Below are 106710 nucleotides of genomic sequence, written 5' to 3'. Positions count from 1 at the left end.
TTTTGGGTTTGGTATCAAATTTAGAAATTTAATCGGTGGATTATACAAAAACATAAATAGCTGTGTTCTTCTCTCAAAGGGCTCTACTCAGAGCTTCAACGTAGAAGTTGGTATTCCTCAGGGCTGCCCAATCTCTCCGTACCTCTTCATCTTGGTCACTGAATTATTAGCTATTTATATTAAAAACTGTACTGATATCCAAAAATTAAATGTCCTGGGCAATGAAATTGTTATCAGTCAGTTAGCAGACGATACAACTTTATTTTTAAAAAATGAGCACCAGATTCAAAAATCTATTGACAAAATTGCTAAATTCTCTAAAGCCTCAGGATTATTTTTAAATCTGAAAAAATGTGAACTTTTCTCTCTCTCCATGAGACTCAGATAAAGGAAATCTGCCACATTCCTGTCAAAACTGAAATAAAATATTTAGGTATTCAGCTCTGTAGAGAACAAAAAGTAAGCCAGTTGGTCAATATAGAAAGCAAACTTAAAGAATGTAAATCAAAACTGAACATTTGGCTCCAAAGAGATCTGTCATTATTAGGCCGTATTTATTTGACCAAAATGGAAAGTTTATCAAGATGTATATACCCACTCTATTCAAATGCCATTTCAAAGTATTTAATCAAATCTATAAATCAAGTTAATCTAAATTTCATATGGAGAAATAGACCTCATTATATGAAGAAAAGTCATCTAGTGAAAGAAACAAGTGAAGGTGGTCTAAATGTAATTGATTTAGAGTGCCTCAATGCAACCCTAAAAATCAATTGGCTCAAATCTTGGATTAAGCACCATAATTCCTTATGGTACTGTATCCCTAACTTTATTTTTAACAAATTGGGTGGACTAAACCTTCTACTTGTTTGTGACTTTGACATCAATAAGCTTCCTGTCTCTTTATCAGAGTTCCATAAGCAAATTTTACTGTACTGGAAAATGTTATATGTTCATAACTATTCTCCACACTCCACAATAATATGGAATAACCGATATATTCTACATCGTAACAAATCACTGTTTTACAAAGACTGGTTTGAAAGAAATATTTGGTCAATAGCACACTTAATGAATGAAAGTGGCAATTTACTAAATTACAACCAATTCTGTGCAAAACATGATTTTAATCCCTCATATTTGGACTTCATACGTTTATGTAATGCTCTCCCTAAAGAATTTCTTTATCTCTCAAGGAACATTTTGGCAAACCAAAATATACACCCACATATACCTGCCTTATCAATACAAGGAGTGTCAATAACAGACAGAAAATGCAATAATTACTTCATTAGAAAAGTTCTAACAGGAAAAATGTTCCCTGGTTTGCAAAATAAAAAATGATATTCAATATAAATTTGATAAAGAAGCAATAACAAAACTGAGAACAATGTATTTGGCCTTTCCTGTTGCTCCTAAAGTAAAGGAAACACATTACAAAATCATGAATAACATATACCCATCCAAAGAATTACTTCAATTGCGCTTTAAAATTCATGAAAACATTTGCACTTTTTGTGAAAAGGAGATTGAAAGCACTGATCATCTTTTTTTCTTTTGTGCTCAATCCAACCAAATGTTCATGTTAAACTTCTGAAACAGAACTACACAAAATGTCTCAAAAAAACTGTTTGTATTAATAAAATGTATTCAAAAATGTTTAAAAAACTCTGCACCCAGTTGTGTGTAATAATAATAACTAAAAAAATAAAAAATTTAATAAAAAAAAGAGTGTGTTAGAAGGCAGCCGTGAGATGACGTTTTCGTGGCCAAATGAAACAGCCAATCGGAGGAGAGCCAATCAGAGGCGAGGAAGGCGGTACCTTCCCCTACTCCGGCTGTCGCGCGCGCCCAACCTCTGCGCGTGCTGAGTTCAGAATTTCTCGAAAATTTTAGATTTGCACTTTTACTATCATTTTTGTCTAAGTTGATTTATTTAATTACCAAACGCGACAAATGTTAGTTGCAAATGTATACTCAATACATCTCAACGCAGATAATTTACAGTAACTGCGTCCAAATACCAGAAATTTTGATTCACTGTATTGTCATTAAAGGGTCTATGTTAGACTGTTTTTTGACAACTGTCTAATCTGCACACGAGGCATCCTACAATCAGATCATACCAACCGTTTCCAGATACTTTTATACAAGTTCTACACTGCACCGGATTATTACATAAAATCTATTGTATAAATACACTCAATTTTACAATGTATCAACTATAACGTAGGAAAGAGCATTGTAGTCAGTGAAAAAAAAAAAATCTGGAGGGGGGAGGGAGGGGGGATTATCTCGTAATTACGAGATACTATCTCGTAATTACGCTCTCTAGCATCAGGATCCGCAGCGGATCCGCTTTCGGTCCGCCAAATCCGCCCCACAGTCCGTCCGCTTTGCGGATCCGCTGCATATTTGTTCCGTATTCGCTTTCTGACTGTTGCTAACCCTAACCCTTGGATGGCCTGCTGTTACAGAGAGAATATGCGGTTAAATCATCTTAGATCCGCACTTTGAACGTACTTTTAACACAATACTTTGTTTTTGACACAATGATTTGTACTATCAATGCGCGGATTCGCGGCTAAACCGGCTTTCCACCTGAATGGAAAGAAGCAGCATCCACCTGTTGTCCGCGGATTTAACTGTAAGTAATAGTTTAAAAGTTAATTGTATTAGTCATCATTAATGTACATAACGTTAACGTTATATTGTGGTGTCTGTACATTTGTGACTGTGTTTTATCAGTTTTGACACGTGCAGTAGGAAAGTTAGCGACAGTAGCAGCTAACGTGATGAAGACGACGTGAGGTCAGGAGTCAGGATAACTCCGTCTCTTGAGGTAGATCCCAGTCTAAATACTATTTTTATATAACGCTACTTATATTCTTGTATATTTTTACGATCATAGAATTGTAATTCTGCTCCGTGATCATTGGTCGTGTCTAACGGGCTCGGTTCTGGCTGGATGCCGCTCTCGGCGCTCTCCCTTCGGCTGTGGAGCGACGGTGACACCGGTGTCTGATCTGGTTGTTTTTAACCAGAGATAATTATTATTTGTGTAGACTAGAGTGTTGACTGTTGAGTTGAGACTAAAGTGCATCCCCATCAGGAGCCCGGCACGCTGATCAGAAGTAAGTACTTTTAATAATTTTTGTGACAGTGAAGATTTAGTTTAGAGCCAGATCTGACTTTGTCTCTAACTTTCTGTTATGGGACTTGAGACGGTGCTTCAGACTTTCAGTGAGAGATGTTGACATGAACACTAATGTGTCACATCTATATTACACTGATATTGACTATTAACACCATCATAAATTGATTATTATATTTTAAATGTTGTGGTAAAAGTAAATGTAGTAAAGTATTGTGTATTAACAGCAGTGAAATATGTCTCATTCCCTCTGCTGGGCCAAGTTCCAAAAATGTAGAGACAGACCGCGGATCCGTCAAAATAAACCCAGATCCGCGGCGGAGGCACGGCTGATCCGCTGCGTATCTCGCGGATCCGCCCGGGACCCGTTTTGGATCCGCTTTCGGAACCGGGTTATCTGCCCCGGATCTGCCGCGGATCTTTTTATTATGTCGTGAGGAGCCTAAATATGCTTCAGATTTAATTCTGATCCACTTCCTACTGACCTAAATACACATCAGCAGCATTTGCATTGTAATTGTACATAAACCTTTTACAGCAAGTATTAAAACTAGGATATAAAGGCTTAAATTTAAAAACATAAACTTAAACAATTTCAAAGTTGGATCAGTGATATCCTATCACTAAATCTCATTAGTTAAGAAAAAAAGAAACTTTTTTTTTTTTACATTGTAAACAATATTTATATAAATCATTAATTAGAAATCTTAGGACATGAATAATTATTATTAATGTTATAGGACTTATATACCCTTTGAGTTAACCAATGCTTCATTCTTAATATGAAAATGACAATTTACAGTTTTTACTAAAAATAGTTCAAGTTAAGCAAAGTTTTTGTTTTTTTTTTAAATGGCAAAAAACAAATATAAGCTATATGAGTAAAAGCCTGGACAGATGAGACAGAGTGTAGCCATACCATACTGTTTAAAACTAAAACTTAACTTGTGTTTACCACCACAGTACAATTAGACGGATGGTTGTTCTTATAGAGTGTGCAGTGTGGGAGCTTCAGAGCCTCTGTCTTTAGCTTCAGTCTGAGGCAGAGGTTTTGAGGCAGAGGTGTAGTGAGTCTGGCTCCTCTTCAGTCCTACTGGTGAAGATCCAGTCTGTCAGTGTCCAGCTCTGGACTTCCCCTTTCTCACAGCATCTGAAATGACACCAGTGTGTATTAAACATCCCATTACACCTCTTATTCTTGTAAGGAGTTAGAGTTCAGGTTTGTTAAGAACATTGTAAGCCATGACAGTGGCTGTGTGATTTGAACATGAAAGGTGAATACCTGATTGGAGAGATCTGTGCACTTACAGAGGGTCAGTCTTTAAACTCAACCACAGCATGTTCTGAAAGAAACAATATGCACAACAACAGGTGTGATTATAATGTGCATATGTTTAGTTATGAAAGTTAATAAAAGTAGGATAATACAGTAAACTTACAGAGGGTCTGTCTCTACATTTTTGGAACTTGGCCCAGCAGAGGGAATCCTGTAATACATCAAATAAGAGAAACACAAATATCAGTTTGGATCATTTCAGGCCACAGTGTTTAATCCAAGTGCAGTATTTACCTCCAGAGGGTCTTTATAATGCTGTTATGTCCATCTTCTTATTAACCATAGTATATTCTGAAACTGAGATGAAAAACATGATTTAACTCATAGGAAATACTTTAGCGCAGTAAAACTGAACTCTTTTGTTTTAGTATAAGCCTGAGTATGAACATGAGACATATTTCACTGCTGTTAATACACAATACTTTACTACATTTACTTTTACCACAACATTTAAAATATAATAATCAATTTATGATGGTGTTAATAGTCAATATCAGTGTAATACAGATGTGACACATTAGTGTTCATGTCAACATCTCTCACTGAAAGTCTGAAGCACCGTCTCAAGTCCCATAACAGAAAGTTAGAGACAAAGTCAGATCTGGCTCTAAACTAAATCTTCACTGTCACAAAAATCATTAAAAGTACTTACTTCTGATCAGCGTGCCGGGCTCCTGATGGGGACACTCAGCAGAAGGACAGGGGCTCCTGATGTCATCTGGGGAAAAACAACATAAGTTTTGGTTGGTTAGCTATAACGTTAGCTGTTGTTAAAAGTTGTGCTTTTTATTACGTTACGTTATTGTATTATGGCACGTTGCGTTAAATTATTGTATTAAGGCACTGACATGACTGCACTTTAGTCTCAACCCAACAGTCAACACTCTAGTCTACACAAATAATAATTATCTCTGGTTAAAAACACAACCAGATCAGACACCGGTGTCACCGTCGCTCCACAGCCGAAGGGAGAGCGCCGAGAGCGGCATCCAGCCAGAACCGAGCCCGTTAGACACGACCAATGATCACGGAGCAGAATTACAATTCTGTGATCGTAAAAATATACAAGAATATAAGTAGCGTTATATAAAAATAGTATTTAGACTGGGATCTACCTCAAGAGACGGAGTTATCCTGACTCCTGACCTCACATCGTCTTCATCACGTCAGCTGCTACTGTCGCTAACTTTCCTACTGCACGTGTCAAAACTGATAAAACACAGTCACAAATGTACAGACACCACAATATAACGTTAACGTTATGTACATTAATGATGACTAATACAATTAACTTTTAAACTATTACTTACAGTTAAATCCGCGGACAACAGGTGGATGCTGCTTCTTTCCATTCAGGTGGAAAGCCGGTTTAGCCGCGGATCCGCGCATTGATAGTACAAATCATTGTGTCAAAAACAAAGTATTGTGTTAAAAGTACGTTCACAGTGCGGATCTAAGATGATTTAACCGCATATTCTCTCTGTAACAGCAGGCCATCCAAGGGTTAGGGTTAGCAACAGTCAGAAAGCGAATACGGAACAAATATGCAGCGGATCCGCAAAGCGGACGGACTGTGGGGCGGATTTGGCGGACCGAAAGCGGATCCACTGCGGATCCTGATGCTAGAGAGCGTAATTAGGGATAGTATCTCGTAATTACGAGATAATTCCCCCTCCCCTCCCCCGTCCAGATTTTTTTTTTTTTTTCACTGACTACAATGCTCTTTCGTAATAACGACTGTGTGCAGGTTTTTATTTAACATTTCACTCATGTACAGTCACTTTATTTATGTCGGCTCCCTTGTGATGAAAAGACTGAAAGATGTAAATCATTCTCATTTCTTTTTTTTTTTTTTTCTTCTTTTTTTTTATAATTGAAAAGTAAAGCAGTATATACATAATGCAGTGTACAAAGAACTGTGCTTTACATTCAAGAACTGCATCGTACAAAATTTACAAATAATATAAATAATAAGTAAAGTAATAAAAAAGGAAGGAGGGGGAAATAAAAGAGGACAGGAAAGGAGGAAACGCTCTACTTTCACACTAGGAGGGGTCAGAGTTTAAGTGAAAACATTCAAAGCTGTACAGATTTCTACAGTATCGACTACCTTCTGTTTAATAGTAAATCATTCTCATGAGACTCGCGCAGTAGTGGAGATGATGTGCTTGTTGTAGTCTGTTTTCTGGGAGTTGTAGTTTTGACTAGTTCCTGCTGCTGGTTTGGAGGATCTGGATCCACCTAGAGCTTCGATAGCTCCTTCTCCTCTCTGCTCTTCCTCCTCCTTGGTCCTTATAGTCGACCTCAGCTTTCAGGGGTCAGTGATAATGTTATTAATGATTGTAAATGTCTGCTTTATGTGTTTATACTGTATATTTTTTGTATATATATGTATCAAAAATGTAATAATAACAATAATAATAACAATACTACTACTACTAATAATAATAATAATAATAAAACAAGAAGGACGAATAAGGAAGGAGGTATCTTAGCCCATTTTCGGACGGAGCCAAAGGCTCTACGTCATCATTCTGCGACAGCCCACATGCTCGCTTTTTCCTGTAAGTATTCATTCACTTTTTTACTTTTCAGTTTTTCAAAACTGGGCTACAGTATTTAATTTGGGCTGTTTATTTGGAATGCTTTTTGTTTTTGTTTAACCCCTCGCAAGTGGTACATATATGTAGCCCAGTGAAATGTCCTCTGTCCCTCTGTAGTCCAGTGAAATGTCCTCTGTCCCTCTGTAGTCCAGTGAAATGTCCTCTGTCCTTCTGTAGTCCAGTGACATGTCCTCTGTCCCTCTGTAGTCCAGTGAAATGTCCTCTGTCCTTCTGTAGTCCAGTGAAATGTCCTCTGTCCCTCTGTAGTCCAGTGAAATGTCCTCTGTCCTTCTGTAGTCCAGTGAAGTGTCCTCTGTCCCTCTGTAGTCCAGTGAAGTGTCCTCTGTCCCTCTATAGTCCAGTGAAGTGTCCTCTGTCCTTCTGTAGCCCAGTGAAATGTCCTCTGTCCCTCTGTAGTCCAGTAAAATGTCCTCTGTCCCTCTGTAGTCCAGTGAAATGTCCTCTGTCCTTCTGTAGTCCAGTAAAGTGTCCTCTGTCCCTCTGTAGTCCAGTGAAGTGTCCTCTGTCCTTCTGTAGCCCAGTGAAATGTCCTCTGTCCTTCTGTAGTCCAGTAAAATGTCCTCTGTCCCTCTGTAGTCCAGTGAAATGTCCTCTGTCCTTCTGTAGTCCAGTAAAGTGTCCTCTGTCCCTCTGTAGTCCAGTGAAGTGTCCTCTGTCCCTCTGTAGTTCCATCTTTGGACCAGGTGTGCGGTGCTGAGAGGGTGTGTCTGGTGGTCGTGGCTCCTCATTGGTCGGTCTTATGATGAGTGACAGTGAGGAGGACGTGCCCACTCTGTCCACTCACACTCTGGCTGCGCTGCAGGAGTTTTACGCTGAGACACTGGGCGTCCAGAGCCTGGACCCTGAACCGACCCAGCAGTTTGCAGTGGGAGCCCTGGGGGAGGACTGGGTAAAAGCTCAACTGTGTTCAACTCACATCATTTCTACAACTACAATTAGACGTAGAACTTTTTTAGAAGTCCCCACTATTTCCAACATTTTCTCTTGAGAGCAGTGTCACAGTGACCAGATTGAAGCTTTCAAGCCTTTATTATTTGACATGTTGATGATAATGGAAACTCTAATTTTCTGTGTCTCAGAAAATTTGAATATAATGTGAAAGTAACTATATATGTATATTATATGTATATTATGTTTGTATGTGTCCATTTTCCATATGGATACAAATATTCATATGAATACATCTATTTGGTTTTAGCCATAGAAATTATATACATTAATATATACAATTATATATACAACTAAGTTTACCTAAACAGATTAGCATATAAATATACTGATTATATTTCTCCCAGGTGTTTAAAAACTTCTCATCTCTTTTTATACTTTTCTTTCTCTTTGTCCATTTCAATTGTATAATCTTCCCAGGTTAAGTATTGGTAAATATATGTTTAAAAAATAGTTAATATTAACTGATAATCGATTTTTTGCTTTGAAAATAAAACTTTTTTCCAGGGTAATAATTAAATTAACAAGATGAATTCTATTTTTAAAGTCTCCCTGTAAGGTAGAGGCTAAATCAAACTTAAAAACCAAACCCAGCTCTAAACACATCTTCTCTGTCTCACTCCAAAATGAAGAGAAAATATGGCAGCACCAAAACAGATGTTCAGAGGACTCCACTTCCAAAAAGCAAAAACGGCATTCATCAGTGTCTGTCATACTCCAAATTTTTTTACATTTTCCGTGTGGGCAGAAAATTATATATAATTTTGATTTGAAAAAATCTATTTTGCACGTCAATACTGGTTTCATAAATTAATTAATAATAATATTAATAATACCTTTTAAACTGCCTATCCTCAACATTTTACATTTATTATAATTCAACTTTATTTTACTGAGAAAAGGATTTCAAAAGGAGATGAGATTTAGGAATAATAATATTAATAAGGAAATTTGTGTCATCAGCATACATTGTTATTTTTGTTTCTGTGTTGTTATTAATAAGTCCTTCAATATTTGTATTCAATCTAACTTTAATAGCTAATATTTCCATTGCAATAATAAATAAATATGGTGACAACGGACAACCAACTATTAAGTGCATAGAAATGAACATACTTTTCAGAAAGCCTGACATTTGTGTTTAAAATGTAATTTTTATTGATTTTATGTAATATTGATATTTTCTGACACAGAATTTTGGGTTTCCATTATCTATTAGCCATAATCATAAGAATTCAAGAAATAATGTCATGACTCTATACAATATATGGGCCTGGTCAAGCAGAAGTAAACAGCAAGGCCAAAAATTCAAGTTAATGCATCTGATATAAAAATGTATTGAACAGATACATATGTACTCTAGTTTATGAAACTGTTGACCTTTTTTCTATACCATTTTTGGTTCTAAAGTTCCATATGTTTTAAAACAGACCATGTATGAAACATGGAACAAAAATTATTTCCCAAATTTCAAAGACCTGCAAATCATGTAAATAAATGGATGTATTTCATCATATCTTGTGTTATTCCATCTTTGAACTGTTGATGAAGGTACATGATTTAAAAAAAAAAAGTATTTAAAATGATAAAAATTTGCATGGAAGGAGTGACATATTTTATAGAAATAGTTTCCTTTCATTTTGAAGTAATATTAAAGTATTCGGAAGAAAAAAGCGACAAATTATACAAAATCATGCACCTTCTACTTGCTTGCACAATTTTCCCTCCGTTACCATGACCTTTCTTAATAAAAAATCTCATGAGTCAAAATGTAAGAGGTTTTTCAACCTAATCTTGTACCATATGGTAGAAAACTATATGAAGCAAATATTCAAACCAGTTTGTTAAGGATATGGAAGTGAGAACCAAGAGTTATCACTGTTTGGATTTATTGCGCAAAAAGTGCTGCATATTTCATTCCCTCCGTTACCGTCTTGAGTTTTTTAACTTTTTGTTAACATCTTGAAAGAATATCACAGGTTTAACTTTACCCTGTTGGAGTGTTAACTCTTTCCTACATTCTGATACTTTACTTATTTCAATAGTCCCTCTAGTTTCTGAATAAGAGCTATTTCAATGTCAAAAATCTGCCCGTTTCCCTCCGTTACCACTTGACCGAACCCATATGGGTCTGACTTTCTGAAATGAGAGACACAAAATATTGAACTTTTTCATCATTCTGAAACTATTCAGGAAAGGTTTATTTCTGTCCTTTTGAATGGGACTTTTTAAGCCCTGATACTTGCTCAAAGTTTAGATAATACTTGTTTTAGTGTCAGTACCGGTATTAGTTTTAGTATGACAATCTACTGTAGAATCCCTATTGTTCAAACTGAGCTAGTCTGATTGCAGATTTGTTGACCTGGTTTATGGTTAATATCTCTGTAAATCCTGTTAATATAACAAGTATGTAGAGTCAGTTCATAACAAATGCTGATAAGGTTCAACATTTGTGGATCTATGGACATTTCTTTCAAAAACTCTCATAATTATATTGTGTGTTTTCCCCCATTCAATGTATATCATATTTTCTTTAGAATTGCTACTCATCATAACAGTCCATTTTTAAACTGTATTGTGATGATGTGTGTGTACAGGGCCTGAGTCAGTTCTGGTACAGTGAGGACACGGCCAGGCAGCTTGCAGAGGAGCTGGTGCAGGAAGCAGGGCCTGGAGGAAGGTACAATATGGTTGCTGTATTTGACATAGTTTCTTCAGCTTCAAAAACTTTAGAAACGTATTTGTGTGTGTGTTGCTCAGGATAGCATGTGTGAGCGCGCCCAGTGTTTACCAGAAGCTGAAGCAAGGTGTGGTGGCTGGGTCAGAGGACGTATCAGTGCAGCTGCTCGAGTATGACCGTAGGTTTGCCTCGTACGGCGACGACTTCATCTTCTACGACTACCATCAGCCCCTGGCTTTGCCCGCCCACGTCCACCCGCACAGCTTTGATGTGGTCCTGGCTGACCCGCCGTACCTGTCCCACGAGTGTCTGAGCAAAGTGGCTCAGACGGTGCGTTACTTGAGCAAAGGCAAAGTGCTGCTGTGCACTGGTGAGAAGAGATCAGAAGTAGAAATAATAGTGGAATGTAGAAGTAATATTGGATTGTAACTCACTGTAGGTGTTTTGAAAAGATACCACATAAATTCAATGGTTAGTTTCTTACATTTTCTAGTGCTGGTATTCTTGCAGTAGTAGTTTACGGCTGGTTATGCAGAGTATGTAAACTGTCTGTGCTCTTGTAGGGCAGTGATGCAGAGTACAGCCAAAGAGTTGCTGGATGTGGACATGTGTGACTTCCTCCCTCAACATCACCGTAACCTCTCCAATGACTTCCGCTGCTACACCAACTACCCCTCTTCTGGGCTGTCGGCCGGGGCCCCCTCCGGGAACACTTAAGTGCAGTGCACTCACAGGCCCAGTCATGGCAGGACAACACTCAACCTCTGGGACGATACGATTATTGAAAGAAAAAATGGCTTCAACGTGACCATCTTTTTATTATTATTATTATTATATTATTATTATTATTATTATTATTATTATTATTATTATATTATTATTAATAATAATAATAATAATAATAATAATAATATTATTATTATTATTATACGTAACACTTGTGTAGCTCTTTTCTAGATAATCAAAGACGCTTTACATGAACCAAACAAAGACAAACAAAAGAAATAAGACAGTTAATGAAAGGTGGTTTTAAAGAGATGGGCTTTCAGGGCTTTTTTTAAACATGGGGAGTGTGGATGAGTGTCTGATGTGTTTGGGCAGGAAGTTTCAGAGGGTGGGGCAGCAGCGGAGAAGGCCCTGTTCCCCCAGGTCTTGTGCGACAGCTGATCGGAGGGCACGGGTGGGGGTGCGGTGGTGGAGGAGCTCAGAGAGGGAGATGGGTGGGGGCCAGGTTATGGAGGGATGGTGAGGAGTTTGAAGTGGATGCACTGGGGGACGAGGAGCCAGCGGAGATCTCTGAGGACAGGGCTGATGTGTTCAAGGGAGGAGGTGCGGGTGAGGAGGAGGTGCGGGTGAGGAGGCCGGCAGCAGAGTTCTAGATGTACTGGAGTCTTTATAGCATCATTCCTCCCTGGGTGTGGACCTCAGACTGCCTCAGACTTGGAGAACTTACAAATATGTGACAGCAAACGTCCAATGCCAAATGTGAGGCATTCAGAGACTTGAATGTCTCACATTTGGTTCAAACACATGAATGAAAAGACTGAACATGTCATTTAAAAACATGTTGGGAACAGTCAGCACACACACATTTCAGGTGATTATTTGCTTCTTCATGTATGAAGGGTAATCTCAGATTAATGTCATGTGTCAGTCTACTGTACATAAATTGTCTATTGGTTTTGGCGTTCCAATTATTCCATTATGGTTAGTGCTGGTCAGAGGAGTAGTTCAGCATTATAACTTATGTTGTAAAAAGCCTGTAGGATTTCATATGTGACAGCAAATGTGGCAGAGGATTTTCCAGAAGAAACCGAGAGAATGACCCATTTTATCTCCAACCAAAACACCAGATTGAAATAAGAACAAGGCCTTTCCTTTTGTGTAGTGATAAGATCTGGTGTCTCTCTCTCATATATTTTATAGCTAACAATAAGATTAAGCGTAGTACAGAACCAACAACATTTATTAGAGAATTACGAGTTGATGGAGTTAACACCTGTGCATTTAGATCCAGCAGAACACAGAAGAGCTGCTTGACCAGTCTCCAGGAGTGACCCTCAGACCGTGCTGCCCTCAGATGCTGTTGCCCTGTGGGGCCCTGGGCTCCGGCTCCATGGTTGGCACACACGTGCAGCCTACAGCCACAGAGATGTAGTCCTCGCTGTAGGTGTGACGCCCACCCACACATGGGCCATTCCTCCTCAGCACCACGGCTGGAGCGAAGACGGGAACACTGCGGAAGTCTGCGCTCTCCTGTCCATATGGACCAATCAGACAGCCCCTGCACAGGCAGTATGCCTCTGGAATGGAGCGCGGGTACCGGGACGAGTCCTGAGACATCCTAAAGCACAAAAACAACTTCTCAGCAGCACACTATTTACAGAATTATGCACATTATATACTGTATTCTTTAACATGTATGAGCAATCTGTAGTTCTGGATTACAAAAAGCCAACTGTGAATTATGTTCTTCAATAAGTTATGACAAAATTGCAGAGAAAACAAATGATAGACATTTAATTTAGAAAAAGTGTCTCTTAAGTTTTGATAGTACATGAAATGGAATTTTCAAACTGTTTACCAAGATGTCTTGGTTAGATTGGACTGTCTAAGTAGAACGTTTGTGGAACCTTCACGTCTCGGTTTAATAAGCGTTTAACGAATTACTAAGCAGGTTCTGTTTTGTGGAGTGGGGAGCAGTGTTTATCACAGAGAATCCCACTTCCTTGATTCGCCGTTAGATGTCAGTAAAGGACCAGAGTAACCGGGGTTTTGGCTTTTGCTCAGTGATGGTCCGTCTCCGCTAGAACCATGGCAGATAGTTCATATAGTGCTCGAGTGTGACAGCCCCCACGCACTAACCTGTAGGCCCATGGCGAGATGCTGAGCAGGTTGACCGGGAGCCGGGGCCCTGAGGCGGCTGAGGCCCACGCGGCGAATGGGCAGCTGGCGTTGTGCTGCTGCTGAGGGTTCTGCTCCAGCTGCAGCGCGTGGTGGAAGGCGCTCATGATTCCCACTGTCAGCCGGCCGTACATCTGCTCCAGGATCTCCTCCGGGAGGGGCAGGCACCCGCGGCGCACAGGAGGCTTCTTACGGATCAGTCCGGCCCCAGAGACGGTTCCAGGGACAAACCCCGGGCCCGCAGACAGAAGCAGGAGCCAAGCGGACAGCAGGGCAGACAGGCTCGGTCTACGCAACAGCATCGCACTTTGAAAAAACACAAAACACAGCGCACAATGACGACAAACCTCTACACGTGGCATTTAGCTTACAAGATACGAAGACCTTTCTGAGATTCCATGACAAACAACAGTGTAATTAATAAGAAACTTTGGTTCTTGCCCGCATCTGAAAGAATGGCATGACCACATTCTGAAACCCAGTAGGCCACTGTAGGGGTCCAAAGCAGGTGCGCCGGTGACGCACGAACTACTCACCCGAGTGCGCTCCTCACTGATGTATTCCAGGACATGTGGCGCGGTGAAGTCTCGCTGGGAAACGGGCCACGCAGCTCCTTCTGAGCCGAAGGTATAACGGGACATTTCCGTGAGACGTGGGCTGGACCATTCGAATAACACTAGCCACGACAGGGTGAGGAACGGAGCGGGGAGGGAGAACGGTAAGGAGAAGAAAGAGGAGAGGAAGGGAGGAAGTAGTAAAAGAGGAGGGAAGGATGAGAGGGGGAACGGGTGTGGGGTGTCATGAGACAGAACAAGTGAGATATGGGAGTGAGGGTAAGGAAGAGGTGAAGGAGGAAGAGAGGTCACAAAGACGAGGGAGGAGAGGTAAAGAAGAGGTGAGGGAGAGGGATGGGTGAGTGAGGAGGAGGGGGTAAGGCATTGACTGAATCAGGAAGAATATGTTTCCCTTGTTCTGTTTAGAATTACTGACACAGAGGGCGCTCATCACTTTATTTCAAACTTCAACACTAGAAGCTGCAATTGCTGCGAAGAGCAAAAGAAGAAGCAAAACAGAAAAGAAAGAAACCACTTTTATTGTGGAAAATAATGAAAATAATGTCAATAATGTCCCCCCCCCCCCAAAAAGAAAAACAAACAAAAAAAACTACAGGAAACCAAATGAGGTAGAAATACAGGTGAGAGCACTTGTGATCTATGCTGTGGACAGGGACTACTCAGGCAGCAGGTCGTCCCCCAGTTCCTCGTCCTCAAAGTCCTCCTCCTGACGCTTCTTGGCTCCAGTCTTGGGCCTATCCACCTGTGGTCCCAGGGGGTCCACATAGGATGCATCTGCGCACACGCGACAATTCCAGTGGGAACAAAAAGATGGGATTGTATGTGAGATAAAAACATCTTTCTTTCTTCCACCCTCCCATGTCTCTATCCCATCCTCCTGCCTCTACGCCCCCAGGTCTCACCCAGTTCCTTGGGATTGCTGGTCTCATAGGGCTCGTGGTTCCCAGGCAGTGAGCGAAGTCTGGAGCTCAGGCGCTCTCCTCGGCTGCTGCTGCTGTGTCCACTGTCTGCAAACACAGGAGGAGGTGGACCTTTAGTGGGACCAGGGCCAGCTTTCAGAGGGGGCAGATAAATTCAACGCTCCCCCGATGTTCACACCTCCTCAACAGTCAACATGGAGAATTCATACAGCACATGCATCAGACAGACACACAAGCTATCACGTTTTTGTGTCCATTAAATCCACTATAACAACTGCATGGGATTACAGTAGATTTATAATTTGAAAAAATGTGGTAAAATGTCAAAAATTTTGACATTTTTACGACAATTTCCAATTAGATCTAGTTTACTCAAACACTAAATATGATATCTAAAAGCCATCTGTACATTACTTATTTTGGTATGACAACATTACATGATGCAACATTTGTAGTACACTATTTTCTTACAGTTAGGTGAATGAACCTCTGAATACTGGGAAACAGTTGCTGATTATGTCCTCATTGCTTGAGGGGCTAATACTAGTACAAAGTCATTCATTTAGCCTCAAATAAATGTTATGTGCATGCTTTTCTTTAACAATGATATGAACAAATTTCACTGTAAAAATATGAGCAGAGACAGAGACATTTTGTGCTGAACAGAAAACCATATGGGCCTGCGGGTTTGGCACAGCTGAGGGAAATTTCTCAGGTAGTCTGTGGAAGCACTCAGTGCTGACCTGTTTACCAGCAGAGCCCTGGTCCCCTGTCCCCAACTCTGGCTCACTCACAAGTTCCCCTCCCTAATAGCTGCCATTCAAATGAAGGCATCTTGAACAGGCTTAGATCCACAAACTTCCAATTAGTACCAAGAATACGCAGTCTTCATTTCACATCTGAAGTTGTGTTCAGTTAAGGTTGTTCTCAGTGGTTGCAGCTGAGAATTCTAGTAGAAATGGTGTGGGCCACAATCAACAAACTTTACTGGAGTTTCAGGGATTGTGGATTACTGTTGCACCGGGATAAACACATCATCAGAGATCGAAGAAAGCCAAAGCCTTTTACCAGACTTACAAAGCTCCAGACTCACGGTAGAACTGAATTTCGGCAGCTAATCATGCTGTAGGCTCTGAAAGTTGTTTTTATCTGAATGATTCAGCCACAGTCTCAGTGTCTGGTGTATTGTTGATTAGCATTAAATAACTTATTAATGAAAGCTTCACTCATCCAGGGAGGATCCAAAGCAAAGGAGACAGCAGTGAGGGACAGACGACAGCAGTGAGGGACAGAGGACAGAGCAGCAGTGAGGGACAGACAGAGTGACAGACAGACAGCAGTGAGTGAGGGACAGACGACAGCAGCAGTGAGGGACAGACAGCAGTGAGGGACAGACAGCAGTGAGTGAGGGACAGACAGCAGCAGACAGCAGTGAGGGACAGTGAGGGACAGAGGACAGACAGCAGTGATGAACAGCAGAGGACAGCAGCAGTGAGGGACAGAGTGAGGGACATGAGGGATGAGGGACAGAGACAGCAGTGAGGGACAGAGGACAGCAGTGAGGGACAGCAGTGAGGGACAGAGGACAGCAGTGAGGGACAGACTGAGGGACAGCAGCAGTGAGGGACTGACAGACTGTCTTTATGTCCTCTATGCCGCGCAGAAGAGGGAGACAGGCGGTTATTAGGTTTTACTGATGTACAACTCACTGATTTGTTTATTGTAAATATAAACCAAAAATACTAGTACAAATATGTGTTTATTATATAAAAACCAGCATAGGAAGAGGTGAGGTGGCTGCAACCCAGGTTTTGCGGGCTCCAAGACTCACCTGTGCTCCCAGCACTGCCCTCTCTCCGGTTTTTGGCACTGCCTTCATGTCCTGACTTCACCCTCTGCACCAGAACAGACAAATAGGCTGAGCAAGAAAACTACAACTATACTGCTCCAGAAATGAAAGAAACACTTTCTCCATGTGAAATAATATAAATTTGACATCTCTACAAATACAGACAGGTTAATGTCTTAGGAACAAAAGGATGCTCCTCTTTTAATGGAAATGAAGAACAGGTGACACTAGAGCAAACCCTAAAACAGGACTGGTTTTACATGTGAAGGTCATTTCAAGTTTCTCCCTCTTGGTCTTTTTTGGCTTTTCCTCAAGTGCTGCTTTGGCTGCAGTGATCACTACTGGGAGTATGAGGCCATTACTTCAAGGGACAGTTTAGACAAATTTTGGACATAGGACCTGATTTCCTAGTGATCCACAGTGTTGGAGACGTGTGGAGACTTTTTAAAATATTCAATCCAGTCCTTGTCTTTGCAGAGGTCGCTGGTGCTAGGCTAGTGCATGTCAATGGCCACAGTTATCCTGCCCCCCGAAAGCAAAACCCAAAGCAATTCTGTTATTACACCAGACTGTCCATGTGAGTGTCTGTGTTGATGGAATAATTTTAGGTAAAACCAATCTTGCATTTGAAGGATTTCTGTGTGAGCAGCAGCAGTGAGTTGAACTTCCTGAGAGAAAGCTCGGCAGCAGCGGACTGATATATGAGAAAATAATAGTCCCTCAACATGTGACAATTCATGTGATGTAAGGTTAGTTTTATATCAGACATTATTCTATCAACACAGACATTCACATGGACAGTCTGGTGTAATAATAGATTTGTTTCGGGTGTTTTGTGGAGTGGGTAAGACTGTTTTTAGTGGCAGGAGAACTATGACCATTGACATGCACTAGTCTAGCACCAGTGACCTCTGCAAATACAAGGACTGGATGGAATATTTTTTTTAAAAAGTGTCTCCACACGTCTCCAACACTCTGGCTCACTAAGAAATGAAGCCCATTGTCCCTTGAACCCTACAGAAGATGCAGATTGTCCAACTTCTCCAGGGTGGTACATCTGGATGTGCTGTTGCAAGAAGATTGAATGTGTCTTCCAGCACAATCTCCAGAACATGAAGGAGATTTCAGGAGACAGGCAGTTACTCTAGGAGAGCTTTCTTCCTAAGACATTGCCCTGTCCATATTTAATATCCAGCATATTTATTTCACAATGTGATCTGAAGTGTTCCTTTAATTTTTTTGAGCAGTGTATATTGTCTGACATGACATTTTGTTAGAGATATTTGTATGGAATGCCATGCCTGATTTTACCACAAAAAACTCAACTTTTTTCTGATTCTAACTTAGACACAGACACCCCTGCAGAGCAGAGTTGGACACACACCTGCAGGGAAGGAGTTAGATGTACATGCAGGGCCTGGGTTAGACAGAAACCTGTAGAGACGGAGTTAGACACGTGCACACATGCACACACACGAGCACACACACACACGCACACACACAGCTGCAGGGGCGGAGTTCGACAAACTGGAATAGCTACACCCCTTCCCCGCATACTCCTCATGAGGCCTCTAGGCACTGCCAAGTTCAGCAGCTTTTGAATTGTTACTATGGATGGAGATTGGGCATTTAGTCCCACATTAAAAATGATATTGAATACCATGTTCGGTACAGTGATTATAGCAGTATTGCCTATCATGTTATTATCGGTGTCGTTAGTCATGTATGGTAAGGAACCGTAAGGGAATCGTATTGCCTGATGGTGCATACCTGTTCCCGGAGCTCCTTCATCTTCACCAGCTTCTTGAGTTTTCCAGCATACTCCTGAGCATCTGCCAGACCCCTGTCAGTGCACAGCCTCACCAGGAAGCGCAGGCCTGCATACAAGACCCAGTCAGAGCCAGCTCCTCCACACCACATACAGCTTTAAAAGCAAACTTTAAACTTACAGTCCACATTTTCTGGAAACCTGCTGTGGATTTTTTTATACGTTTCCAAGGATTTCTGGTAGTTTCCTGCAGAGATGTGAAATAGCATGAAACATTTTTAATCAACAATAATTTTGACAGAAGACATATTTTGCTTGTGTCTGCTATTATAATCTGTCATCTGTGGATTATATTCTAATTTGCACATTTTAAATATTCAATATTCATCTAAATGGGAGAAGATTGGCAAAATGGCGTTTGAAAAATAAGCAATTAAAGATTGCTAAAAAAAAAAAAATTCACAGTACATCTCATCAAGTTTTGAAAAAGACAAAGACAGATACAAAAGCAGTGTCCAACCAGCACTTTTGGGTCTGATTGACCTGCCCCAAGAGAGCGGAAAGGAAAAAAAATAAAAAATTCTTCAGGTCTATGTGACCCCGAGGAGAGCGTGAATTTTTAAACACAGACAAAAGCAAGTGTCTTACCACTTCTTCTGAAGCAACTTGCGACCATGAGCTGCCATTTGACTTCTGTTGGTCTGCAAGTATAGAGTAAAGAGTGTCATAAGAACCCTGAAACAGCTTTTTTATAGTGCAGGTATAGTGTCCTTGAAGATTTAACTGGAAACACTATGGTATTTTAATAGCATTGTCTACTGTTCCTAGTGCTTTTTTGGCCATTTTAGCACAAACGAGGTACATCTGTAGTTTTCTGGTCAACTCCAAACTTTAGAGGCCACAGCCACTTTCTGATACAAACACCTGGCTGTAGGGGATACCGGTTAGGCCAATCACACAGTTCCTCCTCTCCCCCTCAATTGCACACAGTTTCATTGCTGTTTGGTCATCGGGTCAATAATAAATAATAAATAGCAATTTTGTTGTCCTGGAGTAAACTTACTGTATTAGCATGGCTCTTTCAAAGTATGGAATGGCCTTCTCAAAGAAATGCGTCTCTATGTGATAAGCTGCCAGCCACTCGATCACATCGATGTTGGACGGAAAGTACCTGTAAGACTGAGAGGGCAGACATCTGTGCAGTTGTATACTATAACATCTCATGTGTACTAAGCTCACTACTGCCCATATACCGTACACAGAAGAGACAGGAGAGTGTGACACATACACAGTGTTCACTTTCATACAAATAAACTTCATCAAGGCTAGCACTTATAGGGCTGAATTTGGAGCCAAGTTCCAAATTTGAAATTCAGTCAATCAGGCTGCTGAAGGCAACACCCCTTCCTCTTAGCAACACTGTCAATCAAACCGGTTGCTAACGCTAGCGGGAGCAAACCTGGGGAAAGACGGCACCTCACTGGTCTGTTATTAATGATCATATTTTGATTTAGGGACATAATAGTAAAATAAAACACAGGTTTTCAATAGGTGAGACCTGCCTCCCCTGGGGGGGCGCCAAAGAGCCACTAGGGAGGCGCGACACATGTGAAGAAAAAATAACGGTGCACATCTGGCTCACATTCACCCAATTTGAAAAACCCTGGTCTAAAACATATCTTGCATTTATTCAGTGGTAGGTGGTTTTATTGCTCAAAAATGCCTCTCCACAGATCTGACCTGTAACTTGGCCAGGCCACCGGCATTTATCTACCCTGATTTTAGTTGATACTGTTAAAAATCCCTGGCACAACCATAACATCTCCAAGGAGGCTGGCAGGTCTGTGTAGCTTTTGTGTTTTAGCGATAGTGATCATTGTAATACTGTATGATATATTGTGCATTTTGTGGGTGAAGAGTATGGTACAGTACCTCATAGTAGTAGTGGTAGGCCTGAGACTTGTCTCCTTCACAGTCGAGCAGCTCGCCCAGTTTAGCCAGGACTTTGGCGTCTGTGGGCACCACAGTGAGCACCTGCATGAGCCAGTCCATTGCATGGGGACGTTCCTCCACCAGCTCATAACTAACGCAGCCTGCTCAGGAAAACATGACCACTACATCATTCGACTAAGTCAAATGTCTAGGATTTTAATAGGACCACTTGAATGGCAGGGTAATAACACTAGAGCAGACCCACCAAAGCTGGAGACCGAACAGTATTGGAAAAGCATATGAGAGAGAAAGGCATCACATGCTACATGCATCATGCACATGACCACAGGAAACTTCGCTGAACAGAATCCAGTCACCATCACAGGACAAACATCCAGGAAAGAGTCTAAGGTAGGGCTGTGCCTATCGATAGATCTCGATTTCAACTTTGGTCGATCTCCATGATAAGGAATGCGCATTTTAATCGACAAGTCAACAGCCAATCATGTGGCAGTAAGAGCGCATGGTGCTGATGAGGACTGGCACCAAATGACCTGTTTTTAAACTTAACTTTAATCCTAATTCTAACCTGAACCTGAATGTGAAAAAGTACTAAAAATAAGAAAAATAAGATAAAAGATTTCAAACTGGTCAGAGAAGTGAGTGAATCCATTGTTCTGTTGAAAGTGTGGGTAGGATACAGAGAGGCAAGCTGGTACATGACCTGTGGACAGTTCCTTAGAATGGCGTGGAGCTTGTGGAAGCAGTCCAGAGCCTCCTTTAGTCGGTTTAGCCTCTTATAGGTCAGACCTGTGTGTGAAAGGAAGACAGGACAGAGAGCAAAGGGAAATCATCAGCATTCATCTTCCAGATAAACAACTGTGAGCACAATCCAGCCCATGTCTAAGGAAAGTCCGATTAGGGCGACATGGTTTTGTGACAATTGAGGTTACAAAGGTTAATTAAAAAGTAATCTCTGTTGAGAGTGCGTTAGAAACAACTCCAGAAACATACAAATTTGAGAAAACTGAAGTACGAACTGACAAACTAATTGATACTTTGCAGTGACATCACGCTGGGAGTGTTCTGCATGTATGTTTATGGTAGAAGGACTGCAACATAATGCAAACATTAACAAACACTGCCAAAAAGTTTTAACATTTGAAAACTCAAGAAAATACACTAAATGTGTTTAAACAACATTTTTCTCACATTTTCATAGTGATCAATGTGAGCATTCCTGGTCCTGTTTTGGTGGTTTTTGTTTTTGGTTTTTCCAACAAAAAAGGTGAGAGGGTCTAACTAAAAAAAACTGTTGGCTAATGCTAACTAACTTGCGACCTTAATCTTATTTGAGAGGGACTTGTTTATCAGTAAAAATCATCTCACCTTTAGAACTGTAACTAATCTAGTTCTTCAGATTGTGTTAAATTAAAGCCCTAAACAGAGGGGTGCCTACAGTTAGCTTCACACCCCCAGGGAATGTTGATGACATCAGCTGCAAAGAATCAATAAGGAATGTCAGGATTTTTCTAAAAACAATATGTTCTTCTCTGCATTCTATTACTGAATGAATGACCTTTGTGATTTGAGAACTGCACCAGAATCCTGAGCTTCTGATCTGACTGAGCCATTGTTCTTTCTCTAACATGTTAACACAGATGGAGTACAACAGTGCAAATACACAGGAGAAGCACTAGGATGCACATACCCAGGTTGTAGAGGGCCTCTGTGCAGGAGGAGTCGTTCCGTAGGGCTTCTTTGTAGAACTCGGCAGCCTTCTCATAATCATGCTGGACGTACACAGTGTTGCCCTTGTTGGTGAGAGCAGCGGGGTTGTAACGGTCCGCGCTCATGGCCAGATCAGCATAGCGATCAGCCTGCTCAAAGTCCTTCTCCTGTAGGCAGACAACAGATTCAGGATCAGAAACTACTCTGAAGGGGAATTGTTGCCATGGAAACCTATAGTAAAGCAACTGTTACGTTCTTCTAAGGAATACAACAGTCATGTTTTTAGACAGGACACTGCACCCACATTAGTGTATGAATGATGTATGCGTCACTGAGACGGCACCCGGCCCAGCTGTGACTGCAGTGTTGGTCCAATTTTGTTGCAGTGACAGTCACATGAAGAGCAGTGTTCTGCTGTTGCTGCCCCCATCTATGAAAGCTGCATGTGTGAGAACATGTGCCAAAAGCAACCAATTTAAAAGGAAACACAAACAAGTGTCAAGCTAGATTAGAGTCCCACAGTGGAGCTGCAACACAGCAGCAAGACCATGATGCAGCCCCGCTTCTGTCAATCCATGGGCACTTGTGGCTACATTACTAGCTTATCACCAACTATGGAGGGAAAGACTAATGCACTATAAATACTTTGAGCATTCAAAAAGCGCTATATTAATTGAATGTATTATCTCCCCAAAAATTGTAAAAATCAAAAAGTAAACATGAAGATGTCAGTGACCAGTACCTATAGAGGACCTGAGCATCACAACATACCAGGAAGTAGAGGCCGGAGAGATTAGTGGCTGCTGCACTCTTGACCCGACTGTCCTTTTTCTCAAAAGTTTTCAGAGTCTCCACAGCCTGAAAATCAAATCACAGGGTTTAGTTCTGCTGGTGTCATTAGTTTACATATCGAGGATAAGTTGTGGCACACCGTCAGCACTAGGGGCAGAAGGCACTACGGACATCCACCGTAGACAGACAGAAGAACTACGCACTACACAGGAGGATTAGTGATCCTTATTTGTCAGGGACTATGTACAAATGAATTTATCTCACAAAAGAAAAGATGATCTGTACGTGATTTAGCTACTACATACAACACAGGTATTATATGCACAATATATCACCATCGATTTGAAATCACAATTGAGTTGCTGCAATTCTCAAATCACAAAGACTGTGATTATTTAGATAGTAGAATGTACTCTGCAAAAAACAAAATGTACTGATCAGACATGTTCTGAAATGTTATAGAATGTTTGTATTAGTTCAAGCCATGTTAGAATGTGGTTACCTCACCTCACCTTTATCATTAATCTGTCTACATGTCAAAAGCTCAAAATGCTCAGTGCCACCTTGAGATGTCATGCAGTAGTAGGTTTCAAGTTAACAGCTACCTTTACCTTTGGTTCAGTGTGTGTATTATATCACCATGGTGACTGCTAAACATTTCACCATACAGATATGTTTAGAACATCCCCTTGTGATAGCTCAATAAAGTATACCTTCCCTTAACCCAATCTTAAGGATACCACAATACTTAAGTATCCTGCTGCATTTTTTTAAGTATATTTCCCATTCATTTCTGCCATAAACTTAAAAAAAAAAAAAAATGTAATGAAAACTTAAAGCCTCCATCTTGTTGATGGAGGCTAACCAGCTATGTGGTAATAATAATTACCGCATTATTTCAGTCCAAAAACATATTAAACCTAAAATTCTACAAAAATTCTGTTTTAATAACAGATTACACTAATTTTGTGTTGCCTGGGACCAGAATACACACTTCAATACATTATGAAGAACTGAGTCCAGACAAGTGAATTTCTGTTTTTAAGATGGGCATGATTGATAGGTGGCTTAGCCAATCAGGGACACGCATGGTGCTCACTTACCAAAACAAAAAGCAATGTTTTACAAAAAAAAAAAAACATATCACAAGGGACTGAAAAACATGGTGGATTTCTGCAGAAACAATGAGCGAAGCAAAAGAGGGGGTATTTTATGTCTAAGATGTATTAACTGCCAACCCATAACATATTTAGATCACACTGTTATTTTTTTATTGTTATGAAAATGCTATATTCACCAAAAAGAATGTATAAGTTTCACCTTCGTTTTGACTCTCTGACTCTCCCTTCCCTTTGCTCCCTGCATTAAGTTACTTTCTCTTCAGTATGCATCCCACTAATGAAACTACTGCACATCATATCAGGTGTTGTGTACAGTTTTGTATCACATTTATGTATATTTATGGAGAATTGTTGGGTGGGAGCAAGGGTGATGTAGGCTTGTGGGCTGAGCATTGTACAGAATGTTACAACTAACCGTAACCGTATGCTAAAACATGGTAGAAATCTTAAAAATCTCCAAAACACCATTTCATACGTGATCACATTTGGTTGGACTCTAGAAGCGAAGAGGACGCAGAGACCAGACTGATATCCTACATATAAAAAAATACTGAGAGATATCAGTCTGGATTTGCCAGGCGAGGTCTTGTTACCATTAGTTACCACATAGCTGATTAACCCAGTGAAAGCTTTCAAAAGTTGAATATTGTTTTTTTTAATTGGAAAAATGAAACAGATATGGGAGTTTTTAGCATATGTATTTTCCTGACAGTGGCCACAGTATGCCAAAAAATGATAGGTTTCTAGTCAAGATTAACTGGTTTGTCTTTGGCTGCTACATGAAACAATGCAACGTAAACTACAAGCTGTGACTGAAAACAAAACAGACTAACATACCTCAACCTTAGGCATGCAGGGTGGGAGGAAGTGAGACAAAAGCAAGACAAAGATGTGTGTAAGTAGGAGCTAGGGTTGTCAAAAGTATCTAAAATCAGATATTAACTAGTATCAAAACTAGATACCTTTCTTAAATAGCTTTACAGTGATCTCGAGCTGTATAAGACCACATGAGAATGGAAAAGAAAGTACTATGGCTGTGTCTGAATGTTAAATCCAGTCCTTAACCCCTCATTTACTACATAGGAATGCACTCTTTAATGGACTATATGGAGCGCTCATTCAAAGAGCATTTTAGACATGCAGCTCACTACATTCTGGTCACGCAACTCTGGTGTCTAGGTCATTTATAATGATCACACAAGTATTTATGGACTAATAATAAGCATACAAGTTTTTGTCAAGCTGGATATCATGTAAACAGACTTGATTATTTGCTTTTTGTGTGAAATTACTGCTCTTTCAGCAGCTGGAGCTAAGGTAAGCAGCTAACGCTAGGAACCTTTACAGCATAAGTTTATTTACGAATGTTTTATTCATAATGACAGATCAACAGTGTGATAAACCAGCGCTTTTATCTGCTTTTATTCAGTCATGTTGTGTCCAGTTAAACACCTGCCACTGAACGCTGTTGTTTTCCCAACTCTCACAATGCATAATGGTCTATATTGTCTGGTCTTTTTCACCAACTGGACATTCAGACAACACTAAAAATGGCATGACCCCAAAATAGTGCTCTAAAAAGGGAATAGTATCAAGTCCATTCCTTAGTATCGAAATCAAGTTTGAAATTTTAGTATTGTGACAACACTAGTAGGAGTTGGTCAGTACAGCAACTACAGGGAAATCTAAAGGTTCAAAAACTTGAGTCACTCCCTCAAGATCATTTACCAACGGCCAAACCAACAGCACAGGACACAGGAAGCTGTTACAAATACAGATAAGTATGGACAAGGGGGTGATTTGAGATGGACTGTGGGTGTGCTGACCTTATTAAAGTCCTTCTGCCGGAGATAGGTAATGGCCTTGTTTATCTCCAGGTCATTGGCTAGTTCCACATACTGAGAGTTCTTCACCATCTCCACACACCTGAGCAGAGACAGACACACACACCATGGCTTTTCATATTATAAGACCTACTTGCATAACTTCTTAATACAATTGTACTTGTCTAAGTAGTTTCTGGACACAACTTCTTACTCCTACTTGAGTTACTACAACAACTACAGCAATTAATTGATTGATTGTATTTAACGGACCTCCATTAGCTATCAGCAATTTTTCCTGGAGACCTATGTAGCATGTTTTGGGTTACAGTGCAACAGTAAAAGTTTTAGTTACCCCTCCCACTGCGAGTAAGACAAGTGACATTTGTTGACATTTGACAATATGAAATGCTTTGAACAGTTCCGTTTCATGCACTGCTTCTTCTATTTTTTTGTTCTGTCATTTTAAAATACAAAGCTCTGTGCCCTATTGAAGGTTCTGTCCTTCCAATTATATTAACTTCCAACGTTGTACTCAGTCACTTGTGCAAATTAAGTACAAATTTACCCAAATACAAAAACTGTACTGGCAGTACATAGATTGTTTCAAATAATCATGCTTTGAATTATAAACCAAATGAGTTGACTTCTTCCATAACTGAGCAGTGCAATGTTAGTTTTTTACAGTGTGAACATGTTTGAAGGTCCTATATTATAATAATAAAAAATTATAAAATTGATTGTGAGCTTTAAGCCACGTTAGAATATTATTACCTCCTCAAAAACAAACCAAGTAACCCTTTATTATTAGTCTGTTTATATCTTTAAAGCTCAAAATGGTCCTTCCACCTTACGACGTCATGAAATGGTAGTTTTCAACAGCTATGTTTTACCTTTTGTTCAGTAAAGACTGGCAACAGCATTAGCAACTGCATTAAGTTTTTTTTTAAATAATTCAGTGTATAGTTATTTAATAAAAAATCCCACAGTAGCACTTGACAGAGTCCACCTGCAGTGTACACCAGGCCTGCATTGAGAAAGGTGCACCTCCAAATCAGTGCCTCTGCCAATCAGCTTGAAGGAAAGGAAAAGAGGAGTGAAAGAGGGGAAAACAAACTTGGCAACTTAATAATAATTAATAATTAAAGTGAGGATGTAACTGTAATTTATGTAAATATTTAATTTGATGCACATTATTGCAAGCACATCAAACTTGAATGTATACACCTGATAAGAAGAGCTGTGCCAAAAATCAGAAGCTCGATTCAATCTCTACCTAGGTCGATCTTGATAAAGCATGCTCATTTTAATGGACAGAACTACAGCCAATCACGTGGCAGTTAGAGTGTGGAGTGCTGATGAGGATATGCTCTCGTTTAAGAAAAAGCAGGAAGGGCCGCAGCGCATCTCTTTGTCTTGTGTCTTTATTTCTCCTCACCTACAAATGTATTCCAAACTTTACATGTGGATTTCTCTGTAATTACCAGTCCAGTCGAAATAAAAACTGTTAGTGGTCCTGACACTCTACTCTGTCTATCTTTTAATAGGATGGAAGAAAAGCTAATTAAAAATAGAGATCAATATAAGAAAATAAAATTGTGATAATTTTTTTCCCATATCACCCGGCCCTACAATAAGTGAGGCCGTGGTTTACAGCTCTCTCACAGACTGAAATTATCCGAATGATTCTAGAGAAGATGTATGGAGTTTAAAACACAGTGGAGCACTTCCTACCTAAATATGCAAAACATAACTCCAGATATGTTTTTGATGAGGATACAACATTATAACATAGATCAGACAATGATGTCATATGGGCTCTTTAATAATGAAGTAGAGTGTGTTCGGAGGCTCACCAGTCAAAGCCCACAGCGAAAGACGACTCGATGGCTGGAGCGATGAGCTTGGCTGCTGTCATAATGTACTTTTCAGCCAGAGCTTTCCTACAGAAAGACATGAGTGTAACGCATGTATAAACAGTCCTATGGGAGTCTAGACACATGACCACCATTGATAGTTTCCATTGACATCACACTGGGGGTGTTCTCTATGTATCTCTATGGCGCAATGATCAGCAGTTACCATGGACACACAATGCACACATTTGCAAACACTGTCTAAAAAATTTTAAGATACAAAAAAAAGAAGAAAAAAAAAAGAAAAATGGACAGAAGCAACACATTTCAGGAGCATGTGATCAATGTAAGCGTTCATTTATGTGTTTCATCTTCAACAAAAAAGATGAGAGAAAATGTTGGCTGGTTAGATTGTGAGTGTAATTTTATGTGGGAGAGACTTGTTTAAGGACACAAATCATCTCACCTAGATAAGCTCTTTCTGGTCAGATTGTGTTAAAAATAAAGATTATTTAAAGTTAACCTATAATGCAAAATTTCAGAGCTTTTTAACCATGTTATAGCTGTTTTCCTTTCTCTTTTAACCTCTTGCAGTTGTATTTGGAGTGATTCTGATGTTTATTTTCTTAAACATGCACGTATCATGATTAAGAAAATAAAAGAAAATAATTTTAATTTTAAAAAGTAATCCTTAATTGCTTATTGCTTTCAAGATGCCACATTCACCGACACCAGTCTCATGCGTGCACTACCTCACTGAACAGTCAAGCCTACAAAAGGTTGCATGATGGTGTTTTAAGAAGCTACAATGCAAAATTCGCTTTCATGTCTTGATGTGACACGTAGCAGGGTATGCTATGACAACCACTGTGTCTACGGAGGACTCTTTTCTGTGGTGTACATGGTATGAGACATTTAAACTTCACCCCAACAGATTCATAACACCGACTCTGTTGTGTTTAAGATGACATCAGCTCCCCCTGCATTTTTATAAATGCAGAAGTCTGCAGATTGTTTCTTTAATGAAGTTGTTTCAGATGGCTATTGTGATTTAAAATGTGGGAATTATAACACTGATCCATGGGTGTCATAGATTATAATTATATAGCTGGCTCAAGCCCAATATGTGATCTTTAAAGTCTAATAGAGCTTCTGGCAGAGCTTTGCATACAGTTAGCATCACACCCCCGGAGAATGTTGACGACATCAGCAGCAAATTATCAGTATCAGTATCAAGTTTGTCATGGTCACATGGTACCTACAGATTCCTCTCCATCTGATGAAGCCGGTCGTTCTTGATGGCCTCGATGACCATGTTGGAGGTAGGGTCATCCTGAAACACAAGCAGATATAAGGTGTAAGCAGGTGTCTGACAAAGTGAAAGCTCTAGATTAACTTTTACACAAATTATTATTAAAACAGTTGAAGAATATGTTCATGAGCTGAATGTTGTATTTTAGTGGGAAAAGCAAACTTATACTTTTGCAGCTAATGTTTTCAAAATTCTCTGAGGGTGTGAAGCTAAATGTAGACACTACTCTGTCTGAAGCTCTGTTACTCAAGTTAGACATTAATCTGAGCTTTATTTTAACACAATCTACCTAGAAAAAGATGACTTAGCTGGAAGTACAACAGGTAAGATGATTTTTGCTATTATCTTAAATGTTTTTGTCTGTGTTTAATGTGTGCATTGTGTCTCCATGGTACCTGCTGCACATTTGGCCAATAGAGATGTATGAAGAACACTCCCAGTGTCATGTAACTGTAATTTCTCAATAGCTGAATATCCTATGTATACTGTACAGAGTACAGAGGACAGAGTACAGAGTAAGTAAGCAGAGTGTGTAGTTAGTTAGTACTCACACTGTGAGAGATATACTTGTCCTCGTCGTCGATGTTGAGAGGGACAGAGATGAGCTTCTGAAAGGCGCTCTTCATGCGGTCTCGGTCCCCCAGGGCGAAGTAGCACAGAAGCAGGTTGAAGCCAGCCTTGATGTTGGGGCACTCGCTCATGATGTGCTCGTAGGAGGTGATGGCGTCTGAGTACTGTCCCATGAGCACAAAGACCAGGCCGATGTTCTGCTGGATGTTGATACGCACCTCCTTGTGAGCATTGGAGATCTGGTCCAGAGCCATGCGGTAGAACTTGATGGCTTTGGGGTAGTTCTTTTGCTTCACATAGATGTTTGCCATGTTGACCTTCAGTCTGCCTTTTGGACAGATGAGACATTTGAAATGCAGCATATCACTTATAGATTCAAAGTACTATAAGTGTACAATCTTCTGTGGTGAAAAACATGATCTATTTCTAACAGGTGTTTGAATTGACATATAGAGTAGCCAATAAAATGCTATTAATCATTTATTGTCAGAGCACTGTGCACTGTGTGCGTATAACACAACCATGCACACCCCCATATCCATAAACAATTCAATCTGTTTTAATAAAGAAAAGCTTCTCTGACTTTGCGCCCCCTTTAGGGGATATAAAATACTTAGAAGCCCAGCAGATAGTGAGTGGGCACAGCTGGACTGACTGTGGCTTACCTGCATTGCTAAACATCTTGTTTTTGATGAGGACCTGGTAGGAGTTGAGGGCCTCCGTGTACATCTCGTTGTTGGCATACTGATTGGCCAGGTTAAGGAGCACCTGAAAGAAGGACAGTGTCACATGCACACTCTGACACAGGGACATATGCACGTTCATGTAACACACAGGGTGACATGCACACTCCTTCTACGCACAGGGTCTCACACACACACACACACACACACACACACAATGTGCAGAGCTGCCTGAGCTGTACTTACAGAGTAAGTCAGGTCTAGATTGGCTTGGTCCCTGTTCCCAGTCTGCTCCCTCTGCCTCACCAACGCATGCTCCTTCCTGCCCGCTTCTTTTGCCTTTTCAAGAGCCTTGAGAACAGAACACCATGATTATGACAGATTAAAAGCTGTAGAAAGTGAAAGTGAGACTAGTGTGGAGGTCTAAACGAGCATGTACCAGCTGTGAGGAGCCTATGCTGTGTGCCATGCAGCTCTCCTCGATCAGCTCGTTCACTCTCTTCTCCAGCAGCTTGATCTTCTCCTCGGGCCTAAGACATACGAAAACAAGTCAAGCACAAATCAATACAAGCAACCACCAAGCCGAAGTGGTCTGTGCTGTTTACGGAAAAGGTATTGGTAAGGATCTAGTCATACTACTGCTCTTATTACGCCATTTTGACGCTTGGTACTCTTATCTGTATCTTTTACAGCAAAAACAAATAAATAATTTACATTATTTGTGAAATCTGCCTTATGATTAGTGTAATTCATGCACATTTCAGATTTAATTTATTAATTAATGAGGGGGTATTTTAATTCTAGGGCATATTAATTGCTAACACATAACATATTTAGATCACCAGGTTATCTTTTATTATTTTGAAAATGCTGCATTCACAGAAAACATGTATTAATATGTTTCACTTTGTTTACCTTCTAAGCCCCCCTCCCTTTGCTCCTCATGCCAAGTCACTCTCCCTTCAGAGTGCTATCACAACACAACCAGCGTATATCCTACTAATGAAACTACTGCACACTGCATTAGGTTTGTCAAATTGCTGTGTACAGTTTTGTGCTTTAAATCATATAGACTAAATCTCAGCCTAATGATATGCTCATGGTGCTTTTTTCTTGTGAGTTTACAAAGGAGCTTACAGTTTGTGTTCTGTAGTTTGGAGAAATAATTTTCCAAACTGGTAGAAAGTATTGACCCTGTGGCACATACTACTGCAATACACTTACAGGTCTTCATTCTTGGCCTCCAGGGGAGGAGCCGGACCTCTGGACTGGCCAAGTGGATCAAAGGTGCTGCCTGAAATCAGACATATATGATAGCATATGTATCGTCCCTGAAGAAAATTTGTTTCTACATGTCATGACACTGGCTGACATTTTCACATCCTAAAACACAATGATTTTTGTCCATAAATGAATTCCTTTTCTTAATATGGAGCTTGGCTCCAAATTCCCCCTGTAACTGCAAACCTCATGACCTTCATTTGACTGAAGCTAAAGACTATGGGTGACGTCACACAGTCCACAGTCGATGAGTTCTCCTGCTGCCTGAGGGTAGAAGCTGAAGAGGTTATGGAGAGGATGCTCAGTGTCTGTGATGACTGTGTTGGTCAGTCAGACAGCTGCTCTGTGGTAGAGATGTTTGGTGTGGGGCAGTGGATTTGCATTATGTGTAACTGAGGAGTATTTGACTAGAAACTGACATTTCTCCTTTTTCCATCTATCTATCTAGTCTTTGGTTCAGTTTTTGTCACAGAAAAGTGGTAACTCCGCGTAAGCAGTGACATGACAGTTTGAGCTGGTCTCACCTCTGGTCAGGGCTGACGTGAAGCCTGCTGCTCGGATGGCTGTCATGGGTCTTGGAGCTCCGTCCTGCACAAGACCCAGTCCCATCACAACATGACAAATGTTAGAGACACTTTTCAGGGGCAACCTTCTGTTCTCCATGCAGATGTTATTGTTCCGTCTAAGATGTTCCACAGAATTGCACAAAACAAATCTTCATGGAGACAAGGAAATTATATTCTTGATCAATAAAATGCATGTAAATGCAAAATAGAACCTGTGGTTGCCATGGTCACGGTTGGCAGCTCTTGACTAGCTGGTACAGTGAGCAGTTTTGAAAAAATTTTTAGATGATTTCTATCTTAATATTTGGCCCTCGCCACTAACAAAGTTAGGGGCGAGGGGTATTGTTTTTGCTCGGTTTCTTACGCTCTATTATTATTGGCCCTCGCCACTAACAAAGTTAGGGGCGAGGGGTATTGTTTTTCGCCGGTTTCTTACGTTTGTTTATTATTATTATAAATTATTGTTTTTTCGGTGACCTGTCACGGCCACAGGCATTGTCCGAGAGAACTCAAATTCAAATCACAATTGCGTGATGCTCGTGTGAATGTAATGAAATATGAAATCTAATAAAAGTGAACTCTATAGCGCCCCCTAGCATAGACATGAAACGTCAACATTATCGGATTTGGACCAAATTCGGAAATTAAATTCTATGCATGATGACAAGCAAAAAAGTCTATTACGGACAAATTGCATTTTCCACTACTGGCCAGCAGGGGCGCAAAGACTCCCCCAAAAAATAGTTAAAAAATGATTGCACCCACAGGGTTACTCCGATCGTGCTGAAATTTGAATCACTAATGCCTGATCACGGCCTGAATATAATACACCATAAAACATATGAAAAATGAAATCTATAGCGCCCCCTAGCATTGACAAACATCAACATTATCGGATTAGTACCAAATTCGAGGATTAAATTCTAGACATGATTACAAGCAAAAAAGTCTATTACGGACATGATGCATTTTCCACCACTGGCCAGCAGGGGTGCAAAGACTCCCCCCAAAAATAGTTAAAAAATGATTACATGCCCATGTTTAATCGGATCGTGCTGAAATTTGAATCACTAATGTGTGATCTCAGCCTGAATATAAAACAGTATAAAACATATTAAAAGTGAACACTATAGCGCCCCCTACCATTGACATGAAATGTCAACATTATCAGATTAGCACCAAATTTGGGGATTAAATTCTACGCATGATTACAAGCAAAAAAGTCAGTCATTCTGCACCCCTATGACGAACAGGAAGTCGGCCATATTGGATCAAACATTCGCCGCCGTTTTGACTTGGGGGTCTACAAAAAGATTCAAGTCCCCGGGGTTTGGTCCAATTTGGCTCAAATTTGACATGTCACATCTACAGACATGAACTCACAGAAGTTGCCAAATTTTTTTGGGATACTCCTTACAGTTCGCCCGTAGCACGCCGGCGAATAACGCCTTCATTTCCTGTTTTTTCGGTGACCTGTCACGGCCACATTATCATCATTAGCGGAGTATAAATATATATACGCCCCAGTCGTCGACCCGATCTCCTCCGCTGATGTTTTATGTCATAAAAACACTCTCTCAGTCTGGTCTGATATTGTTTCGGGAAAAGACCGGGACCGGGCTTTTGTTTCCAGGGCAACGGACGCGCGTCAAGTATTTTTGTCCCGTTTGTTCACGGCGTCAAAGACGCGCGTCGGGGGCGTCTAAACTCAAACGCAAACGCGTCCAAATAGAGGCGTCAAGGCGTTTTTTGACGCTTTGGTGTGAACGCCTCTTTAGACATGAAATGTCAACATTATCGGACCAAAGTCGGGGAATAAATTCTTTGCATGATTATAAGCAAAAATGTCTATTACAGTCATGGTGTATTTTTCACGGTTGGCCAGCAGGGGCACAGAGAATCCCCCCAAAAATATTGTAAAAATTATTATATGCACATGTTTTGTCCGATTGTGATGACATTTCTATCAGTTATACACTGCATGACCCTTATTCCATTGATATGTCAAATACAGTTATCAGGGATACAGCGCCACCTATATGAATGCACACAATTTATTATTGTGTGACATAAAATTTGTTTTACATTCATTTGTAAAACTTTGCCAAAACATTCACTGACGTACTCCTCATCATAAAAGTTAGTAAGACCTATGCCCTAGTTTTACACTTTGGCCTCTAGAATAATTTCACTTCTGAGAAATTTAAAGCCACACTATGTAACTTCTCTGGTGGAGGATGTGTTTTCATGCACTTAGTCTTGGGTGTTTTCACACCGACAGTATTTGGTGCACACCAAATGGTCCATTCGAACCAAAAGTGGTTAGTTCGGTTCGTTTGCGTTGGTGTGAAAGCGTCAATCGGACTCGGACTCGGACCCGAACCAAATCAAGCGGACCGAGACCGCAAAAAAGAGGTGGTCTCGGTTCGCTTGAATCCGCACCAAATGACCAACTTTGGTGCGGTTCCTCTGGTGTGAACGCGAACCCGGGTCCAAACCATAGACAGTATGGACAAACGGACTATTCGAAATGCATCATGGGAGGGACACGCGTCTCCTCTGTCTGAAATGACGCGCTGTACGACTCCAGTGCAGTAACAGATTGTTGTCCAGACGCAGCCGCGATTCATTTTCGAATTATTTTACCAACAATGGCCAATACAGAGAACGTAACGCACGAAGATCAGAGCAAGTACGTGCGAACGTGTGGCTCCAGAGTGAGTCAAAATTGGGGGTGCGTACCCCTGTTCAGGACCTACACACACAGAGAAGTCCCGGTGTTCCCCCGTGATCACACAGCAACCAACATTTGTTATTTTAGGCTTTAATTAACCAAATAATTTCATGGCAATAGGCAATCGCCCATTCAATTGATACAACTTAAAAAAGTCCCTGTTTTTAGCCTAGTGTGAGAAATACAGTCGGACTAGATCAAAACCAGAGTCCCGAATCAGCGGGGGCAGCTCCGGTTCAGGCCGGGCTCAGAGGAGCTGGAGCGGGGAGCCTCGACCTGAGGAAGCGCTTTCCCCGGGAAGAACCAAATGCGCGGAGGACGGACGCTCAGAACAACATATAACAAACCAAACTGGACTCACGCTTCTGTCCGGATGCTGCACCACCTTGGAACCAGCCGCGGTTCTTGAGCGCGGAGAACCGGAGCAGCCCACCCGGACCTGTAGTCCACAGCGCATTCTTGCTTTTCCCGCACGGAAACAGCGCGCAGACGACTGAAAGTACCCGCTCGGACTCAGTCCATCAAGCACTGGTCTTGCTCGCCACCGTTTGGAACCAGCACATGGAGGACAGAGCCTCCGGACCATCTGACCAACGAACTTGTAACAGAAGACCAAGGACCAGACCCCAGCCCCGTCCTGAGGAGCTGCGCGCTACTGAGAGCGCTGTTGGCTGCTGCTGTTACCCGAACTCTGGGCTGATGCGGTGAGTTTGTACAAAGTTCTACATGTTGCTGTTTTATGAGTTCATGGTGATAATTTGAGATGAGGACGGTCCGTGGTATTAACAGGAACATCGGTGTTGATAACTGGAGTATCGCCGTTTTACCGGGGAAAACTGAGACACGTCAATCGAACCAGTTTTGGTTCGTTTGCCGGTGTGAACGCGGACCACAGTGGAGTGTATTTGCTACATAATAACAATTTTATTGCCTGGTGCGAACCAAATAATCGAACTAGCGGTGTGAAAACGACCTTAGTGTGACAGTGCTCTTGACCATTAAAGTCACGTGACCTGTGGCTTAGTGTCTACAGTTTGTCTCTAGAATCATTCACTTTATCCAATTTTAAAGGTACACTGTCATTTTTCTGGTGGATGAGCTGTTGGCCTCGGGAGCTGTCGGGAAGAGAGAGCGGTGTGTCGGGGCAGTCGCGAGTCCCCGGCATTCGCCAGGGGGGGCGGTGCGTGCCCGGGGCGAGGGCCACCATCGCCGCGCGCGGCTTTAATTTTGAGTTTGAGTTTGACAAACTAAGGAGTGTAGTATGTGTGGTTCAAGGGACAAAAGTTAAGGACTAATGGATTGTGTGATTCGAGCATGGAGCCAGCTGGTTCTGAAATGCTAGTCTTTCTACACCAAATATGGCACAAGACATTAGAAAGGAAACACCCACACTCCCTTCTCATCTCAAAACAACTGAGCGGAGGGAGAAAGAGCCTTAGAAGAGGCCTTGCTCTTGTGTCTCCAAAGCTCATCTGGCAGAATCAGTTGAGCTGCACTGAGACTTTTGTTTGAGCTTTATATTATTGTATTTTACTCCTCAATGCTCTTAAATTGCCCCTTGGGACAAATAAGGTCATACTGATATATTGGTACATTTAAAACCATGCCAACATTCCAAACAAAGAAACATCTAGGCAAGAAGGAAACTGACAGTGCAACTGCAATTCATTACTATGGAATTACAGTAGGTACACTTTACTTCTATTACTGCAGTCTAAATCAGAAGAAGTACATTTAACTGCAGCAGTTTTCTTAGCCCTGTCCATAGAAAATCCAGTCTGTGGTAGTTCCTTGGCACAGACCAAACCAAACAATAAGCTCTTCTCAAACACAGAGGAAGTATTCACCTGCATTGCTCCAGTCAGTGGTCGACCCAGCGAAGAAGCCATTGAGGAAGCCAGTGGGACCCGAGCCTCCAAAACACAACAGGAAGCTTACATCAGTTTAGTCCTGACCCTTGTCATACAAGACTTATAAATCAATGTTTTTTTAGAAATGTGCTCAAATTTTATGTTGGGTGTTAAGTGCTGTCAAAAGATTGAAATTCAGATACAAATTAATACTACAACTAGTATCAAAACTAGACAATCACTTGAGTTGTGAATGAGACTTTCAATACCTAGACAGAAACAAACCTTTCCTCAATAGCTTTAAAATGATGTTGAGCTGTACCATAGACTAGTATACACCCATTTACCACTATGGGACCTACCTGGATGACTAATTGCATAGATATTAGGCCACATGATAATAAAAAAGGGAGCTTGATTTAATGTTGAAAATCACATTCTACTGTCTAAATAAAATGTGCTTTTCATTTTCATTACGGTATCAGAATCGGTATTGTGTATTGAGTCTATTCCTTAGTATCGAAGTAGAGTATGATATTTTTGTATTGTGACAAGATCGTCAAGTATAAAGAAAAATGAAAAAGAAAAAAATCAAAGAATTATAACTTGGCAAAATATCAGTAGAGTTAAGCACAGACACATCATTTATTTTGAAAAGACTTGGAGGGGTTCTGAATGTATGTGTATGGTGGAATGTTCAGCAATTACTGACCTGTTTAGGAGTTTGATTTTCAACAAAAATATGAGCGTGGAAAAACTGTTTGCTAATGCTAGCTGGCTTGTGACTGTAATGTTATTAGAGAGGGACTTGTTTAACAGCACAAACCACCTTACCTGTTGTGGTTCCAGCAAAGTCGTTCTTTATGTTCAGATTGTGTTAAATCTAAGATCAGATTAAAGTCTACCTTGAGTAACAGAGCAGTGCCAACAGAGAATTTATTTTTTATTAAAATAATCATCAATTAAATAATAAAAAAATAGAGGAAATAGTACTGGGTTTTAAATAGGAATACCTCTTCCTAGGTCCTATGTCAATAAACTAGGTCCTAGGTCAATAAACAAAATTCCATCAAAATTAATTTCACATCCATGGAACACATATTTGCGTCCATTTCGACATTAATTTATTCATTTATCCAACCATAATTATTGTGTAAAATACAAGGTAGCTCACCTTTTTAATGAAAATCAAACACCTCAACAGGGCCATAAACACTTGAGTATTGTTGACAGTGTTCGCACCCCCCTGTGCAGCACCATCACGTGACAGGACAACACCTTTGAGGACAGGTTGTTGTCCTTTTCCTGCTCTACAGACACACTCAGGAAGTACCACATGTCTTACATCTGTACAATGCATCCCTAGAACTTTAAATATCTTTTCTATGTTGCTATGTTCGTTTCTATGTTGCTGCTGCCAAACTTTGAATTTCCTTCGTGATCAATAAAATATGTTTATCTATTATGTTGTACTTTGCCATGACATATTCAAAAGGTAAATTCACAAATGTCGAATCTCATTTTAACTGCCCTGTCTGTAGTAAATATTATTTAAATATAAAATGTTATTTGTAATCCGGCAATTACGTTACAGCTTTCTACAGGTCAATAATATTTAATACAGATGAGGGGGAGGTAAAATTAATATGGTTACAGAAATAATCAGGTTCACAGCAAAGTACAATGTTATCAAAAGAGATTGTCTCTTTCTCACATCTGTGACTCTGTCATCATTAGAATCTGACAAAGACCTGCTGAGATTGTGGCACATTTTTCATATTGTTCATCATTATCTGGACACTCCCAAAACATATTGAAATTTTGTCCTGCCTTTCAATTAGTCGACTAACTCTCGGAACTATTTCATATCTCTGTACACCTGACCCAAACAGCACAATACTACACCCATACACATGTCCATGCAAAAATTATTTATGCAGAAAAAAGTACTAGGAAATTTTGTTGTATAAAGACAGACAAAACTTGTGAAGTGAGTGAGTGAGCGAGTGAGTGAATGAGTTTAATATGGCTTTTTACATTTAAATACCAAACACTACCCAACCCATTCTGTCATTCACTTCTTCTTTCTGCTGTTGTCTCATATAAATCCTTATAATATAAAGAAAAGAACGTGTCAACTAACACACCATCGATCAATTAAGCAGCTAAAAAACTACAGGCCTACAGCCCTATTGCACAGAAGGTCTAAAACTACAATGCTGAGATGCCAAGCCAGACATAGAGCCCAGCCTTCTTACCCCGAGTGATGAGACCAGTGGGCGTGAGCCGACCGCAGTACCTGGGAACTTTGCTGTCATCTGGAACACAGGAGAGTGAGCACAGGGCTATGTATATGGCATAAGTATTCATGGGTTTCAAACAAACAATTCCTTCTTGATATGGAGGACCTAGTGAGAACCTTTCCCCATTCAAAAGATTAATTGCTATGACCACGGAGGATGGTAGCTTGACATACTATGACATACTGTATATGTGACAGGGTGTACTCACAGGAGGTCTTCTGCCATGACTGGTCCTTACTGCTTGCTGGAAGCCCACATCATTATCCAGCTCCTAAGATGGATGAATATGTCATGTTATTCACAGGGTTAGGGTTAGCGTTAAAGTGCGTATAGACTATAGGCTAGACTACTAATTTCACTAAAATATAGTTAGCATAATTATTAAAATTATGTTTTACTTTATTGTGGTTTATAATTTAACTTTCTGGTTGGACAGGGCAGGCACCTACGTAGAGGTAATTCCAGAACTGTTATTCAGCAACCTTTATTTTACAAGGGTCAAAATGGGAAATTGCAAAAGGGACGAGATCGAAAGCAAATTTTTGGCATGACCCTAGTCAAGGAGTGGCCTGTTGGTCCTTCTCATAGAACTATAATAAAATCTCTGAAAAAAGCCAGTCCAGGAGCTCCCCCTTTTGTTGTCAAGTATTACGGCACAACAGGATTTCCAGTTTTTGTGGGTTATCCGTTAGTTCGCAAGAGTGAAATATGTAGATAATATGTTCATTAGACTGTTTTTATGATTTTGTAAACTAGCATAGCTTATTAGAAACATAACTAGACATGATGATTAAACACCAAGAACTGATAAGTGTTTAATGTTAAGAATAATGTCTTGCACAAAATAAACCACTTTTGTTTGACAAACTAATAAAAAAGTACATGAACAAAATGTATTTTAAGGTTACAGACAATATTCTTGTTCTTGCATTGTTGTTCATTGCACTATACTTCGTGGGGGGTTTTTATCAGTGAAACTTGCTATATAAATAAAGGTTAACTTACTAATATGGTTTTGTTTATTTTTTAACTTAAACTTAACTTAAATCTAATTTAGAGCACCACTAGTAGATGGGCAAACATGAATCTCAACTCAAAACAGTGTAACTGTTTAAATCTTCAAAAATCTTTGTTTTCATCATTTAATATTGTGCATGAAAATATTGCAAATGTAATTTTTGTAATTAAAGGATCCAGGTTGTGCTATATTTTCTGATCTATATGATGTTTCTTCATCACAAACAGACCTGGAGTTGTATTTTGTTTCATTCACACACGTTTAACACACAAACCCTGCATCTTTACCTGAGTTTTTCTCTCAAACAGAAAACACGCTGTTCCACCTTGTGATGTCATGTGATAATACAGGAAGTGCTCCGCTATGTTTTTAAACTCCATAAACCTTCACTAGAGTCATTTGGATGATTTCAACCGAAAAATTCCCAATCTCTACAATAAACAAAAGGTATAAGGTAGTCAACAGTTTTTCTGTTAGTCAATCAATCAAACACCTAAACAGAATGAATGCTTGTATTGTTTAAATGAATATTTTTCTTGAGTTTCAGACTGGCTGAAAAGTTTTTTAGCAGTGTTTGGTGCAACAGCCGCACTTTAATGCAGGAGTCAAAGTAGAATTGATGTTTGCGTGATTGTTTGCGGTATAAAACGGCAAACGCGCGGGTCGTCGTTTTTTAATGTTTACATAAACGTTGCACTAAAGATGACACGTTTCTTGGTTTAGCGGTCAATCCACTTTGGCTAATCCCGAAGCTAACCGAGCCACTTGTTTAAACTCACCTCGGTGTCGAACGCGAGGTTGTAATCATTATAACCCGAGTAAAGGTCGTCATCTTCCACGGCTAAAAGCACATTCTCCATTTGTGAAAGCGTCCTGGAGACTGTTGTGTTGACGGTGTTAGCTTCTGTCTCCTCACCATAAACTGCTGCAATGGAGGCGGGACCAATGAGCGAGACCGTCACCATGGTAACCTACTTAAAGCATGTTCAGCACCAGCAGACATGTTGTGAATGTAGAATTTTAGAACTCAGACAAACAGACAAAACGAACAGGAATCTGCACTTTTTCATTATAATTTCCTCTTTGATATTTTGATACTCGGACTTTTTATATTCTAATGCTCATGTTCTACCACACTCATGTGATCTAATCCTGAATTGTTAATACATTGTTCTTTTAAAGTAATATGCGTAAAGTAAACAGGATAATTATCGTTGTCCATATGACACTTCATATTATAACATTTTAATTCTGTATAAAATATCGACCAGTGCAGTGTTAACGTGAACGAATATTTATGTTCATAATTTAGAGACAAATGTCCTGACAGACAAATAGAGTTCTACATCATTAGCATACAAGTACACCATTATATGTCACTTTACACAACTGAATCAATGATTTTATTTATTTATTGCTCCAGTGTTTTACATTATTTTCAATCAGCTTTTCTCTTCTTACATTTACAAGATGGCCGCCGCATTTGAATTAACTGGTAAGTGTAGTCTACCACAAACCTCGATTAGCTTCATTTGGCTGGAGCTGAACGCTGTTACACTCCCTTAATCCATTTTTGATGCTGCGTTCGCATTCTTCTCACAGTCTGAAATGCAGTCTTAAAATCTAATATTTTTTAAATATGGTTTTATGTGACCATTTACACCAGTGACAGCAGTGTTTGATTGCACATTTTGAAATGCCTCTTTGTGACAGTCTAGTCAGATGATGTGTTAATATTGAAATAAAAAAGCAACATCTTTTTTTTATAACAACTTTATGTACACTTGATGGAAAACAGGTCTTCTGAGCCACAGTGCCCTGGTGGTCAGCTCCTTCATAGATTTTCTAATTCCAGTGCATCTTTGAAATGGGGACATGTGAAAGTTTCTGGCACCTTGTGTAAAGTCCAACTTTTTTTCAACTCCTCTGATCAGCACCACAACACTGCAACCATCAACGACCTATGGACAAGTCATACCACCACAGTCTGAACATGAGGCACCTTCTATTGGCAATAAAAACATTTCAGTTGCTTTCAATAACACATTAGTGGATTCATAATACATATGTACAGCTTCAGTGTCCTTTTTGGTTGGTCACATGGTCACGACAGGCACTTTTGACTCATGTTTGTCATTCAGAAGAGAAAGGCACCGTGGGGGTCAGAACAAAGAACAAAATCTTCAATACACTGCACAGCTCTGCAATCTAATCAAGAGTGGTTGTTATGGATATTTCAACTTAAAAAATGTATCCAACATCAGAATGAGCAGAAAGGGAAACAACACAGTGTCACACATTATTCTAAAGTCAATAATTCCAAACCAAGATGGAGGGTTTATGAGATTCTGCTGCTCCCAATATTCAGATGAAATGCTCTATAAATAATATTCATCAATGATATCTGACATCAGCATAATCTAGGTAGACTAAAAAAAAAAAAAAAAAAACACTTATCAGGTTGTTTTGATTTTTGATTCTTTTTTATAATTGTACAAACCACTGCCCTCCATCTGAGTTTTACATATTCAGACTTCTTAACCATTGTAAAAAATTGTATATAATTTGGTAAAATGGACATTAAACAAAGCAATCAGAACATACTGTGTAGATCCATTTTGGCATCTGTGTTGTCTGGAAATTCTCTTCTCTACTTCGATTTAAAATCCTTCTTTAGAACTCTGTATTTTCCATGGTATCAGTTTCTACGCTCAAACATTATTTCTTGGCAAACCACCTCTATCCCTGAATTCTCATGACTACCAGAGTCCGGAGGAGACGTCAAACTGATAAAGCATTAGAAAAATAAACTATGGGTTTCCCCACTGAGCAGCCCCTCACTGCAGTACACTTGGAGAGCTGCGGGGGGGTGCTCTGGCCTCAGTGCACTCCACAACAGGGTGATACACTTTCTGTGGGTAGCACAGCACACCAGGAGTCTTAGCCTCTCACACGTCTATATAAAATATCTCATGTGAGGGGAGGGGGGTCACTGTGCAGGCGCTGCGCAGGTGCTGCGCAGGCAGGTGGACCAGTCACTGCCTGCTCTCTGGGCTACTTAACACACAGGAGACCGCCCACATTGGCCACAAACTCCTCCAGGCTCTTAAGGAAGGCCAGCTTCTGCTTGCGGTCCATAGCGGGAGGGGAGCTGCTGGCTGTCAGCTGACGGAAGGCATCTGTAAGGCGCTGGTAGATGACTGCATCCCTCTGTGTGGAGAGCAGGGTCTGTACCAGCTCATTGTACTCCGCCTAGACACAAGCAAAAGCACTCAACACAGGGAACTTTGGGTGTGTCATAAGGCTTCATTTACACAACACAGTCTTAGGGATTGTCCCCTGATTTATACACACTCACCTGGTGTAAACACACTAGGGAGTAGAAGGCTTCTCCTGCCGCCACTGTCATCTCTGTGTTGTGCTTCTGGAGCAACAGCATGTCAAACACCAACTGTGAACAAAGCAGAGTCTGTTAGCCAACAGTGCAGAGGACTACGGGAGTGTGGTCTGTGTAGAAGCTGTCGGTCACCTTCAGGAAGTGCTGGGTGGCGTGGCACAGGGGCGTCTCCTTGTCTGGACTCTTGGCGCAGTGCTCTGCTAGTGGAGAGAGAGCCTCCAGACACAACTGACTGATCTCCGAGCTCATACTGCACACAGTCAAGGAATCCAAGGAACCCAGACCTGAGGACTAATGACAGTGGGACTGTTGCCATAGCAGCAATTAATAGTTCATATCTTTTGACCTCAAAAAGTCCTTTGAAACAGGAAGAAGTCCACAATGAGACTGGAGTACTTGTAGAGTACTGAGGGGAGAAAGTAAGTTGGCTCTGTGGATGTGTGAAGAACAGAACAGAAGAACTGAGGATGAGCTGAGGAGGGAGGAAGAGAGGATGGCCAGAGGAGAGGGAATTGAGGACAGTTTTCTCTAGCACAGGGCATTAAATGCAAACTGTGAATACAACTGCTATGGTGTTATTAAACATTTACCTAAAATATATGCTATAATATAATTAGAAAAGCACTCAGAGAGCGCAGACCTCCGCCAAGGACTACCCCCATTTTTTATATAAATTGCGATAAAATCAGTCTTCTGGATCAGATCCGGATCAGCCTTTGGAATATGAAAGAGGATCCCATTGTCCATCCCTGAGTCAAATTTCATGGGGTTTGGTCAATAATTAACCGAGATATTGAGAAACAAAATTTTTGGCCCCATTTACCACAATGTTAACTAAAATTTCAAAGTGATCCAGAATCCAGGATTTCTTCCGGATCACCCCCAAAATGAAATCAGTTCTTCCTTTTCACATTTCCAACAAATCCTGAAAATTTCATCAAAATCGGTCCATAACATTTTGAGTTATGTTGCTAACAGACAAACAAACAAACAAACAGACAAACGCCGGCAAAAACATAACCTCCTTGGCGGAGGTAATAATTCTAATTATGAATTAAAGCTACCATTTGTAAGTTTATTTCATTTTTTTTTGTTACCAGTAGATGGTGATGTGAAACCTGCAGTAAAGCATCTAGTGTGATATGTAAGAATACAACAGGGGCAGTTCGGCCAGTCTCATTACAGATGGTAGATAGAATGTGTGAAATGGCCCCACAGAGCTCTTACAGAGGAAGTGTCAAGGATACGAGGTCATCCCCAGCTCCAGGGAGAACATGAGGCTTTTGAAGAGCTCCTCGGGCAACTGAGGGATCTTCTCTGGAAAGATCTCACAGATAAACGTGATGAGCTTGTAGTATTGGTTACACAGTGAAGGGAACTGGAAGGAGAAGAGCACAAGGCTTACCCATAATGCTGCACTTCCAAGAACAAGACAAATGACCTCTGAGGGGAGGAGCTTATTGTCCATGTTTTAAGTGGGAGGTGAAACTGGAGCACACATAGAGAAAGCATGCATACTCTACACAGAAAGGCCCAAACCTTTAGAAAGGCGTGATTGACAGGGATTCCTGCAGAAACAACAGTGGAAGCACCAAACTCTAATTTGTCTCTGGCGGTTGTTTTAAGTCAGACAGGTGTTTGCTTTACATCAGGGGTCTCAGACTCGCGGCCCGGGGGCCAACTGCGGCCCGCGGAAGGATTTTTTGCGGCCCTCCACTTGATTCCAAAGAATAATGTCAGTGCGGCCCGCGGTAGATGTACGCACAATCCCACCCCCCTACCGCGGGCCGCACTGACAGATGAAGCTGCAATCGGTGCCCATGCAGATTCACAACAGATTATTAACGCAGTTTACATCCCAAAACTCAATTTACAGCAGTTGTGAAGCAACTAGTCTAAGTGGATCTGTTAAACGTGCACATACGGCGTCACCGAAGAACCAAAACAAACCACACGTGGTGGTACACGTGTGCGCACTTCACTTTACGCTCCCACAACCACAGTATCAGAGCGCAGAGGAGGCGCTGACAAAATTCCCCTGTTCATAAGTATGGGACCTTTATTGGAGGGGCTAATAAGAAATAAAAAGACATTGACAGTCTGTTTACCTGCTCAACACTCGGTGCGTAACTTGCTGGCAACCTGATGACCAAGCTCCACCTGTGCGTCGCCGAAATCCACACGCACTCAGCGGCAAACACAGCTGTCCCATCAATATGCAAGCACCACAAAACTGCAATGATCTATTCCAGAGGCTTGGCGACATGTTAGCAAAAAGTACGAGGCAAAAACAAGCGTCTTCCATCCATGTTTGACATACGAGAAGCAGATACACTCCTGTGTGGTCCGCTTTCACACCGGCAAACGAACCAAAACTGGTCCGATTAACGAGCCTCTGTATCCCGGTAGAACAACGATACCTCCAGTTACCAATACTGATGTTCCCTGTTAATACCGCGGGCCGTCCTCATCTTATCACCATGAACTCATAAAACAGCAACGTAGAACTTTGTACAAACTCACCGCATCAGTCCAGAGTTCGGGTAACAGCAGCAGCCAACAGCGCTCACAGTAGCGCGCAGCTCCTCACGATAGCGCTGGGGTCTGGTCCTTGGTCTTCTGTCGTCCTACAAGCGCGTTGGTCAGATGGTCCGGAGGCTCTGTCCTCCATGTGCTGGTTCCAGACGGTGGCGAGCAAGACCAGTGCGCAATGACTGGGTCTGAGCGGGTACATTCCGGCGTCTGCGCGCTGGTTCCGTGTTCCGTGCGGGGAAAGTGAGAATGTGCTGTGTACTACCTACAGGTCTGTGCTGCTCCTGTCCTCCGCGCTCAAGAACCGCGGCTGGTTCCGAGGTGGTGCAAAGCATCCGGACAGAACGTGAATCCAGTTTAGTTGGTGTCCGCACTTGGTTCTGCCCGGGAAAAGCGCTTTTCACTCCCCGCTCTACGTCGTCTGAGCCCGGACAAAACCGGAGCTGCTCCTGCTGGTTCAGGACTCCGGTTTGGATCTAGTCTGACTGTATTTCTCACACTAGGCTAAAAGCAGAACATTTTTTAAAGGTGAATCAATTGAATGGGCGATTGCCTATTGCCATAAAATTATTTGGTTAATTAAAGCCTAAAATAACAAATGCTGGTTCCTACATGATCACGGGGAACACCGGGACCTCTCTGTACGTGCAGGTCCTGAACAGAAGTACACACCCCCATTTTTGACTCACTCTGGAGCCACACGTTCGCACGTTCTTGCTCTGATCTTTGTGTGTTACATTCTCTGTAGTGGCCATTGTTGGTAAAATAATTCGAAAATGAATCGCGGCTGCGTCTGGACAACAATCTGTTACTGCGCTGGAGTCGTACAGCGCGTCATTACAGGCAGGAGACGCGTTTCTCCCATGATGCATCTAGAATAGTTCGTTTGGACCTGCTGTCTATGGTTTGGACCCGGGTTCGTGTTCACACCAGAGGAACCGCACCAAAGTTGGTCATTTGGTGCGGATTCAAGTGAACAGAGACCACCTCTTTTTTGAGGTCTCGGTCCGCTTGAGTTGGTCCGGGTCAGAGTCCGATTGACGCTTTCACACCAACGCAAACGAACCGAGCTAACCACTTCTGGCTCGAATGGATCGATTGGTGCGCACCAAATACTGTCGGTGTGAAAGCACCTAATACAGGTCAAGGCTCACTGATGAGCATCTTCAATCTATCCTGAGGATCTGCTTCCTCCTGCAAGCCAAATATCTCTCAGCTGTACAAGATGAATCGTAGTCTGGTTTCAACCAGCAAGGAGTAGGCAAAAGAAGAAAAGTAGACGTATTAGTTTAAACTTACGTTCTGAATACATTTTCATGTTCTTAACTGTTTTTAAAGATTAAGAAAGTGTGTTGCATGTTGTTCTTTCTCTCTCTTTTTCCTGTGCAACCACTATTTATCGAATACTCAATGTGGCCCAGCCTCACTCAGACTTTATCTAATGTGGCCCCCAGGTAATTTGAGTTTGAGACCCCTGCTTTACATGTTTCAGCTATGTCCTCAGAAGCATCACCTGATGGCGTAGTGACGTCTTTTTACCTCTTTTACTGCCCCCATTTACTGTGGTGTGGTGCATTTTAGGTCCCATTTTATTTTTTATTTATTATGCTCCCCCTAGGACACATTAACGTCTCCATAATGCGTCTTTTCACTGCCAGGCTGACTACACGCACATCTACCTCCCGCTGAGAACAAATGACCCCAAGAGACTGGCTTCAGACTGGCTAAACTGCTTCAATGACATGAACAGTTGGATGCCACAGAACTTCCTACAACTCACCAACTCCAAATCTGAAATAATTTTTTATCAATCCCCCCAATCCACCTCTCACTCCCAATATCACTTCTGCGGCTAGAAACCTCTCCGTCATTTTTGACCCTCACCTCAACTTCCACCTTCACATCAAAAAAGTCACCCAATTCTGTTTTCTCCACCGCCGCACAATTAGCAAAATCAAACGTGTCCTCTCCTGCCCTGGAAAAAGGTCCTGATGCGCTCATCTTCTCCCATTTACATTATTGCAAATCCCTCCTCTCTGGTCTCGACTCCAAATCCATCTCTTGCCTCCAACTGCTTCAGAACGCAGCACCTCAGCTCCTCACTGGGTTTAACAGACATCAACACATGACCCCTGTTTGAGCCTCTCTTCACTGGCTGCCTGTGTGTTTTAGGACTTATTTTAAGATTTTTCTCATTACTTTTAAAGCTCCCCTAGGTTTTGCACCAAGTCACATCTCAGAACTTTAAACCCCATACAAGCCCTCCTTAGGCCTTAGATCCTCCTTGTCGCAGGTCCTTGTGGCTGTTCCAAAGTCCAGGCTCCAGACAAAGGGTGATCGAAGGGTGATCAAACCCTCTCAGTCCGGACACCTCGCATTAGAATGACCTGCCTGAAGAAATGGCTAGATACAGATGATATCGTCAGTATCATTCTTTAATCACTTCTTCATTTTTAACTTTCCTTTAACTGGATTTAGCTTGATTCTACTTGGCTTTGCTGGACAGTGGGGGAAGCTTACAGCCCCTGCTATTTGACACCTTCTCTGGGACTGCAACCCATGTGTGTGATAGGGTGTATGCTCCTTGGAACTCATTTGCAGAGCTCAATGGCATGAATGACCCTGGCACTTCTGCTTGTGTGCCATTTTCTTCCTTCAATCATGTGACACATGTGAGAAAGGCTACATTTAAAGCAGGTGAACAAACACCTGTCTGACTAAAAGAACCACTAATTCTAAGAGATAAATTAGAGTTTGGTGCTTCCATTGTTGTTTCTGCAGATATTCGCACTGTTTTTTAGTCATCTTTTAGTGTAAGCCATCATGTTTGTTTTTACCCAAACGGATCATGCGTCTCGCTGATTGGTTACTCCACCTGTCCATCACGCCAAAGCTAATATTAATATTACTAATAACTAATAACTGAAGACAGAATGAACCTTTACCAAACATCGAATATATCTCAAATAAAAGAAGTGATATATTTAGTTCTGAATGGAATTTTCAAGAAATGTCTTCAGCATTTGAGAGACACGTTATTCAAATTAGGGTCTATGGATAGACTGTCCCAAATTAGGGTGGCACTTTGTCATGCTCTGTGGTCCAGTTCCAGCTCCTGCTGCATTCAAACAGACCCTAGGCAGGTCCTGACACATACCTTGAGCAGGTCCTGTGACATGAGTGGTAACACTATGTTGACTCCGTACAGAACCACGTCTGCTGCCGACACGCTGCGCCCGGCCGAGGCTCCCTGGTCCTGGCTGCGGAATACTTCATCTGAAACACCACATGACTTGCAGGTCAACAACTGCAATAGCAACTGGAACAGCAGGCGCACTTCATTCTGTCCACTCATAACTAGACACACTTTTTTCTGGGGAATATTTGGAGATAATACAACAAAAAACATTTACTTAACCTCTTTGTACATGTAAGAGATTAAATGATTATTTGAATACTGTAAACCAGTGGTGAACCCCAAGTGTAGTCTGGCACGCTTGCAAGCCGCTGCCTCAGGTACAAATACAATTCTTTACTATACCTTTATATCCTTGGTTATATCCAGTTATATTGTACTATAAGTAGTACTCCAAAACTCTCCAAAATATTTATAACATAAGGATGTAAATGTTACCACAATGAAAAAACAACCAAAACTAAAGAGGACTCAAAGTCCTCCTGTCTGACCTGTGTCACTGAAGTCAATGAACTCCTTGGACAGCAGGTTGGTGAGCAGCTCCATGATGAGAAGCAGGTCTTGGTACTGGTCCTCCTCGGCTGTGGAGTCTCCGCGCTTTCGGCTCTGGTTGTTCTTGGAGTAAACCTGCAGCAGTGTCAAGCAGGCTTCATACAATCTCATGGACTTGCTCTGCATAACACACACAGACACCAAGAACACAAAGTTAGACGTAGCCATTCATAAATCCAACGTGCTGCACTGATTAGACTTAAAGTACCTCTCCCAGATAGCAAATCTGTTTGTGAGCCACCTCCACAAACACCTCGATGATCAAGTTTACCGTCTCTGGAGTGTTGCTGTACACCTGCAACAGGCCATAAGTCATGCATTCATTTTACTGTAGTCTTCTATTCTAGAATTTTAAATAAAAACACTTAAATACTACCGCATGTGTTGGAGACCACATTATTAAAAGGTCCTATATTATATAAAAATTCCTGGAGTATTTTGTTTCATTGACACATGTTTGAGTAAGCCTTTATTATTAGTCTCTACGTATCCAAAGCTCAAAATGCTTTTTTCCATCTTGTGATGTCATGAAGATGAAGTTTTCAAGTTAACAACTCCTTTAATTCCACTGAGATTGGCAATTCCAGGTCTGAAATAATCCAAAAGATTCTGCTGAACACAATGGAGCATTTCCTGTGTTTTCACATGACATCACAAGGTGGAACAGTAAGTGGAACAAAAGTGTTTTCAGTTTGAGAGAAGAACTCAGCCTAAATATGCAGGGTTTGTGTGTTAAACATGTGTGAATGAAACAAAACATAATTCCAGGTATGTTTTTAATGAGTAAACAACATTATAACATAGATCAGGTGTAACCTTTAAAAGCTTCTAAAAGCCACTACTGTGTATGTCCAAGTACCTCCATTAGTCCAATGCAGCTGGACAAGAAGTCCATGAGGAAGGAGAAGAGAGAAGCCACATTGTCGATCTGTGTGGCTTCTGCGATGCCACACAGAGCCTCCAGTGTGGCAATGATCTCCTGCTTCACAGCCTCCTCCTGACTCATCTGAGCAAAGTTCTCCTGGTTTATCAGGTTGTGAAAGCGCTGCTGCAGCGGGTGGAGGACCTGCTCAGACAACATGAAGCATGAGCATCTCCTATGAGCAGTAAAGCAGAAGCAGTAAAACATGTGACCAGCAAGACTTCACCTCAGCCCAGTACTGCTGCTTGGTGTCCGAGTCCATGTTAGCAAAGCCCCCCAGGACCAGTGCCTTCATGAGGCTCCTCTGCACAGAACTGGACAGCAGGTGGAGTGGGGGGCTGCGGCTTGCAAATTGCTTAGCCAATCCTCCACCAGCCCTCACACTGCACCACAAGGTTGGCCCTGCACACAGACACATCCAACAGTTATATCCTCTGTTGCAAAGTGAAGAACCTTCATGTATACAGTGACACAACATGAAGGGGCACGCGCATATTGATTAAAAATAATGCTCCTCGTGTCATAGATTATAACTTAACAGCAGAAGTACAATATACCTTCTTAAAGTTGTGTAATGCTTATTTCACTGACAAAGGAGCCATGTGAGAGCTATTAGGAGTATTGGTGTTAGGATGTTGGTATGTGTTGCTGTGAGTCACCTCTCCCTCCTCTCCACCAGTGTAACCAGCAGCTCCACTGTGTCAGTGGCCAGTTCACTCTCGGAGCTCCACACTGACAGGTTACTGATGACCTTCTCCAGCAGATATCCCACAATCCACCTGGAGCCCTCTGTGTCCGCCCCAAATGCTGTGTTCAGAGGGATGCTTATCTGTGAGACAGGAGACCACTTTAGACCACAGGTGAACACACTTCATCTGAGCGTGCTCGGAGCTGTGCTACCCTGCCTTGCTGTTAATCAATTAGTCTACAAAGCGGGGGGGTGGAAAATGTTTTCAAAACTGGCTTATCTCGTATCTGCACTCACAAGACTACACATGCACAGGAGTTCATGGGAAAAAACTATTACTATTTATCCAGAAAAAGTATTAGGAAACAATGTATTTATAAAAAAAAAAAAAAGACTTGTGTTTAATCTGCCTTTTTACATATAAATATAAAAAAATAACTACTTTTCTGATAACTTATTCACTTCTCCTTTCTACTGCTGTCCCATAAAAATCATTATATTATATTAATACATTTACATAAAATGATTAGTCAACTAATACAAGTTTTGTTTGACTATGACACCAGTCATAAAAGTCTTGATCCTGTTAGATCTGAGTGCTGCTTTTGACACTGCCGATCATGGGATCCTCTTACAGAGACTAGAGGACTGGGTGGGCATCTCTGGTACTGCACTAAATTGGTTCAAGTCCTATCTGGAAGACAGGAATTATTTTGTTGTCTCAGATCACATGGCCCTGGCCTGTGGGGTGCCTCAGGGGTCAATCCTGGACCCCCTTTTGTTCAATCTCTAAATGCTGTCGTTAAGCCAGTTAATACACAGCAAAAATGTGTCCTACCACAACTCTGCAGATGACACTCAGATCTACGTCTCACTGGCAGCAGGAGACTATGGACCAGTGGACTAACTCTGCCAGTGCGTCCAACAGATCAGTGTGTGGAGGCAAAACAACTTTCTCCAGCTACACTCAGACAAGACTGAAGGCATAGTGTTTGGTCTACAGAAACAACTCTCTAAAACCTTCAAATCAGGCAAGAAATCTAGGGGTAATAATGGACTCAGCCACATCAAATCAATAACATCTGCAAGATTTTACCATCTAAAAACAGCAAAAATCACAAAAATCAAAGATTTACTGTCTAAATCAGACTTGGAGAGACTTGGAGAGACTCTCCAAATGCGCTGTGAGACAACTGCAGTACATCCAGAACTCTGCAGCTCAGGTCCTGACTCGAACCAGGAAGCACAAGCACACTAAGTCGTGTGGCTCAGGTTTCTGCACTGGTTCCTGTGGCTCAGAGAATAGACTTTAAAGCAGCTCTGCTTGCATACAAGTCTCTCCATGGCCGAGCATCAAAGTACATGGGTCCGGTCAAGCGGTAACGGACGGAAACAGGGGCAGATTTTTACATTCAAATAGCTCTTATTCAGAAACTAGAGGGACTATTGAAATAAGTAAGGTTAAAGAAAGAGTTAACACTCCAACAGGCTAAACTTAAATCTGTAATATTCTTTCAAGTTGTTGACAAAAAATTTAAAAACTCATGTCGTTAACGGAGGGAATGAAATATGCAGCACTTTTTGGGCAATAAATACAAACAGTGATAATTAGCGGTTCTCACTTACATATCCTTAACAAACTGGTTTGAATATTTGCTTCATATAGTTTTCTACCATATGGTACAAGATTAGGTTGAAAAACCTTACTTTTTGACTCATGAGATTTTTTATTAAGAAAGGTCATGGTAACGGAGGGAAAAGTAACGGAGGGAAAATTGTGCAAGCAAGTAGAAGGTGCATGATTTTGCATAGTTTGTCAGCTTTTTTCTTCCGAAAACTTTAATATTACTTCAAAATGAAAGGAAACAATTTCTATAAAATGTCAGTCCTTCCAAGCAAATTTTTATAATTTTAAATACATTTTTTTTTTTAAATCATGTACCTCCATCAGCAGTTCAAAGATGGAATAACATGATATGATCAAATACATCCATTTATTTACATGATTTGCAGGTCTTTGAAATTTGGGAAATAATTTTTGTTTCATGTTGCATACATGGTCTGTTTAAAACGTATGTATGAACCAAAAATGGTACAGAAAAAAGGTCAACAGTTTCATAAACTAGAGTACATATGTATCTGTTCAATACATTTTTATATCAGATGCATTAACTTGAATTTTTGGCCTTGCTGTTTACTTCTGCTTGACCAGGCCCACATCAAAGTACATGTTAGTGCCACATGAATAATCTAGCACTCTGAGGAGCTCAGGGACTGGCCTCCTGCTGGTGCCCAGAGTCACGACTAAACACAGGGAGTCAGAATTTCAGATTCATGCAGCTAAAACCTGGAACAGTCTTCCTGAACATCTGAGACAGGCCTCTGCTTTGACTCTGTTTAAATCCAGGCGCAAAACCGTTGTTTTGCTGTGCATATGACTGAAAGGTTTTCATTTCGCTCTTGTCCAAGTCCGGATCGAGTCTGCAGTTACGTGATCGGATAGGGACAACCCTTATTTTAATGTATTTCTTATTCTGTAAAGCACTTTGAATTACTTTGTGTACAAATTGTGCTATACAAATAAACTTGCCTTGCCAGTGACTAATTGACTTGAAGATTACAGGCCTACAGCTCTACCTGCTTGTACAGCTTCTCATCCAGCAGCAGGTAGCTCTTGGTCCAACGGCGGAGGAACCACATGATGTCCTTCCCCATCTGAGGACTGAGCAGCTCTGTCAGACTAGCTCTGGTGGCCCGGGACTCCACTTCAGAAGTGCGCAGCACTGCAGACAGCAGCCTGCCACAACAAAACCATATACTTGTGTCAACATGAGGCTCAAATATTCTGTTACACTGTAAAAAAAGCTGCCCCCAGGAGCTAGTCTGAACTGTAGAAACACACCCATCACAGTCTGTGCACACTTCTTTGCCTAGCCGTAATCTGAACCATGTCTTGATACTAGAGTTCGGATGGTCTGGGGTCTTTTGGGATGCAGAGCAGCTTTGAGCATGTCTCTTTCTGGTGCTACTTAACATCTCCACAAAGGGCTGACAGCTTCCCATGTATGCTGAACGCAGCCATCAGTCCCCTCTTTTTCGAGAGAGAGAGAGTGAGGGTAGCACAAGTGCTTTTGGTGCAGGAGATACATGTACTACACTTAAGGTTATTAGCACATAAAGCTTTCTCAAACAAATCATAAAAGCAACTTAACACAACCCAAGTTGTCTGATCAAGTTCACAGGCTTAGGTTGGGTTGGGTTACGTCTGGTAGGGCTGGGTAGGGGCTATGCAGGGAAGAATTCTCATCTATGTGAGGTTTGGACAGTACCTGCACAAGCCTAGTGGAGGAAACTCACCTGATCACACAGTCTGTGCGGTGGAAGCCTGGGATGGACGAGGCCTTTTCACCCGGAGAGCCCAAGATCTGCAGTGTGGTGTTGATGTCCACCTCTGTGGCATGTTTGATGGAGAAGTCCATGACCTCAGAGGGGATGACAGGAGTCTCGCCCTGAGGGTCGTCCGCCAGAACATACCCTGAAAACACAGCTTTAATCTTTATAAAATAATCTTTAATAAACACTAAAGCACAGCAACACTATCCACAAGAGAGTCACCAGGGAGAGCACTGTAAGGATAAACATTATTGGCCAAATGCCTATTTCAGCTCCCACATCCACACCCCAAAATTCAGCCAATATTGTGTTGGAAGTTTGTAATATACTAGTCTATCACAAATAATTAGAATATCTAAACACCTGCAAAGGTTTCCCGAGCCTTTAAATGGTCTCTCAGTCTGGGTCACTGACACCCTCCACAAGGAGGATAAGCCACAAAAGGTCATTGTTAAAGAAGCTGGTAGTTCAGAGTGCTGTATCCAATCAGATTCAGAGAAACTGGAATAGATGAAAAAAGTGTGTAAGGAAAAGGAGCACCAGCCAAAGGGACGACCACAGCCCTGAGAGGATTCTCAAGAAAAATGCACTCAAGAATATGGGGGAGCTTCATAAGGAGGACTGAGACTTTAGTCCACTAAGCACAGACAAAGCCTCTATGGAGAGAGAGACATGTCAGAAGAGTCTTACCAGGGCTGTGGAGAAAAACAACTGGACTGTTGCTCATTGGTCCAAAGTCTCTTTTCAGATAAAAGTACATTTTGCATATTTTTTGGAAATCAAGGTCCCAGAGTTTGGAGGAAGAATGGAGAAGCACAGATTCCACGTTGTTTGAAGTCCAGTGTGAAGTTTCCACAGTCAGTGATGATTTGGTCTGCCATGTCATCTGCTGCTGTTGCTCCACTGTGTTTTGTGAAGTCCACAGTCAACACATCTACCAGGACATTTCAGAGCACTTCATGCTTCCTTCTGCTGACAAACTTTATGGAGATGCTCATTTCATTTTTCAGCACTTGGCACCTGCTCACACAGCCAAAGGTACCAAAAGATGGCTCACTGACCACGGTGTTACTCTGCCTGACTGGCCTGCAAACTCACCTGACCTGAACCCCATGCAGAATCTCTGAGGTTTTGTCAAGAGGAAGATGAGAGACACTAGAACCAATAATGCAGATGACCTGAAGTCCACTATCAAAGCAACCTGGGCTTCCAGTCCACCTGAGCAGACCCACAGGGTGATCTCCTCCATGCCACGGCGCACTGATGCAGTAATTAGTATTGAGTGTGTAGAAATGAACATACTTTTCAGAAGCTTGACATTTCTGTTTAAGTAATATTCAAATTTTCTGAGACACAGAATTTTGTTTTTTTCATTATCTGTAAAAGCCACAATCATAAAAATTTAAGAAACAAACTCTCTCTCTGTGTGTGTCATGTGTCTATATAATATATGGGTTTGACTTTCTGAAATTAGAGACAAAAAATATAGAACTTTATCATGATATTCTAATTATTTGTGATAGACTAGTATTACGTTTAAGGCTCCATCAACATATTTTAAATATTTAGGGACCACACATAGGGTGAAAGTTCACAGTCAAAGCAGAAGAGCAACACATTCAGATAATTGAATGTCAAAGAATGGCACTTGGGTGAGCTAAAAGCTTACATATGAGGCCTCCTGAACATGTGTGCAGGTTATTAGACAGATCACCACTGCACTTTAGCTTCTCATCAACCATAAACTAGAATCCTGGACTTGTCATTTGAAAAGACCTGCAGAGCTCAGTGCTCTCTGGGGCTCACGGCTTGAGCTCCGAGCCATAGCTGCAGACAAGGGGAGGATACTCAGTGCTATCTACAAACATTATTCAAATCCCTGGCTTCCCGTGTCTTCTCTACTATTCTTGAGGTGCACACATCATACACAATTACCACTCATATACAGATGTGGACAAAATTGTTGGTACCCCTCTGATAATGAAAGAAAAATCAACAATGGAATAATAATGGAATAATAATGAAATAACTTGAAACTGAGAAAAGCAATAATAAATAAATAAATAAAAAATCCTGAAAAATAACCAATGAAAATCAGACACTGTTTTTTGAATTGTTGTTCAACACAATTATTTAAAAAACAAACTAATGAAACTGGCCTGGAAAAAGATGATAGTACCCCTAGAAAAGATTGTAAATAGTTGGACAATAGGGACATGTTAAACATAGGTGTGTCTCTAATCTGCATCACAGGTGTCAACCACACTGCAGCGGTCATCCATTTACGCACACCTACACTGCTTACTTTCTACCATGTTATAACATTTTTCCCTCATCAAAAATATGCCTGAAGAGATTTTAGATGTCATCCATGCATGTTTGAGTAATCCAGTGACCTCTCCCGGGCCCTATATGAACCTCCTTATGGTTAGCTCTAAGATTATGTGCAATGCTCAGCCTACAAGGCTATATCATGCATGTTACCACACGACAATTCTTTACAAATATACAAAAACATACATAACTGCATTACAACTTGACAAACCTAATGTGATTGTGTCTTGAAAGGGGAGTGCAAAGGGATATGCTCTAAATATGTTATATGTTACAAATTAATACCCCATAGTACCCCAAGTAAAATACTCCCTCTTTAAAAACAATATATGTGTGACCTATAGGCTTTACGTAAGATTTGAGTCTTTTGAATATATGTATTGAATATATGTATATACCTAAATCTTTGAAATATCCGTGTTTATTTTTGGACAAATCACACCTTTGATTTGACTCCCAACATGACAATTGCGCTGAGTGCTGACCTGAGACAAGGATGAGCCAGTGGATGTCTTCATATAGGTCATCCAGGACTTTGCGGTCAACTGTTCCCAAGTCTGAAGAGGCCATGAGGTGCTGCTGTGTCCTCTGTAGCTGGCCATGGAGCCGAGTCACACGCTCCTCCAACAGGCTGCGAACACATACACACACACACAAAACCTGCTGAAAAGGGGGTGTACCTGGTGAGAAGGGAGCTGTACTTGCTGATGTATACCTGCCAAGGGTGGGGTATATCCGCTGAGGAGGGGGGAATATACTTAGTCTCAGACAAACTTTATTGATCCACAAGGGAAATGATTGGACACAGCAGCTCACACATCACAGTATAATATAATAATTATTTTATTATATTATACTGTGTAATTATAAATGTTTATGTACAAGTAAAATAAAATATAGAAACACAGTAATACAAGGAGTGCAAAGATGAAATAGTGACAGACAGGACATAGGACTATCTGCTAATGGTGAGTTGTGGTAGAGCTGAATATAGACCTGGTAGGAAGGGGTATATACCTGCTGAGGAGAGGATATCTACTTAGTGAGGAGGGGTATATACTGTACCTGGTGAGGAGACGGGTATATACAGACATGGACAAAATTGTTGATACCCCTCTGGTAATGAAAGAAAGCAATGGTCACTGAAATAATATGAAACTGAGTAAAGTAATAATATAAATGATCTGAAAAATAACCAATGAAAATCAGACACTGCTTTTGAAATGTTGTTCAACAGAATTATTTAAAAAACAAACAATTGAAACTGGCCTGGATAAAAATGATGGTACCCCTAGAAAAGATTGTAAATAGTTGAACAATAGGGACATGTTAAACTTCGGTGTGTCTCTAATCTGCATCACAGGTTCTTCAAACTTGTCCTCAGTCAGTCTGTCTGTTTAAAGGGGACATGTGTCATTGTGCTGTTTGGAGACATGATGGAGACAACACTGAACATGGACCAGAGAAAGAGAAGTGTCAGGAGACTAGAAAGAAAATGATAGACAAGGAGGTTAAAGATAAAAACAATGAGACCATCTCCAAGCAGCTTGATGTTCCTGTAATTACAGTTACACATGTTCTTCACAAGTTTAAGGTCCACAGGACTGAAGCCAACCTCCCTGGACGCAGCTGCAATAGGAAAACTGTTACATTAAAGAGATGGATCATACGAATGGAACCAAAGAGCCCAGAACAACCTCCAAACAAATGAAATGTGAACTTGAAGGGCAAAGTACATCAGTGTCAGATCACACCATCCATCACTGTTTGAGCCAAAGTGGACTTCATGTGAGGACACCACTGTTGAGAGCAAATCAAGTCACAAAGCTTCTGGGAGAATGTTCTTTGGACAGATGAGACAAAAATGGAGCTCTGTGGCAAGACACATCAGCTCTATGTTCACACATGCAAAAATGAAGCAGATGAAGAAAAGAACACTGTCCCTACTGTGAAACATGAAGGAGGCTTGGTTTTGTTCTGGGGCTGTTTTGCTGCATCTGGCACAGGGTGTCATGAATTTGGGCAAAGTACATTGAAATCTCAATACTATCAAGGTATTTTGGAACAAAATGTGTTGCCTAGTGTCAGAAAGCTCGGTCTCAGTCATAGGTCATGGGTTTTCCAACAGGACAATGACCCAAAACACACAGCTAAAAACACAGAAGAATGACTAAGAACAAAACATTGGATTTTTCTGGAGTGTTCTTCTGAGCCCTGTATCTCAATTGTATTGAACATCTGTGAAATGAGCTGAAACATGCTGTCTGGAGAAGCAACCCTTCAAACCTGAGACAACTAGAGCAGTTTGCTCACATGGAGTGGGTCAAAATACCAGTTGACCAAAGCAGAAGTCTCATTGACAATTACAGAAACCGTTTGATTGCAGTTTGCCTAAAAACTTGTGCAACAAAATATTACGTTAAGGGAACCATCATTTTTGTCCAGGCCAGTTTCATTATTTTGTTTTTTCTAATAATTCTGTTGAACCACATGTGAAAAGCAATGTTTGATTTTTGTTGGACAATTTTCCATAAATTTTAATTTATTATTGCTTTTATCAGTTTTGAGTTATTTCAGGGATTGTTGATTTTTCTTTCATTGCCAGAGGGGTACCAACTATTTTCTCCACGTCTGTACCTCTTGAGGAGGGTACAGTCCCTGACAAAAGTCTTGTCACTTATCCATTTTGTAGAAACAAAAGCTTATAACCTGACTTTAAATTAATCAATTGGTTTTAGAAATGTCTCATATGAAAGCTAAAACCCTCCCAAATTATGCTCAATATACTAAAATAAATTTGCTTCACTGAAGAAAGATTGATCATTTAATGAACACAGAAAGGTCAGATTTTGGCAAGACAAAAGTCTTGTGGCCTTGTCATATGATGCACCCAATCCTAGATTACAGCCTCACCTGTGATCAGTTACTGATCAATCAATTAGTGGGTGTGTATAAAAAGAACCCCAGCACACCAGACCTTCACATCAACTGCAACTTGACCTCTGACAACATGCCTAAGATCCACCCTAAGACCAAAACGTTAATTATCAAGAGGCTGAAGACCAGATCCACTGCTGAGGTGGTGACACCTTCAACGTGTCTCAGCGTCAAGTACAAAGAATAAGAAAAAGATCTGAAATGACTGGGGATGTTTTTGACAAGCCCAGGTCCGGCAGACCCCGCAAGACAACTGCTCGGGAGGACCATTTGTTGATTCGAAAATCCAAGGCCAGCCCCTTTTCCACTGCAGCAGACTCCACCAGGCCTGGTCACCTCAAGTCCCTGTGTCAACCACAACAGTTTGTAGAATTCTGTCTCGAAATGGCCTCCATGGTCGAATCAGTGCACAGAAACCAGCACTAAACAAAAGGCAATTAAAAAAATGTGTGGCATTTGCCAAGGCCCACAGCCTGCTAAAAGGATGGACACTGGAAAAGTGGCAGAAGGTGGATTTCTCAGATGAATCCTCGGTTGAATTACATCACAGCCGCCACAAATATTGCAGGAGACCTACTGGAGCCGCATGGATCCAAGATTCACCCAGAAAACAGTTAAGTTTGGTGGCGGAAAAATCCTGGTCTGGGGTTACATCCAGTATGGGGGTGTGCGAGACATTTGCAGGGTGGAAGGCAATATCAATAGCCTCAAATATCAAGAAGTATTAGCTCCTCTTACATTCCCAACCATAAAAGGGGTCAAATTTTGCAGCAGGATGGTGCTCCATCACATACTTCTATCTCTACATCAAAGTTCCTCAAGGCGAAGCAGATCTAGGTGCTCCAGGACTGACCAGCCCAGTCACCAGACATGAACATCATTGAGCATGTCTGGGGTAGAATGAAAGAGGAAGCATGGAAGGCAAAACCAAAGAATCTTGATGAACTCTGGGAGGCATGTAAGACGCTTTCTTTGCTATTCCTGATGACTTCATCAACAAATTGTATGAATCATTGTCAAACCGCATGGATGTAGTCCTTCAAGCTCATGGAAGTCATACAAGATATTAAATATGGATCTCACAGCACCACTACTTAATTCACTGACGTTATGCAACATATTTTTGTATTTGAAGTAAATTATTTGTTCAATTTTCTGTAGGCGACAAGACTTTTGTCTTGCCAAAATCTGACCTTTCTGTGTTCATTAAATGATCAATCTTTCTTCAGTGAAGCAAATTTATTTTAGTATATTGAGCATAATTTGGGAGGGTTTTAGCTTTCATATGAGACATTTCTAAAACCAATTGATTAATTTAAAGTCAGGTTATAAGCTTTTGTTTCTACAAAATGGATAAGACTTTTGTCAGGGACTGTATATACCTGGTTAGGAGGGGGATGCAGTGGTCCGCCGCTACACGGCCCATCATGCCGATGCTGCACAGCTGGCCCGAGAAGAGCTCGCGGTCGTCCTCCTGGAGCTCGTTGATCTCCTCTTCATCGTGTGAGGCTATGCCGTTTGCAGACTGGGGAGTAGCACAATTCATAATATATCACATTCGGAAGTACAGTAACATTGAGCTAACAGTTCAATTTCAATGCTAAGGAATAGACTTTATATGATACCTGCTCAAATGAGTATCTAGTTTTGATATTATAATAAACTGCTAAAAAATATATATGAAAATATCAGATCTCAATGTACAAAAATATGCTGGATAGCTATAAAAAATGAACAAAAGGAAATTTTCAGCCTACAGAGGGCTTCATTTTGTAGACACCCTGAAAAACAAAGTAAAATAATGATCAGGCAGGCTAATCCATTTTGCCATAATTTAATTTCTGCAATTCAAAATGCTCAATATTTTGTGTAGCCCCCCACATGCTTGTCTGCATGTTTGACAACATCGTGGCTTGCTCCTAAAGAGACGACGGATAATGTCTTGGGGGATGTCCTCCCAGATCTGTGTAAGGGCATCACTGAGCTCCTGTAGAGTTTGAGGAGCAACCTGACGACGTTTGAAGGACCCAGACATAATCTCCCAGAGATGTTCTATCGGGTTTAAGTCAGGTGATCTTGAGGGCCGTTTGGTTGTATCAATCCCTTCATCCTCCAGGTTCTGTCTGCAGACGCTTGCCACATGAGGTAGGGGAATTTTGTACATCAAGAGGAACCCTGCATCTACTGCACCAGTGTAGAGTCTGACTATGGGTTCAAGGATTTCATCCCTATACCTAATAGCAGTCAGACTGCCGTTTGCAAGCCAGTCTGTGTGTCCCTCCATGGATCTGCCTCCCCAGACTATCACTGACCAGTTTTCTTTGTCTTCTCCAGACTCTTTCACATCTATCAACTCTGGTGTCGTCTAGCAAATGCCAATGGAGCTCCATGGTGCTGCGCGCTGAGCACAGGGCCCACTATAGGACGTGGGGCCCTTAAGCCACCCTCATGAAGTCTGTTTGCAATTGTTTGGGCAGAAACATTCACATCAGTGGCCTGCTGGGGGTCATTCTGTAGAACATGGTTCCAGATGTGGGTCCTGTTCATGGGTTGAGGACTTTCTACAGCTCTGTCCAGCTCTTCTAGAGGAACTGCCTATCTCCTGAAGCCTCCATGTTCTGGACATTGTGCTGGAGACACATTAAATCTTCTTGCAACAGTGCATCCAGATGTATCATCCTGGAGAAGTTGGACAATCTGTGCATCTGTAGGGTTCAGGAATGACCTCATACTCCCAGTAGTGATGATCACTGAAGCCAAAGCAGCACTCGAGGAAAAGCCAAAAAAGACCAAGAGGGAGAAACTTGAAATGACCTCCACATGTAAAACCAGTCCTGTTTTAGGGTTTGTCTCATGTTACTGCTCTAGTGTCACCTGTTCTTCATTTCCATTAAAAGAGGAGCATCTCTTTGTTATTTTTGTTTGTATAGGTATCCAACAGACTATTTTTTCACATTGAGATCTGATGTGTTTTCAAAGTGTTAATTTCACAGGGTCCCCAATTGGTATGGGGAAATATTGAAAATGTATGACTGAATAGTGTGAAACAAAGCTTAACACTCCTGTTGACTGGTCAGTATTCGATCTTATTATATACCCCCATATGACTTGTTTCTACAGCAGTTGTGTATTGGCCGTGTTGTGTTTGAAGGGCCCATATTACGGCATTTTCTCATCTATGTTATAATGTTGTTTCTTCATTAAAAACATATCAGGAGTTGTGTTTCGTTTCATTCGTCTTCACATATTTAACAGACAAACCCTGTAGATTTAGGCCGAGTCCTTCTCTCAAACTGTTCCACCTTGTGATGTCATGTGGAAATACCGGAAGTGCTCCACTGTGTTTTTAAAATCCATACACCTTCATCATTTCAGCCATGGAATTAACTATCTCTACTGAACAAAAAGTATATGGCAACTACCACATCACCAGTTGGAACAGAGCATTTTGAGTTTTGGAGATAATAATAATAATAATAAATAAAACACTAAATTGTGTGAAAACAAAACATGAAATAAAACACAACTCCAGGTATGTTTTCAAGAGGTAACAAAATTATAACATGGTAAAAAGTTCAGTCAGTTTTGTATAATATATAAGCAGTGATGATTGGCACGTGTGGCTGAGGGTCTCACCATGTTGCGGGTGCCATCAGGTGCAGCCAGGTGGCACTGGATGTAGGCATTGAATACCTGCACAGCAGGCTGGTCCAAGCAACCCCGAGGAAAGTGCTGCTCGTCCCGCACCAGAGTGAGCCAGGAGTCTAGCAGGCGTTCGTATGCCTCCATGTACACCATGTCATCTTTGTCTAACTGCACATACACACACAGAGCCAGAGGAGCATTATTTTGAAAGTAGGGATCCACTGATTCAGCTTTTTCAGCTCCAGTACAGATACTTAGGCTTTCAGTATCTGCCAATACCAATATTAACCAATACCAGTGTGGGGAGGTAGAATGGCCCTTTCCCCCCCAAAAAACAGTTATATATCAGAATTTGATTAATTCTGTAATAAGTTATTTATCCTGCAACTAACTACAGAACAGCTTTGTAGGAATAAAATTCAAACATTATGAGAAGTCCTAAGCCTACATCAGGCAGTAAATAATCTTATTACATCAAATTAAGGGTCTAAACAAGATACTGGCTGAAGTGATAACAAGAGGCCGATATTCGATCCAGCCAAATTTCGTGGATAGGCCCTTATGTCCAATACCAGTATTGGTACAGCCCTAGTTATAAGTTTATATTGAATACAGGTTCTGTTGCCATGGAAAATTCAACAGTCATCTTGTGAGCAGCGCAAGATGATGAAACTAAAAAACAGGGCCATTCATTGGTTAAAGTGCTTAAATGGGCACATAATGGTGTATTTATGGTCCAAATAATGATTTGGGTCTAAACCAGATCTAAACCATGTCTACAACAGGACTATTCTAACTAGGGCTGGAACTGCACTACACAAATGCTCGACCTGTTCTACACCCAGGACAAACCCAAAGGAGGCCAAAAATATGGATTAAAATGACTAGAAATTCAGCAAATATGTAAGCTGTTGTGGCCATACCAGCTTGTCAAAGCCTGATCCTGTCAGATCTCAGAAGCTCAGAGGCCTCACATGGTTAGTACTTGGATGGGAGACACTGGGAAAATCAGGTGCCACAGGGGGGCACCTGCCACAAAAACTATCGTTGTGTCCTTAGGCAAGGCACTTCACCCACATTGTCTAGTATGAAAGTGGTGTGAGTGTGAGTGATGGTGGTGGTCAGAGGGGCATAGATTAGCAGCCTTGCTTCCATCAGCCTGTCCCAGGTTCAGTCCTGGCGATTGGCTTTGGGGTTGTAGCATGTATAGAACTATAATCCACAAATGACACGGTGTAGGTTCAATCCTGGTTTAGTCCTGGACTACTGGGCTGTCGAACTAATGAGCTGACCCTGATTTATCATGGGCACGGGTATGTAACTGGTGGAATGTTAACGGGTCCAGGAGCGTGTGGATTTACCCTTGACATAATCTCAGGTTAACGGGCAGGTGTGGTGTTGTACTGCGCGGGTGCAGGCGAGTGCGGGTCTCCAAAAATGGACCCGTGCAGGACTCTGATTCAGTGAGATCAACAAGGGATGATAGCGGGTGCACGTGAAGCCACATTCACCGAACATAGAGAGACACACTTTCAAAATAACACCATTGCAAAAATATGTTGTTTTCCTCTCCTTTGTCTAATTTGCTGTTGGACAAATTATGTTAAATGCAATACATATTTTTGATCAACCCTCTTTAATCATGTTTTGTCATGTTTAAGCCTCAACTCATCTGTAAGAGCCCTAATGCCACAGACACAATAAGCCAACAGCAGAAGAATCCCAGGAAACCCTGACTATTTTCTGATCTCTGGTATGTTGTTTTATCATCAAAATCATACTTGGAGCAGTGTTTTTCTCCATACACCTGCTCAAGATCATTTTAGCTGTGACATAGTCAGTATCTACTGAACAAAACCTAAAAGGAGCTGTTAACTTGAAAACTACCACTACATGGCATCACAAGGTGGAACAAAACAACTCCTGGGGCCATATCTTGCCCCCAGTCTTAGCACTTAGCGCAAGTGTGGGGCGTGAAGTTCTAAACAGGAGGTGTGCCGTGCCTGAATATCAGGTGGAGCGGAGCAGATTGAGGGCAGGTGTGGCACGTTTAGTGAATTGCCAGAAAATAAATATCAAACGAGTTCACTGAAAAACAACATGTAACATGCTTAAGGCTTCTTTTATTTGGAAATCTATTAGGATGATAAATGCTTAACATTCATAACATGTTCGTGTGCTGTGCAGAAGTCGTCCGGATGCCCTCCCACAGCAGAGCACAGCCCCTCGCCCGCTCCCTGTATCGACTTAGCTCTGCTCTGTAGTTTGGTTTGGTCTGGATCTGTACAAAAGCTGCTCATTCACATGAGACTGTTTACAGCAACGTCCTAAAGTCCGTTTTTTTACTCTGTCTGTGGTCCTAATGCTGCGGTGTTGATTTCCTCACATTCTCGCGGCCAGACTCAGTGTGCGCATTCACTGACAGCTCTGGGCTGTGACAGTGGAGCAGAAGCATGTATCATATCTGTGTGCAAAGCTGTAACATCAGAAACATTTATATGACAATAAACGTAGATTATTCCATAATCCGCAAGACATCCACCTGTGTGGGACCAAATGCACTGGACACCTGTTAGATGGGAATGTAAGCGGTCAGTGGCAGCAGAGGTAGACACTTGTACCTCAGGTGAGTCCGTGGGAGCATCCGTGGGAGTGGACTGCGGGACAGAGGGAGAGGGAGTGGGAAAGCAGCGGGTCTGCTGTGGTATGGGAGCACATGAGAGACACTGGTCTTAAATGAACGCAGAGGAAACTATAAAAGGCTGATGTGTGCGTGCGTGCACGGGCTTACAGCGGTGCACGTGCATGCAGAGCATTCGGAACACAACCAGTCAGTTCTGTCATGGTCCACACAAAATTCTATATTCCTGGTGCCTCTGCTGGTGTGGACTTGTATCGCGGGGCTCCGGAGATGTTTTATATTCACATATATAACTTTTCCCCCACTCCGCTGTGCTGCGTGATAATGAGGCAAAGACTGCAGACTTTACCCACACTGGCAGTGCTTTTAAATGCCACAGCGCTCATAAATTGGTTCAGATGCTGTCACCATATATGTACCTGTACCGTACCACTCCAGCCTCCAGCAGAGATGTACAGCCCAACCTGGACATGCCCACTTGCGCTGGGGGAAAGACACAGCCCCAGGTATGTTTTCATTGAGGCATTATAATATGGCTTAAAGTTCACAAGAGTCAATTTTGTGTAATATAGGACTTTTTAGTTTCATTTCCTTTAATTAAAATTGAAAAAGCAACTTTGTTGCAACTGTGAAAAATAATGCATCAGATATAGCTGAAAAAAACTGAGGTATAAAAACTGCAATAAACTGTAATGGCTTGAAATTACGTATTAGTTCAGAAGCCCCACATGATGAGTTACACACAAGAGGCCAGTTAGTCCTCACGTGGGCCCACCACCCGCGGGAGGAGCCATATGGGGCTGGTGCGGAGAGATCTGTGCGGCAGTCGACGGCGGGGGCCTCGACGACCGGATCTCCGGACATGGAGACTATCTCTGGGGACATGGAATGTCACCTCGCTGGGGGGGGAAGGAGCCTGAGCTTGTGCGGGAGGTTGAGCGTTACCGACTAGATATAGTCGGCCTCACCTCCACGCACAGTTTGGGCTCTGGAACCCAACTCCTTGAGAGGGGCTGGACTCTCCATTTCTCTGGCGTTGGCCACGGGGAGCGGCGGCGGGCTGGTGTGGGCCTGCTCATTGCCCCACAGCTCAGCCGCTGTGTGTTGGAGTTCACCCCGGTGAACGAGAGGGTCGCGTCCCTGCGCCTTCGGGTCGGGGACAGGTCTCTCACTGTGGTGTCGGCCTACGGGCCAAACAGCAGTGCAGAGTACCCGGCCTTCTTGGAGTCCTTGGGAGGGGTACTAGACAGTGCACCGACCGGGGACTGACCGGGTTGTTCTCCTGGGGGACTTCAACGCCCACGTGGGCAACGACAGTGACACTTGGAGAGGGGTGATTGGGAGGAACGGCCTCCCTGATCTGAACCCGAGTGGTGTTTTGTTATTGGACTTCTGTGCTAGTCACGGTTTGTCCATAACGAACACCATGTTCGAGCACAAGGGTGTCCATAAGTGCACGTGGCACCAGGACACCCTAGGCCGGAGGTCGATGATCGACTTTGTAGTCGTGTCATCTGATCTCCGGCCGCGTGTCTTGGACATTCGGGTGAAGAGAGGGGCTGAGCTGTCAACTGATCACCACTTGGTTGTGAGTTGGGTTCGCTGGTGGAGGAGGAAGCTGGAAAGACCTGGCAGGCCCAAGCGTGTAGTGAGGGTCTGTTGGGAACGTCTGGCGGAGCCCTCTGTCAGAGGGACCTTCAACTCGCACCTCCGGGAGGACTTCTCCTGGATTCCGGGGGAGGCTGGAGATATGGAGTCCGAGTGGGCTTCATTCTAGGCCTCTATTGTCGATGCAGCTGCCCGGAGCTGTGAGCGTAAGGTCTGTGGTGCCTGTCGCTGCGGCAATCCCCAAACCCGGTGGTGGACACCGGAAGTAAGGGTTGCCGTCAAGCTGAAGGAGGAGTCCTATCGGGCCTTGCTGGCTTGGGGGACTCCTGAAGCAGCTGACGGGTACCAGCGGGCCAAGCGTGCTGCAGCCCGTGCGGTTGCGTAGGCAAAAACTCTGAGCTGGGAGGAGTTCGGGGAGGCCATGGAAAAGGACTATCGGACGGCCTCAAAGAGATTCTGGCAAACCGTCCAGCCCCTCAGGAGGGGGAAGCAGTTCTTCGCCAACTCTGTTTACAGTGCGGGGGGAGAGCTGTTGACCTCGACTGGGGACGTTGTCCGGCGGTGGAAGGAATACTTTGAGGATCTCCTCAATCCCACCGTCACGTCTTCTGAGGAGGAGGCCGAGGCTGGGGACTCGGAGGCGGACTCATCCATCACCCTGGCTGAAGTCACTGAGGTGGTTGGAAAGCTCCTTGGTGGCAAGGCTCCGGGGTTGGATGAGATCCGTCCTGAGTACCTTAAGTCTCTGGATGTTGTGGGGTTGTCTTGGCTGACACACCTCTTCAACATTGCGTGGTGGTCGGGGACAGTACCTCTGGACTGGCAAACCGGGGTGGTGGTCCCTCTGTATAAGAAGGGGGACCGGAGGGTGTGCTCCAACTATAGGGGAATCACACTCCTCAGCCTTCCCGGTAAGGTCTATGCCAGGGTACTGGAGAGGAGAATCCGGCTGATAGTCGAACCTCAGATCCAGGAAGAGCAGTGTGGTTTTCGTCCTGGCCGTGGAACACTGGACCAGCTCTACACTCTCCATCGGGTGCTCGAGGGTTCATGGGAGTTTGCCCAACCAGGCCACATGTGCTTTGTGGACTTGGAGAAGGCATTCGACCGTGTCCCTCGTGGTGTCCTGTGGGGGGTGCTCTGGGAGTATGGGGTCCGGGGCCCTTTGCTAAGGGCTGTCCGGTCCCTGTATGACCGGAGCAGGAGCTGTGTTCGCATTGCCGGCAGTAAGTCAGACCTGTTCCCGGTGCATGTTGGACTCCGCCAGGGCTGCCCTTTGTCACCGGTTCTGTTCATTGTGTTTATGGACAGAATTTCTAGGCGCAGTCAGGGGCCGGAGGGGGTCCGGTTTGAGGACCTCTGCTGTTTGCGGATGATGTTGTCCTGTTGGCTTCATCGAACCAGGACCTGCAATGTGCACTGGGGCGGTTTGCAGCCGAGTGTGAAGTAGCTGGGATGAAGATCAGCTCTTCTAAGTCTGAGGCCATGGTTCTCGACCGGAAAAAGGTGGCTTGCCCTCTCCGGGTGGGTGGGGAGTCTTTGCCTCAAGTGGAGGGGTTCAAGTATCTCGGGGTCTTGTTCACGAGTGAGGGAAGGACGGAATGTGAGATTGACAGGCAGATCGGTGAAGCGTCTGCAGTGATGCAGTCGCTGTATCGGACCGTTGTGGTGAAGAGGGAGCTGAGCCGAAAGGCGAAGCTCTCGATTTACCGGTCAGTCTTCGTTCCTACTCTCACCTATGGTCATGAGCTCTGGGTAGTGACCGAAAGGACGAGATTGCGGATACAAGCGCTTGAAATGGGTTTCCTCCGCAGGGTGGCTGGGCGCTCCCTTAGAGATAGGGTGAGGAGCTCAGTCACACGGGAGGAGCTCGGAGTAGAGTCGCTGCTCCTCCACGTCGAGAGGAGCCAGTTGAGGTGGCTCGGGCATCTGTTCCGGATGCCTCCTGGGCGCCTCCCTCGGGAGGTGTTCCGGGCATGTCCCACCGGTAGGAGGCTCCGGGGAAGACCCAGGACACGCTGGAGGGACTATGTCTCTCGGTTTGCGTGGGAACGCCTCGGGGTCCCCCCGGAGGAGCTGGAGGATGTGTCTGGGGTGAAGGAAGTCTGGGAGTCCCTGCTTAGGCTGCTGACCCCGTGACCCGGCCCCGGATAAGCGGACGAAAATGGATGGATGGATGGCTTGAAATTATGAACAAAATATTTTTTGCTTGTATTTTTGTCTAAATATTTATTGTGTTTGTGTCTTGTAGCACAAAGGGCTGTCCTTATTAACTGTCTCAGGATAATACACAATCAGTGTGTTTACATTTAACGCTGCAGTCTAATGTGAAGAATCCCTCAGTCGTCCAGGTAGAATCCATGGCGAGGAGAAAATTCAGTTTGTCGAGTGGACAAAAGTTAGTTAGTTTGTTAGGCCTAACTAACAAAACAAACTGTAAACAAGTGTGTGTGTTAGTTTCAGTTAGTTAGCTCCTCCCTACAGATATAAGGAAGTGTCCTCCAGCGTCTGACCAGAACTGAAGAAGCAGCTTGGATGAGCTGCAAAACATCTTCAACCAAACTAACTTTTGTCCAGTCGACAAATTGAATTTTCTCCTTGCCACTGCAGTCCAATCTGGCCATAACCAGCTTGTCAAAGCCTGATCTCATCAGATCTCAGAAGCTCAGCAGGTTAGTATTTGGATGGGAGACCACTGGGAATTCCAGGTGCCACAAGTACCACTGTCGTTGTGTCACCCACATTGCCTAGTATGAAAGTGGTGTGTAAGTGATGGTGGTGGTCAGAGGGGCCGATGGCACAGTTCAGCAGCCTCGCTTCCCTGAGTCTGCCAAAGGGCAGCTGTGGCTACAGTAGTAGTTTACCACCACTGAGTGTTGAGTGAATGAACAATGAACTGTAAAGCGCTATGGATATTTTGAAAGGCACGATATATAAATGCAATGAATAATTAATAAAAATAAATAAATAAATAATTAATCAAATCATGCTATGAGCAGACTAGGAGAGGCATTCAACTGCCAGGCAAATATTACACGAGTTTAGACTTGTACTCACTCATTTTAGATCAGCACAAATTATGGCCTGTCCTCTTCAGACTGTTTTGTTGAAAGCAAAAGTAAAACTACTTGCTTGGGATGTGTTGAATTTGGAAGCAGAGCAACATGTGAACAGAATCTCTGAGCACATCTACAATCCAAATGCTCAACAGTCACAAGCGGTCTCTTATCTACAGGATGTTTGTAAATAGTGATGTCTGATGACTTTGTAAAATAATCTGATTACAGACTATTAATAGGCCTAAAAGCAATTACATTAATTATTTAAAAAAAAGTAAGAGTAGCAGAATTCATTGAAATAAAACAGGAAATTGACAGGATGGAAAGTAATTCTTACACTAATAAAAATCATTATATTATAGCGTAAAGGCCCATCTCTAAACATAGTGCTTCATTCAGGGGTGTCCAAACAATAGCCTGGGGACAGGATGGGGCCCTCAGACCAATTTTTGGTCTGGCCCTGAGGCGTGAGGCTGTATTGTCATTTAGATGTCAAATTTAAGTATTTGTAAGCATGGTTAAACAGGGGGTATTTTATGCACAAAACATATTTAAATCACCATGTTACACTCACTTTAATTTTTTATGCTCTGATTCAAACCTCCCTTTGCTATCTTGGCCCCCTGTGCTCCCTCCGTCACTCCCCTTTCAGAGCTTACCTGGTCAGCCAGAACCACACAAGGACACGTGCTACATATTAGTGTCTGTGGTTGGATCATCAAAAATTTGGACAGAGATTTTTCATGCTCTATGGTCTGGTTCCAGTCACTTCTGGATTCAAGCAAAATGTAGAAGGGATTGGCTGGTCAGGCCACTTCAGAGCAACACAATCCTAACACAATCAGCGTACATTCTGCTAATGAAGCTACTGCACGTCGCATCAGGTACGTTTTGTACAGTTTTGTATCATGCTTTTGTATTTTTATGAAGAAATATATCTACAAAGTGCAATCATGTAATAAATAGTCTGGAAAAACAACAGATCAAGAGCATCCTCTAACCTGTGTGTGTAAACCTAGTGAGTGCTTCAGAAAATGTCCCCACGCACCGTTTCCTCCAGGGCAGCGCTGCGTCCAAATGAGCAGGTGAGCAGAGTGAGGCAGTTGATGAAGGAGGAGAAGAGGTCGGGTGGAAGTGCGGTGAGCGTGCTGCGAGGGAACATGCTGATCAGGTTAGACACGATATTAGCGATGCCCATGGCCTCCGAGTCCTCCATCTCCATCCTGTAAGCACCACACACATCAACAACAGAGAAAATCTGTTGCCAGACTAAGACCACACTGCAGGTTTCTCCATTTTTGTTTGATGGCAATGTTAATACATCAGAGTTTTATATCAGTCCTTTTAGTATCCTTTTAGTCTAATTCAGTTCTAAGCAAAAATTTCTCATGAGTTTTAAGCCATTTTATAATGCGGTTACACCATCAAAAACATGCCTGGAATTGTGTTTTGATTCAATCACACACAAACACATCACGTTTTGATATTAGTTACAACTCCAGGAAGCTGTAGCTTTTAAGTTAACAGCTCCTTTCACCTTTGGTTTAGTAGAGATTGACTATACCAGGGCTGAAATCATCCAAAGATTCTAGTGAAGATGTATGGAGCACTTCTTGTATTACCACATAACATCACAAGGTGGAACAGAGTTTTAAGAGAACTTTAAATATACAGGGTGATGAGGAAAACAACATTATAACGGAGATCAGAAAATAGTGTAATATGGACCCTTTAAAGAAAGAGAAAATTTGCTCTTTAAGAAGGTTGTATTTAACTTTTGGATGGACTTATGTTTAGTGGCAAAACTAAATCCGTTTTACATCATAACCATAGCAATTTGCCCTGTTTTACACACCATCCATTCTCTTTTGTTTGTAACAGGCGACGTTGTGGAGTTATAAAACAGTGCTTCCAGAGCCTCTAAGCCACCCCCATAAATGAGGCGTGCACGGGTGCTGTGCTGCGCTGGTGCTGCCCGGCTGCACATAGCTGTCCAGTGAGGCCATAGGAAAACCAGTCTGAAAATAGGAGATTACAGCGCAGATCCCATTGGTCACAATCACACATGTTATTTATACCTGAGCCTTCATGCAGCAAACCACACACACTCATTCACACAAGTTACTCTCATGTATTTGAGAGAAAAAGACCAGCAATCCCTTGGACAGCAGTCTACAGCAGGCGCGTTTTAACTGATCCAGCAACTTTGGATTTTGAGTTGCATTTTTTTGCTCATACTGTCATTAATGATGTGTTAATATTAAACTAATTGTATTTACAATTGTATGTATCGCAGACTAGTTATTAGTGTTGTCACGAATTTGATACTAAGGAATAGACTCGATACACAATACCAATTCCAATACCACAATAATTAAAAATGCTCTTTAGAGAATAAAATGTGATTTTCAACATCAAATGGTAGTACTTTCTTATATGTTACTATATGGTCTATCTGTGTAGTTCCTCAGTCATCCAGGTAGATTCCACAGTGTGCATATAGTATGTGCTCTTAAACTTTTCCGATACAGCTCAAGATAATTTTAAAGCTATTCAGAAAAGGTTCATTTCTGTCCACAAATGAGTATGTCATTTCATTAATGGTTTAGTATTGATTAGTATACGATTTTCAATACTTTTGACAACCTAACAAGTTCGTATTTGTCTTTAGCTTTAATAGAAAGCCCTGCAGTTACAGAAGTTGTCTGGAGTGTGTGGTGCAGTTTAGGGACACTAACCCATTGATCATGCCGAGCAGCCCCTCCACCATATGCCCCAAGTAGGACACTTGGGCACTTTCATCGGGGAAGATGGGCCCGTGCATGGAGGCCAGCTGGGCCAGGCACTGTAGCGACTCCTGAGCCATGTCCGAGTCTTCACGGACCTTCTTATGCACCTGAGGACAGCAAAGATAACAGAGGGATGTGAGAAACCTCATCCAGATGCATTTAAATCTGATTACTAAGCAGGGCAATTTAAACCAAAAACATATTTTTACGAATTAGCAATTGTTTAATACTTAAACTTATTGTGGTGAACTATGTCTGAAATTGCATAAAATAAAATAAAATGTTACCTCACCAAAACTATAGCTGGAGTAGTGTTTTGTTTCATTCACACATTTCTGAGAAACACTTCATTATTACTTGGCTACATCTCCAAAGCTCAAAATGCTCTGTTCCACATTGTTGTGATGTCATGAAGGGATAGTTAACAGCACTTTTTACCTTTATTTCAGTAATGGCAATTTCAGGGCTGAAATTATCCAAATGGCTCAGGTGAAGGTGTATAGAGTTTAAACTCACAGCGAAGTTCTGCCTGTATTATCACATGACATCACAAGATGGAATGAGTTTTTTCCTCAGAGAAGAACTCTGCTTACATATGCAGGGTTTGTGTTAAACATGGATGTTTTTAATGAGGAAACTTTACACAATAGATCTAAAAATAGCATCATATCAGCCCTCAAGAAATATGGCACCCCTGGTTAGGCGGAAATAAGATGCAGTAAAAAGTCTTAATGTGTTGCTTTTAGCTTCAGATTCTGCTCAGAATGAAAGGTAGAAAAAAGATGTTAAAAGACAGGAGGATTTAAGGGGCTGTGCTGTGAGCAACTCAGGCACATGTCAGGGTCTGTGGCCACACGGTGTTTTATCATGTGACGCAGATGTCTCAATCTTAAACAACTAAATGCTCAATTTTGGATTTTAGCTTTCCTGTAGCTACCACCATGGACAGGTGGAGAAACATTTTGCTTTCAAAATATGGGCAATCTCTTTTTTTAGATCACAATTTTGGAGTGCAAGTTCATTCATTCGTTTATCTTTATTAACCCAGGTTATATTTGCAAATGAGAACCCGTTCTCAAACATTTGACCCAGTTAAATAAAGGCTACAAAATTTTAAATATAAATTTTTTTAAATGTTATTGCTTTGCCAGGAATTTTCCATTGTATGGTATCAAAATGTATTCATCTCCCGAGAAAGCATATACAGTCAGACTGTCAAACTGTCATGGGCAAGACCGTTCACAATAAGGATGCATCTTAAGGTACATTTCAGGCCCACGACTCCATGGAGACAAGCACCCAACCCAAAAAGTTACATAGTGCACTTTTAAATAGAAAATCTAACATGCTCACTGGAGGCAGTGGTTTTAGGCATTGCACATATGTGGCTGTACCACCTCGGCATTATGGGTTTGCTCCCTGGTTTCCGAATATCTCTTTATCCTCTCTGTGTCCATCTTTATTTTAGCCTTCAGCTGTCCTGTCCAATAAGCAAGAAAATTCTAATTAAATAATCTAACAAAGTTACAGTACTTACAGTCTACGAACAAAGTGATCCAAATGTCCAAGAATGTGACAACTAACACACCAGGTCGATAGAACAGATCACAGCCATCTCTCTAAAGCACCAGGCGATTCAAGAGGGCTCTGTGTCACCATCTCCTGGAGTGAACACCATTCCAAACTCATCGCAAATCATTCCCATTCAAAAGAGACTGGACCACTACTGTCCACATCCTCTGGTGAGAGTGACTTCTACACAGTTAAAGACTAGTCCAGTAGAGGCAGCACCTCCAGGTCTCCACAGAGATGCTGCTGTTGTTGTGGTCTTGAAGATGCAAAATCACTCAGGACAATAATGAGAGATGGGCCTGCTTCAGGTGTGCTCTCAAATCCAGACTGGTCTAAGCTGGTCCAGACTGGCCCAAGCCGGTCCAGGAGAACTCCACTGCCCTGGTCAGCTGCACAGGTTTGATCAGTTCGATAGCTTCCTTGCTCTGTATTTCATCTTGTAGCTCAGAATGGACGCTTGAAGGAAGAAAAGAGCGATCTGCGGAACATGAGATCCTCTTCAGGAACAGGGCAGATATGGGGCAGATACGGGGCACATACAGGGCAGATACGGGGCAGATTCGAGGCAGAGATGGGGAGGGATCCGTTGGTGGTGCAAAGCCAAAGAGGTGCGTTGCTATGAAAAAGCAGCTGGCCAATGCTGAGTGCCACCTCAGATATGTCAGAGTGACTATAGTTAGAGGGGTTTGTGTGGCGGGCGGACAGGGGCGGACAGGGACAGACAGGGGGCGACAGGGCGAGTGTACCTTTAAACATTTCAACTATGTGCGTTTCTTCTGCCGCACATGTCCGCTCACCAACATGGGCGAAGGCTGTCAGGAATGGCATCTATGGAATGGCTCTTGGTGATCATTTTTATCCAGTTATTATTTTAGAATTATTTTTAGATTAAAGCATGTGACGTCATAGGCTCACATGGCCAGCATAAGACTTGAATATCAGTTTATTTTTGTAGGGCCTAACATCACAACTAGCACTACAGTCAACTAAAGAGATTCTTGGTTGACTAAAGACATGTTCTGCAGACTGATTAGCCTATTAAAATGGGGGCGTGGCAAAAGCGCTCAGAACTATTATATCTCTATGCATCTGACCCAAAGTGCAGGCTCTCCTTGCCGCTGTACCATACTACACTTGCTCAGGAGTTCATACAAAAACACCTATTTATGCTAGGGATGGGCGATATGTCAGTTCCAGTATCAGTATCTGCCAATACGATGCAGTTACTGTGATATCGATACTTAATACTGATATTCGATGCAGATATTTTTTCCGCTGCCCTATTCCCTGTGATCCCTTTTTGAGTCAAAATCGAAATAGAAGAGTGTTTATGTCTGTATGTTTATGGAATAAATTATCTTGTAATCCAGATAAATACATTTTGAGTGTGGAAAAACCTCCATCTAAATATGAGACGGTCCAACCACAGCTGCTCATTTGTAGTACGTGTCCCTCAAATGCAGAAGACATCTCCTCTTCAAAATGCTCATCTTATTCAGAACTAAATATACAACTTTTACTAAAAATAATAGCTTGGTGCTTTGACTGTTGATTCTGTAAAAATCTGCACTGTTTCTCAGTCCTTTATGTAATTTTTTTTCTCCTTCTTAATGTGTAAGCAGCCATGTTTATTTTCAACACAAATGGAGCATGGGTCTCTCTGATTGGTTAATCCACCTGTCAAACACACCATGTGAAATCAGGGAGACAGGTCACAGCTCCAGAGCCACTTGTCTTTGTAAAGTTGTTTCAAAGCATGTGGTTCTTGCTGCACGGGTAAATAGAAATCCTTATCTAAATAAAACGATAAATTGACTAACGCAAATTTTACTCAACTAAGACTCCATCAATCAATAAACTGACCAAAGCACTAAAGGCCTGCAGCCTATTCCCAACAGCATATGCCCGACTTTCACAAAATTGTTGATTTAACAACGGAAAGTTAGGAAATCAATCAGTCATTAGTCAATAAAGGACAAACCAACCTAACCTACTTCAGAATAGTACTGACCAGAGGTAGGTAGTACTCAAGTTAGTTACATTTACTCAGTTACATTTTCTTGAATAACTTTTTAAAAGAAATAGACCTTTTTCACAACAGGCGGAAGTGCCGCGATGTACGGTAAACGTAACTTTCGGTTAATGCTTTTCTATGTCAAAATATCTGTGAAAATGTCTGACGTATTTTCCAGCATCTTCATAAATCTGCTCCATCACAAATCTTCATCCAACAAGGTCCACAAAAGACATTCTGTCTGAAGATTTTATCCACAACTATCAAGGAAAAAAAGACGAAAGCTTAAAGAAGAACAACAACGGTGCATTAGTGAACTACTGCTGAGCAAAACTAATGTTATGTTGATGAGGTGGAAGATATGACAATAATACTGTTCACTGTGGTATTGAACAGTGTCACCTTCAATACTGTCTGTAAAAAATTCCACTCTGGAATGCGCAAAGCTTATATTTAACACTGCAACCAATCATTTACTCATTTGACAGATTTGACCTATATTTTGCTGAAATAACTTTTAATTTGAATGAACAACTACCCTAGTCCACAAAATCTGCAAACATCTAAGCTCTGCTGCAGAAAAGTTACTCTCTTTTTAACACGGGCACTTGGAACAATGTACAGGACATATGGAGCGATGTGGACCTCGTGGAGCTGGACTAGATTCTGACTTTATGAACTTGTGTGTCATGTATACATACTAGCTTTGATGTACTGTTTAGATGTTATTTTCTTCATGTCTGTGAAGGACAAAAGGGCAGTTACTTGGACAGGACAGAGTCATAAACTGCACAAGTGCATAGAGAAATGGAATGCTTTCTGCCGCTCGATCGTATTGTATGTGCACATACATATGTGCGTCTACAGTGGACAATTACCTTAATTTCTGTTAAAATGCAATCATACAGTCAGAGCCCTGCCACAGGCCCATGCTGTATCTGATAGTTGAAAATACAACGCTGTCCCACAAATCCAAATTCAGGTTCTGTTTAAATCCATGTGTGATGTGCTCTTTGGTTTAGCTTTAAACGTAAGAATTTGTGTTAATATCAGTTTGAGTTGTCCTTCCAAGCAAATTTTTATCATTTTAAATACATTTTTTTGGAAAAATCATGTACCTTCATCAACAGTTCAAAGATGGAATAACACAAGATATGATGAAATACATCCGTTTATTGACATGATTTGCAGGTCTTTGAAATTTGGGAAATAATTTTTGTTCCATGTTTCATACATGGTCTGTTTAAAACGGATGTAACTTCAGAACCAAAAATGGTACAGAAAAAAGGTCAACAGTTTCATAAACTAGAGTACATATGCTATCTGTTCAATACATGTTTATATCAGATGCATTAACTTGAATTTTTGGCCTTGCTGTTTACTTCTGCTTGACTGGGCCCTTGTGCATTTATAATCCACTTGTGCTGCCATGGTCACACGGTCAATGCACACACAGGCAGCCAAACTAACACTGTACTAGTTTTAAAGCACAATTGGATTATAAACGCACAAGGAGACAACTGATGTTAACGGGGCTATTTGTCATATGGCTTTTCATTTAAGACACGCACGCAGCATGTGTCCTGCAAAAGAGGAAAACAGTTGCCTCCTCAAAATGTATTTGTGCATTACATTTCACAATCAAACCTCCAATATTACTTACTGTCATAATTTCACTTATTTATGTTAATAAAGAACAAAACAGAGCAAAGTGTTAGGCAGGAGCACACAGGTGGAACGAGCAGAGGGTAGAGAGATGCAAGGCTAGGTGGTCAATTAATGACGTATTTTGCATTTAAATTGGCCAAATTCACATTGTTCCTTAATAAATGAGCATTATTTGATCTATTCTGCACAGTGTATGTGCTATTTAAGGACAAATCTAAATTTGGATGGACAGGAGATAATACAGTCTGGCGCAGTACAATTAGGGGACAGTATGATGATATTAAAAAATTTATATCACCCAACTCTACTCTGCGTATCTATCTGCACTTTTCTCTTTTTAAGTCAGTGTTACAATTCTTCATGTTTGTCACTTTTAATTACTTTGTTGTGGATCCCAGGCAAAAGTATTTGTAGAGCACATTTTACACAAACATTTCTTCGATACTCTACTGTTCACTGGTTTGGTCAGTGAATCTCCCCAAATTCAGATGGGCGTGATTGACAGATGTTTAGCCAATCTGGGACACATGGTCTGTCAATATTAAAACAAATACGGCAGCTTACGAGGAAAAAATATTAGAGGATTAAAAAACATGGCGCATTTCTGCAGTATCAATGAGTGAAGCACTAAGCACTACACTGAGGTGAGAGAAATGTCATTCTGTTAATGATGGTGGCCAATGTGCTCCTTTGTTTCACATGTGTCACTGAAAAAAACAAATCTCATGTCTGAGAAATATCTAAATGTGATTTTCTGCATTTGTACAGATCTAATTACAGGTTTAGCAGGAAGCAGAAGGTCTGTTGTTTGTGGATCTTGATATTGCCTTGTGTAAAGTGCTTATCAAACTCTCCTTCTCCTCACTCTGGTTTAGACAATGAGATTGGAGTTTGTTCCTTCGGTGACAGTAAACATGCCAATGACACAAGTAAAGAAAAAAAATTTTAAGAAAAACTCTGAGGTTGGACACATCTGAGCAGCGTGATGAAAGCAGTGAGGAGCGGCACACGGCAGCTGCCCAGGTCAAAGGGCTGAAATGACAGACAGAGGGGGAGAGAGACAGAGAGACAGAGAAGGAAAGAGGTCTGTGGCAGCTGAGCCAGACAATACCAAACACATGAGCCACTAGAAATACCAAAGAGACAGCAGACACAAGACCCTGACCCAGCCATACGCAGTCTATGGTCACAGCAAGCCTCCCAGCCAAAAGCCACCCTGCTACACTGGTACAAGACACACAAGACACCCACAGGCACAACCATCTCTCAGGCTACTCACTTATGTGTAGAGATGAGGTGGGTAGCCAAAGATTTTACTCAAGTAATAGTAACATAAATAATATTACTCAAGTAGAAGTACAAAACAGCGGTCCAAGAAATTACTCAAATAAGAGTAAAAAAGTAGGGATGTAACAATAACCAAAATTTCGTGATATTGTATCATCAAAAGTATATAATATCGTGGACTGTCCCAATATATTGAATTACAAGTTTCTTTGCATAAATGCATGTTTTTATAGTTGCAACAGTTTATAAACATCAGAAACTACATATTCCATGTTTCATTTCAGTGCAGACAACATGAAAATATATGATTTTTACTTTAATTCTTGGGATTATAACAGAAATAATTCACACCAAAATCTTGTCAAGGTATTTTAAAAGCAAAAAAGTCCCATCTACAATTATATCATAAAAAATATTGCAATAAATATCGTACTGTGAGATGTTTATCGTGATAATATCATACCGTGAGATTTGGATATCGTTACATTCCTATAAAAAAGTATATGGTATTAAGTATTACTACTTAACGTAAAGATCACGTATTGTGCTTGATCCTGCTATGTAGTTAGTATACAGTATCGTATGACACCCATGGATCATTATGTTCAATCACAACCTACAAAGCTGGGAAAACCTCATCAAGTATTCAAACCTCTGTCTCATTTACAAAATCATCCATGGTAAGTCATCTCTTTCCATTGTCGCAGTTTATCAACATCAGCCTTTTCCATCACAGCCTCTGAGGAGCGGAACTCAGTCCCTGGCAGCATCAGGGACTTGACCTCATACAGTCTATTCAAAAAACATGTTAAGAACTGGCTAATATCACATCAAACGTGCGATCATGAGTGTGAGTCCTCCTTACCTGAGCATGGGTCTTCTGTCTGCTGTCATGTGTGTTTGATTTCTCTGTGTGTACATTGTGTTAATGGTCTGTAATGTTTTTACCATGTTTACCCTGTGTCCAGGGACTGCAGATGAAAAACTCTGGTTTACATTTACAGAAATGTTGATTAATGTACACTGTCTCTGCTAAATAAACCAAATAAATAAATAAATAAATATAAAAAGACCATATTTGTCCAGTTTTCTAAACAACTACATACAGCTCAAGAAAAGAGATTAACAAATTATAATATTCAAATACTGTATGAGTCATAGTTTAGGCACCATTAGAGCTACTAATGGACACTTAGTTGCAACATGTTGTATTATATATAAAAATATAAATAAAAACATTTGAAATTCAACAACATAAGGGTTCTACCAGCAGGAAACATGAGAGGCATCTCACACTGAGGTCTGTAGTGGAGTGCGGGGGTTACTCACAGTGAAGAAGAGGTCCATGATGCGCGTGTCTAGCAGCGTCTCTCTCCAGGACTCACTGGGCTTGAGCGTCACATTCTGGGTGGCCTCGAACATGGCGATGTAGTGTCGTCCCAGTGCAGAGCAGGGGGTTAAGGCCAACAGCAGCATGGCACAGGGCAGTGGAGTCAGGGCTAGGGCCGTCAGGATGTGTGGGGCTCAGGTCAGAGGCTTTTGCTCTGGTGCCAAGCCCAGCTGCTCCTGGAGACTCCTCCACAGCTCATACGCCCTCCCTCCATACTTTTACATCACAACATTTGAGAGCAGGAGAACTTTTCTACTCTACACTACATTTTTGAACAGGACTGAAAAGTATTTTTTTATTATTGTTTAGCACATTAGTAGTTTGAGCTAAAAGTAAATCGTTTCAGTTGTTTATTTAATTGTGTACCAAAATGCCTACACAATGCTGCCGAATCCAAGGCATATCAGCGATTTAAAAAACTTATACTGGAGAAGGTACGCCACAGTGGGTGTAAAAACAGGGGTAGATCAAAGCAATAATGTCTTGAATAATGGGGAGAATGAATATTACTCAAACTAGGGATGGGGAAATATGGATTTTTTTTCTTTCATTGCAAGAAACACAAAAAACAAGAAGTCAAAAATATAAAAATATAAAATCAATTTATCTGGAATATAAAATAATTTGTTACATGTTTGTGTAAACATACAGACAAATGCTCTTCCATTTCAATTTTGACTCATTAGTCTGTTCAATATCAGTATCAGTACTGAATATTGATATTGATGAATTGCATCCAAGTCGGGTTGATACCAGTCCAGTTATATCGCCCATCCCCAACTCAAATATGCATGAATCACACTAAATACAACTATAAGAAGGTTACACAGATGAAAACAATTACAACATAGTCAGTTTTGCGTAATAGGTCTCCTTTAAATAATCATGACCCTGGTAGACACCCAGTACATTCACTGAGCTTTTCCAGGGAAAAGCAAAGGGGGGTAGTGCTGGTAGTGTTGGCTGAATGAGGGCTGAACATGGATTGACTTGGACAAGTGTCTGCATGTGGTCAGAGATTTTCAAATGACATCCTGCTGCCATCTTGACCTCTATGTGGAGCTGAGGGGGACAGGGACCAGCCACAGTAAGTACAGAGACGCATCCATCTGGACAACAGTTTGGTTAGTCACTGGTGCTCCTGCATGCCTCTCATTCCAGAATCAAACCTTTTTTGAGGCTCATTATTTAAAAGGTCCAATATTATGCAACAATGACTCCTGTGAGCTTTAAGCCATGTTAGAATGTTGTTACCTCTTCATGCCTGAATGTGCTAAGGTGATTCTGTTTCATTCACTGTTTTAGAAGACAAATGTGAAAATTAATGCATGTTGATAGATTAATTACATTTCTGTGCTGTGCCAGCTCCACACTGCCAGCTCAGTCCTTGTTATCTTTGCCTACATCATCAGGGGTATAATACTCCCTACAATGGAGCCATGACTGGACTGTACTAGACTTTAATGGACAACACTATCACAAAATCCTGAGGTTTCATGGCTCCTGTACTGATGGCAAATAAAACTCCTCTGTAAGAACTCTACTCCCTTATCTCTTCCTCCAACTCTCAGGCTACTGAAAAGTTCTGCAACACGTGAGTATCAAAAATGTGCCAAAGGGTTTGTTAAGGCCAGGAAAAGGTTAGATTTTAATACATTCTCTGTTCAGAGTTTGAAAATCAGACAATGCAGCTTTTTACATTTATTCACAATTATTTTTTCACTATTATTATCAATTATTGACCTTTATTTAAAGAAGACCTAATGTGCTTATGTCTGCTAGATAGTTATAATATATGACCTCTGTGAATCCTTATGTTATACTTTGCCCATTTTAAATCACAATATCACTAAAGCAACCTGATAAAAGAAAAACGTCAGCTGACTTTCATGTTGGAAAATTACAGTGCTCAATGGGAGCTGATGTTATGACAACAAAGAGCTGTGTAGCTGTCAGCTCCTCCTATGGACAGCTGTAGATCACACTAGCAATTTTATTTATACATTAACTTTTTTTGTTTGTACTAAATGACTCTGACTATCTAAGATTATTCAAACACGCTCAAAGGACTCCAAGTGCAACTGTGGGTGAGTCCTGGTCCTGAGGAGAGGGCCCTATTATACACCACACACCACAAAGGCCCCACGCCACCTCAGAATCAAACCCAGGACTGTCTTGCTGTGAGGTGAATGCACTAACCACTACACCACTGCACCACTACACAAGCATGTCTGCTTTAATATTTTATTCATAATATTGTTCATTTAGAGAAGGATGTATTGGGATTTCTCGCTTGTTATTGGCCTAAATCTAACACTATAATATAGAGTATTGTAATATGGACTTGAGTGACTGATGGTCTTGGGGATTCCTGAGGATAGCTCGTTGTAGTGGCTTTAAATACCCAACAATGCTCCTTACGAGCGGAACGACTGTGGGATTAGCAGCTTCTCGCGTGTCCGTTCCTTATTATCGGCTGTGGTGTGCTCGCAGTCTGAGGCGTGTGCAGGGCTTTAAGGGCTGGATCCTGCCCTAAGTCTGCTCCTCAGCTCAACATGTGAAATAACAAACCCCCCCCGAGTCCCCCTGCAAGGCAGTCTGCACTATCAACACGTCCATCAATCCCTCTGATATTAACTTTACGCAATAATGTCTCTCATTTAGAAGCCTGTAAAGTCATCTCTGCTCAGCCATGCTCAAGACCAGGGATGCACAGACACTGGTATCAGATATCTGCACTGATACTGAAATATTTGCTGGATCAGATATCTGCTTCCAAATATTGATTCAGCCGATATCCTGTTTGAGCATATAAAATGGAGTAAATAAGGACTGAACGAGACAGAATTTTCACAAGGCAGGACAAGACACGAAATAGGGGCCATGAGATCGAGACGTGTTTTATGTGTTGATAGTTATAAATACAAATGACAAAATTAAGTCATTTTCATCATACGTTTTTGATGCATTAAACAATCTTTACGCTTTAAACACCAATTCCCCACATGCATCACTACTGATTATATACTCAATATAGGCCTACATGTGTTATTAAACTTGATTTTTATAATTTAAATGATTAGACAAAACTGTCACAGGAGGAGCACTTCTCTCGCCTTACTTTAAACTAAGTGGCATGAGATCTCGCCTCATCTCTGGAGTAATATATGATTATTGGTGATATTTACTGGAAGAAGAAGAATTTGCTCTGCTGTTACTTGAGAGATAAATAACAGCTACATAATGGATAATTTTTTTATTTTAGTTTAAAGGAAATCAATGTTGTTTTCAGTCTCTGCACTGGTATCGGATAATATTGGCAGATACGATCCAATACTGAAGATTTGAAATCATTTATCAGAACTGAAAAAGCTGGATCGGTGCATCCCCACTCAAGACCCTAGTCATTTTTTTCACAAGCTATAGCTATAATCTATGATATACTGAGAATTGTTTTATTTTTGGGAAATTTTAAATTGCAAGATTGATCTAAAATGACCTCCGGTTGACTGCGCAGAGGTGGATAGCCAAAAATGTACTTCAAAATAATATTACACACACAAAGTAGTGGTCTAAGAAATTATTCAAGAGTAAACAGTAACTGAAAGAGTAACTGTTGGGACATTTGATTTGTAATTTAAAGTTAAATGTAATTTATAGGACAATATTGATACATAAATGTTACACACAAATTGGTGTTTGCGAAAGACAGAGTAAACTAGCATAACTAAATCTAGATCACATCTGAAGGAGCAGAGCAAGAAACACAAATCAAGTTCAAATCAGTTCAGATTGTCAACATAAAGCTTTTGTCACTTTAGACTTACAGTGGGAAGAAGAAGCACTTTTACTCAGGAAAGAGTACTGTAATTTCAATAAATATATTACTCAAGTAGAAGTAAAAGTATGCTGCGAGAAAAGTAAAGTAAGTTACTGTACATGTAACTAAGTACTACCCATCTCTGTTTATGGACAGCTACAGTTCGTGGTAGGAAATCACAGATAAATTTTTTTCGTTTGTACCCAAACGAGCTACGAGACACTGCTGAATACTACACGTCACCGATTAAGAAAAAAACAGCACAGTAGGGGTGTCATTTCAGATGATGGTGTCCTAAATGCAATAGAATAAAAATCTTTTTTTTTTAATACCATGTTTGTTCCCTCATCAGACACGCCTGAAGAGGTTTTAGATGTCATCCATGCATGTTTGAGTATTTCAGTGATCTCTCCTTGGGCCTATTCAAACCCTCCTTACTATTAGCTGCAAGATTCTATAGCATTTTCAAAACAATAAAAGGTAACATGATGATCTGATCACTATGTTATGGGTTAGTGATTAATACCCTCTCTTCCTCTTTCTGCTCTGTTAGAGTGTAGTTTCCTCATCACAAACAGAGCTGGAGTTGTGTTTTGTTTCATTCATACATGTTTGAGACACAAACTCAGCAGATTTAGGCATTTAGTTCTTCCCTCAAACTGAAAACATTCATGTGATAATACAGGAAGTGCTCCACTGCAGTTTTAAACTCCATACACCTTCACTAGAATAATTTCATGACATCACACTATGGAACAGAGCATTTTAAGATGATTTAAACAGGCTAATAATGCAAGATTACTCAAACATGAAACAAAACACAACTCCAGGTCTATTGAGGAAGCAACAGCATAATAACATGACTTAAAGCTCAAAAGTCAAATTTGTGTAATAAAGAACCTTTAAATTGCTAAACTCTTGTTCTGAAAAGTTTATTTTTGTAGAAGAGGTCTCTAAAATCACAGTCCAAAATGCTCTGTCTGAGGCGCTCCTCTCATAACTCCTTAACTCCTTCATTCCTAATGTAAATGACATGACAAAAAACAGGCACACTGTGGTAGTGAGTAGTGTCTATAATGAGTCATAGAAATGACTTCAACATTCACTTGACTGTTCAAATTTGATCATACTCAAAAATAACAGGCTCTGTGCACAATAGCGCCCGGCAACCTCATGGCCAGCGTCACCACGTACTGTCCGATTGTATCTCTGAATTTTTGGCAAAATTGTGCTACAATGAATGAATATTTAAAGATAAGGTGCCTATATTCCCTCAGCCCTATGTTCTCTCCTTTCTCAGTTTTTTCCTTCTTTACAAAATTAGGCCCTATGTTCCCACATTTCCTTTATCATCAATTTGCATCAGATTTTCTCCCCATTTCTCCTAGTTTGGTTGTCAGTTACACTCAACCTACTATCCAGCAGCAGTTGACTACAGATGTAATGTAGAGGTCATGGTGCAAAGGATCCTAGGTTGAAATGAGTCTGAATCATCCCTTTAAATGTAGTATAAAAATAAAAAATGACTTGGCTTAGAGTTTCATTTGGCAAAAAATCTTAGAAATGAGAAAACATAGGGAGGGAACATAGGGCTGACCCCCACAAATAAAATGGATAGTTCACCAAAGCACACTTCTGTGTTTAGAAAGATGTTTGTGTCTCAATGCTAACACAAATGCTTATTTTGAGGAATGATAAATATTAAAACAATGACACAAAAAGTATTTTACATATACAAATAATTAGGTAGTCTTTATTTTAATTAAAATATTTTAAATAATTTTATTTTAAATAAATTAATTAAAGAATTTTAATATGCTGCTTATTTTATATTTTATGGTCTTAATAAAAGTTCCAGATGACTGCAAAACAAACACACTACAGAAGTGTCCATGTGTGTGCTGGTGACGGGCCTGGTGCCGCGCTCCAGGCGGGCTGGAGCAGACGTGCAGCAGCTGTCGGAGCGTGTGGCCCATGTTGACACAGCAGAGCGGGCAGACACACAGAGCTTCAGTTTACAGCCCCAGTGTGACCTTCACCTGGGGCCAGCGTGCTTTTACACACCACTAATGGCATACTTGGACCAGGTCGTGGGCAGGGGAACGCACGACGGTCAGTATGGTCCAGTTTTGTGTGTCAGATGTGGTGACAGGCCTATGGAGAAGCCATAGCACGTTTACAAGCCTGATATGATGTGCCAGAAAATCAAAAACTACTTCACTGAATAACCTGAAAGCAGGACATTACCAATGAACTCTTGTTAATGAGTCATATTCCAAAGAAAACAACCATAATGAATAAAGAGCATTTTTAGTTGGTTAACATAACAAATTAAAGAGCCAATGTTTTACCAGGTATTTGCACAAACTCACTCCACAGAACAGATATACTGTGTAATACTGTTTATCAAAATAAGCCATGTGTGCTGTACATCCAGTTAGAAAACATGGCACTGTCCAGCTATCAGGAAGTGTGTGTAGGAATGCTAGTTATTAATTTCACTGTAAACCTGGAGTGACAGTGGCTCAGTGGTTAGTGCAGTGGTCCCTCAAACTGAAGGGCGGAGGATAGATTCCTAAAATAAGGTTTTATTTGTCATAGATATACAAAATTTGGTACCCACATTTGTGACATGGTCTCAATTAAAAAACTCGATGACGCCCATACCACATTTACACTGTGTTGCCACGGCGACAAGGCAAAACTGTCCTTGCCAATGGGACACTTACACAAACTTTGGCATAGCCAAATCAAATTTGGTCGCCAGATGCATAATGGCAATAGGAACAAAAATGTATATTGTGACCACGCCCCTTTACAAACTTTAAAAACAATCTTGGATTTAAAAAAATAAACACATGCAAAATTTTTGAAAAATGACAGGGTTAGTTTAAGAGTTAAGGTTAAGAGTTAAGAGTTATTAGGGTTAGTGCGGGCCACGGCGTTTGTGGAGTGCGGCGTTTGCGGGGTGCCCGATCATTGTCGGTTGTGGCTATATTTATTATTAATCTCATAAAGGTGAATAATTACGATACTCTGAATGCATAAAGTAAGTGAGGAATAACTTTAGACCACTGCAAATTATTTAAAATGAACTAGTTTTCATTTTCAACTTAAGTCAAAAGGTCCAATATTACACAAAATGAACTCTTCATCAAAAACAGACCTGGAGTTGTTTTGTTCCATTCACACATGTTTAACGCACAAATCCTGCATAGTTCAGCCTTGGAATTGATAATCACTACTGAACAAAAGGTAAAAAGGAGCTGTTAACTTGAAAACTACCGTGGAACAGAGCACTTGAGCTTTGAGATGTAGACTAATAATAAAGTGTTACTCAAACATGTGAAGGAAACAAAACACAACTCTCTTTTTGAGGAGGGAACAACATTCAAACATGGCTTAAAGCTCACAAGAGTCAATTTTGCATAATATCAGACCTTTAACTTTTGTTACTGGTTTGTCAGAGAACACACAGACATTAGAATTAGACAATAGACAATAATTTAAAAAGATATTGCACTTGCGTCTGCTATATAGTTATAATCTATGACATCCGTGGATAATTTGTGGATAAATCTCAATATTGATCTAAAACCATGTGATGCCCAATGACCAGCACAACAAAGATAACTGCACATCACACTTGCGAGTAGCAGATTATTTTTCATCTGTACCAAAATGGCTACGAGACACTGGCAAATCTTATGCCCATCACCAAATACGAAAATAAAACTGGAGTACAAAGTAAGTATAAAACCGTAAAGATTTATCAAACATGTATGAATCACTCCAAATAAGACCTCGAGAGAGTAAATGGTAAGGGGAAACAAGTATAACAAATTCAATTTTTGTAGATTAGGTCATCTTAAAGAGTCACAATAGTGAATCTTTGACATTAAAATTTTAAACTGCGTTCTCCTACTTCAGACAAGAATGCAAACACTTTCTATGATTAACATTCTTAGCTTAATTCCAATACACAGACAGTTTAGCATCCCAAAATATAGCACATCATTTCCAAAAGGATTCCATCTCTTGAGTCTATTCTGATCCCAAGAGTGCATTACCAAATGGTGAGGCCCCTCTATAGCCCCTCTATAGGTTGCCCATGTCTGCCTCTGAGCACAGGCATATGGTGGGCACGAGCCAGGCATTCTCCAGGGAGCAGCTCAGGCCCCAGCCCTTTGAAAGTGATAGGGGGCTGTCACATCTCACACTGGAGCCATCATAAGCCCAACAAAAGCTTTATGCAACAATGTGAGCAACTGTCACCGCACATGCGCCACTAATCCAAGAGTGATCAGGACGCTGTGCAGCACCCAAACTCACCGGGGACTTGGGATGGGCATGGCCATAAAGGAGAAGTTATGACAAGAATTCATTTGCAGTGGTTTCATTAAATATAATTGTATAGACATATGCAGGCCACACAGCAGTGTTATCACCATACTAACATTTCAAACTCCATTCTGAGGAATAAACTGAATACCGATTCCAGTATTTTATTGTTTTGAAAATGCTATATATTCAACAAAAACAACATATTTAATGAATTTCAGTTTCATTTTTGATGCACTTGGTCCTAAGCCATCTTGCGCTAAGTCATCCCCCCCTTCAGAGCACCATCAACATAATCAGCATGCTTTCGGCTAAAGAAACTCCTGCACATCGCATCAGGTTTGTGAAGTCGTAGAGTATCGTTTTGTATCATGTTTTTGTATATTTATGGATATTTATTTGTGGGAGCATGGGTGATGTAGGGCTGTGGGCTGAGCTTCGAACAGGACCTGGGAGAGATCACTAGATTACTCAAACATGCATGAATGAAATCTGAAACATCTTCATGCATGTTTTTGATGAGGGAACAAGTACACAAGTATATCATCTTTGTAAATTTTGGAGTAAGAACGGTAATCAGCACTAGGGATATTGTGCTTTGGCAGTCTACCAGTTTCACTACACCATGTGAAAGAAGCTGTTTAAAAACGACACACATAGCTAAAACCTTTATAAAAGAAACAAGATTGCTGATTTCCATGTTGGAAAAATGCTCCCAATGGGTGCTTCCCGTTTAAATGGGAAATGGTGTAAATGTCGTCCTGTGGATAACTGCACATCACCCAAGCAAGCAGCAGACTGCAGCCAAAATGGCAACATAACACTGATAAATACCACATCTATCACCGATTTTAAGAAGTAAATAGGAGAACAAAGTAAGAACAGAGCAATGACGTCTTGAGTACAGGTGAGGTATTTGAATACAAAAATCACAACAGAATACACAAGATAAAGCTCATTTCACGTCTATGTCAGGGGAAAGGAATTCAAACACAGCATAAAGAGATAGGGCAGCTTGGGGAGTTTGAACACACTAGTTATTAGCATAGGGAGGAGGACTGGTCAGTAATTTGTCATTTGACATTTGTTTTGTCTGTCAAAAAAATCCTATTCATAATTTAGAGCCAAGCTCCAAATTTGCTCCTGTAACCATCACTGGCTTCATTTGGGTGGTGCTGAACACTATGGGTGACGTTACGCTCCCTTTTTTTTTTTTTTTTTTTTTTACAGTCGATGGTCATGAGTTTAGACAATATGTGGGTTATGACTTTCTGAAATGACAAAAAAAAATTGAACTTTTTCATGATGATGATTTGTCATGACTTTTTTTTTTGAGTATGACCCATATGTACCTCAGATAAAACTCCTGATCTAGAGCAATGCAATTCATCTATCAGTCCCAATAAGGACGGCACGTGTCTAACGTGCTCTAAATGAGGACATAAGCAGGACTTGTGCTTAGGCCTGCCACAATAATTACTATATCGGCTCATTGAATACATGAAAACTGAAACAACAGGGGTTCCTTCAAGCTCAAAAAACACCCCTCTCTGTTACTGCTGCTGTGACACTCGTCTCTACATGATCCTGGTCAATGTTTCCCACAGAAAACTGGTTAGTCAAGGCGGTGGAGGAGGTGCTCGGAGATACCATGCACAAAAAAGAAGTGAGGAGCAGGGGGGTGTACCGAGATTCCGTGTGATGACAGTAGTTTTGCAAGGATTCACATGGTTCAAAGGGATGTAGTCAAGGTGGCCACCTTAACTATAAAGTGCTGTGGAAAACACTGCTGGTGTTTTCATTACGTAATGTTGTCCCTAAATCAATTAATTAAAATTAATGACAAATCAGGCCCCCTTTTCCTCAAGGTCGCTCCTGCTAGTGTTGGCAACAAGTTGCTTCATAACCAAGTTGCTAAGCACCCGCCCTCTCTTAAACAAGCAGTCACAACATGTCACTTCAAACCATCTTTGAAGCCTCGATGAGCTTCATTTGGTTGCAACAGAACACTATGGGTGACGTCACACTCACTTCTATTATACAGTCTATGAGGCATAAAGTATTTTAAAAATTATCATTTATCTTAGTACTTCTCTGTAGCAATATGTCATGTTTCAAAATGTGTTATCGTGACAAGTCAAGCGCTCTCACCTGTCCCATGCATGTCTCACAGAAAGGATATGGTTAGGGGGCAGGAAGTTCCAGCTGAGCACCTGATTGGCTAGAGCCAGATAGCGCTGGAACACAGACGACATGTGTGCACTGAGGTTCTCTCTACGGCTAAACTCCTGTAGCACCTCCATGGTCATGACGAAGATCTGACGAAGAGCCTCCTCCTGCCAGATACAAAGTGGCACATAAATCAGAGGAGAGAAGAGAAGTGAGAGAAGAGAGCCAGTGCTACAGCATACACAAGCACCCAACAAGTCCACCCAGAGAAGGCCACAGGGGCAGAATCAGGGGGGTGGATGTGAGGAAGGGGTTGAATGAGTGAGTGTGGAAGTGAGTGAGTGAGTGAGTGAGTGTGGAGTAGAGGTGAGGGGATGGAGGAGACAGTGGAAGTGACTGGCTGAAGGTGCCGGCGGAGGTGAGACCTGGAAGAGACGCTTGCAGCTGCCGTGGAACTCCATGCTGAGGCCAATGCTGCTGGTCTTGCTGGAGCTGGAGAACTCGCTGAGCAGAGCCATGAGGATAGAGCAGGCCAGGGTTTGCTGCACACACAGAGGATCACTAGCACAAAACAAAAAGCTCCAAACACGAGGACCCCCTTCTCACAGTCCTCATTATTTGTAAGCAAAATTAAAATCATGATCTGTAAAGGTCCTATATTATGCAAACTGAGTCTTGAGAGCTTTAAACCATATTAGAATGTTTCAAAAACAGGCCTGGAGTTGTGTTTTGTTTCATTCTAACATCCTGAGCAATCCTTTATTATTAGTCTGTCTGCAACTTCAAAGCTCAAAGTGCTCTGTTTTACTTTGTGATGTCATGAAGTGATAGTGTTAGCGTTAATAGCTACATTTTACCTTTAGTTCAGTAGAGATGAGCAATTCCAGGGATGAAATCATCCAAATTATTTTAGTGAACAAATATGGACTTTAAAAACACAGTAGAGGATTTCCTGCACTGCCACATGACAAGGAGGAAAATGGTGTTTTCAGTTTGAGAGAAGAACTCTAAATATGCAGGGTTTGTTCTTTCTGTAATCTCTGGGCAAAAATGACTTTGTTGCAAATAAAAAATACAACATAAAATGTTGGAATGTATTGATTTACAATTGTATATTTAATTTAATAACATAATACACACATTCCAATTTCATTTATTCTTGTATTTAGTTATTTCCAGACTGCAGTCGATTAAAGAAATTCTTGTTGGACGTGCTGGCAAAAGCTCTCAAAACAATTCTGTATCTGTGTATCTGACCCAAATGGTACTTATAAGACTACACCTGCAGGAACCTGCAAAAACTACTACATATATATGCAGAAAATGTGGAATCTTAACAGCAGTATATGAGCAGACCACTGGGGCAGCAGTGAACACAACGGACTTGTAAAAAAAAAGTGAAAAACAAATAAATGCTTTTATCGCTTTGTTTTCTTTGCCGTTTTCCAACAGTTGTGATCTAAAAACTGCCCAAACTGTTCGGGTTTTTGTTGTTCTATTTCACAAGATTGGTCAACTCTACAACTGGCTTTGTGTGCCCTCTGGAGGTTGTTTAAGAGAACACAATCTTGACATTATCAACATTTGAAGTTATATTTAAAGAGATTAGCAGTTTCTGTGCTTGGAACGCACAGATCTGTTTATGCACAAAAGTGGAGCAGAAATGAGGCTTGAACAGGATGGATCCACAGCCCTGACCACCTGTGTCTGTCGGAGATACACGGATATAGATAAGAACATGCTCACGGCTGCAGGGTTTCCACTGCTGATCAGCTGGCCCACTTCATGAAGAAGACTTTTGCAGCTGATGGACTTGTCCAGAGAGCCCCTCTTTACGATGACCGCCACAGCCAACAGGATCTGTTCACGAACGTACTTCTGCAGACTGAAGGGCACAGGGTAAGATGGTCAGACTGAAGGGCACAGGGCAAGGGTCAGACTGAAGGGCACAGGGTAAGGGTCAGACTGAAGGTAATATGAATAAGAATAAGCAGACATAAGGGTCAGACTTCAGACTGAAGGGCACAGAAGGTCAGACTTCAGACTGAAGGGCATTAAAAACTGAATTGCCTCATTAGATTAGATAATACAAATACCTGGATAAACCCAAGTTTATAATAAGAATGAAGATAAAAGCCTTTAGGGCCATCACAGACTCAGAAGTTTTATTTTTATAATGACATGTGGGAGGATCTGCACATAATGTTTACATTTATAGAAACGATTAAAGCCATGTGACTAATCTGCATAAACGCCACTCTACAGACCACTGCAGACACACTGAAGGACATCATTTGGTGGAATATTTGTTGGTACAGAGAACAGAACAGAACAGAAGACAGAATAGAGGACAAAGCAGAGGACAGAGCAGAGAGGACAAAGCAGAGGACAGACCAGAGGACAGACCAGAGAGGACAGACCAGAGAGGACAGAGCCAGAGAGGACAGAGCAGAGAGGACAGAGCAGAGAGGACAGAGCAGAGGACAGAGCAGAGGACAGAGCAGAGGACAGAGCAGAGAGGACAGAGCAGAGACAGAGCAGAGGACAGAGCAGAGAGGACAGAGCAGAGGACAGAGCAGAGAGGACAGAGCAGAGAGGACAGAGCAGAGAGAGACAGAGCAGAGAGGACAGAGCAGAGAGGAGCAGAGCAGGACAGAGCAGACAGAGCAGAGAGAGCAGAGCAGAGAGACAGAGCAGAGAGAGCAGAGCAGAGAGACAGAGCAGAGAGGACAGAGCAGAGGACAGAGCAGAGAGGACAGAGCAGAGAGGACAGAGCAGAGAGGACAGAGCAGAGGACAGAGCAGAGGACAGAGCAGAGGACAGAGCAGAGAGAGACAGAGCAGAGGACAGAGCAGAGAGGACAGAGCAGAGAGGACAGAGCAGAGAGGACAGAGCAGAGAGACAGAGCAGAGCAGAGCAGAGGACAGAGCAGAGGACAGAGCAGAGAGGACAGAGCAGATGACAGAGCAGAGAGGACAGAGCAGATGACAGAGCAGAGAGGACAGAGCAGATGACAGAGCAGAGGACAGAGCAGAGACAGAGCAGAGAGGACAGAGCAGAGGACAGAGCAGAGGACAGAGCAGAGGACAGAGCAGAGAGGACAGAGCTGATAGTAAGTGTGGAGAGTATATTTCTTGTATTGTGTGCTGGGACTTAGCATAAGGAGCTGTTGGTGTTGGTTCATGTTTACAGATCATACAGTCTGTGAGCTTTACTGAAGAGCTTTCATATTCAGCAGCAGCAGCGTCACTACACATGCTGAAATGTGCTTTAGTCTAGAGCAGTAGAGGAGAGTGACGAGCGCTTGCTTTAGTCCTATTTGTGGGTGTTGTAGTTTTATACTAAAACGGTAGTTTCTCCAGTTGTCTTCTCCAGTAGTGAGTTTCTCCAGTCTCCTCTCTGCCTACGACTCTCATGGTTAACCCTGTGACGGTGTGTGTGTGTGTGTGTGTCACATACTTCGGCCTCTGGAGGACATAGGTGAGGAGGAAGGTGCGCAGAGACTCAATGCTGCTCTTCTCCAGGAGGATCCACTCCCGGACCACTGCCTCCATGATGGCTGTGGCCGCTTGGAACAGCACGTAGTCCACTTTACTGCTCTCTGCCCGGGGAAAGGGACAATACTTTAAATAAGATAATTATTTTATTGCACTTTATCATGTTATATAGTTAACACTCATCAAAAACATGCCCGAAGAGGTTTTAGAGTCATGCATGTCTGAGTAATCTAGTGATCTCTCCTGGGCCCTATTCAAACTTTCCTTACGGTTAACTGTACAATTCTGCCCATAAACAGACTATATTAATTATTTTAATAATGTGGTGATATTCTATCAGAACTCTACGATTACAAGTGTATATCTCACGTAGTACTTCTTTCCTCAGCCTCACACCCACATTTGTGTCATACTTACATTATAAACTTGTTAGTGTGACTGCAATCCCTTTTTAATGTGAGATGTGTTTTCCTACAAAAAAATATCTCCAAACTCATATAATTCAGTTGAAACAATTTAAAGCTTAACAAAGTTCATTTTGGGATATTTTTATATATAAATAAGTATATTTATTTTATTTTTCAAATGTAGAGATTGTAGAACAGCTGGATATAAAGTTTATTTTGGAGGTTAGTACCTAGAATCTGTTTGCACACTGCAAACGGTGACTTGGACTTCCTGAAGGCCAAGAAGACGTGCTCTGCGTGCTGCCTCTGTTCTGAGCTGACCATCGAGGGAGGAGCCTGAGAAGAAAAGGTACTATTAGACAGTTATGGAGGAAAACTATTAATTCTCACACTGGGAGTATACTACGTATGTTTATGGTGGAATATTCAGCAGTTACAAATGTGACACAACAATGCCACACATTAGCAAAAAGTCCAGATAAAGCGTTCAAGAAAAAACACAAAAAGGATTTAAACAGCACATTTTCAGGAGCATGAGATCAATACAAGCTTTCATTTAATCTTCAACAAAAGGGTGAGTGACCAACTGAAAAACAGGTTGCTAATACTAGTTAGCTTGAGACTGTCACTGTATGTGTGAGAGACTTATTTAAGAGCACAAACCAGGTCACCTGTTCTAGTTCCAAATGTACCATAGTTCTGGTCAGATTGTTTTAAAATAAAAAAAGTCTAACAAGCCTCAGTTAGAGCAGTGTTTGCAGTTAGCATCACACCCCCAGGGAATGATTATGACATCAGCTGCAAAATATCAATAAATGATACACAAGACACTATGAAAAGAAACTCAAAGGAGGGTTAGTACACATACAGGAACTATCGGAAGCAAATGACTTGAATGGACACCAGCAGCAAGAGGAGAGAACTCATGTGTTAATACATTACATGCAGAAGAGGAAATGTGCATGACTGACACAGGGGACAAACCCAAAACATGCACCATAGCTCAAATCCTCAAGCTCAAGTCCAAGACTAGCTCAAGACCTGAGTCCCTGAGTGCTGTGCTGCAGTCGTCACTGCTCCTGACAGACTAGAAGCGCAGGTCAAATGCAGAGAGACAATTTCCTTCATAAGGATTAATACAGTCTACATGAGCTTACACTTAAAATAAAGTCTATACAAATGTGACGACCGAGGCCCACAGGCTGTGCCCATGCCCCCGCAGGCTGTGCCCATACCCCTGAAAGATGTGCCCATACCCCCGCAGGCTGTACCCATACCCCTGAAAGATGTGCCCATACCCCCGCAGGCTGTACCCATACCCCTGAAAGATGTGCCCATACCCCTGAAAGATGTACCCATACCCCCGCAGGCTGTACCCATACCCCTGAAAGATGTACCCATACCCCTGTAGGCTGTGCCCATACCCCTGAAAGATGTGCCCACACCCCTGAAAGATGTGCCCACACCCCTGTAGGCTGTGCCCACACCCCTGAAAGATGTGCCCACACCCCTGAAAGATGTGCCCACACCCCTGTAGGCTTGTGTAGGCCGTGGGGTTCCGAGCCTGTGTGGGGAACGGAGGAGCACTGGGCTGTTGAGATTGGAACCTTTAGAAAAGCCACATTTGCCCGTGCCTCGGGTAAGTGCACCTCTCGTGAAAGCTTCAGGACGTGGATGAGCGGTGGAGGCTGCGCGCGGGCGTGGGACATGTGGACTGTGACAATGATCGCGTGTGTGAGGGGTTAGTGAAGGATGCACACAGACCGGGACTGCGCCATGCTTCAGCCGCAATCCCCTCGCGTTTCCCCGGTCACAGAGCACCACTGCCCAGGACAAACCCCGAGCCCCGCACGGGCCGCTCCGCGTGCGTCCTGCCGCATACAGCCGTACACAGCCCCACGAACACTCACCATTAAAACTTTGGCAGCGCTTTCCAGCTGTGCGAGCACTTCTGATGCACCGACCGCCGCCATCATGGTCCCTCTCCAATGACGCGCCACCCGCACTGCATTCTGGGATAGCGCGGCCGTACGCGCTGCTAGAGCGCTGAGCGCAGGAGCAGGAGCAGGGGCAGGGGCAGGGCAGCAGGAGCAGGGGCAGGGGAAGGAGCTGGGGCAGGAGTAGGGGCAGGAGCTGGGGCAGGAGCAGGAATAGGGGCAGGAGCAGGGCAGGAGCAGGGGCAGGAGTAGGAGCAGGGGGCAGGAGCTGGGGCAGGAGCAGAAGCAGGGGCAGGAGAAGGAGCTGGGGCAGGAGTAGGAGCTGGGGCAGGAGAAGGAGCTGGGGCAGGAGTAGGAGCTGGGGCAGGAGAAGGAGCAGGAGTAGGAGCTGGGGCAGGAGTAGGAGCTGGGGCAGGAGCAGAAGCAGGGGCAGGAGAAGGAGCTGGGGCAGGAGAAGGAGTAGGAGCTGGGGCAGGAGAAGGAGTAGGAGCTGGGGCAGGAGTAGGAGCTGGGGCAGGAGCAGAAGCAGGAGAAGGAGCTGGGGCAGGAGCAGGAGTAGGAGCTGGGGCAGGAGAAGGAGCTGGGCAGGAGCAGGAGTAGGAGCTGGGGCAGGAGAAGGAGCTGGGCAGGAGAAGGAGCTGGGCAGGAGCAGGAGTAGGAGCTGGGGCAGGAGAAGGAGCTGGGGCAGGAGCAGGAGTAGGAGCTGGGGCAGGAGAAGGAGCTGGGGCAGGAGAAGGAGCTGGGGCAGGAGTAGGAGCTGGGGCAGGAGCAGGGGCATCTGAGTGAAGAGTCGGTGTCCAGTGTCATTGTGCTGACAGGACCCTAGTGACTCTGTCAGAAACATTGAGTGTACGTGCGGGTTTATACAGGTTCATAAGGGCTTATTAGTATGCGGCTTATACGGTAGTTGGTCGATCCATGTTGTCAGTGAACAACATTTACACAAACTGCTAATGGTCTTTTGCAAAGTACTGGGCTAATGACGCATACGCCTACAACACTGGCCTCTGTTTTTTATAAGCAGGTCAATCGCACCGCAGCTAGACACAAAAAATGTAGACCAAAAATAACACATAAAAGCACTGCATGTTCAGTCTTGCAGGTGCATTATGCTGAAGGGTTCGCCACCGGTTTATTTAGATTGATTTAGATTTAGATGACTTTGCCTGCAGTGTTTCACAGTATGGCATTACAATTTTTCAATCTCAAATCTCAAATGCAGATGAAGCCACCAGCCCAAGACGCAGGTTGTATAGTGTACCTTTAAACTTACAAGTATTGTATTGTATTGTATGTATATTGTATGTTATAATTTATTTATTTGCAGTCGGGGGTTAACAGTGTGCTCTATTTTGTTTTGTTTATGACTGAAACCAAAACTTTTTTGGTTCCTTTTACCTGCGTCCCCTGAGTTTATATGTGGTTTTAGACTGACATCTACTGGTCGTTTTGTGTAACTGCAGGTCTTGACTGACTCTTTGAGCTCTTACAGTTCTCTGGACTGACTGTGGAGTTTCATTCCAGTGGTGATGTGACCACAGTTTATGGGGCTGACACATTTCCACTTAAGGTTCACGGATGTTCAGACCAACCGTCTTTATGACCTCCTGCTCTTTATTTCTGATCACAGACTATAGATTTGGTTTACTGTACTGTATTGTGCTCAGGGGTGTAATTCATTACAAATACTCACATTACTGTAGTTAAGCAGATTTACTGGATAACTGTACTTTTTGGAGTATTTTATATCATAGAAGGTGAGTAGTCAATCTCTGTTCCTCCCCTCACCTCTGGTCATGAGCTCTATGTAGTGACCGAAAGGACGAGATCACAGATACAAGTGGCACAAATGAGTTTCCTCTGCAGGGTGTCTGGGCGCTCCCTGAGAGAAGAGGAGCTCAGTCACACGGGAGGAGCTCGGAGTAGAGCCGCTGCTCTTCCACATCAAGAGGAGCCAGTTGAGGTGGCTCGGGCATCTGTTCCGGATGCCTCCTGGGCGCCTCCCTCAGGAGGTGTTCTGGGCATGTCCCACGGGGAGGAGGCCCCGGGGAAGACCCAGGACACGCTGGAGGGACTATGTCTCTTGGCTGGCCTGGGAACGCCTCGGGGTCCCCCCGGAAGAGCTGGAGGACGTGTCTGGGGTGAAGGAAGTCTGGGAGTCCCTGCTTAGGCTGCTGCCCCCGCGACCCGGCCCCGGATAAGCGGACGAAAATGGATGGATGGTTTTGAGGTGGAGCTATGTGTTTCCTGCTCTCAAGAGGAGGAAACAATCGAACAGCACTTTTTCTCCTGTGGCGTGACAAAACATTTGTGGAAAAATCTAATGACTTGGTTGAAAATTAAGATGGATATAATTACTCAATTAAATTTGGAGCAAATACTAACAAATTTCCAAATGAACTATTGAGCCTTTGCAATATAATTATAATTATGGATAAATATCACATCGCCTACATAAAAGTAAATGGCGAAACAGAAATCCATCTCTTATCTTGTTTAAATCTGATTAAATCTGAACTACAGTCATATTTAGCTTTTATGTTGCTCCTAAAGGGCTATAAAAAGGACATGATGTCTCCAAATATTTGTTTAGATTTTTGTGTGTGTGTGTGTGTGTGTGTGTGTGTTTGTTAAAAAAAAAAGAGAGAAAGAGAGAGAGCTTTGTACATTTCATAATATAGAGGCTAAATGATAAATGAAAGAAAGAAAGAAAAAAAAAGTGTGCTCTGAGACTGACTGTTTTCTGTAAGTGCATTTCAGAGATCTTTATACTCCCTCATCAAACAGACCTGGAGTTTCTTTTTTCTTCATTCACACATGTTTGAGTAATCCTTTATTATTAGTCTACATCTCCAAAGCTCCAGATGCTCTGTTCCACCTTGTGATGTCATGTAGTAATAGTTTTCAGGTTTTACCGTTAGTTCAGTACAGATAAATCTAGGGCTGAATGATTCCAGTGAAGGTGTACGGAGTTTAAAAACACAGTGGCGCACTTCCTGTATGAGAGAAGAACTCCTATTAAATATGCAGGGTTGTGGAAGGACCTCTAATGGTGATGTAGGTGCAGTACAGTGACAGTAACAGTGCTGCTCAGCTCAGGGGGAGTGGACAGGAGGTCCAGCAGCTCTGATGTGTGGTGTAGAGGGAGAGGAGCACTGGAGACACTTCAGACAGAAATAGACTAAAATAAAAGCTTGTTTTTTGTTGTTGTTTTGCACTGAAAAACTTGTGAATGAATGCGCTGAAGTGTGGTTTGAACTTTCTTTTTAGGCCACATGTAATCATACATGTGCCACACCCAGAATGTGACATACTTTTTAAGTAGTAGCCTTATTTGCCTGAGCTACTGTATGGATAGGCTGTCTTGATGGAGGCAGTAGTCCTCTTGGTTGTTAGTGCAGATGGAAGAGGGCGTGTTCACAAACTGATACCATGCATGCTCTGTCCACTTTCAGTACCATATCATCTGTTTCTTGTCAAACCATTCAACCATTCAGAAAAGGTTCCGTTTTACCAGTTTATTTCAGCTATTTTTTTCATTCTATACAATTAAATAAATTAATACATGTGGATAAATTTTTACTAACTCTAATTTGTAATACTCAACACCAAAACACTCAAGTAAAATACAGCTCCTGAAAAACTACAGTAGGTTACAACATGCCATCTCCTCTGGCAACATGTTGCAACTTAAATGCAATGCATGTCACTTTGGAGGTGGCATGTCACCTGCATGATTCCATGAAACTAGAAAGTTAAAGCCATACTTCAGAACATTCTCCATGGAGAGAGATGGATTTTGTGCCATTCCGTGGAAGATTATAGCCAAAGGAGCAACATTTCTACAGAAACAAGCAGGTCCAGGCCAAATAAGAGTTTGTGGAGATCCAAACCTGCTCACAGTAAAGATGCATGATGTTTTTATCTGTTTTTCAGTGCAATAAAATAAAATAAAAAATGAAATAAACAAACGTTTATTTTAGGCTATTTTTTGGCCAAAGAAGTTCATACTGTGGCTTTTTTCACTAATTACTCAAATTTTATTTGAAAATGGACTGTGTTTTGAGTGTCTACAGTCTGTGCTGTGTTTGTCCAGTAGTTTGTCACATTGTGCTGTAGAAGTTGTTGTGTAGTAGTTGTGTAGTAGTATCATGTTTTATTTGGTGGTCCAAATATTATTAGGATATGAGGTCCACCTGGAAAACAACATTCAAGGGTGATTTTCTTGGAACCAGATACAGATTTTGATTTGATCACAGTTCGTGTAAACATACTGGCTTGAAGACATGCCTAAGGTTTCTTCTCAAAGTTCAGTTCACACTTTATTACAATGATTTAAATCTCCCTGTGGGCACAGGTGGTCAAAGTACTACATTTCATTACTCGAGTAAAAGTGGGTTTCTATTTTAGATACAAACATTGATTTTCTTTCAGTACTTGTACTTGTACACAGTGTAGTTACTTTGTCTTTCGAGTCTTTCCTCCTGTCTGACCCAGAGCCGGTCGCAGCGCACGGCCTTGGGGGAAGTGTGCTCGGGGGGCCGGGACACCCGGGGGAGAGGTCCCTTGAGGGGATCTTGTGTGCGGACCCCACCCGTTTACCTCCTGACAGTTTCACGTCCTCTTGAATGTACTTTTCAAACTTCTTTTCTTCTTTCCCACACGGTTCTTGACTACTGTTGGTCTCGTGCCGTATTTAAATAGTGGTCACTACAGTGGACAGCTATTCAATTGTTGTTTTCTCCTATATAAATGAGTCTGAATGTCATCGTTGCAGATCAGACACCACTTTGCAAGTGAAAAAAAAAAAATATCTAAAACAAGATGGCCGAGCAGATGTGCCTTACAGGTGAGGGATGTCTGTCCATTCCTTCTATTCTAGGAGACCCATGCAGGTAAAAAAAAAAAAAAAAATATATATATATATATATATATATATATATATATATATATATATATATATATATATATATATATATATATATATATATATATATATATATATATATATATATATATATATATATATATATATATATATATGTATATGCAGAGTACGGGCTGGAGACCCCAGGATCAAGGTGGGAAACCTCCAAAGGTTGTGGAGAATGACCGAGCCAAGATCCTGTGGGACTTCCAGATACAGACTGACAGAATGGTGATGGCGAACCAACCAGACATAGTGGTGGTGGATAAGAAACAGAGCAGAGCCGTGGTGGTTGACATCGCAATACCAAGCGATGGTAATATCAGGAAAAAGGAACACGAGAAGCTAGAGAAATACCAGGGGCTCAAGGAAGAGCTGGAGAGAGCCTGGAAAGTAAAGGCATCAGTGGTGCCTGTGGTGATCGGAGCACTCGGGGCTGTAACCCCCAAACTGGAAGAGTGGCTACAACAGATACCGGGAAAAAACAACGGACATCTCAGTCCAGAAAAGTGCAGTACTGGGAACAGCAAAGATACTGCGCAGAACTCTCAAGCTCCCAGGCCTCTGGTAGAGGACCCGAGCTCAATGAGGGTGAGAGAGACCTACCACCGTGGAAGGTGAGAAACACATTTTTATATATATATATATATATATATATATATATATATATATATATATATATATATATATATATATATATATATATATGTGTGTGAGGACACCAAGCAAGAACTAAGGAGCAATATAATTGTTAAAATGTCCAAGTATTGATTTTGTCATTTGAGGAAATTGTGATTAATCATGTAACAACTCAGTTGGACATTGCTAGCTATATTTAGACTACTATTTATAGTATTGCTATACTTTTTTTAATACGCTATCTGCAGCAATGTTTTAGTACAGTCTAATTAAGTCCACCCATAACAATGAACATGCCTCCCACTATGTACATTTAAAAGAATGTTTGCCATAGTTATAGGCTGATAAGTAGTGATAGGCATGTTGATTGTTATGGTTGGAGTTATTTAGACTGTACTATCAGTGCTTCAAAGAACGTCATTTTTCTCTGATTAAATGTTTTGGTAATACATTTAAAGTTTCTGGAATATGTTCAAAATATATGAACACAATGTTAAATAGCAAAAAAAACATGTTTTATAGTATTTACCATATTTCTTTTCAATAATAATTTTCTCAAATACATATTTCGTTCATTGTTCAAATGCGCATTGTCCACCCTAGAGGATACATCACCAACTCCTTGAAGAATGCATGTTTGAAAAAAAATTTAAGTGAATATATTCTTTTCATGCCCAAAGAGTAATAAAACACTTGGGAAAAAATCCTGAAGTAACCTAATATAATTCATGTATGAAAGGGTTAACCTTATCTGGAGTTTAACACCAAAATGTACCAAATGTAAAAAGTTACTCCATAGAGAGTAACTAAATAAAGGAAGGGATTACTAATTAATGATCTTGTATACGCAGCTTCTCTTCACTCCGCACAAACTCCACACTCCGCCAAATCTGTTTATGGCTGCACATCACTGATAATTCATAAAAAACAGTACTAGTTCTCATTATTTACAAAACCACACTGGAGCCTCCAGGGGTACTACAATAATCTCCTTAATATCAGCTCAACGGCCTCACTCCTCCTCACTCTTCACTGTTCCTCTGAGCTGGGACAATGTGCCTTTTCCTACAGCTCCATGCTTTTGGAATCATTCACAGAAAGACCTTAAACTGGAATCTAAGGCAGGGATGTCAAACTCAAATTCACAGAGACCAAAATTAAAAACTGTGACTAAGTCGTTGGCCAAACTAAATATTTATTGAAAATTTTCTGCAACATATTCATTTTTTCTCTTCTTTCGAGATATGTAATGTTAAACCTTTTCATATTAAAGTAATACATTAAATTAATTAATTTATTAAATAAATAAATTAAATGAATAAATGTTTAATAAGAGTTTTGCTTAAACACTGAATCACGAACAAGCATAATATAAAATAATAACAACATTTTAAATAAATAATATCTCTATAGTCTATCTGTAGCCGGCGGGCAGCTCTAATACATATTTGATATGATCTCGCGGGCCAAATATAATTATATCACAGGCCTGAGTTTGACATGTCTTATCTAAGATATGACTTGATAAGTCCAAGAAAATTGTAAAGAGTGTGGTGACTGAGACACATGTATTATTGATGTATTGTTGTGTTGGCTGCTACTTTGACATGGTCATAATGAATATAAACATTGTGGTTAGATATGTCCATACAGTCTATGATTTGGACCCAGAGGGGCTGATGTGAAGCCACTGACACAGACACAAACTTGACCCAGAGCTTATTCTGGACACGGTGCTTGCTCGTATCTGAAGAGCTGCTGCCTGTCCACAGCTCACTGTCACCTCTGTCCACTGAGAGCCTCGCAGACAGTACGACTGCTCCAGTCTGCTACACAAGCATACGTGCTCCATGTTAAAATACACATCTAAGTCTCCTAAATGTGGCATAGAAATACTACTGGACATTATTTGGGTTGTGTCCAAACAAAACATGTGATTTTTTTTATCCTGAAATGATGTTCTAATCTACTAATGAAACATGATATGGGTGAACTGAATTAATCAGCTACAACAGACAGAGGAGAGGGTGGAGCTACAGGGGAGAGGGTAGAGCTGCAGGGGAGAGGGCGGAGCTACAGGGGAGAGGGCGGAGCTGCAGGTAAGAGGGAGGAGCTACAACAGACAGGTGAGAGGGCGGAGCTATATGAGGCTTCTGCTTTGGTCCTTCTGTAACATGTTGGTGTGGAGCCCTCCTTACAGTTAACACTGAGCTGACATCCACACAGGCCTGAGGCATTCCACACTGAGCCACATCTAAATATAACTGAGCCTGAGGGGCCAGGGACTGTTCCCACTATGAACCCTCATATGTGAATGATCATGTGTGAATGATCATGTGTATTGTCAAAATACAAACATTTCAAACTCGATTTCAATAATAAGGTATGGACTCCATACTTAATACCAATTCTGATGCCACAATGATAATAAAAAAAACCTCTTTATTTAGACAGTAGAATGTGATTTCCAACATTAAGTGGTAGTACTTTCTGAGAGGTCAAACCCACTGACCCACAGGTTGATGATGTGATTCCACCTCCCACAGATGAATGCGGTTGATGGTTGATGTGTCCTTGAGCAAGCCACTTATAACACCTCGCCCCCAGTGTCTGCGTACACTGGTGAATGGGTGAGTGGTTCCTTTTAAAGCACTTTGAGTGCCTTGGAGTTGGAAAAGCGTTACATAAAAATGTGCCCATGAAATTCTCATATGGCCTTATATCTGTGTAACCCCTCATTCCCATGGCAACGGAATAGTTGGCTGCTTTTGTGGCTACCAGCCTCACACACTGAGCAGTTTTTGAAACGTTTTGTTTTTTGAGTTCAGTTTTCAACATCACATCATAGGATTTTAACCAATTAAGAAGAGCAGTTCAAAGGACACAAGCTGGAATATGTGAAATGAGCTGTTTGCTTTTTCTGTATCCATGGAGACTGTGCAAGAGGCCGGATAAGGAGACAGTTGAGATCCTACAGGTTTTTACATCATATGTGGCAGAATGTAACAGAATACCTTCA

The 106710-nt window shown here is 41.7% G+C and overlaps 4 protein-coding genes and 1 long non-coding RNA gene across 6 annotated transcripts; 1 reads left to right on the top strand and 4 right to left on the bottom strand.

Moving 5' to 3' along the window:
• Positions 1-3834: 3834 nt before the first annotated feature.
• LOC129408931 (uncharacterized) lies at positions 3835-6162 on the bottom strand. The gene is made up of 7 exons (XR_008632181.1): positions 5801-6162; positions 5606-5699; positions 5143-5208; positions 4725-4787; positions 4594-4641; positions 4437-4497; positions 3835-4304 (listed from the first exon to the last, which is right to left on the bottom strand). It is a non-coding gene; the product is annotated as an uncharacterized LOC129408931 (long non-coding RNA).
• A 341-nt stretch (positions 6163-6503) lies between these two features.
• On the top strand, positions 6504-11561 carry eef1akmt1 (EEF1A lysine methyltransferase 1). Its single transcript, XM_055153717.1, has 6 exons — positions 6504-6807; positions 6957-7054; positions 7781-8003; positions 10660-10742; positions 10823-11112; positions 11305-11561. Exons 3-6 carry the CDS (start codon positions 7854-7856, stop codon positions 11457-11459), a joined length of 678 nt encoding a protein of 225 aa, XP_055009692.1. The 5' UTR covers positions 6504-6807; positions 6957-7054; positions 7781-7853; the 3' UTR covers positions 11460-11561.
• Positions 11562-12690: 1129 nt separating this feature from the next.
• Positions 12691-14488, bottom strand: il17d (interleukin 17d). 2 transcript variants are annotated; one of them, XM_055148505.1, is made up of 3 exons: positions 14183-14488; positions 13608-13952; positions 12691-13086 (listed from the first exon to the last, which is right to left on the bottom strand). In XM_055148505.1, the coding sequence occupies exons 1-3, from the start codon at positions 14215-14217 to the stop codon at positions 12819-12821; spliced, it is 648 nt and encodes a 215-aa protein (XP_055004480.1). In that variant the 5' UTR covers positions 14218-14488; the 3' UTR covers positions 12691-12818. The 2 variants fall into 2 exon arrangements, with proteins under 2 accessions (XP_055004480.1, XP_055004472.1); XM_055148497.1 differs by having other exon boundaries at positions 13608-14488.
• Positions 14489-14634: 146 nt separating this feature from the next.
• On the bottom strand, positions 14635-41262 carry ift88 (intraflagellar transport 88 homolog). Its single transcript, XM_055148489.1, has 24 exons — positions 41110-41262; positions 39521-39583; positions 39268-39327; positions 37007-37072; positions 32384-32447; positions 31803-31872; positions 31018-31108; positions 30825-30929; positions 30561-30663; positions 29877-30223; positions 29276-29346; positions 28014-28100; positions 26161-26260; positions 23193-23279; positions 22402-22588; positions 21392-21500; positions 20691-20841; positions 19822-19937; positions 19407-19459; positions 18940-19005; positions 18761-18867; positions 16973-17036; positions 15124-15228; positions 14635-14995 (listed from the first exon to the last, which is right to left on the bottom strand). Exons 1-24 carry the CDS (start codon positions 41188-41190, stop codon positions 14877-14879), a joined length of 2472 nt encoding a protein of 823 aa, XP_055004464.1. The 5' UTR covers positions 41191-41262; the 3' UTR covers positions 14635-14876.
• Positions 41263-41788: 526 nt separating this feature from the next.
• xpo4 (exportin 4) lies at positions 41789-98182 on the bottom strand. The gene is given in 25 exon segments (XM_055147859.1): positions 41789-43582; positions 43689-43781; positions 43860-43977; positions 44975-45105; positions 49417-49535; positions 49947-50127; positions 50216-50302; positions 50867-51073; positions 51156-51296; positions 51298-51331; positions 51589-51758; positions 54255-54414; positions 54975-55152; positions 57830-57975; positions 61664-61806; positions 63918-64094; positions 72283-72457; positions 73973-74130; positions 81894-82007; positions 92299-92451; positions 92710-92826; positions 94031-94169; positions 95744-95885; positions 96419-96524; positions 98099-98182. Coding segments are annotated over 25 exon segments (3453 nt in total). The 5' UTR covers positions 98165-98182; the 3' UTR covers positions 41789-43384.
• Between the last annotated feature and the right edge of the window lie 8528 nt (positions 98183-106710).

Source organism: Boleophthalmus pectinirostris, unplaced genomic scaffold (assembly GCF_026225935.1).
Source record: "Boleophthalmus pectinirostris isolate CB_2022bp ecotype Guang Dong unplaced genomic scaffold, ASM2622593v1 HiC_scaffold_1, whole genome shotgun sequence".
Lineage (NCBI taxonomy): Eukaryota > Metazoa > Chordata > Actinopteri > Gobiiformes > Gobiidae > Boleophthalmus > Boleophthalmus pectinirostris.
Note: the sequence above shows the minus strand (reverse complement) of the source record. Positions and strands in the feature narration are given on the sequence as shown.

Bases quoted from the DNA above. Each gene is read 5' to 3' on its own strand.
- il17d (XM_055148497.1), bottom strand. From the start codon at position 14,008: ATGCCACGTGTAGAGGTTTGTCGTCATTGTGCGCTGTGTTTTGTGTTT. The intron at 13,087-13,607 runs GTTAGTGCGTGG...TTTGTGCTTTAG, and splicing joins ATCTCGCCATGGGCCTACAG to GATGTCTCAGGACTCGTCCC.
- ift88 (XM_055148489.1), bottom strand. From the start codon at position 41,190: ATGGAGAATGTGCTTTTAGCCGTGGAAGATGACGACCTTTACTCGGGT. The intron at 39,328-39,520 runs GTGAGTACACCC...CCTGTGTTCCAG, and splicing joins GTCATGGCAGAAGACCTCCT to ATGACAGCAAAGTTCCCAGG. The intron at 32,448-37,006 runs GTGAATACTTCC...GGTCTTGTGCAG, and splicing joins CACTGACTGGAGCAATGCAG to GACGGAGCTCCAAGACCCAT.
- eef1akmt1 (XM_055153717.1), top strand. From the start codon at position 7,854: ATGATGAGTGACAGTGAGGAGGACGTGCCCACTCTGTCCACTCACACT. The intron at 8,004-10,659 runs GTAAAAGCTCAA...GTGTGTGTACAG, and splicing joins GAGCCCTGGGGGAGGACTGG to GGCCTGAGTCAGTTCTGGTA. The intron at 10,743-10,822 runs GTACAATATGGT...TGTGTTGCTCAG, and splicing joins GAAGCAGGGCCTGGAGGAAG to GATAGCATGTGTGAGCGCGC.